The 141,287-nt window shown below is 33.0% G+C and overlaps 6 protein-coding genes and 2 long non-coding RNA genes across 12 annotated transcripts; 4 read left to right on the top strand and 4 right to left on the bottom strand.

Annotated features, from left to right (window-relative positions):
* Positions 1–9,775: 9,775 nt before the first annotated feature.
* Positions 9,776–16,613, bottom strand: LOC109803250 (2-oxoisovalerate dehydrogenase subunit beta 1, mitochondrial). Of its 2 annotated transcripts, XM_020364743.3 has the most exons (14): positions 16,477–16,613; positions 15,970–16,283; positions 14,720–14,831; positions 14,313–14,348; positions 14,156–14,215; positions 14,026–14,083; positions 13,841–13,938; positions 13,054–13,143; positions 12,899–12,967; positions 12,702–12,788; positions 11,262–11,357; positions 11,094–11,171; positions 10,279–10,365; positions 9,776–10,181 (listed from the first exon to the last, which is right to left on the bottom strand). In XM_020364743.3, the coding sequence occupies exons 2-14, from the start codon at positions 16,128–16,130 to the stop codon at positions 10,146–10,148; spliced, it is 1,068 nt and encodes a 355-aa protein (XP_020220332.1). In that variant the 5' UTR covers positions 16,131–16,283; positions 16,477–16,613; the 3' UTR covers positions 9,776–10,145. The 2 variants fall into 2 exon arrangements, 1 of the variants encoding a protein (XP_020220332.1); XR_003804190.2 differs by lacking the exons at positions 9,776–10,181; positions 16,477–16,613 and having other exon boundaries at positions 10,302–10,365; positions 11,258–11,357; positions 15,970–16,434.
* Positions 16,614–36,369: 19,756 nt separating this feature from the next.
* Positions 36,370–40,463, top strand: LOC145956085 (uncharacterized). The gene is made up of 6 exons (XM_083071645.1): positions 36,370–36,801; positions 37,260–38,086; positions 38,183–38,388; positions 39,274–39,381; positions 39,796–39,871; positions 39,962–40,463. Exons 1-6 carry the CDS (start codon positions 36,370–36,372, stop codon positions 40,461–40,463), a joined length of 2,151 nt encoding a protein of 716 aa, XP_082927771.1.
* Positions 40,464–40,608: 145 nt separating this feature from the next.
* LOC145956084 (uncharacterized) lies at positions 40,609–43,342 on the top strand. The gene is made up of 8 exons (XM_083071644.1): positions 40,609–40,764; positions 40,873–41,029; positions 41,142–41,383; positions 41,471–41,665; positions 41,746–41,816; positions 41,935–42,034; positions 42,747–43,097; positions 43,238–43,342. Exons 1-8 carry the CDS (start codon positions 40,609–40,611, stop codon positions 43,340–43,342), a joined length of 1,377 nt encoding a protein of 458 aa, XP_082927770.1.
* Positions 43,343–47,093: 3,751 nt separating this feature from the next.
* On the bottom strand, positions 47,094–65,662 carry LOC109795435 (serine carboxypeptidase-like 11). 3 transcript variants are annotated; one of them, XM_020354943.3, is made up of 14 exons: positions 65,391–65,662; positions 65,146–65,294; positions 64,581–64,669; positions 56,383–56,502; positions 56,121–56,223; positions 54,289–54,326; positions 54,048–54,146; positions 53,742–53,828; positions 53,512–53,634; positions 53,358–53,429; positions 53,071–53,186; positions 52,814–52,927; positions 47,727–47,772; positions 47,094–47,305 (listed from the first exon to the last, which is right to left on the bottom strand). In XM_020354943.3, exons 1-14 carry the CDS (start codon positions 65,645–65,647, stop codon positions 47,222–47,224), a joined length of 1,497 nt encoding a protein of 498 aa, XP_020210532.2. In that variant the 5' UTR covers positions 65,648–65,662; the 3' UTR covers positions 47,094–47,221. The 3 variants fall into 3 exon arrangements, with proteins under 3 accessions (XP_020210532.2, XP_029127249.2, XP_082926656.1); XM_029271416.2 differs by lacking the exon at positions 53,358–53,429; XM_083070530.1 differs by lacking the exons at positions 47,094–47,305; positions 47,727–47,772; positions 52,814–52,927 and adding an exon at positions 52,952–52,991.
* Positions 65,663–80,099: 14,437 nt separating this feature from the next.
* Positions 80,100–80,414, bottom strand: LOC145956083 (uncharacterized). Its single transcript, XM_083071643.1, has one exon. It carries the CDS (start codon positions 80,412–80,414, stop codon positions 80,100–80,102), a length of 315 nt encoding a protein of 104 aa, XP_082927769.1.
* Positions 80,415–94,378: 13,964 nt separating this feature from the next.
* LOC109793638 (serine carboxypeptidase-like 11) lies at positions 94,379–127,944 on the bottom strand. 2 transcript variants are annotated; one of them, XM_083070529.1, is made up of 14 exons: positions 127,714–127,941; positions 127,489–127,637; positions 118,020–118,096; positions 117,641–117,760; positions 117,428–117,530; positions 116,491–116,528; positions 116,193–116,291; positions 115,704–115,790; positions 115,433–115,585; positions 115,276–115,347; positions 115,030–115,145; positions 114,778–114,891; positions 113,844–113,889; positions 94,379–94,600 (listed from the first exon to the last, which is right to left on the bottom strand). In XM_083070529.1, the coding sequence occupies exons 1-14, from the start codon at positions 127,857–127,859 to the stop codon at positions 94,517–94,519; spliced, it is 1,404 nt and encodes a 467-aa protein (XP_082926655.1). In that variant the 5' UTR covers positions 127,860–127,941; the 3' UTR covers positions 94,379–94,516. The 2 variants fall into 2 exon arrangements, with proteins under 2 accessions (XP_082926655.1, XP_082926654.1); XM_083070528.1 differs by lacking the exon at positions 116,193–116,291 and having other exon boundaries at positions 127,714–127,944.
* LOC145955589 (uncharacterized) lies at positions 94,916–97,661 on the top strand. The gene is made up of 2 exons (XR_014432242.1): positions 94,916–96,044; positions 97,344–97,661. It is a non-coding gene; the product is annotated as an uncharacterized LOC145955589 (long non-coding RNA).
* On the top strand, positions 125,015–125,852 carry LOC145955588 (uncharacterized). Its single transcript, XR_014432241.1, has 4 exons — positions 125,015–125,093; positions 125,185–125,325; positions 125,417–125,467; positions 125,728–125,852. It is a non-coding gene; the product is annotated as an uncharacterized LOC145955588 (long non-coding RNA).
* Positions 127,945–141,287: the final 13,343 nt, after the last annotated feature.

Below are 141,287 nucleotides of genomic sequence, written 5' to 3'. Positions count from 1 at the left end.
TTCGACTGATAAATCCGTCGGAATCATATAAAGATTTTCAAACAATTTTGGTTAGTAATTTTCGTCGATAATTTCTGACGAAAGTATTGATCGCAAATTTCTGACGGATTAAATTGTTTCCGACGGATTTTTTTTTCAACACCCTTTTGTTTGACGAATTTGCATCTGTCGAAAATAGAGAATTTCCGACAGATATTCCTCTTTTCTGATAGATTATGTCTGTCAGAAATTTACGTTTTTCTTGTAGTGGTAGTTAGTAGTGAGCAAGAGTCAATCCATCCCTCCAACCTATTCCAACCCTAAGTTATTTTGAGTTCAAATTTTAAAAATTTGACTTGGTATATTTTTAAAATTGTTGAGGTTATGCTTTAGTTTGTCCCATCTTAGTTAACTTTCTAAAACAACATAATACAATAATAGATTACTTAACCCAATCTTATCCTAATTTATCAAATTTTGATTGGTTAGGTTTGACTTAAAGTAAACACTACAAGAAAAATGCTAATTTTCAACGATCAAAATCCATCAAAAACAAGTATTATATGTTGTAAATAAAGGATTTTTGACGGACATAAATCCATTAGAAAAAGGGGCATCGAAAAAAAGTATCCATTATAAATACTTTATTCCGTCAGTAATTTCTGACAGATAAACATCATAATAATAATCCAACACTAACATATGTTAAACAATTCATAATTCAAACATCATATATAGTTAATTCAAATAGATTCATATTTAAGTGATATTAACAAATGTTTGAGTTGGATACGATAAAGATAATTTTTTCCCATGCTCACTCCTAGTGGTAGTAAGAATAATGATAACTATAATATCCTATTTTTTTAAATAAATAATTAGAAATAAAAAATAAAAATACTTTATTAATAAAATAAAAGGGAAAAAGAGTTCATTAGAAACTTTTGGGCTAGACTCTAGAGAGGTTATAAAGGATTAGATCATTTTGCGCATATCTTGAAACCCTAAGAACAAGGAGAAACTGTGACACCTTTACTACCCCAATACATATATTGTAACAATGTAAATAAGCTAAAGAATAAAATTTTCAACGTTGGTAAAAGGGTTCACATAAAACCTTCATAATTGTTCTTCAATATCCAAAATAATTGAAAATAAAACTTGGAAAGTAAAATTTAAGAGTTTTTACAAATTGTTTTCAAAATAATAAATACAATTCCAAATCCATATAAAAATCCATGTCCTAGAAATCTTCTGCCTCGATGTCACAATATCATAGCATACCCATAATTCAATTGTTGGCATTCTAGATGCCACTCATAGCCGGATCTTCCTACCTAAAACATCAACAAATTGTACGGTGAGAAAAGAAAACATCTATATGTAAAGCACACAAGGAAAACACAACACTATCTCATCATAACTCATTACTTAATGAAATATTCACAAGTATTTCTATATAGCATAACTTTATCAATCATGCATCATCTTCACGTCATAATTCGCAATCACATCAATCCATCACAAATCTTACAATTAACACTATCATTTTCACATTCATAATCCACACAAATCTTACAATTAACATTATGTCAAGGTCACGCTACCCTTGTAGTAGCCTAGGGTCGTGCTCATCCCTGACATAACATTGTGCCAAGGTCATGCTACCCTTTTAGCAGCCTATAGGGTTGTGCTCACCCCTGACATTACATTGTGCCAAGGTCACGCTACCCTTTTAGCAGCCTAGGGTTGTGCTCACCCCTGACATAACACTGTGCCAAGGTCACGATACCCTTTTAGCAGCCTAGGGTCGTGCTCACCCTTGGTCATCAGTATGAGGATCCACAATCACATCTCATTCACATTCCACACATCTCATTTCATGTCAACATACTCACATCATGTTATCAATTCAATAATAAGATAGTAGATATAATGTATATACGAAGGCATCACACCACATTCCATATCTAGATCATCAATTTTACCAAATAACATAACAATCACATTTATAAATTAATATAAAATGAAATGAAATCATCAATTTAGTAGAATTTTAACTCAATAGCAAAAACCCCCAATTTTTCCAAAACCTAACTCACAGACACTTTTATACAATTTTGTTCTCTCTCCCAAATCATCATTTTTACAAATTAAATATATATTTCTAATTCTCAATACATACAAAATCTAATGGGATCATCAATTCCTCAAACAAAAATAATTATAAAATTACCCATAATTCTAAGGGACTCTTTCTCTACCCAATTCCCTCATGTAACTCTGCACACAAATAATCCCTTTTCCCCTGTACCTCGATAATAACCAGTAGTTGAAACTAGAGCAGGATGTGGTTGGTCTTCTCCTCTAGGTTTCCCTCGGTCTTTAGAGAATGTAGAAGGAAAAGAAGTCAAAACTGAAAGAAGTCAGAATTGAAAGGTGTTCTTTTTGAGAGTGCAAGAGCGCTCTATTTATAGGCATCAGGAGTGGCCGGAACAACCCGTTTCAAATCCGGAACGACCCATTCTGGATTCTTCGTCATGTGTAAAATTTCACATCTAGAACGGTCTGTTTTAAAACCAGAATGGCCCGTTCTGGGGTTACATTTTAACCCATAACAACCATATTTGGAACGGCCCGTTCCCAACTAGGGTTATAGGCTATTTTGGTGGTTTAGAACGGCCCATTCTGGGTTACCAAAAATAGGTCTTTTTAGTAGTTTGAAACGGCTCGTTCCAGTTTGGGAACGACCCATTCTAGGCTACTAAATCACCCATATTGGGTTTTTAGGCCTTCGTACAATCTGTGAAATCTGTGAAAATTGGGCTGTTACAAAAATAGAGGAGGTCATAGGGAAAAATGCACATTGACGATAGAAGCTACCATAGGAAAATTGCTTCTTGAGAATTGTCACTCTAGGTAGGGAGAGAGAAATCATCAAGTCCTTTGCATATATTACAGATAAAGGTAAAGGGTTAATCCCTAAGCCACTTAAGTTGTATGTCTGTGTTATGGTATATGTATGAATGCCTTTATAACTTTGTTGATATTTTAATGCAAATTATCAACAGATAATTTCTTACAGATGCGGATCCATTAGAAAATTTATATTTCTGACGAAAAAAAAATTCGTAGAAAAAGTTATATTACCAATGGATAATTTCCGACGAATACAAATCTGTCAAAAAATTTATATTTCCGGCAGATATATCTGTCGGTAATTTCTGACAGATACAAATCTGTCAAAAATTTATATTTTCGAAAGATATATTCGTCGATAATTTTTGACATATATAAATCTATCGAAAAATTTATATTTTCGATGCAAAAAAAATTCGTAGGAAAAATTATATTACTGATGGAATATTTCTGACAAATTTATATTTGTCGAAAGTATAAGAATTTTTTTACCAAAATTGAAAATCATATATTAAAAAAGATCATCAATAAAATTTTATATATATATATATATATATATATATATATAGAGAGAGAGAGAGAGAGAGAGAGAGAGAGAAGGAGGAATCAAATGACTCACAAAGTAACTCTTAGTAATGTTATTTCGCTCAATAACTCATGGTGTATGTTGAATTTTATTGATCCAATTATTAAATTAAAAGTTATTAAATTTTAGTAATAATTAATTAAAAAAAATTGATTAGCTTTGGAATAAATTATTTGCAAATAATATAGTTGAAAAATTAGTTATTTTAAATTATTTAACTAGAATCTTATTGACAATTTACTATATGATCTTGATATTTTTGTATAACTAATATCTGGTTTTAAATTTGAGAAGAAAATATTATGATATAATTAGATAAGATTTCAAATTAGTATTTTATTAATGGTTGATAATTAGAAAATAAATAAGGATAAATACATTTTTTGAATTTTATATCTTAGATTTAAGATGAATAAATATATTAAGTTAATTAATAATTTATTTAAAATGTTAAAATTTAATTTATAAAAATAATATTTTAAAAGAGAAGGATTATAATAATACGAGTGTAACTTTTACTAAGTATTACACCGCTCAATAACTTTATATTAAATGTGAATTTTATAAATTCAACTATTAGATTGAAAGTTTTTTACTCTTAGATCATATATACAAAATTTTATATTAATTCAAGATAATTTGGTACTTCATTCTTGTAAAAACAAATTGATGTAATATATACATTTTAAAATATATTAATATCTGAACACTTTGATTACCTTCAAGTTGTTATTCAATTTTAAAAAAATATGATATAAACATATAAAGTGATATGAACCTTCAATCTAACGGTTGAATTTACAAAATTCACATTTAATATAAAGTTAATGAGGGGTGTAATACTTAGTAAAAGTTACACCGGTGTTATTATAACCCTTCTCATTTTAAAAATATAAATTATTATTTAAACTTTTAAATTTATAATAAATAATTTAAATATCATAATATTAATTTTAAATAGAAATAAGTAGATTGTTAATTATAAAAGTAAGTATATATATATAAGTAAAGATTAATTAAATATAATATAATTATTATTATTGGTAATATAATTATTATATATATTATTATATTTTTATAACGGTCCGATACACCAAAATGAGAGAGATCCAAAGATAGTATAAGTATGATATTGTATAGTTGAGGATGACTTAAATCAATTAATTTGTACTACCTATATTAACAACATGCATCTGCTTTTTGGTAGCTTATCTCATTAAAACTTCATAGTTAAACGTGTTTAACTTGAAGTTATATAAGGATGGGTGACCTTTTGGGAAGTTTCCTAGAAATTGTGCAAGGAAGGACAAAATATGTTGACTGTTACATTAATAAATTTATTAAAATTAAACAAATTTTTTTGACAGATTTATCCATCGAAATCATAAAAAGATTTTCAAACAATTTTTGATGGATAATTATCGACAGATATATCTATCAGAAATTTTCGACGAATTAAATTGTTTTCGACAAAATTATTTTTCCAAAGCCCCTTTTTCCGACAGATTTGCATCCGTCAGAAATAGAGAATTTTTGACAGATATTCCTTTTTACCGACGGATTATGTCCGTTAGAAATTTGCGTTTTTCTTGTGGTAGATGATGAATGTGATATAGTGTTTTGTTCTATCTAATTGAAATGATGAATTTGTATGATTTAAAGTTAGGGTTTTTATGAATGGTTTGAGAAATCTAGAGTTGAATGAGATGATGCTTGATAAATTAATACTTTGATGATGTTTATGGAATATGAATTAACTGTTTGATCATATTGAGTGTATATATTTTGAGAGTTAGGGTTAATATGTATGAATTTTGATGGTTTTAGATTGAAATCTATTAAATTTGAGGATGTAATAATGATGAATCGAAATAATTGATGTGTTTGAACAAAGTTTGAAGAAAGGACAATTATTTAAATAATTATTTTGTACATTTTACATAATTGTTTTGTACCTTTTAAAGGATAAGAAAGGAGTTGAGAGGAGATACTAAGACTAAGAATTAAGAGAAGTAATTGATGATTAATATTATAGATTAAACCTTGTTGGGTGCTATGCCCATTGTTTTAATTGTTTTAAGCACCGCTGAACCATGATGAATAATATTATGATGTCATCTATTTGAGATACTCTTGAATGACTGTGATGAATGTTCTAAGGTGATAATTTATGATAAGATATGTTGTATAAGTCCAATGTTGTGGGTCGACACTCGAGGAGTTGAGGATGCATTTGTGTGGTTGAATTGTTTGTTTGAATCCATGCATTTCATACTTTGTTTTGCAAATAGTGAGTCTATGCAAGTAGGTATGGGTCATCTACATGTGCCCTAGGGGTATTATGGTGGGGAAACCTCTCTCGAGAGTGGGAGGCTTCCATTGCCAATTGTAACATTTCGACAAGATCCTGATAGTCATCCCCTGGTGAGGTGGTTCAGGAGGATCATTGTTGCGGAGTGGTCTCTATACTTTTTGATGGGGTGGTCTAGTTCCATTATTCCTTGGCAATTAGGAGCATACATCCCATGAGCCTCAATTGATGAATATGATGTATTTGTGATTGATGGAATGATAGTGATAAATGCAATGTAATATGTTAACTTGTTATTAATATTGTATGAGACAAATTGATGAAAGTGTGCATATACGATGTAATTGTTGCATGAATTGTGTAACTATCCTTATACTTTGTATATGTTGTGATAAATAAGATATATTTTCACTCCCTATGTTTGTATGTTTGTGTTTAAACTAAACACTATTTGCAGGTATAAGATAATGGTTTAAAGGACGAGAACAATAAAGAAGGATATTGTTCTAATAGTGTGACATCGAGGCTGAGTTTTAGAATAAACTAGACATAGACCTGTGCGATGCACGAATAAAAAAGAAATTATTTAATTAAAAAAATATTATTTTGTTAGTTAATATATAATTTTATATATAATTTTTTAATTATGTAATATAAATTTATTATTGATTTTCTACAACAAATAAATTTATTATTGTTTGTAAAGAAAAAATATTTTTATAAATATTTTTATATTTATATTTATATAATATTTCATCCTTTATTTTTTTTTTGTTAGATTCAAATTCAAAAATATAAGATTCAAGTAAATACTCTTTTAAATAGTTCATAACTAAAGATATTATATTTAGATAAATATTTTTTATAACTAAATTATAAAATAGTCTATTTCAATATTTTATCAAATTAATAAATTGATAATAAAGAATATACATATATTTATTATTTTTAAATATGTAACTCTTATACAATCTAATTGTCGACAGGTTTACCAATTTTTTTTTATTGTTGTTTAAAATTAATATTAATAAAAAGTTTATTATTTTCTTATTAATGAACATAAATATCAATTAATAATAATTATTAGATTTTGGAAATTTTTTTTTTTAATAATGATTTATAATTAATATTAATATCAATATTAATTACTATAATATTTATTATTATTTTGAAACAGAGAATTTAATCAAATTAAATTTCTTAAATAGTAAATTAGTGGTGAAATATTTTAATCTACAATTAATATCAATTAATATTGCTTCATTTTTATTTATAATTAAAACTAATTTGTTTGTAGCTGAAAATTTAACAAATTTTAATCTCTTAATTAGTAAAAGTATTAATTAATATATAATTACATATTAAAAATAATTTTAAATCTTTACCAAAAAGGAATCACTTTACCAAAAAAAAAAAAAAATTTTAAATTATCACATATTATATTTTTGAAGAAAAAAATGTTTTATTTTTTGTGTTTTATTTTTTTTATAACGAACAATTTAATTAAATTTAATCTCTTAATTATTAACTAATATGATTATTTATATAATTACTAATTTACTAATTAAATACAATTTAAAGCTATATAAAAGGATAATAAAAATAATATTATAGATAAAATGTGTGACAAATTGAGAATATATAGTGAAAAAAATAAAGAGGGTAGGAAATAAATTAGATAAAATGTAAATATGTAATATAGAGAGTTGAGAAGAAAAAAAAGAAGAAAAAGTAGTACGTTTCATTTTTGACAAAGATTGTCTTGTGAAATGAAAAATAAACAAAGAGGGTGACAAATAGATTAGATTGAAAAAAAGTAGTACCATGATGAAATAAAAATTAGATAATTGAGAAATGAGAAGAGAAAAAAAAAGGAAGAAAAAGTAGTACATTTCATTTTTGACAAAAAATTGTCATGTGAAATGAAAAATAAATAAAGAGGGTGACAGATAGATTAGTTAGAAAGTAAAAGGAATCATAGAATGCAGAGAGATGTAATATATAGAAAGTAAAGGGAAAATATAATAGAATATAGAAGTTTAGAGAATTTACCACATAGACAAATATCTGACATAGTAAAATGTAAAATTAATTTTATAATGATGTGTCAATATAATAGAATATAACTCAACTTTTATATTTAAAAAAAAAAAGAAAAAGTAGTACGTTTCATTTTTGACAAAAATTGTCATGTGAAATGAAAAATAAATAAAGGGGGTGACAAATAGATTAAATAGAAAGTAAAAGGGAAAATAGAATGCAGAAAGATGTAATATATAAAAAGTAAAGGGAAAATATGATAGAATATAGAAGTTTAGAAAATTTTTCACATAGACAAATATGCTGACATGATAACATGTAAAATTAGTTTTATAATAATGTGTCAACGTAATAGAATATAACTTAATTTTTATATATAAATAGATAGAATATAGAAGTTTAGAGAATTTACAAACATATACAAATATGCTGACATGACAACATGTAAATTAGTTTTACAATAACTGTCAATGTAATAGACTGTAACTCAAATTTTATATATAAATAGAATAGAATTTGCCACATAAATAAATACGTTGACATGACAACATGTAAAATTAGTTTTGTAACGATGTATCAACATAATAAATGTAACTCAACTTTATTTATTTATTTATTATTATTTTTTTTTTATAAATAGATGATTGTTTAATTTGAATTTCTTTTTAAGTTTGTTTTATTATAACTTATTTGATTTAGGAGGTTATTCTTAGTTTTGATTAAACAATAATAAATTTTTTATGATTTAAATAATGTTTATAGATGTGAACCCTTTTACAAGTGTTATGTGGAGAATTATTATAAATTATTTTTATTTTCTAAAAATTTTATTATATTTTATTTATTAAATCCTTCAAAATAAAAATGTGTCACAATAACAATTATAATAATAATTATGAAGATAACAATGATGACAACATAATAACCAAAAATACAAAATATAACTCTACAATGTCTAGAATGGTAATCTTGAAAATAGGTATTAACAATATTATAGTTTTATTGAATTGTGCATTTACATTGTAATTCTAAATCTATCATATTTTACATTCATCTTTTCCATGTTCTATAAAGTAACCATAGACTAAGTTCTAATATCAACTAAATATATAAGAAAATATAAGAGAAGTTGATTTTAAAAAAATAATAATATATATATATATATATATATATATATATATATATATTTTGCAAAAACAAAACTTTTGTTACCCAAAGAATCATTTAAGAGAATTTTAAAAAGAACACAATTTAACTATTTGAAGTTTAGAAAGGAATTTCTAAGGTTAAGATGTTTTTGATTATAAGTTTAATAAAAGCATACTTGAAAACAATTATAAAAGTATGTCCACATCACTAAGTCCAATCCTAATTTAGTCTCGAACTATCGAGAGCTAAGTCCAATCTTAATTTAGTCTCAACCCAACAAGAGCCAAGTTCAATTCTAATTTATCCTAATTTAGTGTTAAGCCCCCAAGAGCTAAGTTCAATCATAATTTATCCTAATTTAATCTCAAACCACCAAGACCTAAGTCACAATAATTTTTTGTACTATAATAATTATATAATACAATAGATGTCCAAGTATTCTTTACGCAAACATTTTTAAGTTATAACCCAAGTATTTTTTTTCCTTCTTAAAAACTTTTAGGATTTGTTTTAAGTCAAGTTTTCCTGTAATCTCCTGATCATAGCTCTAGTAGTTGAACCCTCAGTCTATGCTCTTCCATCAACATCTCTCTGATTGTGATGGTTAGCTTATATATCATGATTCTTTGAGTTCATATCAAAACAGACCTGCTTTTAGACAGGACGAGTCTAGGACTCCCAAGATTGATTCTCATGAGTTGTTAAAATAATACCTGATCAATAAAACTCACATCCTATAAACACATTAATATTTAATTGTTAGTTTTGAAATACTATATGCATTATGTCTATAAACCAAAAATATCAAATTTCCACATAACAAAGGGCCAAAAAATATTGAGCGCATCCATTATTCAAGTACACATCCAACCATCAATGAACACTAACTGTAAGTTTGTCACCAGTTGTATTATTTGGTGTTTGATCATGTGAATTTTTAAATGAGACAATACATTTAATGACATTGTCAAATTCCACACATTGACTCTTGCCCCCCACCTCTACGAGTGTTTTATTTGAGTCATCAACTTGACAATTAAAACATCCATCTATCATAGAAGATTTATTTACTAATGGGAGTCCCTTCAATAGTCATGACCACAATTACTTTGATGATGGCATCAAGATCATATTCATGGCCAAAAAATGGTGAGTAAGCTATTAGTAGTTCACAGTTGATTTAATTGCATCCAATATCTGCATTGAATGAGTGACAAGCTTGCATCAGTCAAGACACTTGTTAAACATGATGCATATAAAAGAGAAGAATAATTGAGTTAAACTAACAAGTTACCTTGTTTTTGGTTGGCATGTAGAAAGGTTCAAAAACCAAAGGAAAAGGAGTGTCCAGACCACAAACTCTTGCCACAGGTGCCTCTAACTGTGCCACAAAAGAGAAAGACAGGCTTAAGACATGTCCTCATTGAGTTTGGTTAATTTTGAAGGCATATATATATATAAACATTTTGTTGATGTTTTCATCAAATCAAAAGTATGCAGAGTTTTACACCAAAATTGTACATTTCGGAGGCTTGATGCTCTAGGTTTTTCTTTTTTGTTAAGATGTTTCTTGCTGTGCGTTCTATCCTTTAGTGACTACATTTCTCAACTCTGGTTAAAGGTTGTTTGTTGCTTTTCCAGTTTGACCGGTGAATTTTGAGACTTTTTCTTGAAAGTTTGTGGAGATTAATGAAGATGAACATCACCCTTTGATGAGAGTAAACTAAGGAAGGAAAATCCTTAGATCTTCTCAAATGTGAATATGTGATGTCATGTTAGAAAGTCGTGATGGTATGTATCAAATATATATTTGGCTATTTAATTATGGAAAATGATACTTGTACAACAAATTGTACATCATTTTTTTTTGTCTATCCCTCTCCATTACATCATTTATTACATTTATAAATAATGGAGAGAGAGACAAAAAAAAATGTATAAATTGTTGTATGAATTGCTGTAAGCGGTATTATTACTTTTTAACTATAAGAGACACAGGTGGAAATAGAAACAAAAATCTGTTTCCAGGCCTGTTGGAAACTATGCCCTATTGACCTAATGATCATTTGTACATGAAGTTAAGAGGAACTAATAAAGGCAGGAACATACCCTTGAGAAGCAGCGTTCAACAATGGAAGCTGAAATTTCAGCACCAAAACCTCCAGTTATAGGAGCTTCATGACTAACCTACAAAGTACATTCAAATATTTAATGTATCATGTAAGGAAGGAAATACCAAACTGGGTTAAAGTATTATTCTATAAACTACATACTCACAAGCAATCTTCCTGTCTTCTTAACTGAGGCCTCTACTGTCTCCTTATCCCAAGGAATTAGTGTCTTCAGATCAATCAGTTCACAAGAAATTCCCTCCTGCAGAATATCATAATAACTTTAGAATTACAGTAGAAATAAAAGTCTAGACTTCCACTTATAAATTGAATTCCTTATGTACACGTAATATATTATCGTAGAAATGGGAAATTGTAATGTCAAACTTTCTTTTACAGAACAGAACAACTTTCTTCTTGAGTATTTATAAATAATTGACACCCAAGTAGTTTAAAAGATATGAACTTACTAATCAAGTCATTAGAAAAATAAGAGAGTAGAACCAAAGAATGGGATGCTCTTACTAGTTTTAGTTAGACTCCCTATATAAGTAGTTATACTAAAGCATTAGGTCTAAGTGCAATACTACCATTGATCCTTTTTAAATGAACCATTTTGGGAAGTTTGTCTTGTTCTTTTTATAAGATTCCCTTCAACTTATCTAATGCATTAATTGTTTTTTCTTACAAAAATACCCTTAATTGGAGATGCATTAATTAATAAGGTGGGGAAAGAGATTAAGAGAATGAAATCCCAATAGTTTTAAGGGTAATTCTAGAAAGATTATACAAACTATTGACAAATTTAATACCAATAATTAAATTAAATTTCTTAATTCTTGTGAAGGAGTTAAGACCAGAGGTAGTACAATAAATTACTCTTTAACTCAAACCTCATCATAAATAGTATTGGTATGTAACATTGACAGCTGCATTTTGGGTTCATATAATGGATATGATGATTCTTATATTTGGCATGGTAGAAAAATAGCTAAGATGATTGTTCTAATCCAAGGCACATTACACAATCGCAATTTACTCAGGAACTGACGATGGATTCCATGCATGCTGGAGCAGAATAAATCACTTTCCTGCTTTCCCTCAGTGTATTTGTGAAAAATATAGAATACCCCCAATTTAAATTGACGTCCTACTCAGCTGCATTAAACAACAATTTCACCTTGACATGACATAAAATGATGCACTCATCATTTGTTGCCTTTTTACCCCCTTTATTTTTTTTCATGGTTCAATCTTCCAAAATCATTTGACGTGATTAACCATTACACATAATTTACATGTGATTAATAATGTTTTTTTATGCTATTTGACAGCAAGTCTCAATTCCATTTTGCCTAATTTCCTACATCAAACAAAGGAACCAAACATTTCCCTTCCATTTCTAACACAATCAATGCTAATTAAATTCCAACCAAATTCCGTTCCTTTGTGGAAAAACAGACTCTATATACCAAGTGTATTAGGTTGCATCAAGAGAAATTCTCCAGCTATGACTTGCCCACCATAACCAAAAGCAAACAAAAATATGGTGTGATGCAGAATACATGTTTTAAGAGCTTTCAGTTGCAATGCAACAGCCACTTACTTTTTCAGCATCAAGACAAGCTTGTTCCATTGTAGATAATTGAGCTCCCCATCCAACAAGTGTTATATCACTTCCTTGCCGAATCACCTGAATACACATTTAAATATTCATCAGAATAACTGTTTCAGGAATAGTATCAATAGTGTTATGCAGAACTTCTATTCCTTTTTTATTTTTTTATTTAGTGACTTGTGTACCTCAGCCTCAGATAAAGGCAACATGTAATCATCCTCCGGTACTTCTTCAACAGCCAAACGATAAAGCCACTGAAACCAAGAATTAACATGGTTAAAATTGCAAAAGTGGCATACTATTCACATTATTCATAAAGGTAATTTTGGTAGAATACAACCTTTGGTTCAAAAAATACTATAGGATTTGGATCTCGGATGCAAGATAGTAATAACCCTTTTGCTTGTCTTGGACTTCGAGGGATGACCACCTATAAAAGAAACTCTATTGAGGCATTTGGGAAAATTTTAATTATGTAAAATAGACAGAAAGTTAAAAGAAATTTGGTTTTCCTGCAAGATGAGTGATGTCCTACAATTCTCATGCAATCCCAAGACAGCCTAAAAATTCAGAAAAATTATCCAAATCTATGGAAATAAAAGGGAAAGGAACGATGTACACAAGTGCTAGTTATTCAATAAGTAAAGGTACAAGACCATTATAGACCATGACTTGTGGTCCTATTGGGCTTGACTGGATAAAGTATACTATTCTACTTCAACCTGACAAATTCTAGAAAACCTAGTCTAAATATATACATTATATGCACCCAACCTGTTACAAATGAAAGAACAACCCACTTCAATATGTATGTACTTATGCATAACCAACTTCCATCTTTTCAGATGTTATGGAAATCTAAGAACTTAGACTACAACATTTTTGCAATAATTTAATGCTATTACTAATCCTCTCACATTGATAATCTTAATTGGATGAGTCAGCCATTTATGATGCACGATTTTAATTCTTTCCATACTATCTTAGGTTTAGAATTTGAACATTTTTATAGTCAATTGAACTATCAAACACTACATTGCATAGAAAAGCAGGGACAAGAAATAGAAGTATAGAAAGAAAGACAAGGTTCTAACTAACACACTGAAGTTCATTTGAAAGCACCATACTTTGATACCAGGAACATGACAGAAGAAAGCCTCAGGGGACTGAGAGTGATAATGCCCACCATGGCCCACAGCTCCATAAGGGGTTCTAATTGTTAAACCTATAAAAATGTGTTCAAATCTTTAATGCAAAGAGTGGAAATAGAGATAAGCCAAACTTTAACACTAAAGCCGTGAAAGAAATTTACCACCACAATTAAATTGGTTCCCACTCCGGTATCTGAATTTAGCAGCTTCATTGACAATCTGGAAACAAAATTGGTCAGTTACTGATCAAAAGCGGTTTTGACTAAATCAAGCAATGGGATGGGAACTTGCCTGATCGAAGGCAGGGAAAATGTAATCTGCAAACTGGATTTCTGCTATGGCTTGATTTCCCTGCCAGATAAAATATACAAATTGCTTAAATATATTAAACTGCAGTAAGGTTTGATGGTAAAGCTGGAAATGAGTTATTTCAACCTCAGAGACTCACCATAGCTGCTAGACCAATGCCAAAACCAACGATACCCTGTGAGTAGCATTTCGGCGTAAATTTTTTAAGTCAAATCTTTGGATATACAAATTACAGAAATAATTAGAAAGATACTTGGTGTAAAAATAAGATATACAGTGAAATGCTAAATCAAATTCCTTGGATACATTTTCATTGGAAGAATCCATCAGACCATGTTCTAAAAATGTTATTTTAATGCTTTTTTCCCCTTTCTAGAATAGAAAATGATCTTTTGTCTTCTCTTGGATGTTAGAATTATATATTTCTGTGATATTAGAACCATATTTTAATTGTGCTTCTTAAGTATATCTATTTACACGGGAGATAGGATAAGAGAAAGAAAAGAGGAAGCACAAAGGCAATGTGAAATACATAAAAATAAATACCTGCTCACAGAGAGGAGTATTGAAAACCCTCTTTTTACCAAATTGGTCTGCTAATCCATTTGTGCAACGGAAAACCCCACCAAAGCTTACATCCTCTCCAAAAACGTAAGAACTGTGATGATGTGCAAGAGAAGATAAGCATGTACAAAACACATAATAGTGCAACTGATAGACCGTTAAAGTGAGACAAGTAACACAGAAACCCAGTTTGTCAATTGAATTAATATTAAAAGAAACAGAATCATACAATTTTTCAAACATGCCAAGGCTCCGTTGAGATATATAATATCTGAATAATACTTCAATAGAGTTTGTTTACTTGGGTTCTGAAATACAAAGCTTCCAACGACAACCTTTGTGAACAAAGTTTGGTTTATGCTACCATTCACAATTCCATTAATATCACAAAATTGTTCTACACAAGGGATTTGAGACTTGGGAGTTGCCAGCAACTATTTGTAGCCTTCTCTATTGATATAGAACCTAGATAATCTAAAATACAACTTTTGAACAAAAAAGTAAAATTCAAAATAAAAAACTGAGGGAATTTACTGTTTCTTGAAATGATGTTAGATATTAAAATCCATTGTTTCTTCCCTCCTCAATCTACCACTAACTTTTTTTTTTCTGTGATTCCACGGTTGGAACTTTCAATCTCCTTTGAGACTAGCAGGAAAAACATGCAAATGATACACACCAAAATTGCAAAATGCCAAAAACTAAAGTACATCTTCCAAACCATTTCATCACTTGATTTGATTTATAAGTTACAGTAACTTATGATAAAAAAAAAATAAATAAATCCAGCAGGCAAGGTAAAAAGTAAAAACCAAAGACAACAACTCAACACAGTTTGAAACAGTCATTAATCAAAACTGATAAAAACAAATATATTGAAAGGGAATAAGATTTCCAAGTTTTGTGCGGGTCATTTTGGTTTTGCCACCGATATCTCCAGCTCACTAGATTAAAGGCTAATTTGGTTCGTAATACTTTGACCGTAGTTATGGTCAGAAGGCTTTTCACATATAGGATAAGGATAAATAAATAATTATAGGAATCAAATAAGTTGAATGACACCATATGAGACCCTGTCAGGAGTGAATTTGAACAATACAATTGAAATATATGATTAAGATTAAAACTAACTAAAACAATAGTGATCATTAGTGCAAGGATATATGCTCAATATTTACTCTTATCACCCTCTCACTAGATACATCTCAAACAAGCAAAATAGAGAGACCCACCGTGGATCAGTGTCCAAGGCAATGTGGAGAGCCTGATTGATTGCAGAACACAGGTTCATTGATTTCACTCCTTCCTCAGAAGCACCCTTTTGAAAGCTGGTGGAGGTGGAAAATCCCCTCTTGGGAACCAAAGAGACCCATCTTCCAAACTTGGTCAACATGATTATATGTGAGAAACTTGGTGCCACAATTGACCCTTTTGAACCTGAATTTGATCAAACTCTTCTCTCCTCTCTTTCAACTTCTGAGTCTTGGACGTGCAGCTAGAGGGGTACTTGGGTATGCCTAAAAGCACCAAACTTTCTTCCCTTCCTCTGCGGATTGCATGTATGAGAACACAAAATGAATAGTACAACATTAAATTAAAATTAAGGGGAGAAAGAGAAACATTTATTGGGCCATTGGGGGTAAAATCTGAACCATGAATGAAAAATTGTTTTCTTTAGTGGTAAAATACTTATAAATTGTAAAATTTGTCAAACCAATATGAATCGAACAATGCTTAACTGTGGGTCGTGCAATTATTTTTTCACTGTAACCAGAATTACGTTGTTTGGTTACGAAAATAAATAATACGAAGCAGATAAGATCTGGTCTGTGTTTGAGTCTGTCTCTATCCAACGTGGATCGAGTATAAGCTGTGATTATTAAAAGCAAAATGTTATCTTTATCTACTTCATTCATATGGGTGATTAATTTCCACGAAAAAAAAAAATAAAAAACTTTGCTGATCATCATCTTTATGTGGTTTCTTCTTCTAATTTTAATTATATTTTTCTTATCTATAAACTTGAATATGAAACATCAAATGAAGATATTAGCCTAGTTTCATACAAATAATCGAGGTGTTGTAAATTAGATGATTTTTTTTGCTATTTTTAATTTTCTTTATATCATATTGTCATTGTATAGCTTGGTTTTCTATTAATTTTGATATTAGTTATTTAACATTTAAAAATAGAAGTGATTGATTGGTTAAAATAATATGATTAAATTATATTTTAATTTTTTTATAGTTTTATTTTTAATTATTGTAATTAAAATATTTTATTTTAAGCTCTATAAAGATAAGGATTCAAAGATAAAATGTATGAAACTATAAGAACTAGAAAAACAAAAATAATTTATATGAATTAAAATAGAAAATTTTTAATAATATAAATTAAAATGTAAATTTGATGAAAGTATTGGAAGAACAAAAAAAACTTATTAAACAAAAAAAAATTAAACTTAAATATGTTTCAAGCCATTACAAATATCCTTCGATCATGTTTTAGTTCTTACAAAAATATTTATCATTTTTACATCTTTAACATTTTTTATTATTATTTTAATCCTTATCACTAACTTTAGTTAATTTAAGTTTTAAACAGAATAAAAATATTAATTAAAATAATTAGCATAACGGATAATATTTTAAACTATAATAATTAAAATTATTTTTTATGTACATAATTTAATTAAGTAATATATTTATTATTTTATATAAATAAGATAATTTTATATAATTTTTATAATCTTTTTTATTTTAATAATAAATTATGAAAAATAATTTTTATTATTTTTAATATTATTTTTATTTTTCAATCTACTAATTTACGTTTACCATTATATTCTAAAGAAACATTATTAATTTTGGGATAATTTTTTTTTATAATTTACTTAAACACAAATAAATTACTTTTAATATATTAAATTTTTCTAGACAAAATTAAATATAATTATCTTATATACAATTATTAAAAATAAATTAACAAATTAAAAAGTAAAAACGATATGAAATGTAATAAAAATTACTATTCTTAATATATTAAGAATTAAAATTCAATCATAGAAGTAAATTATATATAATTATCTTATTTATATAAAATAATAAATTATTAATTAATTAAATTATTCTTGTAAAAATAATTTTATTGCCTTAATTTAAAAAATTCTTTATTACCATAATTATCTAATTTATAGGCTTTATTGTGATAGCACAGAATTAACTAGAGTTTCTTTTTTGTCCGTAAAAGAAATTTATTAATAAGTACTAGAAATATCCCGAAGTACAAAGGTAATTAATACACTCTAATAAATGATAAATAAGAAATATCAACTCTTCCAAAAAAAATCTAATAAAATATGTTTCAATCACATAAGCAAGTTCTAGGAGAGTTTTACTATTGACTAAAAGAGTATGTAAAGTCCTTTGTCAGTTTCTTTAGCCAAGCTCATGAAAAAAAAATACAAAACGTCATGCACTACTTTTGTTAGAGTCAAAAAGTTGACTTTTATGTAAAGATGCATTCCTGTGTCTTTAAATACACCAGACCATGGCACACCAAAGTACTTTTCATTTATCTCTGTGACACCCTCTACCCAACACAAATATACAATAATATAACATATAATATTCTGAATAATGAAAACTTTCATAGTTAAAATAGTTGTTTCAAATAACAAAGGAGTAAAAGGTTCACATCCATAATTCATAAGTCAAATCTCAAATGTGGAATTACAAAGAATTAAAGTCAAGTTTTCCAAAATGAACAAAAGACAATGATTTCCTAAAATTAATCCTAACTAAGCCTTGATATCATATGTCCTATCATAGCACACCCAATAATAAGGTCTAAGTCTCATCACCAACATCCTTATATTGATGATCACCTACAACACAATAAGACACACATAGAGCAAACAGGGGAGTGAGAAACATCTCACTCAAGTTTAGGTGTAAAAATAACAGTCAGGCAACACACACATAAATCATAATAAGTATAGTCATATCTATACATTAACCAGGTGCAAATTCAAGTTACACATACACAGTCATTCATCATGTAATGATGTCATGGACTCGACTCATAAATGCATGCATGTGGGGCCAGTCACATATCACTAGTGTGCTGCCTAAACAACACACCTAAGGTAATCTAGGAGTACATGTAGGGAGCTACCCATACACTCTCAACTAGAAGGATGTACTGCTAGGGCCTAGTCAAGATAGCAAAGCTGCTCAAGTTACATCTCGTGCTCACAAACGGGCGAAATTGAGATATTCAAATTGCACTATCCCCTATGACTCTCCCAAGTTATTATGCAAGGAGGGTCTTCCCTAATGATGTACTCCACATCGTACCCGTCACATAGATGCATATGATGCATGTTACACATTCATACTTCATTGACTCATCATTTCACTTGTCACAGATTCTCATCCCATATCATGTTATCTCATATTATCATGTCACATGTCACATGTTCACTTTTCACATTTTCACATCATATTTACATAGTTTCATACAAGGAACTTACCATAGTCATATACATTAGAATAGCATATAAACCATACTAGGAAATTATAAAACATCATACACATTCAATTCGCAATTCATAACATATGAAACATAAAGGTCATAGACCCAACTTCATGATTTCACATTTTTTTTTTACAATCAGTCAATTAATATAATATTTCAATCGGTCAAAACACTCCAAACATTGTTTGGATTAGAAATACATTTACTCCTTATAACTTCCCAAAGGTTGTGTTAGATGGTTGATAGTTGGTCAACAATGAGTATGAATACGAATGAATTAACGTTGAGGGGGGAAAACCTTGTGAACCCAAATCTGATTGTGATGTGCAAAGGTTGAGAAGAAAAAGCCTTCAGAATCCAGTTAGGGTTGTTTTAGAGAATCACATTGAGTTTTTGATAATATAGTTAAACTTTTCGATTTTTCTCTGTATGTTTATATGTGATGTGTGTTAAAGTGAGACAAGTTCTCAACTCGTTCCATAGAATAGATGAGGACAAAAGTATATAATCTCACTCCATATGTCATATCCGTGCTTTCTTTTGTAAGTTGTTCTTTATGCGAAAATGGAATTGGACCTACAAGTGGACTAAATTCCTATTTTACGACTCATGCGATTGCTGATGCTGATTATTAGGTTCTTAAGCAACGAAGAAAAGAATTAGTTAGAAGTTTAGAAAAACTGCTATGTATATGATTTAGTAAGAGCCTTTTATTGTACTGGAGATTCTATGCACAATGTATTCGTTTCTTTCTTTATATTTATGTTTTAAGATATAATTTTTTTTATCAGCCAAGTAATAAGTATTATATATAATATGGAAGCACCAGAGGTACTCAATTACATATGTAAAAAGTCACAAAGCAAGCCTAAATAATAACCTACTATGGATTACTTAGCTTGTACCTCCATAGTTATAATCAAAGAGGACCTTCTACATTAACAAAATTAAAGTGCCTTAGTCGTAGTACAATTAACAGTCTTTAAGAGAATCAAAGCATGGAATAAGATTTGAACACCAATCGTGGATAGAGAAAGTGAATCCTTTACATTTTGCTTTGAGGCAGTGCCAGACTCTAATTTGCACCATCTCCAAAATGTCATTTATATCTTCCTTTTTATTGTTGAAAATCTAGTCGTTTCTCCACTACCAGATATTCCAAATCATGATAAACCAGATCGTATTCCATATTTTGGTTATTTTTTTCTTATTCCAAAGCACTATATGATTGGTAAAGTGTTGTTTGCCTTGTTCTGGGAGTACTGTTTGTATCCTAAACCAATTGTAACAAAGCTGCCAAAGTAGATAGGAGGCGCTACACGTAAAAAACAAATGGTCAATGGATTCTGTTTGCTTGTTGCAAAGAACGCACCTTTTTTGTTGGTCTGAATGAATGATGCCTCTTTTTTTCAAATTAGTTTTTGTTGCAATCCCATTATTTAGGATTCTCCAGCCCAAGCATGATGTTTTTAGTGGAGCTAAGGATGTCCAAAAGGTCCTAAAGAATGTTGCCTCTTCAGCCTGCCCCTCTTGAGAGAGGTGAAGGTAAGTTGAACTCACTGTGTAGCTGCTTGAAGGGTGTAAAATCCATCTCCATTTATCTTGTTGTTGCTGCTGCATATATAATAATGTTATTGATGGAGGACAACATGATTCGCAAAGAGTCTTCTTCCCACTCAAATAGATTCTTTCTCCACCTAAAGTTCTAGGTCCAGTACCCACTCACCCAATTTCCCATATCAGCTATCAACTCATTTTTTTGTTCTGAAACTGAGAACAATCTTTGGTATGTATCTTTTAAAGCACTCCTCTCACACCATGGTTGTTTCCAAAAATAAGTTTCTTTTCCGTCACCTATTATTCTCCTAATACCTTCCTGAAACCATTCTCTCTTTTCTCTTTTACCCGATTTGCTTGCTTTTATGATGTTGTTCCACCAGCTTGAACCCCCTCTCACAATTGTGTCACTCACCAAACTCACCTCCCCATATCTTGCTTCAAGGACTTTGACCCATAAAGCATTAGGTTCATTAACCATTCTCCATTTCCATTTACCAAGAAGAGAAATGTTAAAAATTTCCAAGTCTCTCAATCCTAATCCTCCACTCTCTTTTGGCTTACACACAGTAGACCATCTCACCCAATGGATTTTTCTTTGTTCCATCCCTCCACCCCAAAGAAAGGCTCTTTGAATTTTGGTTATAGACAGAGAAATAACTTTGGGAATTTTAAAGAAGGAAAGATAAAAGAGGAGAAAAGAAGATAATACCGACTTTAGTAGAATGAGTCTTCCACCGAAAGAGAGATGTCTCCTTTTCCAAGCCGATAACTTTGACTTCATCCTGTCTTTGATGGGATTCCAAAGAGAAAGAGATTTGTATTGGGCCCCAATTGGTATCCCCAAGTACACAAATGGAATAGAAGTAATGGAGCAATTTAAAAACATAGCCATTCTCTCCAAATTTTGTTCCTCGACATGTATGCCTATGAGCCTACTTTTTGAGAAGTTCACTTTAAGTCCTAACACTAGCTCAAAGCACCTAAGTATAGCCTTAAGGGATCTAACATTCTCCCACGAAGGTTTTCCTATGAGTAGGGTATCGTCTGCAAACTGGAGGTGGGTAATATTAAGGTCCATCTGCCCTATAGGGAATCCCTCAAACAATCTACCCCTGGCGGCTTCCCTCATTAATCCACCTAAACCTTCTGCCACTATTAGGAATAGAAAAGGTGCTAGGGGGTCACCTTGCCTTAAACCCTTAGACATTTTGAACTCTTCGGTTGGGCTTCCGTTTAGAAGGATGGAAATTGAGGAAGACACTAGGAATCCCCTAATCCATGATCTCCATTTAGAGCAAAATCCCATACGACTCATCATGTAATCTAAGAAAGACCAACACACTGAATCGTAAGATTTTTCAAAGTCTATTTTAAAGATCATACATTTTTTATGTTTCTTTTTTGCTAAATCTACAATTTCGTTGGCTATTACCACTCCATCTAACATGTTTCTACCTCCTACAAAAGCAGATTGATATTCTGGTATGATGTCACTTATGACTTCTTTAATTCTTCCATCCAACAATTTTGCAATAATTTTATACAAGCTTCCTATTAAAGATATCGGTCTAAAATCAGCTAGATCCTGTGGACTACTATTTTTTTGAATTGGCACCAAGAATGAAGAATTTGTACCCCTAGGTAATTTTCCATGCTCTTGAAAATCCTGCACTGCTTTGTAGATATCATTTTTCAGAATGTCCCAGCATTTTTTGATGAATAGCATATTGAACCCATCAGGTCCTGGAATTTTATTACTCTCACAGCTCCACACTGCTTCCCTTATCTCTTCGACACTAAAAGACCTTGTCAAAGACCTGCATTGGTGTGTATTCAATTGTTGAAATTGAATTCCATCAAGTACTGGTCTATCTGTAATTGTTTCTTGAAACTTACTCTCAAAGAAATCCTTTGCCACTGTTTTCAACAGTTGTGGATCCTCACACCATTTTCCATTCACATCTAATCCTATAATTTCATTCATTTTCCGTCTTTTATTGACACACATATGAAAGAAGCTAGAATTGGAATCCCTTTCTCTCGCCCACCTCAACCTTGACTTTTGTAGTAAAAGGGACTCCTTTTTGTTTAACAAATCCCAAAGTTTTACATTGAGATTTCTCCTGGCTGAAACTTCCCTTTCATTTAAGCTGCGTGTTTCCACTATTGAGTGTAGACACCCAATTTCGTCCGGGGGGCATACAAACAACAAGATAGGACATCAGAGGGCCAAAAATCTAAATTAACTTTTTTAGTGGCCCGAAACGGGCCGTTCCAAAATCGGAACGAGCCATTCTCGAATTAGAACGGGCCGTTCCGAGGCTTCTCAAAGGCCTAAAAATTGTTCGTTGGAACGGGCCGTTCTAGACCAGAACGGGCCGTTCCAAACCAAACAAATGGCCTAAAATCTGTACCCCGGAACGAGCCGTTCTAGGGTACAAAATAATACATAATGTTCAGATTTGGAACGGGCCGTTCCGAATCCAGAGCGGGCCGTTCCGAATCCAGAGCGGGCCGTTCCGAATCCAGAACGGGCCGTTCCAGCCCACATCTGATGCCTATAAATAGAAATCTCGGCCACAGTTTTGAGGACCCCAAAAAATTTCATCCAAGACTCCTTAGAGCACGAAATTTCTCTTTCTTTCCCTCCTATTGTATTTCTTGAGATTTGTGAGGCATATTGTAGTGTGAAAGGTTGCCATAAAGCACCTTCTCCATATTTGAAGATTCAATAGAGCTCGTTCAAGATGTATTTCAAATAATCTTCTTCTATATCTTTTATTTATCATCTTTATCTCTATATTTTATTTATAACAAACGCAATCATGTAGATATTTTAGGGTTATTCGTATAATTTAATTTTTCAATATGTAAATAAATATTAATAAAGGGGATTCAATATTTAATTTATTAATTCTTATCATGTTAACTTCATCATAAGGTACCGATTGAGGGCGCTATAGGGGTGCTTAATACCTTCCTTACACGTAACCGACTCCCGAACCCAATTCTGGTTATTAAGGCCATTATTTGATCTTTAAAAACCTTTTCTTTTTCCAATGTTTTAAGTAAAATATTGGTGGCGACTCCATGAACCTATCTTCAAAACCATTAATTAAAGATTAGTCTGGTGTCCGGGCATTCCTTAATTAATGAGACTTTTAAAAGGATGTTTAAACCATAGGTCGCAAGATCGGAAATTTTCGGGTTGCGACATTGAGTCTAGGCTATTGATATTTCTTTTTTACTTCCTTAATCTCTGTGTGTATGTTTCCAAATGCTTGTTTGTTCCATTCCTTGATGCTTTTTTTCAAGTGTTTAAGCTTTTCTTTGAGTATGAATGCCCCCCAACCAGTTACTAAGAATCCTTTCCATTTTTTCTCAACAAAACCTAAGAATGAGGGGTCATCAAACCAGCAATTAAGGCTCCTAAAGGGTTTAGGTCCCCAATCCAGCCTCATATCCTTTAGCAGAATTGGCCGATGATCTGACACATCCCTTTGAAGGGCTTTTTGTGAGCAATGAGGCCATTGGGTGAGCCACTCATGAGATACATAAGAATCTATCAATTCTACTGGCTGTTATTCTATTTGGTCTAAACCAGGTGTATTTGCCTCTGCAACACCCCAGTTTTTATTTCACTTTTTATTTATTTATTTTAATTGAGGGTATTTTGGTAATTTTATAAAGGTGATAGGGGTGATTCAGTAGCTTGGAACGGGCTGTTCCAGAATTGGAACGGGCCATTCCAAACTACCAAATTGTATGTGAGGTAATATCCCAGAACGAGCCGTTCTCAAGATGGAACGGGCCGTTCCGGACTATTAAATATGCCATTAACCCTAAATGGGAACGGGCTTGGAACGGGGCGTTCCCAAAATTATGGCCGTTGGGTGTAATTAATGCACACCAGAATGGGCCGTTATGATTTTGGAACGGGCCGTTCTGGATGTGATTTTTAGCCATGGTTTAAGGGTCCGGAACGGGCCGTTCCGGATTTGGAACGGGCCGTTCCGGCGCAGAATGCCTATATATAGAGCTGTTTGCCACTCCCAAAAAGCACACCTCTCATTTTTGATTTCTTTTCTTCTGCTCTCTCTCTTCTTTCCTCTACTTTCTACTTCAGACCGAGGGGAACCCAGCGAGGGAGATCAACCAGATCTAGTGTAGATTCAACTTCTTCATATCCAGGTACGGGGGAAAAGGGAATTATTTATATGTAGAGTTACATGAGGAAATTGGGTAGAGGAAGAACCCTAATTTTATAATTATTTCTTTTTGAAGAATTATTGGTCTTATTTGATTATGTATGTATTTAGGAACATGGATATATGATTAATTGGTAAAAATGATGCTCTGGGAGAGAAAACGAAATTATAGAAAAGTTCCTATAAGTTAGGTTGTGAAAAATTGGATGATTTCTGTTTGAGGAATGGATGATCCCATTAGATTATGTATGTGATGAGGATTATAAATATGTCAATAATTTGTAAGAATGATGATCTGGGAGAGAGAACGAAATTATAGAAAAGTGCCTGTAAGCTAAGTTTTGGAAAAATTAGAATATTTCTGTTTGAGAAATTAATGATCCCATTAGATTCTGTATGTGTTGAGGATTAGAAATACATATTTAATTTGTAAGAATGATGACCTGAGAGGAAGAACGAAACTGTAGAAAAGTGCCTGTGAGTTAGGTTTTGGAATAATTGGGAATTTTATCGTTTATGTTAAGATTGTATTAAAATTGATTATTATATTAATTTATGAATATTATTGCTATATTACTATAAAAATTGATGACTTAGATGTGAATTGCTTGAGATGTGCGTATGGAATTGAATTATGAGATGTTGTGTGGAATGTGAATGAGATGTGATTGTGGTTCTTCACACCTATGACCAGGGGTGAGCACAGGCCGAGATTGTTACGTGGGTATCGTGACCTTGGTTAACATGTTAGGGGTGAGCACGACCCTAGGTTAGGGGTAACGTTACCTTGGCACAGTGTTATATCAGGGGTGAGCACGGCTCTGGATTGTTACGTGGGTATCGTGACCTTGGTTAACATGTCAGGGGTGAGCACGGCCCTGGGATAGGGATAACGTGACCTTGGCACAATGTTATATCAGGGGTGAGCACGACCTGAGATTGTTAAATGGGTATCGTGACCTTGGTTAACATGTCAGGGGTGAGCACAGCCCTGGGATAGAGATAACGTGACCTTGGCACAGTGTTATATCAGGGGTGAGCACGGCCTGAGATTGTTAAATGGGTAGCGTGACCTTGGCATAGTGTGAAGTGCAAGATTTGTGATGATTTGGGTGATTGAGAATTATGACGTGATGACGATGCATGATTGATTGAAATACGATATGTTGAAATATTTATGAATATTAAGTTATAATGAGATAATATGTTGTGTTTTCTTATGTGTTATATATATAGATATTTTCTTTTCTCACCGTGCAATTTGTGGATATTTTAGGTGAGGAAGATCCGGCTACGAGTGGGATCTAGAATGCCAACGGTTGAGTTGTGGGTATGCACTGATATTGTGACATCGGGGCAGAGGATTTTCTTTAGTACATAGATTTTTATATGGAATTGGAATTGTAAATATTATTTTTGAAAACAATTTGTAAACTCTTGCGTTTCATTTTTATTATTGTGATTATTGAAGAATAATTTTGAAGATTCTCATGTGAACCCTTTTTACCGAAATTGAAAAAAAAAATTTATTATTAAGTTTTCATTATTACAATATATGTGTTGGGGTAGTAAGGGTGTCACAGCCTCCTCCTAGGGGGAGGTCAATCAATTCAACATCTTCTATGAATTGATTATAGTAGAGCATCTCCTTCTCCTCCCTATGGGTATGTACACCTTTCCTTTCTGACTTTAGCCTAACAGTATTAAAGTCTCCACATATACACCATCTCCCACTCCCATAACTATTTTTTATTTTTTGAATTTCTTACCACAGGTTTTTCTTCCCTCTAAGATCACATGGTGAGTATATATTTACTATGAAACAGGGGATTTTATCATATTCCCATTCTCCTACAACCCCCAAGAACCCATCACCAGAGAATGAAGTAATCATTGAGAATACTTGTTTTTTCCAACAGCTTAAGATTCCCCCTGATCTCCCCTGTGAAGGGAGGAAGCAGAACTTTATTTCCTCTTCTGCCCAAAATCCACTACAACACTCACTTGTTACTAACTCAATTTTTGTTTCTTGTATGCAAATAAAGTCTAAATTCTCACATTTAATGAGGGATCTAATGGCTGACTTTTTGGATCTTCCCCCAAGACCTCTAATATTATAGGAAAGGATTTTCATTTAAGAATTGAATTTGCCCCTTTCTTATTCTTGTTCATTACTTCCTTTTGGTCCCTCCATTCCATCTCAACCATTCTATTCACTATCCCATTTTCATTACCTTTATGTGTTACCCCAATCTGTTTACCTATTTCCCATAAGTCTTTAGCCTCATTTTCTATTATATGATTCTTATCAGATTGGTTATTGCAGTTACATACTACCTGATAACAAATATGACAGAGAGAGGGGGATGGGTATGTCACCTTACTATTAGGTTTTTCCTTTTTAATCACTACCTTTTTCCTTTTTTTGGTTGTGAGTCCTTTACTCTTCTGTTTCTTATTTTTTTTCTTTGTTTTTATTGTTCCATCCCCTTTGGTTATGCACCCAGAATGATGAATCTTCTTGATCATTTTCGCTTTCCAATCCTTCCCAGAATTCATCAACATCATTTTTGGTTTGAGAAACATCAAACATTTTTGAAATTTGGCCCCCTATCCTAGAAACACCTTCACCAAACGGAGAATGGGGTTTGAAAGCTGGGGATGAAAAACCAGGAGGGTGGGTCGGCGAGGGTGGTAGTGAATGTTGGTAGTGGATAACCCCATCAGGAGGTACAATCTGGTTGGATGATTGAATATGTGAGGCGGAGAGATTGTAAATATTGGGTTCAGATGCAAATCTTGATAGAGTTGTATGGCTTCCATTTGTATTCGTAACACCTGGATAATTAAGGTAAGGCTGCCTATGCTTGCCCCTCCTCTCACACCCCTTGTCATTCCTCTCAACTACACTCTGATTTTTTTCCTGCGTAGGGGTTACCTCACCTTTTCTTTAGGTTTGTTTATATTCTGTAGACTTTTTTCTTGTGTAACTTTGTACCCTTTTTTCCAACAGTGCCTTATACTTATCAGTCTTTTTTCCCTATCTTATCATTAGTCAATTCCAAATCCACTTCCCATCCAGATTTTGAGTTTTGGAATTTCACCACTAGAGAGGATACTGACGAGTCTCCGTCGGACATCTCATCCAAAGGAAGTGTACTTAGGAGGATTCTGAGACTGATTCCACCCATTCTTCCTTGCAAGGGCATGAACACTCTTTTTTTTCATAGCCACAATGAGTTTCTACAATCCTAATGACATGCGTCTTACCGTTGAAATCTAATTGTAAGCAACCTTCAATCAAATGCATAATCGCAGTACTGATGCAAATATGAGCCTCACTCATATTGCTTCTATTTTTGGTGCTTTCATCGATTTTAATGAAGGATCCCATCAGGTAACCTATCTTCTTAAATAAGTCTTCCTTCCAAGCTAAGATAGGAATCCCTACACACTTTACCCATGTTACTCTATTTCCAACTACAAACTCCGGGCTCCAGGGGATTAGAATCTCAAAGTAAGTCCCAAGCCATTCACTTAACTCTTGTAGGTGTTCAGTGATGTCATCCACCCCACGAGGGGCTAGCAACACCCAGTTGTCACCTATAGGGATACTGTTGACCGTAAAGAGACCTTCATCATTGAGGATATTTTGAATAGAGCTTTCTAATGTATGGTCAGTGACCTTCCCTACAAAACATTTGTTTAACAATGGTTCATCCTCAACAAATGTTGAGTATTGTAAAGCCCAATTACACCACACGGGTGAGTGACCAAATTGGTTCCACTCTCTATGTTCTCTATGGGGGAGTCTATGGTCTTTTTTGTTTTTAGGCTTCCTCCTATCATCAATGAATTCTTTACTATGTCTCTTTGGGTATGGGTTCACTACTCTATTCCCCTGATTCATTCTACCCTCTTCCTCACCACTCACTGATTGCTTCCTATTATATCTTGGAATGTTGACGCTTAATTTTTTCCCTTCAATTTCTATTTGGTCTAAGACTCTTCCTAATTGATGTATATTTTCAACTTTAGAAAACCTAACAAACCCAAATCGTTTTCCATATCTATCCCTTTTTGCAAGAACATAAACTTCCCTTACCTGACCCCATCTTTGAAAGAGTTTCCATAGATCCACATTTGTGTACTTGTCGGGGAAACCTGAGAAAAAGAATGTTGTAATGTCTAGCCCCTTCTCTTTTGGTTTGCCCAATATACGAGATGTTGTCTTGTTATTGTTGTAGAGGAGCATCTTTCCTTTGTGGTTGATTCTCTCCACCTTGTATCGTTCCGCTTCGTTTGTTATGCTTTGTGGCATGAAATTTTCGTGATGGGTTTGAGGTTGAATATTGTGGGTAAGAACAGAGGAATATGTATGGTATTTTGGGGGTTGGGATGTTGTGGGCTGGTACTTAGTTGGCATTTTGTGTGACTGCTGCTCGTACAAACCAACAGGAATTTCATGACAATATCCTCCCATAGGATATGGATTATAGAAAGATTGAAGAGGTATTACGGAAGGTAGGAAGGTTGTAGGGTGTTGAATGGAAGGGCCAGGTTGAGCAGGTATAGGTAGAAAGGTTGGAGGGTGATGAAGGATGGGACCAAGTTGGGGGGGGTGGCTGTATTGGTTGAACTATCGGTTGCGGGTTATGGAGGGGCGGTGGTGGAGGGGGATTCGTCATTCTCTTAATTCCTATTGAACACTTCTCCCAAAATTAAGCTCGTTCAATTTTAACAGTTGTTATGTGTTAAGATATAATTGCTGATGCATTAGTTTTATTGTAATCGATGAAAAAGCTACAACCAAGTTATAGTTAAATCTTTCTGTTGTTCTTTTGTAACATGTTATCGGTAAAAAAATGTATTAGTCTTATTAAATAAAGTGATTGAAATAAAATAAAGAGTTAATTAGCTATATACTGTTAGTGTAAAGTTTTTTTTTATACTGACACCAATTATATCTTTTAATTGTGATGTCAATATAAATACATTTACTTTTAACAGTGACATGACACAATTAAAAGATATATTTGGTTGCCAATGTAAAAAAACTTTACACCGGCAGTATATAGATAATTAACTCTAAAATAAATATATCAAATTAGTTAATATTAGTTGAGTTTAATGTATCATAGCTTCAATAAATGTTTTTGAAATTTTGAAAACCACCATATAGAAAATATGACATCGTTAGGTTATATAAGAGAAATGATAAGAAACTTTTCCCTTCCATGTTTTATTCAACTAGTTGTAACTTTTGTGAAAAATTTGGACACATAATTGGCAGATGCATCTACAAAATAAGACAACAGTCAAATAAGACCAAAGGTACTATCCTAAAAAAAATTAGACATAAGGCAAATCCAAACAAATGATGGAATTGTATATTTATTGTAATATCCTGAATTTCATATCTTATAATAAATAGTATTTTAGAAATTATTTTCATGCTTAATGTATTTATTTTAGAGTTTTGGATATTATTTAATTAGTTATATGAGTTCTATTTTAATTATGAGACACGATTTCACTACAAAAAAATGCGTAGAAAATGGCGGTTTTAAAGTGGCGGTTTAATTAAACCGCCATTATTTAACTTATATTATGGAATTTTTAGCAGCGTCGTAATATACATGTAAATTGTGGCATTTAAAACTGCCATTTTTCAAGCTGCTTATAATTCTTCTAAAAAGTGAACTTTTAACTGCCATTTTTTAAATTACCTTTTATTTATAATTTCATAATATTAATTTATACATTTGTTTTACCTCCCGCTTGTTTATTTTGGTTCCCCCTTTCACTTTGTAACCCTAAAACATTTTCACTTCAGAAAATTTCCCCTCTTAAGTTTCTTTTTCACCATTTCACCGTTCTCCCTTTGCATTCACCACCATAGGGTCTCAAGCTTTATTACCTTGCTCTCACGTAACACGCCTGAGTACATGTAAGTTTTCAATTAACATTCATTATTTTTTCTCTCTTTTTAATTTTTGAATCAAAGAAAAAAGGTTCTTTGGATAGCTACGTATATGTGCTTATGCTCGTTACTGGCATATATGCCTTGGGCTATTTGCGTAGCCATTGATGAGCACCCGCCGCAAATTTGTGGTCGTGTAGCTAGTGTTTGAGTAGCCAGTGATGCCACCTACTAGCGTGCGACCTAGGAGTCTTCGTAAAAAATTAATGGGTTATATTAATAGTTTGTTTTGTTAAACGTTTAATTAATTTTGGAGAAATCAGAAGGAAAAAAATAATTTTAGAAAAATGAAACATGTAGAAGCACAAGTTTCCTATCGAGATTTATTTTGCTTTTGGGTTAAAGAAATTAGCGTGGCTTTAGGCATAAAGGGACAAAGATGATATATGTTAACATTAGAAACAGAGGCGTGTGTTAAAGCCTTTGCCAAGAAGTCTTTGTAATGATAAAAAATAAAGTACATTGTGATTATGGGTTAGGTTGAGAATAATTTGTATGCATTTTTAAACTCATGCTTCATGAGACTTTATTAAATAATTTTTTTCCTGGATGGATGAAGAGGTTCAAGGAATAATTTATTTATGAGAAATTAATATGGTATTTGAATGCTAGAATGTAAGCCAGCCAAATTGATAAACAATGGCTTATTCTGAATCAATTTTTTGAACATGCATAACTGCTGTAGAGACTTAAAATGTTTGGTATTAAATATGGCTTATGTGCATTTGTATATTAGATGTTAATTTAATATGATTGCTATTTAGTGTTCATTTGGTTATTCCATTAAACAAAAATCATATGTAAAATTGATAAAGATAAGATATGTGGCTTTGTTTTTAAAATTTCAATGGAGCTTAATCTGACAGTTAGATTCATGTCCTGTTAATTCAATTTTATCGCACCCTTTAACCTTTGAGTGTGCATATTATGAAGGTTTCTGGTGTTTATTTTTTTTTTATGTTTTTAATTTTTTTTAGAGCTTAGTATTGTTTACTTTCGTTGAGGTCCAACATAGATAATACTTAGACTTGATGTTGTTTTATTTTGAAGTTGTAATAGTTCTTAGTAAATTTGGTGTTTTTTTACTATTTCATAAAATAAATGTAAAATGACTATTGTTACAGAGCACTTAGTTGAAGTTTATATTTGAAGTCTTTTCTAATTTATTGATGTGCAACGGGCTATGTGTTTTTTTGATTCATTTTGATAAGGATTTGGCAATAGTATGATTAGAACAAAATAATATGATTAAATAGAATCAAGAAAACTAAGATTTACTATGTTCTAGTGTATAGACTTTTTATTATAGGAAGGTGTCCACTACATGATTTACACACCATTTGAATCACCTATTTTACTGCTGTGAAGGTGAGCTTCAATTCTAAAAAATCTATCATATTCAAGATTATTTTTTTTAAGTGAATTATAAATGAATTTGTCTTCCTTTCTAATTTAATTAGTTTCAAAGATTAGTATTAGTTTTCCATCTACTTTTGCTGCATAGTGAGACTCGAGGAAAAATATAAGTGACCCACAAGGAAAATAGAAGTTGTCAAGTTCCTTCACAATTTTTGTTGTTAACATATTAATCATTCATACACTAAATCAACATTATTTTCTTGATTCAAATTTTAGTAAACTATAATAATGAAGTTGTGTTTATGGTAAGGTGAACGATACATTTGCTTTAGTTTTGTTGTTTTAAAAAATATTTTAAATTTAAATTATCATACATAAATTTTTATTATATCATTTATTGTTAATCTATTAGTAAAATTATTTGATTATATGTAACAACCCAATTTTCACCGGGCCAAGAGCCCAATTAAGGTGGTTTAGTAGCCCGGAACGGCCCGTTCCAAATTACTAAATAGACCTACTTTAGGTAGCCCGGAACGGGCCGTTTCAAACTATTAAATTTGCCTACGATTCTTTGAGAACGGGTCGTTCCAGAGGTGAGAACGGGCCGTTCCAGAGGTGAGAACGGGCCGTTCCAAAATATGACCGTTGTGAGTATTAAATGCACCCCAGAACGGGCCGTTCTGGTTTGAGAACGGGACGTTCTGGATGTGATTTTTTAGTCATGATTTAAGGGTTCAGAACGGGCCATTTCGGATTTGGAACGGGCCGTTCCGGCGAAGCCTGATGCCTATAAATTGAGCTCTCTGCCACTCCCAAAAAGGCATGCTTCTCATTTTCTAATTTCTTTTCTTTTGCTCTCTCTTCTTTCCTCTACTTTCTGCTTCAGACCGAGGGGAACCCAGCGAGGGAGACCAACCAGATCTTGTGTAGGTTCAACTTCATATCAAGGTACGAGGAAAAGGGGATTATTTATATATAGAGTTACATGAGGGAATTGGGTAGAGAAGAACCCTTAGGATTATGAGTAATTTTATAATTATTTCTGTTTGGAGAATTATTGATCTGATGTGATTCTGAATGTATTTAGGACTATGAATATATGATTTATTTGTAAAAATGATGCTCTGGGAGAGAGAATGAAATTATAGAAAAGTGCCTGTAAGTTAGGTTTTGGAAAAATTGGATTATTTCTATTTGAGGAATTAATGATACCATTAGATTCTGTATGTGTTGAGGATTAGAAATATATATTCAATTTGTAAGAATGCTGATCTAGGAGAGAGAACGAAATTGTAGAAAAGTGTCTGTGAGCTAGGTTTTGGAACAATTGGGGGTTTTACTATTTATGTTAAGATTGTATTAAATTGCTAAATCTATTGATTATTATATTAATTTATGAATGTTATTGTTATATTATTTGATAAAAATGATGATCTAGATGAGGATTCATGGTGAATTATTTGAGGGGTATGTGAACCACCATTTTGTGTGGATTGTGTATGTATTGTGGAATTGATATGTGGATATGGATGTGGATGTGGATGTGGATGTGGATGTGAATGAGAATGTGATTCTGGTTCCTCACACTTGTGACTAGGGGTGGCACGACCTTAGGCAAGAAATGCTACAAGCGTGACTTTGGCATAGTATGGGATAGGTGATTCCTCATGCTTATGTCGGGGGTGGCACGACCTCGAGCAAGAGATGTTGCAGGCGTGACCTTGGCACAGTGTAGGATGTGTGATTTCTCATGCTTATGTCGGGGGTGGCATGACCTTGGGCAAGAGATGCTACAGGCTTGACCTTGGCATAGGGTGGGATGTGTGAGGCAATTAATGCTTATGTCGGGGGAGGCACGACCTCGAGCAAGAGATGCTACAGGCGTGACCTTGGCATAGGATTAATTGTAAGATTTGTGATGGATTAATGTGATTGTGATTGTGATTGTGATGTGATTGTGGTTCCTCATACTGATGACCAGGGGTGAGCACGACCCTAGACTGTTAAAAGGGTAGCGTGAGCTTGAAACAATGTTATGTCAGGGGTGAGCACGGCCTTAGGCTACTAAAAGGGTAGCGTGACCTTGACACAGTGTGATGTCAGGGGTGAGCACGACCCTAGGCTGAAGGGTAGCGTGACCTTGACATAGTAAGATTTGTGATGATTGTGATTGCAAGATTTGTGAAGATTGGTGTGATTGCGAGTTGTGACATGATGATGATGCATGATTGATAGAGTTATGTTATATTGAAATGTTTATGAATATTTTATAATGAGATGATATGTTGCGTTTTTCCTTGTGTGCTTTACATATAGATGTTTTCTTTTCTCACCGTATAATTTGTGAATGTTTTAGGTGAGGAAGATCCGACTATGAGTGACATCTAGAATGTCAACAGTTGAGTTGTGAGTATGCTCTGATAGTGTGACATCGGGGCAGAGGACTTCTAGGACATGAACTTTATTTGTAAATGTATCGCTGTACTTATTATTTTAAAAACACTTAGTAACCTCTTATATTTTATTTTCCAAGTTTCTTTTTCAAAATATTTTGGATATCGAAGAATGTTTCTAAAGGTTTTTATGTGAACCCTTTTACCGACGTTGAAAAATTTATTTCCTTAGTTTATTTATACAATATATGTGTTGGGGTAGTAAGGGTGTCACATTATATACATATATGTGTGTATTGTTTATAAAATATTTAAAAAGGTTAATTATTTGCTTAAAAAATTATATAAAAAATTAGTTTTAATTCAAACAAAAACTTTTGGCATTAAAATAAACATAGATATTAAATTTCATAAAAAACAGTGCCATATATATATATATATATAAATATATAATATAGTTCTAAAAAAATGACAGTGAATAGATTACACATTTAATTTAGTTAAAGATTAACTATTTTATTATTATAAAAAAATATTTTAATTTTGATTACTTTATATAATATAATATAATATAAATCAGTTATTTGGTTTACTTCACATATTATTTGAATAGATTCTAAAATATAAGATTATTTTGGACTCTTATTTAAATTTAAATAGTTGGATATTGTTAAAGAAATTTTTTTAAAAATATTTATTAATCTTCAAATATATTTAATTTTTAGCAAGTATTAATTTCATTTTGTAGTCTTGTTTTTATATCTCTCTTAAGTTGAAGGCACTAAAAAACTGTAGTATATTATTTGACAACCATGCAAAAAGAATGAGAAAATTATCTTTTAATTTTTTATTTTGACTCTTCTAATTGTATTTGCTAAATTAGATTTCAAAGTTCAACTATTATTGTAGAGTGCAAAGTCATAAAGTTAAGGGCCCATTGATAGATTCGGTGTATATATGTTGTTCCAACATAAGAATATATTTAATTAAGATGAAAATTTAATTTTTAACAATCATTGACTTTAATATAATATTGTATTTTGTTTTGTAGCCATGCCAATTGATAAGTCTTGGATTACTAAACCACGAAATACAATTGAATATCTAAATGGGTTAGACAATTTTTTGGATTTTGCTTTTGAACATGCTAATGGTTGTGTCATTAAGTGTCCATGTTCAAAGTGTGGTTTCAAGAAATGGCAAACAAGGGATATAGTTCTAGAACACCTAACATGTCGGCCTTTCCCTGAAAATTACAAAGTGTGGTATTTACATGGTGAACGACCAAGAATAAGTGAGTCTACGACCTCTAAAAACACACATGTAATAGAAAAAACTTTGCAACCTCAAAATCCAATGGATAACATGCTCAACGATGCATTTGGGTTTATGACGCACGATGCCAATAATCTTGATGGATCTTTTGAGGATAATGGTGAACAACATCATATGGCAAGTGATGCTAATAATGTAGAGTTTGATGCATTGTTGAAAGACAATATAACCAACAACTATATGAAGCTTGTACAAAGTATTCAAAGTTGTCCTTCATACTAAAATTATATCACATAAAGTGTATGTGCAAAATGAGTGACAAAGGAATGACTATGATTCTCGAATTGTTAAAAGATGCTTTTGAGAATGCTAAGTTTCCAAACTCATTCTATGAGGCCAAGAAAATCATCAACAAACTTGGTCTTAATTATACCAAGATACCAGCATGCCCAAAGGATTGTATGCTCTATTGGGGTGACGAGAATGAGGGCTTAGAAGAATGTAAAAGATGCAAGACTTCTAAGTGGAAGGATAAAAAGAAGAAGCAACATGCAAAGATCTTGCGTTACTTTCCACTAAAGCCAAGACTACAAAGATTGTTTATGTGTTCTAAGACCGCCGAGTCTATGACATGGCATGCATCAAAGGGCAACCAAGATGGCTTGATGAGACATCCTAGAGATTCTGAGGCTTGGAAAACATTTGACCTACTTCATCCAGAATTTTCTATCGATCCTCGAAATGTATGACTTGGCTTAACTAGTGATGGTTTCAACCCTTTTGGAGCCATGAGTACAAGCCATAGTATTTGGCTAGTAGTCCTTATCCCATATAATCGCCCTCCTTGGGAGTGTATGAAGCAAACCTCGTTAATCCTCTCTATGATCATTCCTGGAAAACAAATGCCTGGAAATGACATAGATGTATACTTACAACGACTCATCAAAGAGTTGAAAGAGTTATGGTTTGATGGAGTGCAAACATTTGATTCTTCAAAAAATGAAATGTTTAGAATGCGAGCAGCTTTAATGTGGACAATTAGTGATTTTCCAAGGCTTGGTACTTTATCTGGGTGGAACACGCACACTAGTCTTGCTTGCCCAACATGTAACTTTGACACAGACTCTTGTTGGCTAAATAATGGAAAAAAATTTAGTTTTATGGCACACCTTCGTTTTTTAGAAAGAGGGCATAAATTCAGATTGAGTCGATCGCGAATGGGAGAATTGAGCAAAGGGATCCACCAATAACTTTGTCAGGGTCAGACATATTTAAACAAGTTGAAGAAATTAATGTTACATTTGGGAAACCATTGGAGTCTAATGAAATAGGTAAAAGAACTCGAGGAAAGAAAGTTGTTGAATCTATTGGACCAGAACAATGGAGGAAGAAATTTTTTTTTTTTAATCTTCCTTATTGGGAAACCAACTTGTTGCGCCATTGTTTAGATGTAATGCACATTGAAAAAAATGTATGTGATAATGTGGTGTACACTTTGCTTAATGACTCTAAGAAATCAAAAGATAATCTTAAAGCATGGAAGGATCTTAAAGAAATGGGTATAAGGAAAGACCTTTGGCCAGATTCTAATGGAAGATTTCCTCCATCTTTGTTCTCACTGTCAAAAGAAAAGAAAAAAATATTTTTGCAAACTTTGAAAAATGTTATAGTTCCAGATGGGTACTCAAGTAACATTACAAGGTGTATTGACTTAAAAAATGGAAAGATATCTGGCCTAAAAAGTCATGATTGTCATATTCTAATGGAGCAATTACTACCTCTTGCCATACGTAATGTTTTACCAGACCATGTGGCTGCAATACTAATAGATTTATGTTCCTTTTTTCGACAATTGTGTGCCAAAAGTTTAAGCTTTTTGGATCTTGATCAATTTCAGTCTCACATTGTTCAAACCCTTTGTCACATGGAAATGTTATTCCCCCCTTCCTTCTTTACAATCATGGTTCATCTAACTTGTCACCTAGCTGGTGAAGCAAAACTTGGAGGCCCAGTACATTATCGTTGGATGTATCCTATTGAGCGATAAATGTCTTATTTCATAGTTTTCTATCCTATGGAAAAGTTTTATTGATCAAATTTACTAATTGTGAAACCATATGCTAGGTATTTGGGTCACTTAAAATCCTATGTAAGAAATAAGGCACAACCAAAAGGTTCTATTGCTGAAGGCTACCTGGCTGAAGAGGTTCTTACCTTTTGCTCTCAATATATGGAAGGGGTTGAGACACGAATCAATAGGCCTGGATGCGTTGATGATTTTCCTAATGATAGATATTCTTCAAATTTGTCTACCTTGTTTCCACCAATTGGTAAAGTAGCAAGTGCTTTTTCAACATTTGAATTGTCAACCATGGAGAAATTTCAAGCCCATCGATATGTGTTATTAAATTGTCCTCAAGTTAAGCCTTACATTGAGTGAGTATTTACATAAACTATAAATGATATTACTCTCCTGCAAACTATATATAGAATTGAAATATTATATTATTGTTGAATATTTTATAGTGAATTTAAAGACCACTTGAAAAGAAGATCTAGAGGGAGAAGGATTACAGCTACAGAGATGGAGAAGATGGTTAATAGGTACTTCATTAATTGGTTTCCTCGAAGGGTAGGTAGAATATGTAAAAAAAAATTGTGTTGCTAAATTTTTAATCGGAGTTTGTAAAATGATGTAAAATATAGTTAACACTTTTTTTCACTACACTAGTGGAAAATTAGGATATCACGTCACCTATTTTACGTCGGACATACAAATATCCGACGTAATAAAAACGCGGTGGCACGTTTCGTAATTTTTGTTAAATTATTTACGTCGGACCTGGTAGGGTCTGACGTAAATTTTAACATCTACGTCGGTTATGCATTGTGAACAACGTAGATGTTAAAATTTACGTCGGACCCTACCAGGGTCGACGTAAATAATCCACCCCTGTCCTTTTTAATTTAGACGACACCACGATTCCAAAGCCTTCCTCCTGTTCTCATTGGGTTAGTGGTTAAGGTTTCCTCCTCCTTCTTCTTGCTTCCCTTCTGCGCTTGCCGCTCTTTACTTTGAGTATGTGAATGGATTTCAACAATTTATCTAACTGGAAGGGTTCTTTCATATTTCCTTCTTCTTGCTTCCCTTCTGTGCTTGCCTCTACCTTCTAATTTTTTAGACTTACTTTTTTTGTTTTTATTACTTTTGGAAGGGTTCTTTGATGTTTCTTTTTGTGATGAAACTGATGATGATGTTTTCTGTTTGGAATGCAAACAAGCACTACTCTGCAGAATGGCCAAATCGTCGTCTTCTATTGGAGGTCTTCCACCGCCTAGAAACCCTAAGCCTTCTTATTTTGAGTAGGAACAACCAGTGGATGAAGCCAAGCCTGAGGAGAACAGAGAAGAGAAGCCAGAGGAAAAACCAGCAGAGGAAAATAAGGAGGAGGAAAAGCCAGAAGAAAAGTCAAGTCCGAGTTGTAGAATGGGCCGTTCTGCTTGGAGAACGGCCCGTTCTGCTTGGAGAACGGCCCGTTCTGCTTGCAGTCATTTTTCTTTTTTTAATTTTTTTACAACTTTTACGTCGGACTTGTTATGTCCGACGTAAATTTACGTCTCCCGCTTCCTCGTCGGCAGTTTTTCCGACGTAAAAGGCCTCAAATACCCGACGTAAAAGGGGTCTTTTGTACTAGTGCTATTATTTTAGATTATGAATCCAGACATTTCGAATACAGTGTTGAGTGATCTCAAGTATCTAGCTGAAGGTCCAACACCACATGCTAGAATATTTTCAGCCTGTAATGTTATTGGGTTCAAATTTTGAACTGTAACTCGAGAACATGGGTTGAAAACTCAAAATAGTGGAGTTTTTCTAACTTCTTCAACATCTTGTGTTGCTAGTAGTCTTGATGGAAATATGAGAGAAGCGGATTTGGCATATTATGGAAAATTAGAAGATGTCATTGAGCTTAACTACTATGGTCATTTTAAGGTAACACTTTTCAAATGTAAATGGGCTGATACTACAAAAGATAGAGGGTTTAAAAAGGATGCCTTGGGTTTCGCTTCTATTAATTTTTCACGATTGATTCACACCGGTGATCGTGAAGAACATGATCCATTCATTGAAGCTTCTCAAGCTGAAATGGTCTATTATGTGAATGATGAGGTGAATAAAGATTGGACAATTACTGTCCATTTGAAACCAAGAGACTTGTATGATATGGGAGGAGAAGGAGATACTGAAGTTTGTGAAGTCGAACCATGTCCACAACAAGACTTCGATCAATTTTTTAGGGACTCTGATGAACTACAATTGTTAAGGGAGGATGGAGATAATGAATTATTAAGTGAGGAAAATCCTAATGATGAAGTTGAAGAAAATGACTCAATGACTGAGTAATAATTTTTTAATGGTATGACTTTAGGTTATAATTTGGTAATATGCGTGTATTTTAACTATCAATAAAATGTTATAGTAGATGTGTTTAATTTTGTTATTATAATTCAAATAATTTAATTTAATTTTATGATTTATATGTGTAGATATGCCTAAGCCAAAGAGATTTAGGAACTTGCTCAAATCAGTTTGTGAAACCTCCCAACATGAGTCATCTTGTTCAGATACATCAACGGGTAATCATTTACTGCCTAATGATTCACCTCAACCTAATTTGACTCCTAATGCTCCAACTTTTACTCTAGTATGTTCCACATAGGTTAAGTTTTCAACATTGATTTATTAGTTTGTTTTACTTCTCATGTTAGTCTCAATGTTTTGACTAATATAGTTTAAAATTGAATTGCCATAGGCTACATCTTCCCAAATACCTAATCAACAACAAGTTGTACATCTACAGATATCTAACCAGCAACATATTGAGCTGCCAGCAGTTGATAATGGATTTGCACTCAAGCTGAAACTGAAACATCACGACGTAAAGTTGGACGACACTCTAACCATTTTTGGTTTGTAGATGTTATAGTTATAATGTATAGACCTACATTATGTTATTTCATGATTTTGTTTTCCTTTACATTTAATATCATTGACTGTTATTTAACAAAATATCCTTTTTAGATGACCATGGGATAACTAAGAAACTTAAGGTGAAGGTTAAGGATGTTCATAACTTGCCTAATGGATTGCATATTGTGGTGGATTTTGATGAAAGATTTCAGCCTGTTGGAGAGGCATTTGGTTTACTTGCTGGAGTTTGCGGACAATTAGCAACAAATCATCTTTTATTTCCTATAAGTTTTGAAAGTTGGTCAGATATGCCAGATGCTTACAAGGACAATGTGTGGGTTACTGCCCTCAAGGTATTGTAATCTAAATTACATGCTTTATATTTTTAATACTATAGTGAACTAACATTGTGTTATTTGAAGTCTCGATTTTGTTTCAAGGTAAATGAAGAAATGGCAAAAAGAGATGTTATGTTTAAAATTGCTAAACAATGGAGGGAGCATAGAATTAAGCTTTGGAATGAATTTTATGACCCACTTTTAAGTAGAAATGACCTTATCAAGAATGTGCCAGAGGGTCTTAGCATGGACCAATGGGCTTCATTTGTTGACTATCGCCTAAAACCTTCTACAATGGTAAACATTTTATACATATCAGTATATTTACATGTAGCTTGTAATTAAATATTAGTAACTGCCTCTACTTTCACTTGTAGGAGCTTTGTAATAGAAATCGAGAGATTAGGAAAAAACAAACTATTCCTCACACTGGTGGTGCCATGGCTTTGTCAAGAAGAAGGGATAATTTGGTAGTTTGACATTGACCTTTCTAGTTTCATTGTTTACATGAAGTATGATTTTATATTGATTTTTTTACTTATATTATCTTCATAAATTTCTTAAAGAATTGAGACGGGTAGAACTGTTGGTCGAGGGGAAATGTGGAAAATCACTCATAAGAGAAAAAATGGTAGCTATGTTAATGAAGAGGCTATGGAAATAGGGGTAAATTTCTACTTTCATTTCTCATTATATGAATCAAAATAATTTTTGTGCTTTATACCTCCTACCATTGTTAATATTTATAAAATTGATATTGTTTTTAAATTATTTCCATAGTAACATGAAATTTGGCATAAATTTTATGTTTGTTGCTGTTTTGGATATTTTGTAACTTAATTACTTGTAGAACAACTATATATGTGCATATAAAATAAATTTGCAAGTTTGTTAATGATAAAGAGATAAATCATAATTTTTAGAGAGCTATTTATTAGTTTGCTTGGGAATTCTATTTTATGCAAGAGTTTTTACGAAGTGGTCGGTCTTACTTTCTAGAGAGTTATTTAATAGTTTGCATGGAAATTCTATTTTGTGCAAAATTTTCTACAAAGTGGTAAAACCTAATTTCTAGAGAGTTATTTATTAGTTTGTTTGAGAATTCAGTTTGGTGGAGTTTGTAAATTTGGCTTCCAAATTTTGAATTGTTTGTGAATTGATCTATTTATTATCTTATAGATTGTTTGCGAATTCAACTTCTAAATTTCTATAGAGCTATTTATGGGTTATTGATTGGTTATCATTCTTACTATGGAAACTAATTTACATTTGTATGCATTTTTCTCCATTTAGTTTACACAATTTGTGCATTGTATTTTATACATATTACTGGTTCAAAACTTGTGTTATATTTTATAAATATCTCACTTTCATGTAGGAGAAAATTGATGAAATTCTAAGTCAAAATCCAGAAAAAATATTTGAAATTTCTCCAAATGATGAAATTGGTGTTATATTTGGTAAAGAACATCCTGGACATGTTCGAGGATTAGGATTGGGCGCTTGTCCTACAATTGATTTAAAGAATTCCACCACAAGACTAAGTGGTATCAATGTTGGTTCATCTAGTGCAAGCACATCAAACATGGAAGAAAAGTTTGTGAATATGGCAACTGAACTTGCTACTGTTAAATCTCAAGAGCAAACACTTCTTTCATACATTGCATTGAAGGAAGGAGGCAACATTCCTGAAGACATGGTTGCCTTATTTCACGCTTCTGTGCATCACGTATATCATCATATAAGTAGTTGCTTCTAGTATATTATATTCTTTTATTGTGTTTTACTGGTTGAAAATGATGGTTAATAAGTTAAGTAATTTACAAGGCCTTTGTTATTAATTTAATAAATGTTTCTTATTTATTCTAGGCAGCAGATGTTGGAAATGGAGCTGGAACTGCATCACCTAGTAACATGAGAAGATCATCAGGAGGAAGTAATGTAGATTTAGAGAGTGGTCAAAATACCCCCTAGTTAGGCATATGAATAGCTTCACTTATGGATTTTGGAGTTACTATATTTTGATTTCTTGTTGTTTGAAGTCTTTGAAGTACTTAAACTACTTAGATTTTGAAAGAGGATACTATGTTTGAAGTAATTCTACTATTTTGATTTCTTGCCATTTTAAATTTTAAAGTAGAACATATATTTTAATTACAAATTAAAGTAACATTTACTTTTACAAAAAAAAATTAATTATTAATTGAATTTGTTTAAATACTTTAATTGAGAAACTATGAATCAAAATATATAATAATTTAAAAATGATGACTTTGAAGGCTATATTTAAATATGATTCTAGTTGATTTTAGCTTACATTGCAATATATATAGAGAGAAAAAACTGTTAGTTCATACAATTGTAGCAGTTAAAACTACCACATATTAAATATAAAAATCAACTATTTTAGAAAATTGTGACGTTTAAAGATGCCATTATTTACAAAAATAATGGCAGTTATAAATGCCATTATTTACATAATAACATTATTTTAAATAAAAATTATGGCACTTTTAACTGCCATATTTTATCAAGATACACCGCCATTTTTTAATATGTATAAAATGGCGACTAATTTGGCGGTTGACTGATACCTGCCATTTTATACATTGTGGCGGAAAGAATTATGGTAGCTTGGGCAACTGCCATTTATGTGAATAATGGAGGTTTAAACCGCCATTATAAACAATAAAAAAAATGCCATTATTTACTCATTTTTTGGTAGTGTTTATAATTATAATTTGTTTAATTATTGGAGTAGAAGTTATTCTTATGAAATGTATGTTATTATTAATAATTATGTTTAAAGTTATCTTATAAAAGGGAGAAGACATGTTTAATATTATTATTATTATTATTATTATTTATGAGAAGGGAAGAAAAAACGTGGTGGTCATTTGTTAATTATTTTTTTAATTTTAAGAAAGGAAAGTTATCAAAAGTTATTGAGTCATTTTCACATATTCACTTTTTTGCTCATTTCCTTCTTATGCCTTCTAAAGAATAAGGATAACTCATAGAAGAGGAACAGTTGGATTCTGCTCATGCTTCATGTTTTGCTCATCAAGGTAAGGGGTGTGAGAATATCTGTTGGGTAGTAGGATTAACCATCAATCCCTTGCCTGATGCATACTCTTAGGAATAAGCACTTTTTGAATGTTTTTTGTTTTCATGTTTGAGTTTTTTTTTTGTATTCCTTGATGTTTGCTGAGTGTGAATATGTGTTCAGTTTCAAAAATCGATAAGTTTTGATATGAATTAGAGTGCTATGTGGATTCCTGTGGGAAACCCTATGAGAATCAATTAGGAATATGATCTATTGACAAAAATTAAGGTAAAGTATGCAAAGTTGAGTAAGGATTCATGTTCTTGTTGTTTTTTGGAGGATTTGTACCGAATTGACTTGTTTGAAAACATGTTTGAAGTGAAAAATGTAAGATTTATGCGAAGTTTGAAATACAGGTCGCACTAGGGCACCGGTGTAGTTCCTGGCGCCGGGCGCCGACTCATGAGTATAGGAACGAAGTTCCCAAGGACTCGCGTCGGGCATGTGTTGAGTCCTGTTAGGCGCGAGTCCCCTTGATCGGCCTACATTGTGCACGTGGAGAGCTACGCCGAGCGAGCTTCTCTGCTTTAGGTGCAACGTTTAATTCATCGGGCACACTCAAGGCACGCTAGGTGTCCTGCTCTGCTTTTGGTGCGGTGTTTAGTATGTTGGGTGCGATCCCCGTGATTTTTTGCATGTTTTAAGCTATGTTTGAAGGTGCTAATAGTGTGAGAACTGCCTTATTATTGTCTTAATGCAAGTGATGTAGTTCTATGAGCAATAAGGATAAGAATCTCTTATATGTGACCTTGTGACTATGAGTATGATAATGTGATATGAGAACAAGTGACATGATGAGATATGAAAAGTGAAATGTTGAGTTCATGAACATGGGAATGTGTGACATGCATCATATACATTTATGTGACGGGATATGATATGGAGTACACCGTTAGGGAAGGCCCTTCGGGTGAAACATCTCGAAGGAGTCCTAGGGGATAACATGGTTTGGAAGACCTAGTTCTGCCCGTTTGAGTGCATAGGATGTATCTTGCACAGCTTCGCTATCCCAATGAGACCCTAACAATACATCCTTGTAGTTGAGAATGCGAGGTTGAGCCGACATGTACTCCTAAACTTCTCTAGGTCTGTTGTTTCAACAACATACAACGTGATATGTGATTAAGAGACACGTGACTGGTGCCACATGCATGCATTAAGAGTCAAGTCCATGACATCATTGTATGATGAGTGATTGTGTGTGTGATATTGGCTATGTATGGATTTTACTTGTACCTTGTGTTATGATTGTTGTGTGTGTGCTATCTAATATTTATTTCTACACCTCAACCCGAGTGAGATGTTTCTCACTCCCCTGATTGTCCGATATATGTTTTCCCGTGCTATAGATGATCATCAACATAAGGATGTTGGTGATGAGGCTTAGGATTCAATTGGACATACTCTGATAAGATATGTGACATCGGAACTTAATTAGGACTAATTTAGGACTTTATTGTTTTCATTCATGTTGGAAAACTTTGATTCTATTTTTTTTTTAATTTTTGCACTTGAGTTACTATGTTAGATGGATCTGAATCCTTTACTCCTATGTCATTTGAAACATGGTTTTGATTATTAAGAAAATTCTATTTACTCAGCAAATATCTTTCATATTTGTTGTTTATTTATGTGTTGGAGTAGAAGGTGTCACATTTATTAACAAAAAATGCGAATTTCAACAAATTTGAAAAGCTTTTTGTTCTTAATTAAATGATGTAAGAAGTATAAGAAATCATATTGAATGAGTATTAAAAAAAAGTCAACATCTAACTTTAGCCTTGTTTTATTTTTCTAAATTCGTTGTGTGACTTAAATTGTTTGGAGTACTTTGTTAAATTGTATAGTATAAATACCTCTCATGTCAATAGAATTTTTTTTCTCATAATAATATGATTATGCAATATTTTATAGTTAATAATTAAAAACTAATTTACATTTATGAAATGTGATTTTTTGTTGGTGAAATATAATTTAATATTATTTAAGTCAGTCACAGAGACATTTAGTTAACTTTATGCATCAATGAAAAAAATTGTAATGTCACATTACTAAGATATTTAAAACAAGTTATCTAGAGATTTTCCTGACATTAATTTTATAATAGATTTAAATATGTTTTTAGTCCCTTAAATTTAAGATAAATTTATTTTTGGTCTCTCAAATTTAAAAATGTTATTTTTAGTCTCTGTAATTTTCAAAAATCTTGTTTTAGTCCTTTAGGTCATCAATGACATATTTGAAAGTGACTAATTAAGACAGTTATGTAATATTAACCTGATTTAATGTGATATTTTCACTAATAGGGACACCAATAGGTAGATTTTATGTAATAATGTTTAATAAATTTCTTAATAAAATTTGAATATAAGAACTAAAATAATTTTTTTTTAAAATTACAGGGACTAAAAACCGATTTACCGTAAATTTGAGTGACTAAAAACATATTTAAGCCTTTAAAATATAATTAAAGCTTTGCCTCCAAATATAGTACAATCTTAACTCACAAATATTCTTCTTCTGAAAAAGTAGGAATTGTACCTCATGAGACCATTGTCTAGAAGAACATCTGAAGATATCATATTAAGAGAAATGATAAAAGTAAACATTTTAAAGATATAGTACAAACAACATTTTGTCACTAAATTGCTTATTTAGTATACAAATCTTTAAACGTTGGTACAATTCAAAGAAACTATAAGCAAATGAGCATAACATTGATAACCCAATTTATGGTATTCACATAGCTATAAAGGTACATTAGCTATCCACCTAGTGAACATGGTGAAACATTCCTCTGGGTTATACTGGGTAGCTATATGACCTGAACCCTGCAATTAATTACAACAATATCAACTTAATTAGCCAACCTGCGAGACACAAATGATTCACTATTTGTCATATTATGTGTATCCACTCATATAAATACGATTAATTATTTTGTATGAAAATATTTTAAAAATATTTTCTTTAACAAGAAAATTTATAAAAATTCTTTTAATTTTTAATTTAATTTAATTTTTATATATTATAATTATTTAAAAATTAAATTTTAATATTTTAAAAATAAATTATCAATAAAAAATAATATTGTACTATAATATAAATTATTTTGTTATAAATTTAAATATAATTTATATATTTAAGAATATCTATTTATTTAAATTTCAAATATAATTTATATATTTAAATATAGTACTTATTTATATATAATAATTTTTTTATATATAATAAATATTTAAAGGCTCTTACCTTCACAGTTGCAAACGACATTCGATTCGAGTATGTCCTCGTGTATCTGCATGAAATGAGAGTTATTTTGGCCACATGTATGTCTTAGCTAGGGTGTTAATGATAGTAAAAAGCAAAATAAAGAAGAGAAATAAAAGGTTAAAATATTACTGAGAAAATAAGGTGTATCTCCTTTTCTAATATAATTTTTATATCCTTGTAGTAAAGAATGTTGTTTTAGGTGTCCCAAAGTATAGATCCCTTACCAAATGGTATTTTCTTTACATTCAAATTCACCTTCTTTAATATTTTTTTTGTCAACAATAAAGTTATTTATTATTTTTGTAATTATGTACTTTAAGCATTTCACTCTTAATATATAAAATAACAGATCAATTTGATTTATGTATTAAATGACCTATATTTATCATTATTATTAAAATTATTAATATATAACTTAAATATGCTATAAATTGTATAATCATAATAATTGGAGTACTAATATCATACAATTATATAATTATGATACTTGAAAGATTAAAATTGCACGATTATAATACTTGAGGGACAAAATCACACAATTGTTATACTTAAGACAAAAAATGTATTTAAACCAAAATAATTTTATAAGATTGACCATATAGCCTTTTACTGGTGGCATAGGTATGATCAACAATATGTTGAACCCAATTTCAGTAATAATTCTAACTCTCTCAACTCAGGAAACCAACAACAGATGCAAGCTGTGTTTGTTGGTTCTCAAACCATGGCGTATGATGATCAGTGTTATCCAGATTTGGGAGCCACTAATCATCTCACACCAGATTTGAATAATCTTGGTTTAAGAACTGCTACTACAAGCTAAAACAAGATTCATATGGGAAATGGTCAAGCAACAGGGATCAATCATACAAGTACTTCATTCTTTTATACTCCTATGTCTTCTAAAGTGTTTACTTTAAAAGATCTTCAACATGTTCCCCAAATAACAAAAAACCTGCTAAGTGTATCTAAATTTTGTAGAGATAATGAGGTATATGTTGAATTCCACTCCAATTATTGTCTTGTTAAATCTCAGGATTTGAAGGAAACTCTTCTGCAAGGCAACCTTAAAAATGGATTGTATGTTTTTGATGAAGTGAAATTTTTGAAACCTGATGCTTATGCGAATCCCGGTGCCTATGTTCCTACTACTCCCACTGTCTTGAATGTTCAAAGATATATAAGAAATATTATAATGTATGGCACAATAGACTTGCTCATGCATCTAAGAAAGTAGTAGAAGTTGTTATGAAAACTTGTAATGTTCCTATGATTATCAATAATAATAAAGATTCTTCTGTTTGCAAATCTTGTTGCATTGGTAAATCACATGTTCTTCCATTCTCTGATTCAACCACTATGTACAATGCCCCTTTTGAACTTGTTTATAGTGATGTTTGGGGTCCTTCTCACTATGTTTCTAGAAAAGGGTTTAGATACTATGTTCATTTTATTGATGCCTATTTTAAGTATACATGGATCTACTTTATGCATAATAAATATGAAATTGCACATCACTTTAATCATTTTAAAGCTATGGTTGAAAATCAATTTGGAAGAAAAATTAAAATGTTCCAATCAAATGGGCGAAAAGAATTCACTTGCCTTACAAAGAAATTTAATGAAAGTGGCATCATACACAGACTCAGTTGTCCACATACTCACCAACAAAATGGGACAACTAAGAGGAAACATAGACATATCACAGAAGTTGGCTTAACTCTTTTATCCTCATCTATCCTTTCTCATGTGTTTTGGTCAGATGCGTTTAGTACTGCTATTCATATCATAAATAGGCTTCCAACATCTATTCTTGGACTAAAATCTCCACATGAAGTTCTGTTTAAGAAACTGCCTAACTATATGTTGTTAAAACCATTTGGTTGTGCCTGCTATTCTCACTTACAACCTTTTAATAGTCACAAAATGAATTTCCGATCATCTCAGTGTATTTTTATTGGCTATAGCATGCTACATAAAGGGTACAAATGTTTTACACTCAATGGGAAAATTATTATATCCCAGAATGTGATCTTTGGTGAAGACACGTTTCCTGGTATATCTATGTTTGGTATTGACAATTGCAGAAAAGTCACTATTTCAACTATCACAAGGAGTGTCGAGTATACCTATTCTGCCATCTCAATTACTTGTTCAACCTAATCATCAATCTGCTCAAACCATTATTGCTTCTAACACTCAAAATGCTGACTGCGTCACAACTCCCACTCACTGCACTCCACTACACCATCTAATGACACAAACATTTCATCTGAACCACAACTTGACACACAAGCAACAAATCAAAATCCTATGACCACCAGAGCTGGAATTTTTAAGCCTCGGGTTCTTCTGGCTACATTAGAACCAACTACTACAATCCAAGCTCTTACTATCAAACATTGGAAACAAGCCATGGAAGATGAATACAATGCGTTAATGAAGAATTATACCTGGGATTTAGTCTCTCTACCTCCAGGCATAAAGGCAATAACTTGCAAATGGATTTTCAAGAACAAGTATAAACTAGATGGCTCCATTCTCAAATACAAACCCAAATTAGTGGCCAGAGGCTTCAATCAACAACAGGGACTGGATTATACAAAAACTTTTAGCCCTGTCATCAAACCCGTCAACATCAGTGGTTCTTGCTCTTGTAGTCTCTAAAGGCTAGCCAATCCACCAAATTGATGTGGATAATGCCTTCCTCAATGGTGATCTAAAAGAAGAAATATACATGCAGCAGCCACAAGGATTTCACAAAGGGAATTTAGATACTGTTAGCAAATTAAGAAAAGAAATCTATGGTCTCAAACAAGCTCCATGAGCTTGGTTTCAAAAACTTACTGTCAACTTACTCTGGTTGGGTTTTCAACAAGCTATATCATGTCACTCTCTGTTTATCTTTACTTCCAAAACCACTACCATATGCATTCTCATATATGTTGATGATATAATCATCACTAGCAATTCTTCTATAGCCATACAAAATTTGATTCAAACTCTTCATAAATCCTTTCCTCTCAAAGATCTTGGCAAACTTCATCATTTCCTAGGAATAGAAGTTAACCCTGATAATGCAGGAGGCATTCATCTTTCTCAAACCAAGTATCTAATAGATATACTTGACAAACTCATGAACATGTCTAATGCCAAGACTTTCAAAACTCCAATGGCACCTTCCTCAAAACTCACAAATGATGGCACCACAGTTTGTTAGGATCCTAGTCTTTATAGGTCAATAATTGGAGCTCTACAGTATCTTATAATTACTAGACCAAACATTGCTTACATAGTAAATAAGTTGTGTCAATTCATGCACCATCCTCTTGAGATTCATTGGAGAGCAACAAAAAGGCTACTAAGATATCTTAAAGGTACTTGTCAACATGGTTACACTATAAGAAATCCAGTGATACTAAAATTCTTACTTACTATGATTCGGATTGGGCAAGTGATCAAGAAGACATGAGATCAACATCTGGGAATTGTGTGTATCTCAGATCCAATATCGTATCTTGGATGGCAAAGAAACAAAGAGTTGTATCTAGATTTAGCACAAAGGTAGAATTTAGAAGTTTGGCAAGTCTAGTTGTAGAAATTCAATACATTCAGAATCTCCTTTTCAAACTTCATATCAGGAGTAAACAACCACCTCTGATCTGGTGCGATAATCAAGGGGCCGTTTTTCTATCTGTCGATCCAGTCATGCATACTAAAAAAAACACTTTGAATTATATTTATGGTTTGTGAGAGAAAGAGTGGCTTGGGGACAAATTCAAGTTCATCATATTCCAGCAAGATTTCAAGTTGCAGATCTTTTAACTAAGTCTCGAAATTCTGCTATATTCCTAGATCTAAGAGACAAACTCACTGTTGTTAAACAATCCGCACTAAGTTTGAAGGGGGATAAAAAAGATATTAAGTCATCTCTCTATAATAACATATATAGTCTGTTAGCTGAGTTGGAATAGTTTTCATATTAGTTAGTTAGTTAGACTGTTATCTCTTTCTGTATATATATTCTTGTTGTATTATGTTTTATGTACAATATAACATATTAATATTTCTTGTTTGCATTCTTCATTCTCTTTGGCTGTTCTTTCACAAACCAAAACCAAAATAAATATATTATAGAAATAAAAAAATAGTCAAGTCTAAATTTTATCAACAATAAATGAAAGTTAAAATATGTTTTTAATCCCTATAGTTTCACTTACTTTAACTTTTAGTTCCTATAGTTTAAATGAATATTTTTAGTGTCTATACTAATCTTTTTCAATCAATTTTAGCCCTTATAGTTTTAAATAGATCTTTTTTTATTTCTTATATTTATAATCTTTTTAGTCCTTATCGTTAATTTTTTTAACATTATCTGTTCTATGTTGACATAGTAGATGTCTTTAATTTTGTGAAGTTAAAAAAAATGTTTCAACAATGGGCATAACATGTAATGGTACAAAAAAATGAACAGAGAATTTAGAGTAACTCCAGCAAAACAAATTCGACATAAGATATACAAAATTGAATTAATATCTCCGTCATGTCAATAAAAAAAGGTTATAAAAACTATTAACAATAAAGACTAAGAAAATAAAAAAAATTATAAATATAAAAATTTAAAAGATGTATCTTAAACTATAGGAATTAAAAAGGATGAAAAATAAATATACCAACTAAAATTTTCTATTTTAAATTAATAATTATTTTTAAATAAGTGTGAAATTTTTTAGGAGGCCAGGGGCAACCGACTGATTAGCCTTGTAGTGGCCACGACTCTGTTTCTTTATACACAAAAAATGGAACTCGGACAAAGACATAAAAGTGTAAGAGTAAAGGTCTAACTCAGTCTCTAACACGTGATTTGCTATTTGAGTAATGAGATATGCACAACAACTTATATTAACACCTCTCTTTGGGTTTATATTTATGAATTACTTCATTAATGATAGATAAAAGTAAACATAAAAAGTAATGTTGTACTTATATCATAACTCTTTGCTACTCGGTTTTGCTCCTAAAACAAGTAAACAATTATCATAAAAAGGCTAAAGTTTAATGCCTACCCAGCAACTTGTCCTTGTTGAAGCCATGGCCTCCAATCTTCCACAATGGAGTAGTTTAAAGCCCTAATCCATGCTTGAGTCGATATGAAAGGAACAAGTGCATCATGATCCCCACTGTCAACATAACATGCACCAATTGCCATAAGAAATCACCTAGTTGCTAACATTTCTGGAAAAGCTAAAACAACAACACTAAACATAAGGAAATAGAAGTTTTCAGAAAAATAAAGTCTAACTTAGATGTGAAAAATCTTCACCTGAATATTAAGGAACGATAGCCTTTTGCACTGAGATTTACATGAAACTCAAAGCTATTAGAAATCTGATTCTCAAAATCAGTTTTGTAACAACGTTCCCATTTGCCTATAGTTCCCTGAAGTGCATTCATGTGTATGATATCCATTAATTTCTAAGGTTTCTTTGGTAAATATTTGACTCAAATTTAAACTCATATAGAGTTGAAAGTAGACTTAAGTATTTGTTTCCAATTGTGATAAAACATTACCAATCCACTTAACAGAATGAAGAATATATTTTATCAAACCTCTCGAATATTTAGTGACTTGCGAACATTCTCATAATTAAGCCATTGATTGGAAAGAGAATCTTCATAATGCTACAACAAAGTAAAATGCCAAAAATTAAATTTGAAACATTGTGGATAAAAAATGTGACAGAAAGTCTTTACAAGGTATTACTTTGCAAGGAACGAGTTGAGGCTCCTGTATCAGAGATCTCCTCCATTGAGCTTCACGTGCTTTAGGCAAATCATCTTTGTAACAAGGTTTCAAAATGTGTTCGACATTAAGTTTTGAAAGGCACTGGGGATAAGAAGTAATAGTTTACTAATTTGGTGAATAACCTAATTTGATATAAATAACAAGGGTAGAAGAGATTATCATAATAAAAATAGGATGGTCTTACTTGCCTCCTCAAAGTAGTTGATATCTCTTGAACATAGCTCATTTCTGGAATCTATATCAACATACTCACCTCTACAATTTCTCTGCAGTGACTGTCCATAGTATAGATAATTATGAATTATTAGCATTTCTTCTAGCATTTTTTTAGGGAACTAGGCATGAAATTATTATCTGACTCCATTGGATCGAATATAAATGATAAGAAAATAATTTCATGCAAAATTTATGTACAAACACATCACCAGCTTATTAGAAAATACAAATGTAATTAAATAGCCTTATCAAACAGAAAAAATATATATTGTCATTACCGCATATAGTTCATCAGAAATAAGTCCCATTCCATGAGCAAATGGGATTTTATGATTCTTTTCTTTTCTTGTTGTTATTGGGTTCCCTAGTAGATATCCCTGAAAATATCTTGATATTAATTTAGGGTTCATAATTCATAAAAGGAATTGATAATATTACAAGTTACAACTTTGAAAAGGTGAAAAATAAACTTGCTTGAATGTTTTGGAGTTTTGAAAATTGGGGAAATTGGTTGCAAACCTGGAGATTTATGGGTGGTTGGAGACCTATTTCATTTCCTGTTAATCAATGAAATTGAGGAATAACGGTTAGCATTATCATAACTATATGCATGTTAAGCTTTTTATATGTAAGTTTTATCTAGTTTATATTCTTCAATTAAAAAAATCAATAGCAAAAATAAATATGTCTTTAACTTAGTAAACAACTTGATGCTTTTTTTGATAGTTAATATATATTTTACAGGATGCCAAAAGAAGTCAAATTTTTAGATAAAATTAATGACAAAGTTCAACAATTAAAATACTACATATAGTTTAGTTTGAGAAAATTTTAAATCCTTAAATAATTATTTAAAATAAATAAATATAAAACTACCCATGTTAGTAAAAGCGAAATCATTTATGGAAAAAAAAAAACATTTAAATTAAAAGTAAAGCTCATTAAGTAAAATGTATGCACAATCTCCGAACTAAATAATATACCTATGCATGTGCTTGTTCTCACGCACAACAAGCAATATGAGTGTAATTGTACCTAAATTGTTGTATTGATTTATTTTTGAAAGGACTCAAATTTTGCAAAGTTAGGTTGTATGAACTAGTGTGTAAGTTGAGAGTGGTGTGTCCTCCGATCTAAATTGTAGGCTATCTATTATTGGTTGAACGTTGAAGTTAGGGATGACAGATTAATAGATTGAATAATTTTTTAGGTAGATTATAATAAATCGCATAGAAATAATTTATTAATCTATTTAAATTTATTAAAAATTTAATTTATTTAAAGAAAAAATTCATTTAATTAATTTATTAACATTTTTTCTATGAATAGATATTCAATACATTTATAAAAGTAATGTTTTAAAAATTAAATAATTTTTATTTTAAAAATATTTTATTTTTCTCTCTTTTAATTTGTTTATAAGTCATTATTTTATTACATAGTCTTTTAAAATTCATAAAACTTTTTTATATCAAAATAATATTTGAAAATCACAAATCCAATAAACATTTTATATTGTCATTCAATAAATTTTAAAAAAGTAGTGATGGAACACCAACCTTCCATAAAATTAAACGGATAGATTAGATCTTATTCATTATTTATTTTTATTATAATGGATAAATTATATAAATTTACTTATGGATGAATTAAATGGATAATAGATAAATAGATTCATTTATCACTCATTCGTGATCGCGGCATACAGAATATTATGAGGTGCAAGTTGAGACTGATTTGACTCTTGTAGTCAAATTCTTACCAGAAGGTTGTAGTAGAACTCATGTTTGTTTCTCTCTTTCCAACATGGTGTGGTAAGTATGGTAGATGACATAAATTTTATGCGTTGCAACCATGTGTTTCCAGAGGCCAATCAGATTGCTAATGCTTTAGTTAATTATGACATGCCTATGGCCCTGGATTTTCATATCAATGGATGTGTCTGTTGTTCCCTTATTTAGAGACTTCTAGCCTGGCATGGGTTGTTAGCCACTCTTTGCACAAGAGAAAAAAAACTAGTGTGTAATATTATTTTTCTTTTATTTTATATTCTTTATATTAAGTCTTTTTCATGGACCAATTCAGAAAGGAATACAAGGGAGTAAGTAATAGATAAGGGTATAATGAGTGAACAATTAATTAGATAATTAAATACATCCAATCTTGGCTTGGCAATTCTTATTTGCTAACTTGTACATACCATAGGAGAATCCAAATAATAATTAGTGTATTAGCATAAGAATATTAGTTAAAATGATTAGGAAACATTTTCTGCCACATTTTTAATGACATTAGCTATTACTTGAGCAATTTATTCATCTTATAAATTGAGCCATTTAAATTTTGCTTACCATTTGAAATTTCTAGAACAATAGCAGGGCCAGGAATGCCAGAATATGAATCAGCTCCCATGTAAAATTCATTTGAAATAAATTCTGGGTGATCACTCAGCCACTACAGAGATTACCAGATAAAGATTGAAGCTTACTATTAAAATAATCAAAATTATATAGCATGTTTTCAAAATGGTTACGAGATTGTTTCTCCTTAAGTAAGATATAAACAAAGGAAAAAAAAACTTTTTTGCACGAAATATGATGACAATGAGTGTACCTTCCTAAGAAATTGATGGGTATGGTGAACTAATTTCCAGTCACTCCGTTGAGCAGTGAGATTTTTTGCATATGAGAAGCCAGTTCCAAAAGGCAAATCTACAAAAATAATGCTACATACCTGACAAAACAGAACATTAACATTAGTGGCACCAAATCACCCTCCAATAACAAAACATTAAAAAGAACAATGTAACAGAACAAGTATTACTCTATTCAACAAAAAGAAAGAAGGAAATAAGTGGTAATCTATGATACAATTATCTCAACATATCTTAAAATCACATGATTATGCTTTTTTTGTTTTTTTCTTTTACACTAGTATTTTAAAACTTCGTCTTATACTAATATGACTCACTCGAGGAGTAAGTATAACTTGACCAATAGTTATTTCCATTAATGATTGAACTTAAGTTCTACCCAAACGATTTGGTTGATGATGCTTAATATACATATAATATTAAGTCAAAAGACAATTTCCTGAATTCAATGTTTTAATATTAACAAACAAAGAATTTTTATAAAGAAGAAATGTTTGCAAAAACATCTTTAAACATATCTTTTAAAAGCTTATTAGATAAAGTGTAATATATAGATCATCTGTAAGACGTTATTAATCAAACGAAACATACAGTTCATCTCATAAATATTTATCATTTATTAAGACAATAAAATTCGATTTGAATGTTTCATTCCTTAACAGATCAAATAAAAAAATTGTCTCGAAACTCATAAATTTGTTTAAGAGAAGAACCATGTTTTCTATCATAACTAAATCCCTGAAATCACGAAGAAAAGCAGATAAAGTCACTACTATAGTTACTTTGTGTTAACATTGCTTCTACAAGCTTCGTTTGATATAAAAAGTTGATAAGTAGTCTCCTTGATCAGATAAGAGGTATTATTTGGTAAAATACATTTAATGCTCGCATTAAACGTGCCAAATGGCCACCTGCCACCAAAAGGAAAGCTGATGAAGATAAATGAAGCAAACTTGTGAGTTGAACTCCAAGTGTTGCAATAGTCTTCTTCTCCAAGCTACTATATAAGTAAATTCAAAGCACAAGAAAAAAATAGCATACATCTTAAACCACAAACATCAATTTCTAGTAATACATATACTTTCTACATAAACTATCTCTATAAACTCTATTCTTTCTTGTAAACATTCATTGCTCTATATCGATTGTATAACGTCTAACTTGGATGAACAAAACTTCTTTGTAACCTTCATAACCATTGTTACAAGGTTGAACCTAGGGAGACTTATTGAAAAAAGAATATTTGTTTTGAGCTTAGAGAGGCTTGATTAATAAAGAATACTTGGTTGTTAAGCTTGAAGAGGGTTATTATTAAAAGAATATTGGGTAGTCACTTAAAGAGGCAAGTTAAAAAATACTTAGGGTTGAGCCAAAATTGACTTGTTAAAAGAATACTTGTATCTTTGTTTAAAGATAGTGGAACACAATATAGTTAGATTAAGAACTAGACGTAGTCTCAATGGTTTAGGAAAAATCAACATAAAAATACCTAGTATTTCATCTGATTTCTCTTCTTGCTTCATCTAATTAGCGCTACTACTTCATTGCGAAAACGTGCAAGTTTTTGGTATGTATTATTCAACCTCCCCTTCTAGTATTTATCTTTTCTCCGCAGTTTGGTATCAAAGCTTAGCCTTTGACGGGGTTGAGCATTTAACTATGCTAAAGGACAAAGATCCATTATGGGAAGCAGTACTAAGGGATAATATATACCTACCATAATGAGCCTCTCTCATAAGGCCCCCTGCCTTTAATGGAAAGAACTACCCGTATTGAAAGGATCAAATGGAAATGTTCATCAAATCCACCCAATTTCACCTTTGGAGAATCATCACTCAAGACGATGTTGTTATTACCAAGCTTGAGAATACATATACTAAGGATGACTACAACACTCTACATCTAAATACTAAATTAAAATACATCCTTGCTTGCTCTCTATCCAAAACAAAGTATAACAAGTTCTACAGTTGCTCAAAGGTTAAAGAAATGTGGGATGTCATCATGGTAAATCATGAAGGTACTAAAGATGTAAGGCTCAAATGAGTTGCTACACTTAAGAGACACTATGAGTTGTTCTCCATGAAAGAGAACGAGTCCATAAACAAAATTTTTGGAGGATTCCAAATAATTCTAAATGAGTTAAAATCCCTAGGAACTAAGTTCTTTAGAGCTCAAAATAACCTTAAGATCTTGGACAACCTTCCTAAGATTTAGGAACCCAAAGCCACAGTCATCTTAGAAGCACGTGATCATAAAGTTCTTACTCTTGATGAGCTTCTTGGAACTTTACGAGTTCATGAGGTTCATTTGAATAGTAAAGATCACCCTAAAACAAATGACACTATTTCTTTAAAGGGTGATGAGACCAACAAAAAAAGAGAAAAGGGAAAAGCACTAAAGGTAGAATTTGAGCTCAATAGCTCAGATGATAGTTCCGATGACTCCACAAATGATAAGATATCTCTCATGTTTAAGAAGTTCAAGGAGATGCTGAAAAAGAAAGAAAGATTAAGAAACTTTCACAGAAAGAATGATAGGTTCAAAATGCCTAGTCATACTGAAAACAAAGAAGTTGTCTGTTATGAGTGCAAGAAGCCTGGTCATATGAAGGTTGATTGATCTTCATAAAGGAAGAGGTGGTCCTCCAAAAAGAAGGCTAAGAATAGCCTAATTGCTACTTAGGAATATCTGGAAAGTAGTAGAAGTAATAGTTTAGAAGATGAGAAGGCCAACATAAGCCTCAAGGCAAACATTGAGGAAAACACTACAAATATAGAGGTAAAATCTTACTCAAGCTTTCATTCTTCTAAATCTGATAATGATGAGATGCCCTATGAGATTCTCCTAGAAAACTCTCACATAATCTCTCTTGAGTGCAAGAAACTTAAAGAAAAACAAAAGACATTAGAAAAAGAAAATTTTGAACTTAAGAAGAAAATGTTAGATGTTGTGGGAGAGAAAAATTCTTTAAGAATACGATCACTAGCTTCGTCCCACTTGAGCTTATAACATTGGAGGTTGAAAACCTACAACTCAGGAAAGACTTAGCCAAATTTGTTGACAGATCTTCTAAGTTGAACATGTTTTTAAAGTATTGAAGACTTTTGTCTGACAAAAGTGATCTTGGTTTTGACACTAGTTTAGGGACATCTCAAGCCAAATCCAAGGTCCCTCTTTGTAAAGCTTGTGGAAATGGAGATAAAGCTCCAAGTAGACTAAAGAGTAAGACCAAAGGTTTGGGGACTAACTGAAAATGACCTAAGAAAATATGGATACCAAAATCTCAAACAATCTTTGTTGTAGATATCCTTAATGGGAAAAAGAAAGGATTCACATTGGTAGTTGGATAATGGTTGCTCATGACACATGACGGGAGAAAGGTATGTATTTCTAGACCTCCAACCACATGAAGGATCAATCTCCTTTGGAAGTGGAAAAGGAAAAATTAGAGGTATAGGTAAGATAGGTAAAGATTTTATACCTATTGTATATAATGTTTTATATGTTGAAGGGCTAAAGCATAACCTTCTTAGCATAAGTCAATTTGATGATAGTGGGTATATAGTAGTCTTTGACAAAGATGCATGTATAATCAAACAAGACGGTGAATTTGTACTTTTTACTTCTTAAAGAAATAATGATCTCTATCAGATTAATATAACTAGTTTGAGCAAATAAAATGTAATATGTCTATTATCTAGAGAAGATGAAAAATTGATTTAACACAAAAATATTGGGCATGCCAACATGAAACATATTTCAAAAATAAATAAAAAAGGTTTAGTAAAAGGACTGCCTGAAATCTCTTGGAAAATTCATATTCTCTATGAAGCATGTTAGAAAGGAAAATAGGTTAAAACATCTTTCAAAGCCAAGAAATTTGTTTTCATTTTTAGACCAGTAGAGTTGTTACATATGGATCTGTTTAATCCAACTATGACACTCAGTCTAGGAGGTAAGATGTATGGATTTGTCATTGTGGATGATTATTTTAGATATACATGGGTATACTTTCTAGGCCACAAACATGAGTAATTTAAGGTCTTTGAAATATTTTGTAAGCGTGTTCAAACTGGAAAAAGGATTCTGTATTGTTTCCATCAAAAGCGATCATCGAACTGAGTTTGAAAATTATGGTTTTAAAAGCTTTTGTGAAAAAACACGGTATCTTTCACAACTTCTCCTCACCAAGAACACCTTAACAAAATCGGGTAGTTGAAAGAAAGAACCTCTTTACAAGAAATGGCCAGAACACTTTTTGTAAAACTAATTTGCCAAAACATTTCTAAGCAGAAGTAATGAAACAACGTCTTACATTCAAAATAGAATATTGATAAGACCATTACTAAACAAAACTCCCTATGAATTGTGGAGAGAAAGAAAACCCAACATATCATATTTTCATCCTTTTGGATGTGAATGCTATATCCTAAATACTAAGGATCAACTAGGAAAGTTTGATTCCAAAGTGGATAAGGGTATCTTCCTTGGATATTTGGATACTTTAAAGGCCTATAGAGTTTACAACACTAGAACCTCTATGGTAGAAAAATCTATTCATGTAAAATTTAATGATGCATTAATGACTGATAGGAAACTATTAGATCTAGAAGAAAATTTTGTAGATTTTCATATTGAAGAAGATCAGACGGAAGAACCAAATGCTACAAATCAAATGATGGAACCTTTTGAGGAACAAAGAAATCAATCAAACGAATCCACTAGAGCTTAGAGAGATTGGAAGTTTATCAACTACCATCCTCAAGATCAAATCTTAGGAGATAAGGCTAAAGGCATCAAAACCATGTCGGTTATCAAAGATAATGCTTCATGTGCTTTGGTTTCATAAATAGAACCAAAGAACATAAACAAAGCATTAGGAGACAATGGTTGGATTATTTTCGTGAAGGAGGAGCTTCATCAATTCGAAATAAATGATGTCTAGACTCTAGTACCAAAGCCTGAACACCAAAGTGTGATTGGAACTAAATGAGTATTCAAAAACAAGTTAAACGAACAAGGTAAAGTGGTAAGGAAGAAGGCTAGATTGGTAGCTCATGGCTACAATCATTAATAAGGTATTGATTTCACCAAAACCTTTGTTCCTGTTGCTAGACTTAAAGCTATTAGGATCATGTTAGCTTTTACCACTCATAAAAACATAAAGCTTTTTCTAGTGAACATAAAAAGTGCCTTTTTAAATGGAATAATTGAAGAGGAAGTGTATGTTAATCAACCTCCAAATTTTGAAAATCCTTATTTTAAGGAACATGTTTTCAAACTCAAAAAGGTTATTTATGGTCTAAAACAAGCTCATAGAGCTTGGTATGATAGACTAAGTAATTTCTTACTTAGCAGTGATTTTGTGAGAGGTAAAGTTGACACGACCCTTTTTAAAAGAGAATCTAGAACAAATTTCATTGTAGTTCAGATATATGTAGACGATGTAATTTTTGGTGCTACTAATGAATCTCTATATAAATATTTTTCCAAGTTATTACAAATAGAATTTGAGATGAGTATGATGGGCGAGTTGAAGTTCTTCTTGGGACTTCAGATCAAGCAGATAGACAAAGACATTTTCATCCATCAACAAAAGTATACTAGAGAACTTCTTTTGAATTTTGGGATGAATGATTGTAAGCCAATGCCCACACCATGGATCCGTCTGTAAGTTTGTCAAAAGATGAATCAGGTAAACTAGTAGATTAGATGGTCTACATATGTATGATCGGATCCTACTCTACTTGACTACTAGTAGACTTGATATCATGTTCAACGTCTGTCTCTATGCTAAATTTCAATTTTATCTCAAAGAGTCTCATCTAAAAGCTATTAAATGAATATTTAGATATCTTACAAGCCCTACTAACCTTTGTGAAAAGAATAATAATTTCAGGTTAGAAGGATTATGTGATGCTGATTATGCTGGAGATAGGATTGAAAGAAATAGTACAAGTGGAGCTTGTCAATTCTTGTGAAGCTATCTCATTTCTTGGGCAAGCAAGAAACAAAACTCCATAGCTCTTTCAATTGCAAAGGCGGAGTATATCTCAACAACTAGATGTTGCTTATAGTTCTTATGGGTCAATGAAGACTATTATAGTCTTGAAAATAATATACCTATATTCTGTGATAACACCATTGTCATTAACACAACATTCCAAGGCAAAGCACATTGAGATAAAATATCATTTCATTTGTGATTATGTGCAGAAAGGAGCTTTTGATATAAAATTTACTGACATTGATCATCAATGAGTTGATATCTTTACAAAGGCTTTACCTAAAGAACACTTTAGATTCATTGCACTTAAAATGTAAGTTAGAACGAACACTACATGTATCATATAACTCATATCATTTTATGCTTACGTGTCATTTCATTAATCTAACCTGATATCTACACTAATCTATCATCTGAGTTTTTGAAAGAGGTTTTAAGTGCATTTAAAACTCATTAATGCAAGGAATCATGAGATGCATTGGTTTTCAGGAAAGTAACGCGTGGAGCAATGAGAACGACAGAGGCGCAACATGTCAGCACCTACCTCCTATTCCCTCAATTTACCTACCATGACTTATCAGACCTAGTCTCCCACTACAAAGAAAACTTACCCATTTTTCCCTCATCTCTCTCACTCTCTCAAAAGAACTTTCAATATGCAACTATTTATATTTCTCAAAAAAATCTCTCTACAAACACAAACCCTATTTTCCTAAATCACCAATGGCACCCAAACCTACTATGTTTGGTTGCAAGTTCCCATGGAGGAGTATCCAGAATCTACATTCCTACCAAGAAAGGTCATTATTGTATAAAAGATGCAAGATGAGGGCTACCTAATGAAGACATATCTTGACCAAGTTGGATGGACCTCATTCATTGAGCTAAAGTGCGACTGGGACCATGCTCCTTATGCCATTTTTTTGGGCTTTCGCCATCTAGGAGCCAAACTTTGTCACCGAGCGTATCGACCAAACAACCATCTACATCAACACTCTGACCATTGCAATAATCTCAAGTTGTAGGGAGGAAGGCAAATCCTATAGGGGAGATTGGGAGGCAGCCATCACCCAAGAGATAGTAGATGCATTTATCTACACAAATGGACCAAGACCACCAAAGAGGAACGCCTTGAAGAAATCGCTTGAAGAGGCAAGTCAAAAAATACGTAGGATTGAGCCAAAAGTGCCTTGTTAAAAGAATACATGTATCTTTATTTAAAAATAATGAAACTTAATTTGATTGGATTGAAAATAGGACATAGTCTGAGTGGTTGTGGCAAACTAGTAAAAAAAATACCAAGTGTTTCGTCTGACTACTCTTCTTGCTTCATCTAATAAATATTATTACTTCATTGCGAAAAACGTGCGAATTTTTTATATATATTATTTAACCCACTCTAATGTATATCTTTCCTCCATATATAATAGTTAAGTTTAAGTATGTTTTTTTTTTTTTTACTTGTTCTTGTAATATTTTTTAAAGGTCCTTGTAAAATTTTTATAGTCTTTGTTATTTTAGTTTTATTCTTATAATATACTTTATTATTATTATTTTTATTTGTAGAATATCTTGTTCATTTTTAGTTATTCTCTTTGAAAAAAAATTTGGTAAGGAATAAAAAAGAAATTACTGAAATATTACAATCACAAGAACAACAAAATATAACTATATTACAAAGAGTACTAAAATAAAATATTAAAGGCCAAAATATAAAAGAAAAATATTTCAAGGACCATTTTAAAATAATTTTATAAAGCAAAATTAAAAATGTTATATTTGAAAGAATAAAAGTATAATTAAATCTAGTAATTATTATTAAGTAAATTGTTACCATAAATATTTATATAATATTAAATATTTTGTTAATTTAAGAGTGAAAATAAGATAATATACGGTTAATTTTACGTCTTATTTGGCATAAAGCATAGTAATGACTAATAAAGTAACAAGTTGATGATTTAACAACATTGTAGTCCGGAAAGTCATTCATGTTGAATAGGTAAGTAATTGATATAATCAAGTATATATTATATCCTCAAGTAGAAATTTTTTTAACGTTCGTACTTTGAATAACATAGCCGCGTGGTGTGTCATAAACTAGATTATACGTGAGTTCTCAATAACAAGGGACCACAGAATCTATACCTTGGTCCAGGATTGGGGCCTCAAGATCAAATTTGGCAAGCTCCCAGTCTCATCATACTCCTCAAGATCAGTGTCGAATGCAAGTGGACCTATTTACACCCAATTGATTACAGAAGTCATTTTTGTAAGTTATTAAGTGAATAATCACTTTTAGTAGGATCAATTGTAGTGAAAAACTAAACAAAATATAGAAAATATAATGAAAGCAAAGCACTAGTGTTCATATTTTGCAGAAGAATGGATTACTTTCCCTTCATGCTTCTTCACATTTTATTTTCTATTTAAGAATTAATTGCATGCTTTCTTCCTCTATTATTTTATTTTTGTTTTATAAAAATAACATATCCAAAAAATTTCAAATATAATAACATATGATTCAATTATTTGATCAATTAAATTTATATTATAAAAAAAAATTATGAAAGATATAAAATTTATTGTAATTTTTTACACTTACTCAGTATTACGAATCCTGACACACTTTCTCTCGATATATATTTTACACGGCCTAAAAAAAGCATGAGTACATATTTAATCTACCATAAAGTTTGTATTTGAAAATTACCAAATTGAAAGAGAAGACCGGATATTGAAGAGCAACCAGGTCCTCCAGATAGCCAAAGCATAAGAGGGTCTTTTTCAGGATCATTCTCAGACTTAATAAAGTAATAGAACACTTGCATATCATTGTGACTTTCTCCCAATCCAACATAACTGAACACATCCCAAAGTGTGAAAAGTAAAAGCCTAAGACTAAATTAAAATTCAAAATCTTGAAGAAACCAAAACAGGGGAAGTGGTGTTGCTAACCCAGTTTCGAGTTTGAAAGGAAGAGGTCCTTCAAAGCCGGGAAGCACTTCCACCTTGGAGCGAGAAGTTCCAAGCTGAATGAAGATTGCAAGACCAAGTAGAACAATAATAATGAGAAAATGGCAAAACGAATAAGCAATCATGCTGGATAGAGAAATATGCATCACTTGAATTATTGAGAAAGCAATAATGAAGGGAAACAAGGACGGCTGGCGGAAGAGACGTGTGCGGTACGGGAAGAATAGAATATTACCCATAAAAGGAAATAAAGATTTCAAATTATGTTGTTGGACAATTGCTTCCGTGAGTCGTTGGACACATGCTTTACAGGAAAAAGTAAGTTTTATATAGACAAAGGTTTTAAAAAAATATAATGTTGGGATACAAATAAATCTCACATCGATAAAATAAAACAAGAAATAATAACTTATATAACATGAACATATTTCAATGATTGAGAGGCCTTTTGAGTGATGACCAAAAGTAAAATCGTGAGGGCTAAAGCTCAAAATAAAAATAACTCTCATAGAATATCCCCTCAGACTTGAAGGGAGGATTGTTGGGATACAAACAAGTTTAACATCAATAAAATAAGACAAAAAATAACAATTTATATAGCACAAACATACTTCAATGATTGAGAGGTCTTTTGGTGATGACCAAAAGCAAACCGTGAGGCTTAAGCCCAAAGCGGATAATATCTCATCATTGTGAAGTATGTTTGTGTAATAACATTATAAAAATATTTCTAAAATATCCCCTCACACAAAATACCATATAATAAACCCAACATATATAAATAGAGAAGAATTCTCATTTTACAAGTCAAGTCCAATAGTATTAGACGTGAGAGGATGTATTGAAAAAAATCTCTAAGTTTTACATCAATTATAGATAAGACAATTAAATTCACTATTCTAAGATAGTATCACATATTCTTCTAAGATGGTAATGGATTTATCTTAGATCATTAAAAAATGTCACTCACCATTTATTTATATACCAAATCCAATAGTGTTGGACCTAAGGAGGTGTATTGGAAAAAAAACCTAGATGGTATCAGATCTATCTTAAATTATTAAAAAGGATCACCCGCCATTTATCTACATATCAAGCTCAATAGTATTAGACAAGAGTGTATTGGGAAAAACCCAAGTCTCACATCGACTAGAGATAAAGCTTTTAAAGAGTATATATAAGTGAAGAACAATTCTCAGTATTGGAAAAAATCCAAGTCTCACATTGATTAGAAATAAGGCTTTTAAAAAGTATATAACTGGAGAACAATTCTCACATTATAAGTCAATTTTGTAAGGTTGAACAAGACTCAAATCTACTATTCAAAAATGGTTCACTTGAACTAGGATGAATACAAAATATATCCGGTAAAAGTTAATTCTACCAATTAAATTGTTTATTTAATAAAATATGTAATGTGACGAATATATCCATATAATATTATTATTTTGTTTAATCATATGTATGTTTTGCGAGCACACATGTCCCAACACGTTGCAATTTGTTTTGTTTATAGTCCATGAAAGAGCCATTACTAGAAAAATGTTATTTTTCTACAAATTTTTCTTCAAATAAATATTTGTAGGGATTTTTTGCAGTTTTTTTTTTTGTAAAAATAAATCCATAGAAACTTTTTGCAAATTTATTTGCAAAAAATAATTTGCAGAAACTTGTTACAAAATTTTTTATGAAAAATAATTTACAAGAAAATTTTTCAAATTTTGCAACAATTTTGATGATCATTAAAAAAAAATTCACGATAAAATTCATAGAAAATGTGATAAGAATTTTATTTTGTTTCTTGCAGATTTTCTTGCAAAAATAAATTCGCAAGTAATATTTATCAGTATTATAATAAATGGTAGAAAAATTCCACAGGTAATTTTTCTTGCGAATTTTCCTGTCAATTTTAATTTGTAGGAAAAATATTTTTTTTTAAATTTATAAGTTAAATAATTAAAAGTTTTTAATTAAAAAATATTATTTTACTAAATTATTTTTAAATATATCATTATAATTAAATTTAATTTTAAATTAAATTAAATTAAATTAAATGTATAAAATTTTGTAAATATGATCAATTAATGATAATGAGTTTTAATTGAATGATAATTTGTAAAATTTTAAAATTAAACGTATTTGCTTGAAAAAATATTATTTTACTAAATTATTTATAAATATATTATTATAATTAATTTTAAATTAAATTAAATTAAATATATAAAATTTTGTAAATATATGATAATGAATTTTAATTGAAAGATAATTTATAAAATTTTAAAATTAAAAGTATTTACTTAAAAAAATATTATTTTAATAAATTATTTATAAATATTTCATAAAATTTAATTCATTTAAATGTATAAATTAATGATAATGAGTTTTGTTTAATGATAATTTTTAAAATAAAATTATTTAATAAAAATCTAGTTTTTTCTTCTTCGAATATTGAGTATTTTAAGAGTTAATATGATTTATAATAATATAATTTTAGAGTTCAATATGATTGAATTAATTTTATTTCTAAGAACATGGTCTAATTAATATCTAAAGAAAATCTTAAGTTCCACATCGATTAGAGAGAAAATTAATTAAAGAGTATATAAGTGGAGATAATACTCACCTTGCTAGTTAATTTTGTAGGTTGAGTTAGACCTATAACCTGCATTCTAATATAACCTACATTCTAAAATTTTAAAAGATCATCAATCACATGTCAGAGGTGTGAAAACATATGCTCAATTCTTTGTATGAATTCATTATGAGTGTTTAAAAGATAATGATTGAAGAATTAATGGTGATTTTACACTTACAATTATGGTAGAATTTCTTTAATATTTTTTTCATAAATTTTTTTTCTACAAACACAGGAAAATTTCTTGCAAATTTTAGAATTCGTAAAAATATATTATTTACAAAAATATTACCTGAAGATGAAATTTCACAGAAAAATTTGTATAAATCACATTTACTGTGAATTTTTTGTTGGGAATCGCAAACCCACTCACACGCACAATGTTGTAAGGGGGTCGCAAACACACTCACATGAGCAATTACAAGAGAGAAAAGTAAATTCACAAGACACATATATTTACGTGGTTTAGTAAGAATAACCTATGTCCACGGTCTCATTAGATGGTATTTTTCTATTTCTTAATTAGGTTTATAATTACATGAGTATTTATAAAAAATAAAAAATAAAAAAAGCAAGTGGGCCAAGCCCAATAAACCCTTTAGACTCCACATAATCAACAATCTCCCACTTTGAGGCTGATCACGTCAACTACATTCCAAAGTAAATAGTAAATCTCAAAATCGTAACACCTCCAAGCTAGTGCGATGTCTTCTCAACAATTAACCATGAAGGTCAGTTGAAGCTATGCAAAGTTTTAACTTCTTAGTAGTAACCACCTTGGTCAACATATCTACAGGATTCTCTGACCCAGGGATCTTCTTCATGAACAAAGTACCGTCAGTGATTAGTCCTCTAATGAAGTGATATCTCAACTAGATGTGCTTTCTCTTCGCATACACAAGATTCTTTGCAAGATGAATGACACTCTGATTATCGCTATAAAGAGCACTGTCACACTACTTCTTGCCTAACTCTTCAAGAAAATTATTCAACCAAATCATTTCCTTATCGACTTCTAAAATAGCCATGTACTCTACTTCTATGGTTGAAAGTGCAATGCTTTTTTGAAGTCGAGACATCTAACTAACTGATGTTCCACCTACTGTGAAAACAAATCATGTAGTACTCTTCCTTGTGTCTGAACAACCTCCCAAATCTACATAAGAATATCCTTCCAAAACAACATCATTCTTACTAAAAAATAATGCAATTTTAGAAGTACCTTTCAAGTAGCGTAGCAACCACTTGACGGCTTCCCAATGCTTCCTTCCTCTATTAGACATGAATCTGCTAACATCTCCCACTACATGAGCAATGTTTGGTCTAGCGCATACCATTGCATACATTAAGCTACCAACAGCATATGCACAAGGAACCTTTGTCATTGCTACCTTGTCTTCATCCATCTTATGTGAATGCTCCTTTGTGAGATTGAAGTGAACCCCTAAAGGTGTAGTTACGATCTTGGCATCCTGCATGCTGAATTTCTCTAACAACTTCCTAATATACTTATCTTGAGATAATATTAAGGAACCTTCATATCTGTTCCTACTAATGTTCATGTCCAAAATCTACTTTGCAGCACCCGAATCTTTCATTTCAAACTCTTCAAACAATTATCCCTTCAATCTATTGATTTCATCCATATTAGATCCTGCAACTAGCATGTCATCAACATATAATAGTAATATGATATAGGATGGACCAAAAAGTTTCAAATAATAGCACTGATCCATGGCACATTTCTTGTATCATTTCCTACTCATAAAATTTCAAACTTCAGGTACCATTACCTTGGTGCTTACTTCAGCCCATACAAACTCTTGGTCAACTTACAAACCAAGTTCTCCTTCCCTACTATTTGGAAACCCTCTGGTTACACCATGTAGATGTTCTCATCAAGGTCACCATGTAAGAATGTTATCTTTACATCTAGCTGCTCTAGATGTAGATCCTTTACAGATACAATGCTCAAAACGAGTCTAATGGTAGTCATTTTAACTAAAGGAGAGAAAATCTCATCATAGTTAATACCTCTTTTCTATTGAAAGCCTTTTACCACTAACCTTGCCTTGTATCTCTTGTTTCCATCATGTTCTTCCTTGATCCTGAACACCTACTTGTTCTGCAACGCCCTTTTTCCTGCTGGTAGGTCAGTTAAACACCAAGTTCTATTCATCTCAAGTGAGTTCATCTCCTCCTGCATAGCTATTTCACACTAGGCTACATCATCCATCTGCAATGCCTCATGATAACATAGAGGTTCTCAATCATCAGTCAACAACAAGTAATTTGCTAAAGGAGAGAATCTATGAGGAAGCTTGATAACTCTACTAGATATCCTCACTTCAATTATTGAAGTGATTGGAGTGGTCTGCTCAACTGTCCTATTTCCTGAGCTCTCACCTTTTCCTACAAGGTTGTCTTGTGTAATGTCATCTAACACTACTTTTTGCTTCTCTATTGGTTTCTTTTCATCTTAAATATTTGTCTTAAGTTTGTCCTTATACATTGCATTTTTATTGAAAGTAACATCTCTACTTCAAATGACTTTTTTGTTTTGATCATCCCAAAAATGATATCCCATATCATTTTCTTCATAGCCAATAAAAATGTACTTTCTTGCTTTTGAATCAAGCTTGTCCCTATCAACATCTCAAAACCCTAAATCCTAAACATAAGAAACACAACCAAATACTTTCAAATGAGAAAGACTTACATCCTTGCTTTTCCATTCCTCCTTAGGAATCTTGAACCTTGTGGGAATTGAGGGTCCTCGATTAATGAGGTATGTTGTTGTGCTTACTACATCTGCCCATAATTTCTTCGATAACCTTTCATGAATTCTCATACTCTTTGCCCTCTCATTCAAGGTCCTATTCATTCTTTCAGCAACACCATTCTGTGAGGTGTCTCAAAAATAGTTTTAAGCATTCTAATTCCATTCACAACACAATAATTAAAAAATTTGATATTACTGTATTCACCACCATTATTAGACTTTAAACATTTAATTTTTAATCCTGTCTCATTCTCAATAGCAGCTTTCCACTTCTTAAGGGTATTAAATACTTCTAATTTTTGCTTCAAAAAATAAACCCATACCTTTCTGGTGGAATCATTAATGAAAGTGACATAATATCGTGATCCTCCTAATGATGAGACTGATGTTGGTCCATACACATCTGTATGAACAAGCTCCAACTTCTCAATCTTGGACATCCTCCCTAACTTGGAAAAAGTAACTCTCTTCTGCTTTCCAAACACACACAACTCATAGAAACCAACTTTTACCTCTTTCAGTTAGGGAATCTTCCCTTTTGAGACTAGTATCTTCATACCCTTCTCACTCATATGACCAAGTCTTTGGTCCATAGAGTCAAAGAGTGACCAACATCATCACTGATTGAATTTACTTCTTCTGCATGTAATTCTACCATGTAAATGGTTCCTTTCTTCTAGCCGCGAGAAAAAACTAGATTACCCTTCACCACCTTCCACTGACCATCTCCGAATATAACTCGATATCCCTAAACATCCAGCATACCCAAACCTAGTTTTGAAATTTTTCATCAAGTCCTTGCAAGGAGAAGCATGGAAAGATGCATCAGAATCTATGATCAAGGATTCCAACTTACTCTCAACGTAACAGATCAACGCATCATCAATGTCTTTTTGTGCTACATTCACTATGTTGTCATGCCTCTTTTCTTTATGAGCAACATGAGCAGTTCACTAGTTTCTAAAGCGGCCATTCTACTGACAATTCTAATAGCTAATATCTTTTCGAGGTTTGGACTGTCCTCGCTTCTTGGACTTTGATCTATTAAGCCTAGAACCTTTCCCCCTTTCAGGCCTTCTGCCTCTACCTTCTGTGCTCAATAAGGAACCTGTTGATTCTCTAACGTTTCTCCTACGAACATGCTCACCAAGGCTTAAATCCCTAATTCCTTCGAAGGTTAATTTCGTAGTCCTAAATGTACTGGTGACTGTTGTGACAGTTCCAAACCAACTATCAAGCAACAAAGATAGCAACAGTAGAGTTTGTACTTCATCATCAAATTTAATATCCACAGATACTAATCTCAACAGTAAGGAATTAAATTGTTTCACATGATCTGTAACACTAGCACCTTCTCGCATCTTCGTATTAACTAGTTGACGAATCAGAAATACCTCGTTTGATGTTGATGGCTTCTCGTACATGTTTGATAACGCCTTTATCAAACCATATGTCATCTTCTCGTTGACGATGTTATAAGAAACGTTCTTTGCCAACATCAATTTGACGACTCCTAGAGCTTGCCGATCTAGCAACTTCTAATCTACCTAAGACATCGTTTCGAGTTTATTCTTAGGCAGAGACTGGTACAGCTTCTTCTGATATAGATAATCTTCAATCTGCATCTTCCAAAATCCAAAATCGCTCCCATCGAACTTGCCAATCTTTACTTTCTCGTCTTCTGGCATTGCTCTCACTCGCATGAAACCCGAGGCTCTGATAACAATTATTGGGGATCGCAAACGCACTCACATGCACAATGTGTTAAGGGGGTCGCAAACACACTCACATGCAAAATTACAAGAGAGAAAAGTAAATTCATAAGACAGAGATTTACGTGTGTAGCAACCTCGGTCGCGACGGGACGGAGAAAAATAAATTGAAAAAGAGGAGTCGCCACCAATGTTATTTTTTTTACGGAAAAACATTGGAAAAACCATAAAATAGAAAATAGTCTATGAAAACCAAATTTTGAGTTCGGGAGTCGATTACGTGTGAGGAAGGTATTAGCACCTCACAACGTTCGTCCTAAGACGATTACCTTTAATTAATTAAACTAATTATTTATAATTTATAAAATATTTATCTCACTAAAATGATCAAATATCTTTTATTTAACTAATTTAAATTATGCATTGAAAAGGGTTAAAATTATTATTGTTATATAAAAAGGAAAATAATATATTTTTTATTTTTTAGCTCGACAAGATTTAGTTCTTGCTCCTACGTATCTTCATGTGTAATGAAGAATCAGAGTCACGTAGTTCTTTGATAGAAAATATTTGTGTGTTGATATTTTTTTAATTAAATTTTATTTTTGTTAAATATAGGATTCTTGAACTGTCACAGTTCATTCATCCTAAAAATATAAAATTGACTAGGGTGTACACCAAAGTCAATTCAATTAAATTTTAATTATAATTATTACTAGAGATGTTATAATGTAAAAAAATTTCTTGGTTGAACATTTTTGTTTTTGGAGAAAAAATTTAAAGATAAGTTGTCACAACTTGTACTTTAAATTCAAAGGTTAAAAAGATGTCACATCTAGTTAACCATTCATCCAATAAAATTTTTAATACAATAATTTCAGATATTTACATTAAATATTGTAACATTATATTTTGATATTTAATCACGTTTTGGATTTAAATAAAGACTAATGACAGGTATTATTAATATAAAAAATAATAATAATAAAAACAAGTGAGTTCGATGTACTCACTATTCTTCGCCCAAGAAGTGGTAACTCGTTGGTCTCTTCCTCCGGGTTCCCTCTGGTCCAAGCTGGAGATGTATGTGTCTAGGTGTTTGTAGGTGTGTCTTTGGGAAGGCAAGGATCGCTGTTTATAGACTTTCAAGAGGGACCGGAACGGCCGGTTCTGAATCCAGAACGGCCCGTTCCGGGGTTACAACTTTACTCACAACGGCCAACTTCGGAACGGGCTGTTCCAATTTCGGAACGGCCCGTTCGGGGCTAGAATTTAGAGGTGTTTTTGGAGTTTGGGAACGGCCCGTTCCAGTTGTGGGAACGGATCTATTGATCTAACACCTAACTGATTTTATAATGGGTCTAATTTTTGAAATATCAACAATAAGATAAGATTTTATAAGAACCAACCAAAAAATACACTAATCATATTTTTTTATAAAGAATAAAAGCATAAAATGAAATAAGTATATTATAAAAGCTAAAAATATATTTACTCGTTTTTTTCCATAATTACCTATTTGAAAGAGAAGACCCATTAATGAAGAGCAACCAGGACCCCCTGACAACCAAAGCATAAGAGGGTCTTTCTGAGGATCGCTCTCTGACTTAACAAAGTAATAAAAGACTTGCATGTCATCATCTTTTCCTCCCAATCCCACATAACTGTCAAAAAATGCACACAACACAACCAGAGTGTCCAAAGTGTGAAGAGTAACAGCCCTTTAAGTTGACTAAATTAAAATTCAAAATCTTGAAACTAAAACAGGGAAGTGGTGTTGCTTACCCAGTTTCCAGTTCGAAAGGAAGAGGTCCTTCAAAGCCGGGAAGCTCTTCCACCTTGGAGCGACAAGTTCCGAGCCGAACGAAAATTGCAAGACCAAGTAGAAGGAAAATGAGAAAATGGCAACACAGGTTAGAAATCATTCTGAAGTTTCTTCTCGTGCAGTTTTAGAAGTGGCAAATGCGACCTTGTACAAAATGATGTGTGCGATTGGTTTTGAGAGAGAAATATGGATCACTTTAACTATTGACAAAGCAATAATGAAGGGTGTACCTGTCTAAGGGCACACTCGTAATCTTCAGATGGGTGAAGGGCCGAACGGGAGCTTCAAGTAGATGCTTCAGAGGGGGGAAGTACCTGCAAAAGGCACTCCGACGCTCAAGTCAAGATAAGCACGAATCTCTAGGGTAATAATTGAACAGTGACATACCACATTGCGTGTGGCCTATTTATAATACCTGACATGGGCCTGAGCGTGGTGGGCCTTCTCTAACACTTACCAAATTAGGTAATACGATGTTAATCGGCAGGTTATGCCTTAAATGTGCTTTGCCTCTCGCTAATCATGAACGTCATTCTAGTTATTCTGTCTCTGCTGGCCTTCGGCCGAACCGATACGGAACGGTCGAGACGTCGTCTTCGGCGTCTGGCTGAGCCGATAGGGGAAGGGTGCGGTTCTCGGTCCCTTTCCGAGCCGAAGTGATAGCTGCATTAATATCTTAGGACATGACGTGTCGGCCCACGTGGCCGATCCACGTGGCCGATAGGACCCTTCCGGTATGCGTCGATATCTGATAGGACATGACGTGCCAGCCCACGTGGCCGATCCACGTGGCCGATAGGACCCTTCCGGTATACAAGCCCCCCAGCCTTGAGGAATGTAATGACGCAAAGGATAGAATTGTCTTTTCGGTTGTGACGGTTGGTGTGAAGTGGGCAGTTATAACCGCTAAGCATTAATTGTAGGGATAGGAAGAGTTGTAACCGTTGAGTAATGAACGTGGGAATGTGGAAGGTTATAACCGTTGGGAAGAAACGTGGAAATATGGAGGGTTATAACCGTTGGGAATAAACGTGGGAATATGGAGGGTTATAACCGTTGGGTAATAATGAGGGAGATTTGAAGAGTTGGAGCTCGTGGGTTGTTGGATCAATTTGATCCAACAGTTCTAATGAGAGTAGCAGTTATCATCCGTTTTTTGAAAGTACTATAAATAGGGGTGGTGGGGACCAAGTCCTAGTGTGTTTACTTGGTTGTAGTGTGCAATTGCTCCGAGCCGACGCAAAGATCAACTTTGAGTGCGAATTACCGACCGAGGCTGACTTCCGAGTAAGGTACGTTTTAATGGCTGATTTAAATATAGATGTAGAGGATAGGGTTTCCGAGGCTGGTTCCACTGGGAGTAGTAGAGCTATTTCTATCGATGTGGGTTCGCGTGAGCCTTCTCACCAAGCTTCGGATTCGGCAACACAGAAATCGGCTAGTATAGAAGTTATCGAGGGGTTTGAGCAGTCACGAAGTGTGGAGGAAGCTTCTTCCCTCGAGATGATTGAGGGCCGACTGAGTACTCGCCGAGACGGTCCGGCTTCGCGTCATTTCGGCCCTATAGAAGTTTTTGGCTACAGATGGGTACATGGGGAGGTGGGCAGTGTATTTTCTTGGTATACTGATAAGAATTCGATTGCTTTACTGTTCGACGAGGAGAACTTTGTCACTCTTCCTGAGAATGAGGTTCCATCCGGTTTCTTCTTCGATCCGTGCCGGAACGACGGATCGTGGGAATCGGATTTTATGTTTCTTGGCCGAGGGCGGTGTAAATACAACTTCTTTTTTGTGTACGACTACTTGTTTCGTGATTTAGGAGTGACCCTCCCTTTTGATAAGTTTTTTATAGGTGTGCTCCGTTTGCTCAACGTTGCGCCGACACAGTTGCATCCAAACAGCTGGGCCGCGATGCAAAGGTTTCGGCAATTGTGTCTGACACTTGGTATCGAGCCGACTCCCCATCTGTTCTTATACTTTTACTCCTCTCGGCCTACGAAGAAGGCAAAATGGCTGTCGTTGGTTCAGGCGGAGCATTGCTTACTTCAGCCGTTCACGACCTCCTACAATGGATTCAAAGTGGGATTTTTTAAGGTGATGATTCGGCCAGACAACGGCAACAAGTATTTTTTCGATGATGCAGGAAATGCATTGTTCCCTTTATATTGGACTCGGACACCGAGAAAATATGACGTGGTGTCGAAGTCCAAGATGTCTTCTGAGGAGAAAGCTGACTTGGAAGTGTTGGAGAAGCTGCCACGGCCGTTGCCGTGCTGAGATCTCGTTCGGCTTATGAAATCGGCCCAACCTGTTGATGATTTAATTGGTATAGTGTCTGTCCTTTATTTGAATTCCTGCGTTGCCATTGATTTTGACTAATGTTTGTGCAGGTATCATGGCGAACTATAACGACGACCTGGATAACCGCAACCTGATCCAAAGTCGAGTTGCCACGCCGGTAGTGACTCCGCATGGAAAGAACTGGATTCCGGCCCGCGAGACGGCTCGGCCTTAATCGCAGCCGAAAGATAGGAGTAGTCAGGATGCTCACAAGGCGAAAGTGGCCAAGAGAAGGGTCGAGGCCGAGGTCGAAGCACGTCGGCAAAAACAACAGAGGTTGTCCGCGCTGGTAGCCCCTCAAGGGCTTGTGAGTCCAAGTTTTTTGGCCTCGAATGTCAGCGCTCAGGACTTCTTGAGTCAGGACCTAACTTCAAAGATGGGGCAGTCAGTACTGGGTCAGACGTCTTCGTCCCACATGTGGACTTTTTTGTGCGAGTTACAGGCTCGGTCCCTAGCTTTGGCTCAAAGCATTATGATGCAACCGAGTGCCGAGGCCGAGGCGCTGCGCTGACAGCTGGCAGAGTCTGAAAAGTCCGTGCAGGAAACCTTGGCTCCGTTGTCTGAAGCGCAGGAGCACGACAAGAAATGTGAAGCCGAGCTGGACCGGCGGAGCCGTCAGAATGATGATCTGACCTTGAAGGTGCAGCGACTGGAGAATCTTCTCAAGGCCGAGGTTGAGAAGTCGGCCACGCTGACTAAGGAACTGGAAGCCGAGAAGAGAGCTTTCGGCTCATATAGAGAGAGAGCCAGGAACAAGGTTCTCTCTCAGCATGAGTCCGGTGTCGCGCAGGCGGCACGCCAAGCTCGATATTTTGGGAGCCTTCCCTCGGACTTTCAGTTTAACATGGCTATGGACTTTTTTTGGGGGGAATATGTGAATCTGACCCAAATCCCCCCGAATCATCAGCCAGATGCCGAGGCGCTTGTTCGTCACCGGGCCGGACCAAGTAATGTCGAGCTGGTGCTTGTTGAAGTGGCCGAGCAAGAGGCGCCGACACAAGGGGAGCTCGAAGCGCAGGCTTAGGGTTATTTTCAACTGTTTGAAAAGGCCGATAAAGCCTTTTGTTTTTTGTACTTTTGGGCCAGTAGAGCCCCTTGGATTTTGTAATTTTGGGCCAGTAGAGCCCTATTATTTTTTAATGCAGTTCTACTTTGATTTTCGTCGAATAATGTATTCTTCGAATGAACAAATGACAAATTAAATCCCGTCGAGTATAGTTATTATACGAACGTATGATGTGGATAATATTAAGTCACGTCCCTAGCCGAGAGGGTTTCTCGTGCTTTGAGATTTGTAATTTTAAATAAAAGTCACATCCTTGTCTGAGAGACATCTCGGGAGGGAAGGCTTGTACCTTGAGATAAAAACCACATCCTTGGCTGAGAGACATCTCGGGAGGGAAGGCTTGTAATTTGAAATAAAAGCCACATCCTTGGCCGAGAGACGTCTCGGGAAGGAAGGCTTGTAATTTGAAAGTCACATCTTTAGCCGAGAGGGATCTCGGGAGGGAAGACTTGTAAAATAGTCACATCCTTAGCCGAGAGGAATCTCGGGAGGGAAGACTTGTAATTTGAAAGTCACATCCTTAGCCGAGAGGAATCTCGAGAGGGAAGACTTGTAGAGTAGTCACATCCTTAGCCGAGAGGAATCTCGGGAGGGAAGACTTGTAATTTGAAAGTCACATCCTTAGCCGAGAGGAATCTCGGGAGGGAAGACTTGTAGAGTAGTCACATCCTTAGCCGAGAAGAATCTCGAGAGGGAAGACTTGTAATTTGAAAGTCACATCCTTAGCCGAGAGGAATCTCGAGAGGAAAGACTTGTAATTTGAAATAAAATTGCGGAAATGTAAAAAAGTCATAGATAGTTGAACTGTCTTGTCATTGATGAATGGATGCCTCATTAAAAACCTTGCCGGCCAAAACCTCTTTTCACAATTTTTTAAGAGGAGAAAAGACCGGTTCAAGGAAAAGAGTGCATTGTAAGACATTTACATAGGTACATGAGTTATTCTAGCTGTAATAGGTCTTCAGATGGGTAGAATTCCATGTCTGAGGGATGACCTTGCCTGTCAATTCTTCCAATTTGTACGTGCCGTTACTGAGAGCGTGTCGGACATGGAATGGGCCATCCCAGTTTGCTGCCAATTTCCCTTCAGTCGGGTTACGCCGTGTCGAGCCGGTAGCCCTCCAAACAAGATCACCTTCTTGGAAGTTTCTCGGCTTCAATTTGGAATTGAATAGTCGGGTCATTCTCTGTTTGCATGCTTCGGCTACGATTTGTGCTTTCTCTCGGACTTCGTCTAAGACGTCGAGTTCGGCTTGAATCGCACCATCGTTGGACTCTTCGTGGAAGTACATCCGTCAGAATGAAGGATCGCCCACCTCGACTGGTATCATAGCGTCCGTGCCATATGCTAATCGGAATGAAGTCTCCTTTGTGCTTGATTGGGGCGTGCACCTATATGCCCAGAGGACTTCGGGAAGTTCTTCGGCCCAGGCTCCTTTGGCCGAGCCGAGACGTTTTTTAAGTTCGGTCAAAAACCTTGTTAGCTACTTCGGCCTGTCCGTTGGACTGAGGGTGTTCAACAGACGTGAATCGGTGTCGGATGCCAAGGTTCTCAAGGAAAGTGTTGAACTTTTTATCAGTAAACTGGAGCCCATTGTCGGAAATGATTGCGTACGGGATGCCGAACCGGGTGATGATGTTTCTCCACACGAATTTCTGAACATTAGCGGCCATTATGGTAGCGAGTGGCTCGGCTTCAATCTACTTGGTAAAGTAATCAACAGCCACCACCAAGAATTTGCATTGGCCTTTGGCGAGTGGGAATGGGCCGAGAATGTCGACACCTCATAGAGCGAACGGCCAAGGTGCACTGATCGCGTGAAGCTGCTCGGTCGATGCTTGTATTAAATTGCCGTGTTGCTGGCATTGCTTGCATTTCTTCACGTACTCGGCACAATCAGTCTTCAAGGTCGGCCAGTAATATCCAGCCCTCATCACTTTAGCAGCTAGTGTTCTTCCACCTGAGTGTGACCCGCAGATTCCTTCGTGAATTTCTCGTAGAACATAGTCGGCTTGCAGCTGGTCGAGGCATTTCAACAAGGGTGTGGAGAACCCTCGCCGGTATAATTCTCCGGCCACCACAGAGTAACGTGCCGCTTGAGTTCGGATCTTCTTGGCCTCCATCGGATCGGCCGGTTCGGAACCGTTAACGATGTAGTTTGTGATGTCGGTCATCCATGAACTTGAAGGTCCTTCGACCGGCATGCACTCTTGTGGAATACTTGACGTAGGTAGTTCCAAGTGGATGGTTGACCGAAGTTGTCCTGGTTTTCGGCTGCTGGCCAGTCGAGCTAGCTGGTCAGCTCTTTCATTGTTACAACGCGGTGTGTGTCAGATTTGTACATCATGGAACTGATCCTTCATCTCTTTGAACAGATGGTAGTACTTCAACAGGTTTACATCTTTGACTTGAAAGTTATCGTTGACCTGTTCGGCCACTACTTTCGAGTCGGTCCAACACACAATTCTTGTGGCTCCCATCTCGGCAGCTAACCTCATGCCGGCAAGCAAAGCTTCATATTCTGCTTGATTATTTGATGTTTTGAAGCCGAAGCGTAGTGATTGCTCGAGGGTAATACCAGATGGGCTTTCCAGGATTATGCAGGCACCACTTCCTTGTTGATTGGAAGATCCGTCGACATGCATTGTCCAAGCATTATCTTCAAAATGGCCAAGTGGCGATAATTCCTTGATGAAATCCGCCAGATGCAAAATTAACACACTAACAGTGTAACCAAAATTGGCCGTTCTGGTTTTAGAACGGGCCGTTCTGGTTCCAGAATTTCGTGAAAAAAAACCAAAGTACAAAGCATTTCAAACACTAAATTTGGTAATATTGTTAATGGGGATTGATAACTTCAATTGCTAAACATTTGGGCTATACAGTGTATCATTAAGGACGATGCAGTGTATCACTAAGGACAATGGTAATAAGTTTTATTTCATTATTAGTCAAACTGGAGTGAACCACTTACTACTAAATTGACACTATACAGTCAAGGATGAAACGAAACGGTGTTTCTCCTTAAAGTCATTGACGATGTACCCCAACAATAACAACCTGTTCTTGAGGAGGTACAACCTGAATTTTTGTGGTTTAGTGTTTCCCTTCGGCGTTACCCAGATGATTTCCTTTCTCAATAATTTTTTTGAACTTTTTTGGTATATGTTGTGTTCTGAATTTTTGTTTTCAGTTTCTGAACCATGTTTCTGTCTTTGAATTTATGATATATTATGAATTTTTATTTTCAATTTTTGAATCACATTACGACATTTTAGTCAAGATTTTAAACTGGATAAGTTCAAATGAAAGAAGGATTTTGGAAGGTCCTATCTTATTTGATTCTTTTTTTTTATAGTTTTATTCATAAATGAATATTAATTTATTACATTTTTTATTTATTATATTTTATTAATATAGATATAATAAAAAAATACAATAAAAAGCATTAAGTTGGCATTCTAGAACGGGCCGTTCTGAATTCAGAACGGCCCGTTCTAACAGCAGAACGGCCCGTTCTGGTTTCAGAACGGCCTGTTCTGCTGTACTCATGTTGTGTTAAATTTGCATTTGGAACGGCCCGTTCCAGTTGCAAAATTAACACATAACATGTGCATGCAGAACGGGCCGTTCTGGTTCCAGCTGTATTCATGACATTTGGCATCCACCTATGCATCTACATGGCATCCACCTGGCATCCACGTCACCAGGAGTTAACCCCGTTTAAATCATTTGGACGGAAGTCCCAAATTGCAATGATTTAAATTATTGGTGTAACATTCCAAAAAATTTTATTTTTATGTATTTTTATACGAATTTTACTATTCACGTATACGTATTGTACTATTTACATATACGTATTTTACTATTTATATATATACGTATTTTACTATTCATATATACGTATTTTACTATTCATATATACGTATTTTACTATGCAATTGCATAGTAAATGGCTGCTGAAGGGAACTCACGAGGGAAGCAAGTTTCCATTTATAAATGAATTTGAATATTTTAATGAATAGTGCATAGTAACTTATAATATTATTTTAATGAATAGTAACCTATGCATAGTAACTTCAAAAATTCTATAAATAGGAGCTTAAGGTTTTTGAAAATTCATAATTTTAGAGAGAAGAAATTCTAGAGAAATAAAAAGAGAGAATAAGAGAGGAGGTTCTGCTCTAATTCCGGTCCCGATTTAAGAAAAAAAGGAGGAGGTTCTGCCCAAGTTCCTATTCATCCAGGTACGGGGGAAAATGGGATTATTTATATGTAGAGTACATGAGGGAATTGGGTAGAGGAATAATTTCTTAAGATCACGTTTAATTTATCTGAATGGAAGGCTGAGCCTCCTATTATTTTGTAATTTAAATGTTCTTGATAAAAGACTAAAATTTACATCTTTGTTATATTTTTTATGATTTGGAAAATATAAATGGATTCCTAACTAGGAGGCACTGCCACCTTTACTGGAGTTAATTTATATTTTCTTTATTATTATCTATATATATATATATGTATTCCTAGTTTTTCACTATATTGTAAGGATAGTACTTATAAGACTTAATCTGGTATGTATGAGTTTGAATTATCACATTGATTCCATGTTCTATGTATGATTGAGGTTGGATTGAGGGGAAAAGGTTTTGGTTAGGGTTTTCATGATTTCTTCATGATTTCCATGGATTAATGGTTAAAACTTAATTTTATTGCTTAAAATGATGTTTTTTGATATTGTTTATGTTTTTTTTAATGGTTCAAATTCGTGTAATTTGGATTGGATTCATGATTGGAAGGAATTTTCAAGGTTTTCATGGGTTGCTGGTTGCAGAATGCGCTGGGCGCGCTGAGTGCAAGTCTGGGCGCTGAGCGTGAATATTTTGATTTTGAGGTCTTAATGAAAGTTGTAGCCTTGGATTTTAGCTTTCCAATGGCGTTGGAATCACCCAAAAAGGAGGTCTAGAACTCCAGATATGGATGTTTTAGTGAAGAGGGGTCAAGCTGTCAGCTTTATCTATAGCTGTTGCGGTTTTTATCATTTTTCACAAAGTAGATGATGGAATTAGGACTTGATGTCTTCATGAGAGTTATAGGAAACTTTCTTATCTTTCATATGAAATAAGGATGAGCATGGTAGGAGTAGTATAACCCCTGATACGCTGTTTATAGTTTATACTAATTATTCTATTGATTATTATATTAGTTATTGTTACGTTATTTGATGGATGATATTGATGTGAATTTGAATTATGAGTTGAGATATTGTATGATTATGATTGTGATGTCTCACATTGATGACTAGGATGGCACGACCCCTGGGTAAGTGGTGCTATAGGGAAGGCGTGACCCTAGTATGATGTGGGATGAGTAGGACAGTTAACACCACCACTTATGTCGCTTATGGCAGCCCTGGCATAGGGTTAATTGCAAGAGATTGTATTGATTGTAATGTGATTGTGTTTCCTCACACCAAAATGGCGAGGGACGGCACGGCCCCTGGGTAAGTGATGCTACAGGGAGGGCGTGACCCCTGGTCTGGTGTGGGTTGAGTGAGGCAATTAACCTGTATCACTTGTGTCAGATGTGGCGAGGCCTTGGCATAGTGTTAATTGTTGGATTGGCACGAATGTTGTATGTGAATATGATGAGTAATTGATATATATATATACACACTATATAATGAGTTATGATGAAATTATACTGTGATATGATTGAATGTATTTTGCATATAGATAATTTTTCTTTTCTCACCGTATAAATTGTTGATATTTTAGGTGGAGAGGATCCAACTGCAAGTGGTATATAGAATGCCATCCGTTAATTTGGGAAATGCTCTGATAGTGTGACATCGGGGCAAGAGGATCTCTAGGATAGAATATTTGGTATTGTAATAAATGTTATTTTCTTTGAAAAATGTGTAAACTCTTGAATTTTATCTTTCAAGTTTTATTTTTCAGTCAGAACAGTTATGAAGTATTATGTGAACCCTTTTATCAACTTAAAAAGTTTATTTTCCTTAATTTTTTTTTATTATATTTCGATATATGTGTTGGGGTAGTAAGGGTGTCACATTTAGTGGTATCAGAGCAGGTCGATTCAATCGGCCGTAAGTTATGAGTCTACTATGCTTGTTTGGTAGATGAATGGTGTAGTAAATTGAATGTTGAATTTATTGATATAACGACGATTGATTAAATTTGTTAGTTTAGAGTATGATTGTTAACTTTTCTGGGAGGACAGAAAAACAATGGCAGGAGGTAGAAACGATCGTGCAATCGCTGATGCTCTGCAAGCGATGGCTCAGGCTATTGGTAATCTGAACCAACGACCAGAGATAGATTGGCTAGAGAGATTTCAGCGAAATAATCCGCCAAGCTTTCGTGGAGGCTATAATCCTGATGGAGCTGCTGATTGGATTTTTGAAATTGAAAAGATATTCCAAGCTATGGGATGTCCTTTGATACAGAAGGTAACTTTGGCCGTTTTTATGCTTTCTGGAGAGGCTGGCATCTGGTGGCAAGGTGTTTTGCAAAGAATGATGGCTGCGGGAACTCAAGTAAACTGGGATAACTTCAAGCGGCTGTTCTTGGAGAAATATTTTCCCCGAGATGTGAGACATAAGAAACAGGTGGAATTCCTTGAATTGAAACAAGGAGAGAATTCTGTGGCTGAATACGTGACTAAATTTGAAGACTTGGTTAGATTCTGCCCTATGTATGATGGTGTAGACAATGAGGAGGACAAATGCGTGAAGTTTGTGAGCGGTCTTCGCCCTGAGATCAAACAAGTGTTCAATTATCAAGGGATTACTCACTACCATGAATTAGTAAACAAGTGCAGAGTATTTGATGAGGACAACCGAGCTAGGGTAACTCATTATAAGAGTGGAGGACCGATGAGAAATACTAAGTTTGGTTCAGCTAATAAGAATAAACCTTATACCAAGTTTGCAGGGGACTCAAGTTCTAAGGTGAATCATCAAGGTTCTACGCAACAAAGAAGCCAAGTTCCAATGGTTAGCCAAACTTCTGGAAGGGGAAGTGTGGGTTTTGTTCCACACAACAACTGTTTTAAATGTGGAAAGCCAGGTCATAGAGCAGCTGAGTGTCGGATGCAAAAGGTACTGATATGCTTCAAATGCAAAGCAGAAGGACACAAGGCTAGTGAATGTCCTCAGAATAGGAAAGAAACAACAGAGATTGAAGGGAACGCTAACAAACCTCGAACCACAGGAAGAGTATTTGCTTTGAGTGGTGCTGAAGCTACTCAATCCGAGGACTTAATTCAGGGTATGTGTTTCATTAATGGAACTCCTTTAACCGTTTTATATGATTCTGGTGCAACTCACTCTTTTATATCACACGCATGTGTGTCTAAGTTAAAATTACCTGTCTCTTCCTTATCTTTTGAGTTAATTGTCGAAACACCCACTAATGGTTCTGTAATTACTTCTGATGTCTGTCCAAAATGTCCTCTAACTATTGAAGGTAGAGATTTCCTGGTTGACTTAATTTGTTTACCTCTAAGTCAACTAGATGTTATTCTGGGTATGGACTGGTTATCTTCCAATCATGTCCACTGTGCTTGTAAATCTATTGTTTTTGGTGAACCTGTTGAAAGAGTGAGTAAGGATTATTTGACTGCCAACCAAGTTAAGGTGTCTATGCAAGCGGATGCCCAAGTGTACATGTTGTTAGCTTCTTTAAATTCTGAGAAAAATGTTTCAGTAAATGAACTGCCTGTTGTATGTGACTTTTCGGATGTCTTCTCTGAGGTGTCTAGCTTACCACCTAGAAGAGAAGTAGAATTTTCCATAGATTTAGTTCCAGGAGCAGGACCTATTTCTATTGCACCTTATAGGATGTCACCCATAGAGTTAGTGGAACTGAAAAAGCAAATAGAAGAATTATTGCAGAAGGGGTTTGTGAGACCTAGTGTATCACCTTGGGGAGCACCCGTACTCTTAGTCAAAAAGAAGGATGGTAGTATGCGGTTGTGTGTAGATTATCGCCAGTTGAACAAGGTGACCATTAAGAACAAATATCCGTTGCCTAGGATAGATGATCTTATGGATCAGTTGGTAGGTGCTTGTGTGTTTAGTAAAATCGATCTTAGATCAGGGTACCATCAGATTAGAGTTAAGAGTGAAGATGTACCTAAGACAGCCTTTAGAACTCGCTATGGACACTATGAGTATCTAGTAATGCCTTTCGGTGTGACAAATGCTCCTGCAATTTTTATGGACTACATGAACCGGATTCTTCATCCATACTTGGATAAATTTGTAGTTGTCTTTATAGATGACATACTAGTTTATTCCAAGACTAAAGAGGAGCATGAGGAACACTTAAGGGTAGTACTACAAACACTCAGGGAGAAACAACTTTATGCTAAGTTGTCCAAGTGTGATTTTTGGCTAGAGGAGGTGAGTTTCTTAGGGCATGTAATTTCGAGTAGAGGTATAACAGTGGATCCATCTAAAGTTGAGGCTGTGCTGAATTGGGAGGCACCTAAGTCAGTTAGTGAGATTAGGAGTTTCCTTGGATTGGCTGGATACTATAGAAGATTCATAGAAGGATTCTCTAAGTTAGCATTACCCTTGACAAGCTTGACTAGGAAAGGAGTTATGTTTGTATGGGATAGTAAATGTGAGGATAGTTTCCGAGCCCTTAAGGAAAAATTGACTAGTGCACCTGTTTTAGTATTGCCTGATCTTAGCAAGACTTTTGTGATTTATTGTGACGCTTCTAAGATGGGTTTGGGTGGAGTGTTAATGCAAGAAGGAAAGGTCGTATCTTATGCATCTAGGCAATTAAAAATACATGAGAGGAATTACCCCACCCATGATCTTGAATTAGCAGCTGTGGTATTCACACTTAAGATTTGGAGACATTATTTGTATGGTTCAAAATTTGAAGTGTTTAGTGATCATAAGAGTCTTAAGTATTTATTTGACCAAAAAGATTTAAATATGAGGCAAAGGAGATGGTTGGAATTTCTTAAGGACTATGATTTTGATCTTAATTATCATCCAGGAAAAGCTAATGTGGTAGCTGATGCTTTGAGTAGGAAATCTTTGCATTTGTCTTCTCTTATGATTAGGGAGATGGATCTTTTGACCCAATTTAGAGACTTAAGTTCGACTTGTGAAGTGACTCATAATAGTGTGAGATTAGGTATGACTCGGGTGACTAGTGAGTTGTTGAGGGAAATTGGAGAAGCTCAGTTAGTGGATTCATTTCTAGAGGCTAGACGAAAGGATATAGGACAAGGGAGAAGAATTTACCTTGGGTGCAGATGGAGTGGTAAGATTTAGAGATCGAGTATGTGTGCCTAGTAACCCTACACTTAAACGACTGATACTAGAGGAAGGTCATAAGAGCAAGCTTAGTTTTCATCCAGGAGCAACTAAGATGTATCAAGACCTAAGGAAGATATTCTGGTGGCCTAGGATGAAGAAAGATATAGCTGAATTTGTGAGTGCCTGTCTAGTATGTCAGAAGGCTAAGATAGAGCATCAAAAACCTTCAGGACTACTTCAGCCTTTGAGTATACCCGAGTGGAAGTGGGATAGCATCTCTATGGACTTCATAGTTGCTTTGCCTAAAACTAGGAAAGGGCATGATTCCATTTGGGTTATAGTTGATAGGTTGACCAAGAGTGCACATTTCCTACCTATTAACATTAGGTTTTCTCTGGAGAGATTGGCTAGACTGTATATTGATGAAATCGTGAGATTACATGGGATACCATCTAGCATAATTTCAGACAGAGACCCTAGATTCACCTCTAGATTTTGGGAGAGCCTACAACAAGCTTTGGGAACCCAACTAAGACTTAGTTCAGCTTACCACCCTCAAACTGATGGTCAGACTGAGAGGACTATTCAGTCTTTAGAGGATTTGCTTAGAGCCTGTGTTTTGGACCAAGGAGGAAGTTGGGATGGCCTTTTACCTTTGATAGAGTTTACCTATAATAATAGTTACCACTCTAGCATAGGTATGGCACCCTATGAAGCCTTGTATGGTAGGAGGTGTAGAACTCCTTTGTGTTGGAGTGAGCCTGGAGACAATGTCATCTTAGGACCTGAGATTGTGCAACAAACTACTGAAAAAGTTAAATTGATACAGGATAGGATGAGGACAGCTCAGAGTAGACAGAAAAGTTATGCTGACAGAAGAAGAAAGGATTTAGAATTTCAAGAAGGTGACCATGTATTCTTGAAAGTCACTCCGTGGACTGGGGTTGGCAGGGCATTAAAATCCAGAAAACTTACTCCTCGATTTATTGGTCCTTTTCAAATTCTTAAAAGAGTCGGCAATGTTGCCTACCAAATTGCTTTGCCTCCTAATTTGTCAAATCTTCATGATGTCTTTCACATTTCTCAACTTCGAAAATATATCCACGATCCTTCGCATGTGATTGAGTCGGATCATATTGAGGTTAAGGAGAACTTGACGATGGAAGCTACCCCGGTGAGAGTCGAGGATCGAATGGTAAAGCAACTTAGGGGTAAAGAAATTCCTTTGGTAAAAGTTATTTGGGGAGGAGCTATACCAGAAAGTGCTACTTGGGAACTAGAGGAGAAGATGAGAACTTCATATCAATTTTTGTTTAATTCAGGTAATTTCGAGGACGAAATTTCTAAAAGGAGGGGAGTAATGTAACATTCCAAAAAATTTTATTTTTATGTATTTTTATACGAATTTTACTATTCACGTATACGTATTGTACTATTTACATATACGTATTTTACTATTTATATATATACGTATTTTACTATTCATATATACGTATTTTACTATTCATATATACGTATTTTACTATGCAATTGCATAGTAAATGGCTGCTGAAGGGAACTCACGAGGGAAGCAAGTTTCCATTTATAAATGAATTTGAATATTTTAATGAATAGTGCATAGTAACTTATAATATTATTTTAATGAATAGTAACCTATGCATAGTAACTTCAAAAATTCTATAAATAGGAGCTTAAGGTTTTTGAAAATTCATAATTTTAGAGAGAAGAAATTCTAGAGAAATAAAAAGAGAGAATAAGAGAGGAGGTTCTGCTCTAATTCCGGTCCCGATTTAAGAAAAAGAGGAGGAGGTTCTGCCCAAGTTCCTATTCATCCAGGTACGGGGGAAAAGGGGATTATTTATATGTAGAGTACATGAGGGAATTGGGTAGAGGAATAATTTCTTAAGATCACGTTTAATTTATCTGAATGGAAGGCTGAGCCTCCTATTATTTTGTAATTTAAATGTTCTTGATAAAAGACTAAAATTTACATCTTTGTTATATTTTTTATGATTTGGAAAATATAAATGGATTCCTAACTAGGAGGCACTGCCACCTTTACTGGAGTTAATTTATATTTTCTTTATTATTATCTATATATATATATATGTATTCCTAGTTTTTCACTATATTGTAAGGATAGTACTTATAAGACTTAATCTGGTATGTATGAGTTTGAATTATCACATTGATTCCATGTTCTATGTATGATTGAGGTTGGATTGAGGGGAAAAGGTTTTGGTTAGGGTTTTCATGATTTCTTCATGATTTCCATGGATTAATGGTTAAAACTTAATTTTATTGCTTAAAATGATGTTTTTTGATATTGTTTATGTTTTTTTTAATGGTTCAAATTCGTGTAATTTGGATTGGATTCATGATTGGAAGGAATTTTCAAGGTTTTCATGGGTTGCTGGTTGCAGAATGCGCTGGGCGCGCTGAGTGCAAGTCTGGGCGCTGAGCGTGAATATTTTGATTTTGAGGTCTTAATGAAAGTTGTAGCCTTGGATTTTAGCTTTCCAATGGCGTTGGAATCACCCAAAAAGGAGGTCTAGAACTCCAGATATGGATGTTTTAGTGAAGAGGGGTCAAGCTGTCAGCTTTATCTATAGCTGTTGCGGTTTTTATCATTTTTCACAAAGTAGATGATGGAATTAGGACTTGATGTCTTCATGAGAGTTATAGGAAATTTTCTTATCTTTCATATGAAATAAGGATGAGCATGGTAGGAGTAGTATAACCCCTGATACGCTGTTTATAGTTTATACTAATTATTCTATTGATTATTATATTAGTTATTGTTACGTTATTTGATGGATGATATTGATGTGAATTTGAATTATGAGTTGAGATATTGTATGATTATGATTGTGATGTCTCACATTGATGACTAGGATGGCACGACCCCTGGGTAAGTGGTGCTATAGGGAAGGCGTGACCCTAGTATGATGTGGGATGAGTAGGACAGTTAACACCACCACTTATGTCGCTTATGGCAGCCCTGGCATAGGGTTAATTGCAAGAGATTGTATTGATTGTAATGTGATTGTGTTTCCTCACACCAAAATGGCGAGGGACGGCACGGCCCCTGGGTAAGTGATGCTACAGGGAGGGCGTGACCCCTGGTCTGGTGTGGGTTGAGTGAGGCAATTAACCTGTATCACTTGTGTCAGATGTGGCGAGGCCTTGGCATAGTGTTAATTGTTGGATTGGCACGAATGTTGTATGTGAATATGATGAGTAATTGATATATATATATATACACTATATAATGAGTTATGATGAAATTATACTGTGATATGATTGAATGTATTTTGCATATAGATAATTTTTCTTTTCTCACCGTATAAATTGTTGATATTTTAGGTGGAGAGGATCCAACTGCAAGTGGTATATAGAATGCCATCCGTTAATTTGGGAAATGCTCTGATAGTGTGACATCGGGGCAAGAGGATCTCTAGGATAGAATATTTGGTATTGTAATAAATGTTATTTTCTTTGAAAAATGTGTAAACTCTTGAATTTTATCTTTCAAGTTTTATTTTTCAGTCAGAACAGTTATGAAGTATTATGTGAACCCTTTTACCAACTTAAAAAGTTTATTTTCCTTAATTTTTTTATATTATATTTCGATATATGTGTTGGGGTAGTAAGGGTGTCACAATTGGGGACCAAATTGAGACCTAAAATTAAAGTGAGACTAAATTGAAACAAAAAAATATTATCAGGGACCAAAAGAGGTTTTTAACCAAAATAAAATTATTTCATAAAAAAGAAATTTTCTTAGAATATTGAGTATTTTAAGAGTTAATATAATTTATAATAATATAATTGTGTAGTTCAATATGATTGAATTAATTTTCTTTCTAAGGACATGGTCTAATTAATATTTAAAGAAAATCTTCTGTTCCACATCAATTAGAGATAAGACAATTAAAGAGTATATAAGTGGAAGTAACACTCACCTTACAAGTTAATTATTTTGCAGGTTGAGTTAGACCTATAATCTACATTCTAATATAACCTACATTCTAAAATTTCAAAAGATCATCAATCACATGTTGGAGGTGTGAAAGCATATCCTCAATTCTTCACATGAATTCATTATGAGTGTTTAAAAGATAATGATCAAAGAATTAATGGTAATTTAACACCCATATATTATTTCTTACCCTATACCAACATTTTTTCTTGTAAGATACATACGTCAAATAATTTAGATTATGCACCTCTTAGTATCTTCTCTTAATATTATTTTTATCCTTTGTTGTAATATGTCATTTATTTTTCATATTAATATTTCAGATGCCATATTTCTGGCTCACAACACGATCGAGAAGCATATTGCTAGCTCACAAACCTCTCGCAACACAAGAAGCATACACTTTGTTAGGTACCTGCCTAAACTTGAAGTTAAGTTCATATGATTTTTTGAAATTACATGTTTTAATTTTTGTGTCTCTTTCTATGTTCTCATGGAATGATATCCTTTGTGATACGAAGGAGAATGATGTGACCCTTGATAATGGGTTCTTTAATATTAGGCTTATATATATTTTTTAAGATGTTGCACCATTGTCGGAAATCAAATTAAAAGAAATTCAAAGTTAATGGACAAACTTCTTTTTAAAAAAAATTAGAAATAGATCATGATTTTTCATGCAATAGTTAAACATTTCAAACTTAGATGTATTGTTTAATTTTTAATAGTTAAACATTTTTCATGTTTTAATTATTAGTTTTATTTATTGATCTAAATGTGCGTATCAAAATATAAATGTGTGGATTAATTTGTCTTGGGAGTTATATTTGTTTTCATTGATGGTTAAAACATAGAGAAACAAAATATGGATATATGGATCAATCTCCCTAAGAATTATATATGTATATTATAGGTTAAATAATAAACAACTTAAAAATAAATATTTTTTTTTAAAAAGACACATCTACATCGATTCAACTATGAATAGATGTAGATGGATACATAATTCTACATCCGTGGAGAAGGTGTGAGCCCAGTCAGTGGCTTTGTGCATTTTAGCAGGGATGGTTACGGTTTCATCGTTTTCCGCTTGTGCAGTCATTATAGTGGATGAGTAACATTTGAAAGAGATTAGAGTGTTGGGATTCAGAAAGAAAGCTGAAGGTCAAGAGAATTCAAAGCGTGTAGGATAGGGAATGTAAGGAGCAAGATTACGAGGGAAGATATAAGGTTTCTTGGAACAGAAAAATATTTTCTATCTTTAATATTATTATGAAGTGGTGTCCTCTTGTCTTCCTCGAGTAGTGTGTAATGTGGAGCGTGCATTAAATTCGGAGTAAAGGATATGTCTTTTCAAGTAAAAACCCCAAATGACGGTTGTGCTACTTATTAATTTAAACGTGTTATTCCTTCAATGTAGAGAATGTTTGTCTTCGACTATGTTTGACAGACTCTATGTTTAATGATGAAGGTCATTAAATACAAGAGTGCTAGACTGAATTTTCAGATGCATGAGATGAATATTCAGATGCAAGGGAGGTTTCCTAGACGCTTCATCAGACGAAGATTCTCAGACGTAGTAATTTCTTACTGCACTCTGAGGAGTATTCAAACAGTGATTTATTACATTTTTCATTTCCACTTCCATGAAATCTGTATTATTGTAAAAAGATGAAATTGAAAATGAAAGATTGCTATGCAATTGACCCAACAAACCATAAAAACGTAAATGTGAATGAAAAATTGAAATGGTTACAAAGAAAGAGAGAAGGTGTTGCAATGCAATGAATGGGTCTCCGAAATTTTGAAACATTGATAGTATGAATGAATTATACAAAAAAAAAATACTAAAAGATTTCACCTGGGTATCAGGGGGACGAATTTGAACTTATATATGTCGAAGCACCTATAATTGAAGATAATAAATCATCACAACAATAAGTGAGAAGGAATAAATAACAATCCGTATGAATTTGTAGGATAGGTTTTGGTTTGCCCAAACCCCCAAAAAATTGTAACGTACAATGAGAAGTTATCTGGAGTTTCAGAGAAGTTATGAATGTGAGAGTAGTGGGTTAGTTTGAAAAGTGAAGGAGATGAAAGGCACATGTCTAATTTTAAAACCTAAATTTTTCTATTGCCGGTTATATCCATATAGATTAAGAAAGGCAACATATTAATAAAGGGTAAATTAGTCATAAAATTTGTGGAAACCAAATTGAAGTATCCCCTTTATCTATTGTTATAGATGTGAATTTTGTAAATCCAACCGAAGTTCATATCACTTTATATATATGTTTATTAAGTTATTTAACTATTAAATATATGTAAAGTTGTATAAATTGATTTTAATTATTTATTATTAAAATAATGAATTATTATTAATGCATATGACATGGTGCATGAGCATACTGTATGATATGATTTTTAAGTAAAAAATTTGAGAGGAAAAGAAAAGTTTGTAAAATAGTTTGAAAATATTTTTATTTTACAATAAGGGCAGTCATCAAATTAATTAATATAATAAATTGTTTATGTGGAGCCCCTCTTTTATTATTTGAATTTTATGGTGTGGCCACATCAAATGAGTATTACTTACATCACCCATCTTGATTCTTATGATTGACTTGTTTATATTGTGTGTTTAAGGATTCTATAAATATAATGAGGAATCCTAGCATTTTGTACTACAGATTAGACGTAGATCATAGAGTTGGTGCTCGAATACTAAGATAAAATCTCTATCTCATCTTTTTCTTTCCCTTAATTTTCTTTATTGCATCATAGTATGATCATATAAATTGCATAAGAACTCATTGATCATATTAGCATGTTATCTCTCATATATATTAAATGTATATCATAGAGTTGGTGATGGAATACCAAGATAAAATCTCTATCTCATTTTTTTCTACCCGTTAATTTTCTTTATTGCATCTTAATTATTAAGATCATATAAATTGCATTAGAACTGCATTGACCATACTCTTTAAATTTTAATTACCTTAATCAATTGTAGTAAAAAAAAAATAGGAAAATTTTATTTAAGGTGTAAGAAAAACTTTCTAGATTGAGTTTTGAAAATCCAATCCATCCCCTTCGTGGACTTCTTGCCATTTGTCTAACATTGTTTTCAACAATTGATAGTCCCCAATCTTGATAAAGAGGGAAATGAATAACTTTTGGATATTTATTTCTGTATTTTCTTCTCCCTTGTCCAATCTTAACTCTTACACATATATCCCTTCTCCTTATAAAGTAGGAATTTAACTTCATTCGAGACAATTCTCTAGAAAAATTTGAAGATATGAAATTAAAAGGAATGAAGAAAGGAAATAGTTGCTTGCCATTGCATTGCTCACATAATATACAAAATCTCTAAACATTGACAATTCTAAAAAATTCTATTGATAAATAAGAATAACATTGGTAACTTGGTTTCCATCAACATAGTAGATGCATTACAAAGGCAACTTAGCTATCCACCTATTGAACATGGCGAAACCTTCGTCAGGCTTATACTCAGCAGCTGTATGTCCTGAGCCCTGAATTTAATTACAATAATATCAATTTTGGACAATTCTATAGACAAATTTTTCACCACAACATGTATTTTTCTTAAAAAAGGTGAGTTGAGAGAGAGAATAAGAATATAAATGAGTACTTGTGATATCTTAATGATAATATATATATATATATATATATATATATATATATAAAGCAAATAAATTTTCCAACTTATTTTTTCTGCTAAAACTGAAACTGAACATTCCACATCTAATAATTTGTTATCTTATTAACTACAATGTTATTAATTGAATTTGAAATTTGAAATATGCAATTAATTTGCTCCCATTAACATTTTGCACATGTTTAATATTTTCAATATGCATTTAACACACTCATTTGTATTCTACAAGTATCAATGGTCCGGATGAAACTTTAATTATTGAAAAATGAGAAAGCCAAATGTAGGTTGGGGCTTCAACTCCGAAATGTTTTGTCTCTTCACCTTTTTTTTTTTCCAATCATACTATATATATCTCAATCATGAACAAACTAGTTACCTTTATGTAACCCTTTTCATATATACTAACACTATTACTTTAAATTTTCATGTCTATTCCTATGTATATATTATTTGATTACAAATTTGCAATAAAAAAGGAATGTGTAATCGTACAAGGTTTCATTGGACTCTTATTTGTCGAGTAGTGCTTCATCAAGAAAGAGCACATGTATAGGGTGAATGATAAATGTGATGGTAATGATTTGATAACTATTTTGATTAATAAGCATAGGAATAATTATGTGTGGTTGCAAGGTGATATATATTGTTTAGAGGAAGAGGGTGAGAACAATGAAGCATGTTTCTACTCAACAACATTCGGGGGCTAGTAGTGTTCCCAATGTTGTGGAAAGGGAGCATGTTGCAACTATATAGCCTTTCTTGCTAGCAATAGTAGCTGGAAAGGCTATCAAGGTTGGTTTTCACGTCGTGCCTAACACAACTCACTTTTTAAACGTGCTTTTTCTTAGCTCATGTAAGCGCCCTATTTTTGTTTCAATGTTAAACTCCTTTGAATTTATATTATTCACTAGTAGAAAATAAGCATATTATGTCACCCCTTTTACGTCGGAAATACGAAAATCCGACGTAAAAAAAATGCGGTGGCATTTTTGTAATTTTTGCGAACTTTTTTACGTCGCACCTGGTAAGGTCCGACGTAAAAAGTCCAATCTACGTCGCACCTGGGAAGGTCTGACGTAAAAAGTCCAATTTACGTTGCACCCTACCAGGTCCGACGTAAAAAAGACGCAAATTTGAATAAGAGAGCGCGAGGCACACCGCGCGCATTCACTTTTCATCACTTTTCATTTTTTTCTCTGTAAACCCTCTCCCTCTTCTTTGTTACTGAATCGTTTTCTTGTTTTTTGCATAGGGATGAACTCTTTGTTACTTATTTGCACATTGTTGCTGCTCCTCAGGTATGAAACAAGGTTTCGTTAGCACTTTTCTACTTAGCATTGCTACTCTGGTTATCTATTTTATTCGATTTTTTGGTTGTTTTATTTGTGTAGGTAGTGGACATTTTTTTTTTTGTTATTCTACGAAGCAGAATGGCTTGTTCTGCAAGCAGAACGGCCTGTTATGCAAGCAGAACGGGCCGTTCTCCAAGCAGAACGGGCCGTTCTCCAAGCAGAACGGGCCGTTCTCCAAGTAGAACGGGCCGTTCTGCCTGCGTTCTTAAGTTTTTTTTTTTTTGTTTTTTTACGAATTTTTTACATTGGGTTTCGTAATTTCCGACGTAAATTTACGTCGGATTTGAAGCCCCGACGTAAAATTTACGTCTCCCGCTTCTACGTCGGTACGTTTTCTGACGTAAAAAGCCTAAAATATCCGACGTAGTACATCTCTTTTGTACTAGTGATTTTTAAGCTTTATCAAGAAATTAGGGATGTATTAACATTTTTTCATTAATTAGAAGATTGAATTCTACATATGATAGTAAGTTAAAAGATATTAGGGACATAACATTAGTCCTCATAACAAATATTGATGGAAATATACTTCCTAAGAATCCCTTTGGAAGAGATAAACCCAAGAAAAGTGAAGGTTGATAAATTTGGTTTGAAGAATTGTAGGGCACATACCCTTATTTTGTAAGGTATCCTACCTGAATAGAAACCGTGAAAGAAATAATAAAAAAGAAGTATATAAAACCTAGAGAAAACTAGAACCAAAACTAGTCTTAAATGTCTTTAAAACTTCTCTAATACACTCACACTTGCTATAGCATTTTCTCCACCACTACTAAGCCATTGGTTCCTGGTTTTAACCTATTTTTTTAGTGCTCACATTCATTTTTATAAAAAAAAAAAAGAGCCAAAAAGGAAATCAAAGAAAAATAACAAAGGTATACAAAAAAAAATTGTGAAAAGTGAGAAAAGAACAAAAAAAATAGAGCACTTGGCTTTATATTTTTGGAACTTATTTATTGGCTTTTCTATCTGTTTTTAGTGGTTGGACATACAATCTAATTGTTCAAATTAATTTCACAATTTTTTTTTTCATTTTGTAAACAACTCTAGAGTCATTTATAGGACGTTTCCTTTGAAAGCTAGTGTTAAAATTGTCTTTTATTTTCTTGTTTTGTGTCATTTTAATATTTTTTTAGTTTGTCACATCTCTTGCTACTTGAGTTTAGACTTTCTTAATTGTGCTTTTTCAGTTTTGGTTGTTGGCTTCTTGTCTCTCTTGGTGTGTTATGCATTCTTGTGGTGTAGGTACAATTTTAAGGACACACCACTTGAAAGATCTGAATAATTTGAGATATATTGGAACAACTTCAAAGGCGATAGAAACTTGGAGAGATTGAGGCACCTCCAAACTTGAGAGAAACACCTTAGTGAGGCTTACTTGGTGTTCATTTTGTAGGAAAAAAAATGAAGGAAGGAAACTAGCAATGGAATTAGAGACGAAACATTGGAAACAAATCTGTCACAAAATCCATTACCAAATCTGTCTCTAAATTCATTTCTAATTGTTTGAATTGTATTTCATTTGTGTTTCGTTCAATTTCATTGTGGGTTTATTTCTTTCCATTTCTTTGTTTCCTTAAGCTTGTATTTGATCTTTAGGAGTGTTTTGGGAAGCTTTTAGTGTTCTTCCATCTCTCTAAAGTATTATTAGTGAAATTTAATATTTGTTAGTACTTGTGGAAGTGTCCTAAGGGGCTCCAAGTGTCACTTAGGCTTCCATTAGGGACACATCTAGCTTATTATCTTTTATAGTTCGTTTAATACTTGTGAAAGTGTTCTAAGGGACTCTAAGTGTAACTTAGACTTTCACCCTAGGGAAAAATAACTAGTATATGTTTTAATTGTTTTATTTTACATGTTTTTTGTTAGTATACTTGCTTAGGAGCATTTCTTCCTTATCCAATTTGTTTAGAAGGCTATAACCTTGCCTACTAGGGGTTTCTGCACACACACTTGAACTTCCTTTGTGAAAATTTTTATCACTTCAGTTTTGTAACCTATTTTCAAATCTTTGTGAAAAAACTTTCTTGATTAAAAATGAGTGATCATTCTCATCATAGTAGTGTGTGTGGTCAAAATTCCCAAAGTAATACGAAAAGTACTAAGGAAGAAATTATAGATTTAAAGGAATATATTAGGAGAAAAGAGGAGGAAAATGAAAAAAAAAAAAAGAATAAGGAAAATGAAAGAAATAATCAAGCCATAATAGAGTTATTGACTACGCTTGTGGTGAAAGGTGAGACTAGCAAGCCAAAAAGCCATGATGGTGAAGGGCCTTCCAAGCCTTTTAGAGGCAAACATGTAGAAGGAACCTCTAGGCCCAAAAGCCAACATACACATACCCATATCACCCAAAGTGAAGGGTTCAATGGTAGTCATCACTATGATGATTATTATCAAAGACCCCCTGGTTAACAAAGAACTAAGCATAAACATAGAGAACCTAAAGTTGACCTTCCCCACTTATATGGTAGAGACAATGTAGAAGAATATCTAGATTAGGAGATGAAGGTGGAACAACACTTTACTTGCCACAAAGTGAGTGAAGAGAAAAAGGTTCCCATGGTTACCTTGAGCTTTCAAGGGAATGTCATGTATTGGTGGATTTCCTTAGAAAAGGAGAAAAGATTTAGAGATAACCCTTTAATTTAATATTGGCATGATCTTAGCAGCATCTTGAGGAGAAGGCATATACCTTCATACTATGGTGACAGGCTCCAGGGACTCCAACAAAGAATCCTTAGTGTAGAAAAGTATAGAAAAACCATAGAGCTCTATATAATGAGGGAAAAATTTAGGGAGGAAGAAAGAACCATCATTGCTAGATTCCAAAGTGGACTTAATCTTGAGATTATAGATAGGGTTGAACTTTTATCCTATAGAGATTTAAAAGAACTAATCCAACTTTGCATTAGAGTAGAGCAACAAATCAAGAGGAAAGCTACTCACAAGAAGGAATCCTCTACCTTTTTACACCCTAAGAACCTTAAGGAAGAAGAGTACTCTTCCAAGAGTCACCCTAAAAGACAAAACATCCATAGAAAAATAAAAGAATAAGTCTTCACATAAGGTAGAAACCCCTAGTTCTAAGACCAAGCAATGTAAAGTTCTTTAAGTGTCTTGGGAGAGCCCACATTGCTTCTCAATGTCCCACTAAAACGACCATGATCATGGGGGGCATAGAAACTTATAGTATACAAGAGGAGGTTACTTCCTCTTCATCCACCTCTAGTAGTAATGAAGAAGGATAAAAGGTAAATACTAGTATCAAACAAGTTTATCCTCACGATGGTGATCTTTTAGTGGATAAAATGCTTCTTGGGAGCCAACCTTACCCTACTAGTCTATCACAAAGAGAGAACATCTTTCACACAAGATGTTTAGTTTCTAAAAAACTTTGTTATCTCATTGTTGATAATGGCTCGTGCTCTAATTTTCGTAGCATAAGGTTGGTCAACAAGCTAGCCCTCACTTCCATTCCCCATCCGATCACCCTTATAAACTTCATTAGCTTCATGAAGGTGAGGAATTGGAAGTGAACCAACAAGTAGAGGTAAGGTTCTCTATTGGGCATTATAAAGATAAATTTTTAAGTGATGTAATCCATATGGAAGCTTGCCATATTTTTCTTGGTAAGCCATGAAAATTTGACAAGTATACTATACATGATGGCCATACCAACAAAATAACCTTCACTCATAAAGAAAAGGAATTTTCTTTCCATCCACTAACACCTTTACAAGTGTTTGAGGACCAAAAGTAAATAAAAAAGAAAAGAGAAAAAGAAAAAGAAAAAAAAAACACTACTTTTAGAGAAAAGCAAGGAGGATAGTGTCATCATAAAAAATCTTGAGATAAGGGAAACTCACTTTTCTATTAAAGATGATTGTAGAAAGACTTTTCTTTTTCACAAAGATTTTAGCTCTTCCTTTACTATTTCCATAGACTTAGACCTTAAGATCCAAAAACAAAATATTTTTAAAAATAAAGGATCTCAAGTTCTTAGTCTCGTGAAGAAGAAATATACTTTACCTAGTTATACTTCTCATGTTACTACTTTAGTGGTGCCTAAAGTAGATAGTCATTGTCTATTTAGGACTCCTTTTACTTTAGTTATTTTAATAAAGCATCCAATGTTTGGTTTATATTGTTTATTGGATACATATAATGGTTTCTTATTTTCTATTTTTGATCTTAAGGGAAGTTTGAACTTAACTTGACTACATCGCTTTAAGACAAAATTAGATTATATGAGCCTTCTAAACTCTTCTTTACACCTTCTTCAATTTTGTATCTAACAAGTAATATGATCAAGGGTTATCTAGGTAGTTTCCTTATTATGTTCACTTTGTTTTCTTGTAGACGTCTAGGTTACTACATAGGGTACCTTAAGTAAGATACCTTAATTTGCTATAGTTTTAGTTCCTTCACATTTTTAGGATTTAGTTTTACACATAGACTACACTATAGTGAGGATCATATCCTTATCCTTAGAGGGTCTATTTCTCCTAGTTTAGGGAACCTTGTTAGAACTATAGAAGGAATCTTAATAAGATGCACTTTCCACACATATTACATGAATATATCATATTTATTGCTTGGTTTCTTATTTGTCTTGTATTTGATGCTATTTATGTGGAAGAATCACTTGATTTGAGGACAAATCCTTCTAAAATTAGAGGGGATGATGGAAATCTACTTTCCAAGAATCCCTTTGGAAGAAATAAGTCCAAGAAGGATGAAGGTTGATAAAGTTAGTTAAAAGAATTGTAGGGCACTTACCCTTATTTTGTAAGGTATCCTACCGTTGGAGGCCTATCCTACCTTAAAGGACTTGCATTGTTGCTAAACATTTTTCTTACTTATAATTCATTTTAGTAGTTATTGTATTAGGATATATTTGGGTGCCTTGTATTTTGGGTTAAGTAGTATAGGTAATTTTATCCTTGTATTACTTGAGGGTTTAATTAGTAGATTAGGCATGTTTAACTAACAAAGTCTTGTCAGACTTATTTGGATTTGGATGACACAAATCTTTTTATGACCCATAGGTTTGGATGTCCACTTTCTCATGCAAGTAGTTTGGGCTTCTAAACCATGCCAAGCTTGCCATCCAAGCTACAAATTAAGTCACATGACTTTAATAGACTTCTCAACAACTTATTAAAAGTAACACTAGTCTAGCAGTTGTAATGATTAGGTTAGGTAGTTGGAGTTAACTTAAGCTAACCTAGGTTATTCTTAAACTGGGATTAGCTTAATTTGTTCCATAAACTTCTAGATAACTAACTAGACTTATAGATTGTATCTTTGTACCCATTTTTAGATAGTTTTGTGTATTATGCATGAATTGGATGAAATTTTCTCTAATTCTCTCTCTCAAAGTTTGTTCCTCTCTTTGAAATTCTTCCTTAATTTTCTCTTATCCTCTCTTGAATGTGGTGAGAATTTGAAGAGACTTATCACTCTTCAAGGGTGTGGCATCACCTAAGGGAGATCCTATCTTTCCTTATTTGTTAGAAATGTATGGCATTGAAGGAGCTTGAAACACTACAAGAAAAATCCTGATTTTCGACAGAAATTTCTGTCAGAAACAGGTAAATTTCTGACGGATTTTTCTTTTTTCGATGAATTTCCAACAAATTTCAATTCCAACTCGGAAAAAGTGGCGTTGAAAAAAAAATCCGTCGAAAATAATTTTTCCAACAGAAATTTCTGACGGAAAATTCTGTCGGGAATTTCTAATAGAAAAATTCGTTGGAAAAAATCTGTCAGAAATTTCCGACAGAATTTTTCGTCGGAAATTATAATTTTTTTTTTAATTTTAATAAATTTATTAATGTAACAATCCTCATATTTGGCCTCTTAAGGGTTCTATTTCACGATATTTCACTGTTTAGCGTGTTTTATCCTTACTTGTGCAATTTCTGGGAAACTTCCCAGAAGGTCACTCATCCCTGTACTACTCTAGGTCAAGCACGTTTAACTGTGAAGTTTTGATGAGTAAGCTACCGAAATGTATATGTATGTTGTCAGTATAACTTGTACAAATTAATTCATTTAAGTCATCTTCAAATATACAATCTGATATTTGTACTATAATAATAATAATATATAATAATTTTATATTACGAATAATAATAATAATAATATATTTAATTATTCTTTATTTATATGTACTTATTTTTATGATTAACATCTACTTATTTCTATTTAAAATTATAATTTAAACTATTTAATTTTATAATTTATAATGATAATAAAATTTATAAAATTATATATATTTATTTATTACATACTTATAAATTAAATTTTAATATTTTAAATAAATTATTAATTAATTTAATATATTTATTTACCTTAAATCAAACGTATAAAATTCAAAAAATGTATTTATCCTTTTTTTTTTTTTCTAATTATCAACTATTAATAAAATACTAACTTAAAATCTTATCTAATTATATATAATATTCTCATATCAAATTTAAATCCAGATATTAGTTATATAAAAATATTAAGATCATATAATAAATTGTCAATAAGATTTTAGTTAAATAATTTAAAATAATTAATGTTTCATGTAACACCCCAATTTCTTTAAAAGGATATTTTTATTAGTAATGGCATTTCTGTAATTACTGAGGACATTTTCGTAATTTTATAAAGGTATTAGGGGCATTTGAGTAACTCGGAACGGGCTGTTCCGAAAGTGGAACAGGCCGTTCTGAGTATTAAAAATAAGCTAAAATTTTAGGTTGGGACGGGCCCAGAACGGGCCGTTCCAACAAGGAGAACGGGCCATTCCGGAGGGAGAACGGGCCGTTCTGCTGAGTTTGAGAACAGGCCATTCTGGTTTTGGAACGGGCCGTTCTGCTTTTTGGGAACGGGCCGTTCCGATTTTGGAACGGGCCGTTCCAGTTGAGAAATTTGCACAAATTCGAAGGATCCGGAACGGGCCGTTCCGAATTCAATACGGGCCGTTCCAGGTACACCAGTTTGCCTATAAATAGGAGGCTGAGGGGGTGAAAAATTATATACTGAGTGAGAAGGTGAAATCTTAGAGAGAGAAAGAGGAGAGAGAGAGAGAGAGAAAGAAAGAAAGAAAGAAAGAAAGAAAGGGAAGAAAGAGAGAATCCAGAGGAGGAGGCCCTGCCCAAGTTCCAGCTCCTGCTTATCCAGGTAAGGGGGGGAGTGAGAACCTCGCTCAGGGGTGTGGGGATAATTGTTGGATAGTTGTTTGTCGGATTGACCCCCAATCCCTTGCCGTTGTTCTGTTTGATTTTCTATTTACTCCACTTTGTTTTTTGTTGAAGGTGCCGTTGTTCTGTTTGATTTTCTATTTACTCTACTTTGTTTTTGTTAAAGGTGTCGTTGTTCTGTCCGATTTTCTATTTATTCTACTTTGTTCTTTGTTAAAAGTAATAAATGAATATGAAATTAATTTTAATAATAAATGAGGTTTAATATGAACAAGAATGTTCTCTGGATCTCTGTGAATTCCTGTGCGGACCTTATGAGGAGTATTTATGACATGACCATGTGAAATATGGACAAATGACATGAGACCTAAGAATGGACTATTGAGACAAACTATGATTATGATACTATGACAAATAATGACATGATGTACTAAATGAAATTATGTAATAAGTTAAATGTTGAGTTAATGAGATTATAAATGTATGACATGCATCATATGCATATATTACTCCAGGTGTGCCGCTGAGGCCGCATACCCACGACTAACAAGGTGTACTTTATGGTCACCCACGATGTAACATGCTAACAAGGTGTACCTTATGGTCACCCACGACTAACAAGGTGTACCTTAGGGTCACCCACGATGTAACATGCTAACAAGGTGTACCTTAGGGTCGCTAGTGATGTAACCAGGTGTACCTTAGGGTCACCAACGATGAATTGTGAATCTTCCGTATGGCGCCACATGCATGCATTTATGAGTTGAGTCCATGACATCATAAGCATGATAAATGAGTATATATATGTGATATTGACTATTTATGTGTATTGTTTACATGTGGCTTAGATATGTTGTGTGTGTGTGTGCTATCTAGCAGTTATTTCTGCACCTGAAACTGAGTGAGATGTTTCTCACTCCCTTGTTGTTTTTGTATATGTTTTAAATTGTGTTGCAGATGATCAGCATCATGGGGATGTTGGTGATGAGGCTTAAGGCTTTAGTGGGGCATGCTCTGATAGGATGTGACATCGGGCATAGCTAGGCTTGTTTTTTTTAGGGATGTTATTGTTTTAAAAGCTTTAATTTTCTCTTCTTATGTAATTTTGAACATTCTTGAGAAAAGACCAAAATGTACATCTTTGTTATATTTATTATTATATGATTTGGGAGTATAAATTAATCCCTAACTACGAGGCACTGCCACCTTTACTGGAGTTAATTTATATTTCCTTTATTATTATTTGTATATATATGATTTCTTGTTTTTCACTAAATTGTATTGAAAATCTTAACTTCTTTTCTTTTATAATTTCTACACTGGAGTTATGATTTATGAGTTACGAATGTGAATCTTCTGCCTTGTGATATTTGAAATATTTGTCAACTATGAAAGATTTTATTTACCCAAAAAGAAGAAAAGAAATATTTTATTGTTACATTTGTTGTATATTAATAATGGGGTAGAGGGTGTCACATTTAGTGGTATCAGAGCAGGTCGATCTAATCGGCCGTGAGTGTATTTATTTTGATTTTGTTGTGTACTCTGACAGTGTTTTGTTTGTTGTATACTTTGATGATGCTTTGCTTTGATAAGGATGATGATGATGTTCTCCTTGTGCTGATATTGAAAATGTTTGATATTGTTAAGTTATTTTGTATAATTAAAGGAATGATAGTCATGATAGTGTTAGCTAATACCATTATGACTGCTCTTCTTCATTCTTATGATTGCTTATTTGTTTGATACTTCTTGCTTATGTAAGAAGTAGTGGTTGAGTGGTATCACTTGTGTTGCAAGCATATGTGCGAGTAGTGATAGACGAAATATCGTGCTAATATTGTAGGAACTATTGAGGCCTTAGATTTGGGTAAGACATTGATTTTTCAAGTGTATTAAGAGTTTACGATTGGTGAAATTTTTGAAAGCTATAGTTTTAGCGATTGAATCCAAAGATGATGTATGAATTGGAATTTTGGTATTCTTAAGGAGAGAGATTAAAGTGTTGATAATTTCTAGAGTTTGATGATTGCATGTGAATTTATTTTCTAAGCCTGAATATGTGAGTTATCTGGTTTAGATTTGTAGTGGGAAGCTTTGATATGAATTTCAGGTGGAAAGAAGTAAGTTTGGAAGGATTGAGGTATTTTTGTGGCTTTAGATGTTGATACACTATTGTTGTCTGGTGTAGGAGATGTTTTGTTGTGACAGTACAAGTGCTATACTGACAAAATTAGAATTTTTGTTAGTCTTTAGGAAAGTGGTAGTCTTGGATGTTATCTTTCTAATGGAATTGGAATCAGGTAAAATGGAGGTCTAGAACTCCAGTATAGCTGCTTTGGTAATCAGAGGTATAGTTGTAAGCACTAAATATATTTGTTGTAATTTTTGAAGTTTTCTTTAGCTAAGAAGATGATTTTTTTTAAAAATCTCATGTCTCACTAAGAGTTGTAGCTTATTCACTTAGTGATAGGTTGAGATTACGTGGATGAGTAGAACTCTCTATGTGTCGTTTTCTTTGATAGTTGTTGAAAAGAGAAGTTAGGCTGTATAATAATGTTTTCGGGTTAGTAGGCAATGCAAGGATAAGAATTGACTTTGTTAAAATGTTTTGAGGTGTTTTCGTGTAAATTGAGAGGTTGTTTAAGGTTATATGATGCTATGTGGTAAAAGTTGTTCATGTACATGCTTATGGATGGTATATATGAAGGTTTAAAGTAGGTATTCTAATATGATTTAATATGCATGTATGTCGATATGTGGATAGATGACCTTAGGGATCAAATGGTGAATGTTGTATGGTTAGTGAGATTGATCTTAGGGTGTGATATGATCATATTGTAGTTGAAAGTGAAGATATATTCAAGACGGTTGTATGTTAAGTTATCTAAGTATTACTATTTTATTTTATTTTATTATTATTCTTTTATTATATGAGATAAATTTTCTAGTTCCTGTAAATTTCAGTTGAGGTAAACATGAATCTGTCTCGAGTAGAAGTTGTGTTTAAGTGGAGAGATATTTAAGCAAGTTAGCGAGGATAAAGGTTTTAGGAGGTTATCTTATTATTATTGGCGATTTATTGAAGGAATTTTTAAGATAGCATTGCCCTTAACTACATTTATTAGGAGGAGTATTGCCTTTATGTGTGATAGTAAGTATGAGAGTAGTTTCAACTCTTAAAGGCAAGAATGAATGTGTTAATATTATTGGATTTTAGTAAGCCTTTTGTGTATATAGTAATACTTATAAGATGAATTTGGATGCATTGTAGATGTAAAAGGAATGGTAGTGGCTTATGATTCCAGACAATTAAAAATTTATGAGAGGAATTACCTTACCCATGACCTTGAGTTAGCGGTTTTAGTATTTATACTTAGATTTAGAGACATTACCTATATGATTCTAAGCTTAAGGTATTTAGTGATCAAAAGAGCTTTAAATATCTATTGACCAAAATAGATAGTTGGAATTCCTTAAGAAATAAGATTTTGATCTTATTGGTTATTTGGCCAAAGCCATTATGGTAACCGATGTTTTGAGTAGGAAACCTTGATATTTATCTTCCTTTATGATTAGAGAAATGGATCTTTGGACTCAAATTAGGAATTTAAGTTTGACTTATGAGAATACTCCTAGTAGTGTGAAACTAGGTATGACTTGAGTAACAATGGAATCCTTGAAAGAAATTGGAAAAGCACAATTAGTTGATTCATTTTTGGTGAGACTACAGGATAAGGTGATGGATAAGAGTTTGACTTGGAGGTAGATGGAATGGTGAAACTAGAGATCTGGTATGTGTACCTAGTGAACTTATGCTTAAGCGTTTGATCTTTGGAAAGGTTGTGGAAAGGCTCACAAAAGTTAAACTAATATGGTGACAAATGTCCTGAGTAGGATGAGCATTTATCTATCATTTTGATGATGTAAGGGTTGAGTTTGATTAAGGAAATTAGAAACTTAAGCGTGATGTGTGAGCTCACCCTTAGGAACATTGAATTGAATATGTTGAAAGGATTATTAATGAGATTAGAAGCTCAGGGGTTAGAGTCTTTCCTAGTAAACCAAGTGGAAAAGAATAGTAGGAGTATGAGTAACCTTTTCTAAATATAAATTGATGTTGTTTTGAGAATAAATTTGGATGCTTAGTAATCTTGAATTAAGAAAGATGGTTTTAGAGAAAGGACATAAGAATACTCTTTTATTTAGGAGCTACTAAGACGTATCAGAGTAGCGCAGCGGATGTGTAGTGACCTAAGGTGAAGAGAAAAGAAATCATATACTCGTGTTTAATATGCAAGAAGTCTTTAGAAATTTTGTAGCAATTAGACTTCTCATTTTGGAAGTGAGATGGTGAATGGATAGACTTTAATTGTAGGTTTGTCTGAGACATTTAAGAGATTGATTATAATTTTGTTTTAGTGGAAATGCTTACCAGATTTGCTTGTCTTATCCTTAGAAATCCTTGGATGAAATTGATAGAGTTGTATATTGATAAGATAGTGAAGTTGCATAATTAGAAGTTAAGAAGCGAAGAGTCTTCCATTACAAAAATTTCGGGGACGAAATTTCTTGAAGGAGGGGAGAATTGTAACACCCCAATTTCTTTAAAAGGATATTTTTATTAGTAATGGCATTTCTGTAATTACTGAGGACATTTTCGTAATTTTATAAAGGTATTAGGGGCATTTGAGTAACTCGGAACGGGCTGTTCCGAAAGTGGAACGGGCCGTTCTGAGTATTAAAAATAAGCTAAAATTTTAGGTTGGGAACGGGCCCAGAACGGGCCGTTCCAACAAGGAGAACGGGCCGTTCTGCTGAGTTTGAGAACGGGCCATTCTGGTTTTGGAACGGGCCGTTCTGCTTTTGGGAACGGGCCGTTCCGATTTTGGAACGGGCCGTTCCAGTTGAGAAATTTGCACAAATTCGAAGGATCCGGAACGGGCCGTTCCGAATTCAATACGGGTCGTTCCGGGTACACCAGTTTGCCTATAAATAGGAGGCTGAGGGGTGAAAAATTATATACTGAGTGAGAAGGTGAAATCTTAGAGAGAGAAAGAGGAGAGAGAGAGAGAGAGAAAGAAAGAAAGAAAGAAAGAAAGAAAGGGAAGAAAGAGAGAATCCAGAGGAGGAGGCCCTGTCCAAGTTCCAGCTCCTGCTTATCCAGGTAAGGGGGGGAGTGAGAACCTCGCTCAGGGGTGTGGGGATAATTGTTGGATAGTTGTTTGTCAGATTGGCCCCCAATCCCTTGCCGTTGTTCTGTTTGATTTTCTATTTACTCCACTTTGTTTTTTGTTGAAGGTGTCGTTGTTCTGTTTGATTTTCTATTTACTCTACTTTGTTTTTGTTAAAGGTGCTGTTGTTCTGTCCGATTTTCTATTTATTCTACTTTGTTCTTTGTTGAAAGTAATAAATGAATATGAAATTAATGTTAATAATAAATGAGGTTTAATATGAACAAGAATGCTCTCTGGATCTCTGTGAATTCCTGTGCGGACCTTATGAGGAGTATTTATGACATGACCATGTGAAATATGGACAAATGACATGAGACCTAAGAATGGACTATTGAGACAAACTATGATTATGATACTATGACAAATAATGACATGATGTACTAAATGAAATTATGTAATAAGTTAAATGTTGAGTTAATGAGATTATAAATGTATGACATGCATCATATGCATATATTACTCCAGGTGTGCCGCTGAGGCCGCATACCCACGACTAACAAGGTGTACTTTATGGTCACCCACGATGTAACATGCTAACAAGGTGTACCTTATGGTCACCCACGACTAACAAGGTGTACCTTAGGGTCACCCACGATGTAACATGCTAACAAGGTGTACCTTAGGGTCGCCAGTGATGTAACCAGGTGTACAACTAAGTGAGATGTTTCTCACTCCCTTGTTGTTTTTGTATATGTTTTAAATTGTGTTGCAGATGATCAGCATCATGGGGATGTTGGTGATGAGGCTTAAGGCTTCAGTGGGGCATGCTCTGATAGGATGTGACATCGGGCATAGCTAGGCTTGTTTTTTTTAGGAATGTTATTGTTTTAAAAGCTTTAATTTTCTCTTCTTATGTAATTTTGAACGTTCTTGAGAAAAGACCAAAATGTACATCTTTGTTATATTTATTATTATATGATTTGGGAGTATAAATTAATCCCTAACTAGGAGGCACTGCCACCTTTACTGGAGTTAATTTATATTTCCTTTATTATTATTTGTATATATATGATTTCTTGTTTTTCACTAAATTGTATTGAAAATCTTAACTTCTTTTCTTTTATAATTTCTACACTGGAGTTATGATTTATGAGTTACGAATGTGAATCTTCTACCTTGTGATATTTGAAATATTTGTCAACTATGAAAGATTTTATTTACCCAAAAAGAAGAAAAGAAATATTTTATTGTTACATTTGTTGTATATTAATAATGGGGTAGAGGGTGTCACATTTCAATTATATTGTTAATTAGCAAATAATTTATTCCAAAACTAATTAATTTTTTATATATTAATTATTGGTAAAATTTAATAACTTTTAATTTAACAATTAATTGGATCGATGAAATTCAACACACACCATGAGTTATTGAGCGGAATAACTTTACCAAGAGTTATTTTGTAAATTATCTTAAATCAAACATATAAAATTCAAAAAATGTATTTATCCTAGTTTTATTTTTTAATTATCAACCATCAATAAAATACTAACTTAAAATATTATCTAATTATATCATAATATTTTCATATCAAATTTAAAACCAGTTTTTACATTTTCGACAAATATAAATTTGTCTAAAATATTCCATCAATAATATAGCTTTTTCTACAAAAATTTTCTCATCGAAAATATAAATTTTTCGACAGATTTAATTTTATTTTATAAGAAATCATCTTCGATTAATATAATATTTTGTATATATGATTTAAGAGTAAAAGATTTTCAATTTAACGGTTGAATTTACAAAATTCACATCTAATATAAAGTTATTGAGCGGTGTAACACTTAGTAAAATTTATACTAGTGTAATTATATCCCCCTCATATATATATATATATATATATATATATATATATATATTAAATGTGACTTTTACTAAGTATTACACCGCTCAATAACTTTATATTAAATGTGAATTTAGTAAATCCAACTGTTAGATTGAAAGTTCATATCTCTTATAAATTATATATACAAAACTTTATATTAATCCAAGATGATTTAATACTTCATTTTTATAAAACAAAATTGATGTAATATATTCATTTCAAAATACACTAAAATATGAATACTTTGATTACCTTCCAGTTGTTGTTCAATTTTAACAAAATTTGGTATACACGTATAAAGTGATATGAACTTTCAATTTAACGGTTAGATTTACAAAATTCACATTTAATATAAAGTTATTGAGCGGCATAATACTTAGTAAAAGTTACACCGGTATAATTATAAACCCCTATATTATATATAATATATATAAGACATATATAAAACTAGACATATATGATAGAAATATAAATTTTAGTGACTAAAATATAAAAATAGACACTCATCAATATTTATTATATTTTTATATTAAATTATATTCATATTTTATATTGAATTAAATATGTTTATAATCATGTAAAATGAACGAATATAAATTTTAGTGACTAAAATATAAAATTAGACACTCAATATTTATTATATTTTTATACTATATTATATTAATATTTTATATTGACTTAAATGTGTTTATAAAATATAAAATGAACGAAATTTGATTTTGATCTTTGTCAAAAAAAAATTATTGTTCAATCTCTTAAAATTTGTAAACAATGTTTTTGATCCTCGTAAAACAAACTAATTCTTATTTTGGTCTTTATAAAATATTTTTATTTGATTTTTTATTTTTCTAAAATTTAAAATCATTGTTGTTAGTCTTTAATAATCATTTTAAGATAGATAAATAGCATTTATTTTAGTGATTTATAAAATGTTCTAGAGGTAACATGCATTGATAGGATATTGCTAACAATTGTGAGTAACATCTAGAATGATTATTTAACTTTTTAATAACTAAATAAGTAGTTAAAAATTATCACATGATAATATAGATTAAAGAAGATAGTTCCAAATTTTAGAAGATGAAAAATAAAGAAAAAAGTTTACTTAAACCAAAATCAAGACTTGCTCATTTTTCTAGAATTAAAAATATTTTTAAACTTAAAAATAAGTATAAAATCGACTATGGTTGACAAATATCCATTATGTGACATGTTTGAAGTGTACTAAAATTATATAATCTGTTATAAATTTGACATTGTTGCTAATACAAATGAAGGTGCTCCAAATAAACATAACATAATTGATTATGTCAATTAATTATAATACTAAATTATATAAAAAAAATACTATATATAAAAGAAGAGAAAGAGATAATATAATAATTAGTTAAATTATTTAATTTTTTTATAAATTTTTTAATCACATAAAGTACAATTTTAAAATATTAAATATCTTTAATTTTTCACTTAATTCTCCTGCATTAAATAGCTAGTTACAATTTTTACTTTAATTGTCAGCTTTTTTTATTAAACCATTTCTTATATATTTTATTTTCTTTTATTACTTCACTTCTCCAATAAAGCATTAATTTTTATATGATTAAATAATATAAAAAAAAGCATTGCATTTTCTATTTATTATTATTTTCTTAAACCTAACAAACAAAGTATACATCTCTTGTTATCATATCATAGATTATTTTAAAGTGGGGTCTATGTTATTTTAGATGGGATCGGGTTGATCAATGGTGTGTGATTGATGAAGGAACCAACCAACATCATTAGAATGGTATAGGGTCTGCACCGAATATACTACGTTTGATCATTTTTATATTTTTAATACTATTAAATTATTATAAAATAAGTCTTTATGATTGTAGTTCTACCCAAACATTTAAAAAATGTCTATGATAAATAAATAAGTCATACTTAAGATATATATTTTTAAAGAAAGTTGGATTCAAACTAAATAAATTATAATAAAATATAGTGTGACCTAATTTATTTTCATCTTTAGTACTAATAGTAGATATAAAAAACTTGTAATAAATAATTATAATATATATTTATACCTTTAAAAGTTATATATAAAATTTTTAATACTACAAATATATATAAGAAATTAAAAATAAGAAATTAAAAACAAGAAATTAAAATAAGAAATTTAAAATTAAAATTAAAATTAAAAATTAAAAATAAGAAATTTCCGACGGATTTATATTTCCGTCAAAAATTTCTGACGGAAATATAAATCTGTCAGAAATTTCTGCCAGAATATTCTGTCAGAAATTTTTCGTCGGAAAGTTTCCGTCGGATTTATATTTCTGTCAAAAATTTTCGACGGAAAATTTCTGACAGAAAATTTCGTCGGAAATTTTCTGTCGGAAATTCATTTTTCTTGTAGTGAAAGAGTCCAAGAAGTTAAAGATCCGTCCAAAAAGCTTTAAGGAGAAACTACATCAATCAAGTTTCTTCTAAGGTTTCTATCAAATATTTTGTTCAAAAATAAGAAATGAGTGTATTAATTAAGGAGTTTTAATTCTACATTTGATATTATGCTAAAGGATATTAGGGACATATTATTGGTCCTTACAATAGACATTTTGTCCATTATACGAATGAAAAAAAATATGAATAAATGGTGATGGGTTATTACTAAAGTAAAATCAAGAAGACCGTATTCAAGGAACATGAATAAACACTAAATTTTAAGTTTTTTTTCTTGGAGATGCATCTATCTCGTTGGCTTAATGGATTCACTTCTTATAATTCAATGACTTAAATTGATTTAGTTTGTTATGTTTTTATAATTTGTGTCATTGGCTTTTAAGTTCACATTTTATTTCTTATATTATTATTTTTATTGTGTCATTTATATTTTATTCCCTTAACTTAAATATGATAGTGAGTCATCAAACATACGTAAGTTAAAAAATGTTAGAGACATTCCATTGGTAGGTTTGACCTACATTTGTTTTCATTGTACTAAGAAATGCGATAGTAACCTAAGAAATGTATGCATTAATTAAGGACATATATATCATTGGTTCTATTGACAAACATTTTGTTCATTGTACATATGATAGTTACCTAAGAAACATATGCATTAATTAGGGACATAACATTGATTTTATATATCGACAAACATTTTGTTCATTGTTCATTGTTCTTTGACTTAGTTGATGGTGAAAAGCTAATGTATTGAGAGGTTATGATGGGGAATAGAGGAGGACCTATTATTTGTACCATAATTAAAATGCATCTTGTAAAGAGGTATAATGAGTCATAAGATTTTTTTTAAGGGGTTGCTTTAATAATAATTTCTCTGGTTAGCAATTTGTTTGGATTAATTTTATATATTTTGAAAGTGTTGTAAAATCACATTACATTTTTATTCTAAACTACCCATTTTTAAATTATTATTCATATTTTTGTGCATCACACGGATCAATGAACTTGTCTAAATTAAATGCTCTTATACCTTCACAGTTGCGAATGTCATTTTATTCGAGTAACTCCTTGTGTACCTGCATGGAAGGAAGGCAAATGATTCACAAAGATTTGAACACATTCTCATAGAAAAAGTATAACATGGAAAAAAAATAACAATAATTGTGAATCATAGGCACCACTACAAAATGATGCGTCAACATATTAGACACAATACTTATCAAGCATATCTTAGACGATCATATTGGACACCGCCTTTGTGTCCAGATCAATTGTGTTAAGTGCCATAATAACAAAATAATAACTCACAACTAAAATGAGAAATGAAAAAGGAGGAACTAACTAAAAATAATAATGGACAAAAAGAAATGAAAATTTTACTAAATAAAAGAAATTACAACATTTCTCTCTCTAAATACAAAAAGAGTACAATAACACTATCTAGAAAAAAAAAAAAAGACAATATAACCTTTAAGAGAACTTCAAAGGGGAAACTTTTTTCTCTCTCAAATTTTCTTTAAATAAACAACAACAAAAAATTAAAGGAGGAAGGCACTTATGGAATGTTCTTTTGCTTTATATATGCTAAGTGGGGTAGCCAAAAAAGAGAACAACATGAGGAGGTCTTCTGCTTCAAACTGTTGGTGAAGTTAGTACTTCATAAGTTAAAATAAGATTGGAAGATTTGGATTTCTTATTAATTAATTCATAAAGTGGAAAATATGAATAAGGTGTATTTTCTTTTCTAATATTTTTTGCCTGCACTATATACTAGTAAAGATCATTTTATAGGTATCACTTAGCATGCCTTACCAAATGATCTTTTCTCTATACATATAAATTTTTTGGATCAAACTATGAAAATATATAAGTAAATGTCTAATTCTAACATATGATCTGCTATTTGGTTTTTCAAGTAAAACAAATAAACATTAATTATATAATGGCTAAAGTTTAATGCTTACCCTGCAACTTGTCCTTCTACAAGCCATGGTCTCCAATCTTCCACAATGGAGTAGTTTAGAGCCCTAATCCATGCTTCAGTTGACATGAAAGGAACAACTGCATCATGATCCCCACTATCCACAAAACACCAATTATCATATGAAATTAGTTAATTGTTAACATCCCTGAGAAATTTGAAAGAACAACACTAAACATATGGAAACAACAATTTTTAGAGAAATAAAATCCAACTTGGATGTGAAAATCTTTACCTATATATTAAAGAATGGTAGCCTTTTACACTGAGATTTACATGAAACTCAAAGCTACTAGAGATCTGATGCTTAAAATCAGAAGTGTAACAACGTTCCCATTTGTCTATAGTTCCCTACAATACATTAATATGTATGACATCCATTAACTTCTATAGCAATGAGCATATAGACTAAAGTATTTGTTACCAAGTATTATGCAAAATTACCAATATTTACATAATGAACTATATGTTTATACCAAACCTCTCGAATATGAAGCGACTTCTGAACACTCTCATCATTGGCCCATTTTGTGGCAAGGAAAAAACCATAAATCTACAATAGTGTAAATTGGAAAAATCAAATTTGAAACATTGTGGACAAAAATTGTGTGAGTCTATACAAGGTATGCAAAAATTACTTGACATCTTGTGTCTGGCACTCTGAGATGAGAATTAAGAGAGTCCTCAAACTTTTGATTCAATGATCTCCTCCACAAAGATTCATGTTTCTTAGGCGAATCATCTTCGCAATAACGATCCAAAATGTTATACATATTAATTCCTAAAAGGCACTGAGGATAGGAAATAATATTTATTAGCATGGTGGTTGGTGAACAAACTCAACTTATTTGAATAATAAGGGCAGAAGGGATTATCGTAATAAAAATGAAATGGTCATTACTTAATTACCTTATCAAAGTAGTTGAGATCTCTTAAACATAATTCATTTATGGAATCTACATTTGTATACTCTCCTTTGCAATTTCTCTGTAGTGACTGTTCATAGATAGTATATGATTAAGACTTATTAGCATTTCTTCAAACATATTATATTTTTAAAATGAAATGTACATAATGTTGATATGACTCTACCGAAATGTATATAGATTTAATCATTCATATACTATCAGTATAAAATTTTTTACACTGACAACTAATCATATTTTTTAAATTATTTATTTTATTTTTATTTCATTAAATAAGTAACTGACATAGCACTATTAAAAGACATGATTAGTTGTCATTACACTGACAGTGTATAGGTGATTAACTCATATATAAATGATACTCTATTTTCATGCCAAATTTAGGTACAAATATATAAGCAGTCTAGATCAACTTTATTGGAAAATACAACGTAAGTAGTCTTATTAATCAGGAAAAATGGATTATTTTTACCGCATAGAGCTCATCAGAAATAAGTCCCATTCCATGAGCAAATGGGATTTGATCATTTTTTTCTTTTCGTGTTGTCGTGGGGTTCCCTAGCAAATATCCCTGAAAATATCTTAATATTAATTTAGGCTTCGTAATCCAAAAAAGGAATTGATACTATTACAAGTTACAACTTTGAAATGGTGAAAACTTGCTTGAATGTTTTGGAGTTTTGAAAATTTGACCCTGCTATCAAAACTTACTCCAGAATTTTCTTTGGCCTACTGTAGTAAAAGCATAGACAAAGAAATCGATTGCAAACCTGGAGATTTATGTGTGGTTGGAGTCCTATTTCATTTCCTGTTAATCAAGGAAATTGTGAAATAACAGTTAGCTTTATTATAATTATATGTGCATGGTAATCCTTTTATATGCGAGTTATATGTAAAATGATCTAGTTTATATATATGCTTCAATTACAGAAACCAAGCAAAAATATGCCTTTAACTTGGTAAACTACTTAATGCTTTTTTATAGTTAATACAATACATTTTAGTGTATGCCAAAAGAAGTCAAATTTTCAGTTAAAATTGATGACAAAGTTCAACCATTAAAATACTTACATATGGTTTAGTATTAGAACATTTAAAATCTTAAGATAATTGTTTAAAAATAATTAAATATTAAATTACCCTTGTTAGTAAAAACGAAAAAAAATGAAATCTTTTTATGGAAAAATATATTTAAATTAAAAGCATTACAACTCATTGAGCAAATGTACACTCTCTGAACTAAATAATATATCTATGCATGTGCTTGTTGTTCTCACGCACAACAAGCAATATGAGTGTAATTGTACCTATATTGTTATCTTAAATTATTTTTTAAAGGACTCAAACTTTGCGAAATTAAATACGAACTAGTGTGTAAAATTATTTTTCATTTATTTTATATTATCAATACACGAAGTTTTCCGGGGAACAGAATCATAAAAGAATTGATATAAGGGAGTCATTAAGTGATTGATTAGGGTATAATGAGGAAACAATTTAGATAAATACATCCAATCTTGGCTTGGAATTTTTGTTTTGCTTACTTGACCATAGGAGAATCCAAATAATTGGTGTATTAGTACAAGATTATTAGTTAAATGATTAAGAAACATTTTCTGCCACATTGTCATTATAAATTGCAATGACATTAGCCATTAGTTGAATAATGTATTCATCTCATTAATTGAGCCGTTTAAAATTGCTTACCATTTGAAATTTCTTGAACAATAGCAGGGGCAGGAATGCCAGAGTATGAATCAGCTCCCATGTAAAATTCATTTGAAATAAATTCTGGGTGATCAATCAGCCACTACAAATATTACCAGATAAAGATCGTGGCTTTATAATAAAATGATCAAATTAAACCATATACAAACAGAACTTGACATGAAAAATGATGACAGTGACAAGTGAGTGTACCTTTCTAAGGAATTGGTGGGTATGGTGAACTAATTTCCAGTCACTCCTTTGAGCAGTGAGATTTTTTGCATATGAGAAGCCACTTCCGAAAGGCAAATCTACAAAAATAATGCTACTTACCTGACTAAACAAAACATTAACATTAGTTGCACCACATCATCATCCAATAACAAAATGTTAAAAATTAAAAAGCATTTAACAAGTATTATACTCTGTAAACACTAAATAGTTATCTCAACTCATTATGCAACAACATGCTTAATATAAATTTATGTTTAGATTAACTTTAGCAAATGAAAATCAATGTGTTTACAAAAAAAAAAAAAAAAACAAATGAAATCAATGTCAAATGGTTGAGTATGCATTCTGTAAACTACACCTTCGTCCAAGACTGCGGCCTCAAGATCAACTTTGGTATGCTCCCATCATACTCCTCAATTTTGAATGCAAATGGACCTATTTACATCCAAACGATGACTTAAGTCATTCTGTGAAAGTTATAGATTGAATCTCTTTTAGTAAAATCAATACTCCTTAGTACGCTATTATAAGAAAAAAAAATCTGATTTATGTATAATAAAAAAATTAGTTATTGTGTTAAATTTTACTAATTCCACGATGTTTTTCTTAAATTGTTTTTATAATAAACGTAAAAAGAAGTAGTGAAACTGAAATCTAGAGATATTTATGAAAAAATATCATTAAATGAGACAAAATAGTTAAAATTTAATAATATTTTAGAAAAAAAATATGATTTTTTAATTTATAATAAAGAACAAAAGGTGTATTAGTGAAAAATCAAACCAAACCAAAAAAAAAAAAATGAAAGCACAAACCACTTGTTACTAGCATTGTTAGTATTTAAGCATATAAAGAGAGTTCAATATAAAAGATTAATCTATCTATCCATCTATTTACCTGTTTATAATATATAAACATTGAAAAACACAACTATATGTTGATAAGTGTAAAACAATATGTTTATATCTGGTCGTAAAACAATATGTTTATATGTGGTCCTATCACATGTTTTGTTGATGTGTCATTTTTTTCTCTTCCATTTATTTATCTTTATGTCTCTTTCAATGCTCAACTTTTACATATACTCAATCACTTTAATTTCATATTCTTTTTTCTTAAAAAAAGAACTTTAATTTAAGATTAAAAGTTTACTTTCATAACTTATTTCAATGACTTTAAAATCTTTACAATTCCTTGTTTTTTTCACAAACAACAGAAATATCATTAAATGTATCTAAAACTTTTGCATTGTTATATATTTTGCAAATGATATGGGAACAGACAAGATGAAGTGCCTCGACAAAAAAATCATGTCTAAAATGGTGAAAACTCGTCCCGATGAATCTAATTTTTGCTACATTATACTCATATACATTTAAAAGAGAAATGACACTTTTAATCAAATAATTTAGGATCATTCCATGTATATGACTCGAAGCATAATATTGTTGCACCCATCATAATGTTCAAAGAAAAAAAGTGAAGAAAAATATAAAAGGAGGCAAAAAAATTGTACTATAATTATAAAGTTATTTTGAATTATATTAATATATTTAAATTTCACCTCTTATTTTATTTAATGTGAGATTCTTTGTTAGAAATCTAATTTTGGAGTTCACATGCATGTCTCTAAATTGGTATGATATATGTATTATTCACTTTAGGCTTGAATTTTCATGGTTTTACTTTTTGTTATCCTCCAAAAAGTTTTAAACCAATAAAGTATTTGTGTGTTTTATAAACTCTTATTTCTCTTTTAGTCTTAGCGATGTGGGACCTTGTTTATATCCAAATAAACAAAAGACCTAATCTCTTATTCAATGAAATCTATCTTGCATTGCATTGCATTTTTTTATTATTGTTTGTATGTATGGTTATAGGTTACTGGTTGTCACTGAATTCAACTAACAGCTCTAATATGATTGTTATGGGTATTTTTTTGAACTTGTTTGAGAAAATATATTTATATCAAGAGAAGAGCTATATTTAATTATTTTTATCGAGATATTTAGGATATTTACACAAACATCTTATACTATATTTGCCCTGATACTAATGATGGGTTATTTTATATCTGTATTTTGTAAATATATGTTTTTATCATAGGAGCATGACCTAATTTTATTGATGAGCTCTCTATATATAGAAAAAACAAATTGTGATATAAGAATAAAATACTAATATTATCCTATTCTAAAAATAAGAAAACAAATCATAGAATAATCTAAACAAATTAAATTTAAATATTTGAAACAAATAAAAGATTTCTATCAAAATTTGATTTATTCTCCTAAAGATATCTAAGCATATTCCTAACATTTTAACATTATCACTCATTTTAAAAGTTGACATACACGTCTGCTTTGACTCTATCGACATTGACTAAGCGATAGCCCTTAATTTTCTCTATAGCGGTTTCCTTCACCTATCAATATTCGGTTTGTTCACCTTAATTCAACCTACAAGTAACTCTTTGCATAGTAGTCCAACTCTTAATGAACATAACTCAATTTGTGCACCAACCCTTAATATTTAAGTATTTGAACAAAATTCAATGCAAAAGTGATAGAGTATTGGGTTTTCTGTTTGTTGAGAGGTATACATTTATCGAGAGGAGTTTGAAGGTTATATCTTGTTGTGTACTAGGTATTTGTACACACATCTCCATATTGATATGATATTGTCTACTTGAAGATTAAACCCTTATGAATTTATTTTTAGTAATTATCGAAAAGGCTTCTTATTAATAGAGTATTTGTGTGTTTTATAATCCTCTATTTCTCCTTTTGTTCTAATTATGTAAAATCTTGTTTATATCTCAAAAAATGGGCTAATCCATCAATTTTAAGTACTATACTGAATTTCTTGTTATACTTGATATGAAACTCCTAACAAATTTGAAGTCCATGTTTTGCAACAAAATGACTTTTGTATGATGCAAATCTATGCCAAACTGGCTACGGATTTGTATTTGAATACGATAAAATATAATAAATTGAGTTAAAATTTAGATACTACCACATCTATATATAAGTTGAAACTATTACATGATGAGAAGCAACAGGGGAGAGGAGTTTTAGTATATTACAATAAAGTAATTAGTTACTTAATTATCTATATATGATGCTTCTCATTGTGTAATAAAAACAAAAAGTATTATGTAAATATTTTACTCTACCTATGAACATCTGCTTCAACTTGATTCAATATTTTAAGTGCAGTTAATTTTTAAATGTACTCCATATTTTAAAATTTAAACAATCTAAAAAGAAAAGGTCGGGTTAAATAATAAATGCTATCTCAAATAAGTAATAACAGCGACTGTCTTATACATATATGATGATTAGCTAGCAAGTGGAGAGTCAAAAGTAAGTCATGAGAAAAATAACATTGGAAATTGCTTCTTAAGTTCGATAAACTAGAAAGTGGCTGTGTTTGAATAAACTTTTTTAATAAGCACTTGAAAGAAAAGAAAGAGAAAGAAAAAATAAAATGCAAACTACTAATAATAATGTTTGTTTGAAGAATAAACCTATAATTAAGTAGTACCAGACCCCTAGTTGATTCGACGACAACTCATATCTTTTACAAACAATAATAATAAAAAATACAATGATAAAGAAAAATTCTATCAAATAAAAAGTTAGATTCTTTATTTGAGTGAAAAATCGTTGAAATACAAATAAAATCCAACAATATCAAGAAAGAAAGAAAAACATGAGTTTATAAAACACATAACTGCTTTATTAGTTTGAGATTTTTTGAATGATGATTAAAAATGAATACATAAGAGTATAAGTTCAAAACAATATTAATATATCAAAATAGAGATGTACGAGAACAATACACAACAAGATATAATTTCCTTCTTAAAAAATATATACCATTGAAAGACTAATAATAAGAGAACTAGTATTGCATTCATCATCAACGGTTAATATGGCAAGCTGATGTATGCATTGTCCTCTCTTTATCTTTCTCATCATCACATCGTAGCAAGGAGAAATTGATGTAAACAAATTTATATATATAGAGAGAGAGGTGAGACTCACTCAAGAAGTAAGTCTACCTATACTTATTCCTTTCAATAACTCATGTTCAACATTAAATTTTAACGATCTAACCATTGAATTTAAAGTTTTTAATGCATAAATCAAATCTACAAATTTTTAAGAATTTTGAAAATCATTTGATACTTTGTTTCATTAATTTAAATCAATGTATAAAATGATTTTATGATTATCTATCAATTTGAATTAATGAAATAAAGTATTCAATGATTTTCTAATTTTTTTAAAATTTACAGACTTAATTTATGCATTAAAAACTTTAAATTCAACAATTGGATCATTGAGATTTGATGTAGAACATGAGTTATTGAACGGAGTAAGTCTAGATAGACTTACTCTTAAAGAAAACAGATCTCTCAGTATATATAAATATATTTTCTTTTTTTTTTCTCTCCCTACTTTTTTTTCTTTTTTCTCTGTGTCTCCTCCATCCACCCCAACTAGGGCAAAATGTGTTCCCAAAGAGTATTCCAAAGTAGTCAAGCGGATTTGCAGGAACCACATGGGTAAGTGCATATTTGATCCTGTTTGTGAAAAATACAACCTATGTTTCTATTTAGGGAGAAAAAAAAAAGAAGGAAAGAAATGCTCCTATTTATCTCTTTATGTATGTCTTTATCTCTCTACCTAAATATTTTAAGCTAAATAAGTGAGAGACAAATGATAATGGAAGTAATATTAGGAGATATTAATAATAATTTTATCATAAACAATAATATTAATTTCATTTCTAATTCGTGTGCTATCTTGCAAAGTGGATAGATGAAAAAATACAGAGGCAGAGGCACAAAGGTAGTAAAAGATATCCAAAATTGACCTATATTACTGGTCAATGACTAGAATTGGAGTTCACCATTGTGGAATTAGTTAGGATAATACAATCACCACAAAAAAAATAACCTATGGATACAGACACTTTTACCTATAGACTTGAACTAGTGTAGGTAAAATTAAAAAAAAAAATTTACCTACAAATATTTAATGTAGGTATAACTCAAAAATCTATACCTACTTTTGTTTGGTGTAGGCAAAACTCAATACAACTTAAGATTCTTCTAACAACAGATTGTCAATGTAGGTAAAAGCCTTCAAAAACTTATTACTACAAAAAATTAGTCAACTACACTACAAAAATTTAGTTAATTAGTGGCGGTTTTTTTTCGGCGGTTTCAAAAACCGCTACAAAATGTTATAATTCCTGCGGTTATTTTAACCGCCACAAAATAATTAGATTTTGGCGATTTTAAACCGTCACAATGTTTAAATATTGTCACCACGTATACAACTTAATTAAAATATACTTTTATTCTCGTTAAAAGAATAAAAATAAAAGAGTTAAAGAATTTAAATTCAAAAATAAAAAAAAAAATCCCTAGGGTACCTTCTGCTTCACTTCAACACATGCTCTGCTTCGCTTCTGCCATCAAACCTCCGTTTCTTCTTCTTCCGTTAAACCTTCTGCTTCACTCTCAAACTTCTTTTTTGGTCAAACCTTTAGCTTCATTTCACGCTCAACACAGTCGTTGGTGAGCCAATTTGCGATGAAAGCATTTCGCTAAGTGTTCTCTACGGGGTTAGTGATTTCGCAAGAGCTTTTTAATCTTTCTCTTCTCTACGCTGCTCTTCGATTGATTGCTTCCACTTAAGGTGAGTTTTCGATTCATATCCATTTTGATTCCCTATTTTTGCTTTGTATAATGTTTCATTTTAATTTTTTTTGTACAAAGGTTTTAGGTGGAACAAATTTTTCAGAGATTACACAAAAATTTACACACTATTTTTAATTCCATTTGTTAGTTCGAAAAAATTCACATAGCTAAACCTAACCGGTTGGAGTTGAGTATCCTAACAGAGTGGCCCAAAGTTCAGTATATAGGTTGACTTGTACCATCTTTGTTTCCTAAAAATGTTTACCAGTTCATTGTATAATTCCAGAATGAACTTGAGGCTGCAAAATCTGAGATTAAGAAGTGGCATTTTTCATTTCAAAATGAACCTTTTATATCTGCTGGGACCACTCCAGGTTAGTTTATGCTTATTATTTTACAAGTAACAGATGTGTTTTTTATTCATGATATGGTTTTGTTAATAGTTGGTTTCTGTGTTTTAAATATATAGCTAAGCAATTATTTCTTCTTTATACTTTCTAGCACCAAAATTGGTGATTAATTATCTTCAAGCTCTGAAATCATTTGAAGAGTCTTTAAGAGAGCAGGTTCAGAATCTAGTTTTTAATTTTTATGCTTCAAATGATCCAATATACGTTGATCATATTTCACTAAGCCATTTCACTTTTCTACTGGTTATTAGCTTGAAAAAGAAAAGAAAAAGGAAGTTGCATTCATTGTCACATTTGCAAAACGAGAACAAGAGATAGCAGAGTTGAAGGTTGGTAACAATATTCTGAACATAAGGTTCTTATTCTTTATAGCATGTGTATGTGTTAATTTATTTATTTATTTTGTGTGTACGTATATCACCAGAGTAGCTTTACACTGGTAATGATTTTGAAGGTGAACTAATCTGTTGAGTCCTCGTGGCAGTTGGGGATGAATTTTGAACTTGTTAGATCAAATTCAACGATTCTCCATGTCTTCCCCTTCAATTATGAGAAAAAGCGAGACGGTGTTGCTGTGAAACGGGTAATTATTTGATACAAATGTTTTCCAACTCATGGCTTATTTACTGAATCTTATAGCCATTATGATACATAAATATTCATCCCATGCACTTTCAATTTTAACTCTCATTTTTAACTTATTTAATTTACAGAAATAGATTAGTTTTACTTTTCTAATATTGAAACATATCAATTGGATGGTTTGCATCATCTTTCATATGATAATCTCATAAATAATGAATGCAACTTGCTTGGCAGATGGACTCTGCAGTACATATACATTGGAAAGGAGCTGCGGAGATTGTTTTAGAAACTTGTACTCAATATGTTGATTCTGATGGTCACTTGAAATCTATTAAAGAAGAAAAGGTAAGGAACAATAGCTTCATGTGATAGAAAGTTTGTTGAGGGAATTAAAATTATTGAATTGAACCAGGGGAGATAAAAATAAATAAAAAATATGATTTAGACATGGCTGCTCAAAGCTTGCATTGTGTTGCCATTGCATATAGATCGTATGATTTAGACAAAATTCCATCTAATGAGGTTGAATTAGACCGGTGGTCCTTACCAGAACACGAACTTGTCTTCTGTATGTATTTTCCCCTTTTGTAAAACTAATTTACTTTCAGATATTATGATGTGGTAGTTCATTTGTATCTCTTTGGATGTTTTCTGATGACAGGTCAATCCTCACACTCACCAGCTGAAGCTTTGTGACTTTGGGAGTGCAAAAGTTTTGGTATGTTTATTCTCAACCTTGAATTTCTATTGTCTATTTTCACTATCTATCTGGTGCATTATCATGAGTAAATTTTGCATATATTTGACAGGTCAAAGGGGAACCAAACATATCTTACATCTGTTCTAGGTACTATAGAGCTCCTGAGCTTATATTTGGTGCAACTGAGTACACCACGACCATTGATATATGGTCAGTTGGTTGTGTACTAGGTGAACTATTGCTTGGCCAGGTATTTTGCTTTTATGTTTGATTCTGCTATTTTTAGAATTCATTTATGTGCACTTGTGCAGGAACTAAGAATGAATTTTTATTTTTGTTAGCCTCTCTTTCCTGGCGAGAGTGGAGTAGATCAGCTTGTTGAAATTATCAAGGTAAGATAAATTCTAAAGATTAATAAATTCACTTCGTAAAATGGCATTTTGATAACTGCTTTTTTTGTGTCTTTGCCAGGTGGTTTTTGCTTTGAATGACCTGTTCTTGAATTTATATTAATTGCATAATTTGCATTTACTTGTAACTAGACAGTTTGTAGATATCCATAATACTCCCTTTGTTTTATTTTGTACTTTTGCATTGTTCAGGGCCTTGTTATATTTCAGTACTTCTGAACAAGTTTGGGATTCACATGCAGGTTTTAGGCACCCCAACAAGGGAAGAAATCAAGTGTATGAATCCTAATTACACTGAGTTCAAATTTCCACAAATTAAAGCTCATCCATGGCATAAGGTATTGTAATGTTATTTTTATACTCGTCTTTTTACATATTATTTCATATGGTGTTCATGTATATGAACCTTCATCATCATATTTTTCATGTCTGTTCAAAGCCTAAACATTCCTTTACGCATTCAGCCTTTGTTTGCCTTTTGTTAGTCCCATTAAGAAGGCTTATAGCAGGAAGAATGATAACAGAATATTAGTCATAAGGATTTATTAGTAGTATTACTTTTTACTTGGCAAAGAATTGTAATAAAGAGAGTAGGAATAGATGAGGAAGTGATAGTATGTAAGATTTGAATATTATTCAATGGGAGACTTCAGGACTCTTGAATACTGGGTTATATGCTCTGTTTTCAGTGATTTGTCTTGTCCATTTCAGTTTAAGAATCCATCTGCTACTGAACTACAAAGCTTCCTCGATTGCAATAAATACAAATAGTCATAGGAGATTTTATTCCTATATACATTACATGATATGACTATAAATCAGATTCTAATAAGATATGCCTATAATTACAAAATCCTAATTAACTTAAATTAAATAAGGAAACAGATCATAGAATATAAAAGAAGAATAAGTCTTAAGAGATGATCTTCTAGGGCACTCTAAAATATTCTAAGATAAAAAGGAAATCATCATTTATTTCTCAGATTTCCTAAGGAAGTTCATTTATTCAATATATGATAATTCACCAATTTTTGTTTTTGTGTCCTAACAGGGTGGCAATTTTTCTAGGGGTAACGGTATGTTTTTTTGTTTCTGTTGCTTACTTTATATAATCTTTGACTTTTATATCCTTTACAAAGACTTATGAGGAACAATATTTGACTGATTTACAGGCACAGGTGGAGAAATTATTTACGGAGGCAAATTTGCAGGTAGTTTACCTCATACCTATTATGAGAGGAGGTTTTTTTTATTCTACATATAAGAAAAGAGAATCAAAGTGTGCTTACATGTAATGATACCTTCGTTTTAATGTAGTGAATAATTGATTAAGTTGAGTTTTTCTAATTATGTATAGTTTTAGCACCAGGCACAATAATTCAATATTGCATCATTGATTCGTAGCTCTGGTGTTGCATGCAATCTTGATAGTGGCTGATGCATGATATATTTATATGATGACTAAAAAAATTGTTTCCAAAATTAGTTATTATATTCATATAGAGTACACATATTCTCTATAAGAGATATTATATATATATATATATATATATATATTATATTATATATAAATAAAATAAAAAATACTTTTACCTATAGTCAGAGCATGTAAGAATAAGTTAATGACTTTTACCTACAGTCATAACATGTAAGTACAATTTAATGGTGTTTACCTATAGTAGGGAGTGTAAATATAAGTCAATGACTTTTACCCACGCATATTGCAAATTGTAGGTAGCTCTTATAGTGACAGTTAAATATAGTTGTAGGTAAAATTATGTCTGTTGATAGGCTATTAGTTGTAGCTATATGCCCCCTCAAAGTTGACAATTTCAATGTCTGTAGGTCAAAGTCCATGATACCTTTACCTATGGAATTTATATTTTTAGTGACATTTTTTGTGTGTAGGCATAAGTCATTTTTCTTGTAGTGAATCTAAATCTATTGCTTATTATTATTATTATAGGAATTATTACCATAGAAAGTTTGTATCTCAAAATTACCTATTTGAAAGGCAAGACCCGTAAATGAAGAACAACTAGGACCTCCAGTTAGCCATAAAATAAGAGGATCTTTCTGAGGGTTATTCTCTGACTTAACAAAATAATAGAACACTTGCATATCATCATCGGTTTCTCCCAATCCCACATACCTGTTATTGTATTGAGTTCACCAAATTAAAATTCAATATCTTGAAACCGAGAAAAAGTAAAAGTGGTGTTGCTTACCCAGTTTCAAGTTCAAAAGGAAGAGGTCCTTCAAAGCCAGGAAGCACTTCTACCTTTGAGCCAGAGGTTCCAAGCTGAACGAAAATTGCAAGAACAAGTAGAAGAAAAAGGTGCAAACTAAAACACAAATTACAAGCCATGCTCATTCCAGAAAGCTGAAGTTTTTTCTTGAGCAGTTTTAGAAGTTGAAAATGGGATATAGGACGAGTGGTTGTCGACTTGTTATATTTTAGACGTAATTTAAGCCGGTTGGTTTAAAGTTATGTAATTTTTATATTAAAGTAAGAATTTATATTAAATTTATTTTGAGATAAACATGTTTATATACAAATTGTTTCACTTTAAATTTAACTTTAACATAACTTAATTTTATAAAATTAGAGTGATGAAAATCAAGTTTATAAAATTCAATCAATCATTCATGCACTGTTGATGTTGGCCTGTTGGGATTCCTAAAGGGGAATTCTCACGTGATCGTTTCTTTATTTGGAGAATCATTCATAAAATATTTTAATACATGTAGCTCCTATTATCCAACTGGCTAAAGTGATCAAACATCATGACGATGATTTTGTGAAATTCCTAATAAGAATGGGAAAATACCATACAGTCGTCACATAATCACAGAATTTGTTTGGATTCTTCGTAATGTAGAATAACTAATTTAATTTTAATGTGATATGAAGTTACGAGACTTTTTCATTTAATTAAAGAACTAGTCTTTAGAATAAAGTTATCGTCTGGAGCTTAAGTTTTAATAATTGATACTTTCATGAAAAAATTTACAGAAAGGACTACTTATAAGTTGAATAAAAGTGAAGTGTAACAAATACTGGTAGGTAAATAAAGTTCTTAAAGTAAAAAAAGAATGGTGTGCAATGGTGGACCTTTTATGTGATAGGGAGTCACAGTTTTTCCGAACTTTTTTTTAAAAAAAATTCTATATATACTCATATATATATATATATATTATATTTATATATTATGATATTATTAATTATAATAAAATTTAAAAAATTTGGAAGTCTAAATTTATTCTTTCTCTCCCACTTAACTTCTCAAACAAGTTTTTGTTTATTATCAACAAAACAAATAGCAATCGATTTTTGTTTGAAGTCTTTGTTCTTTCTTTTTAAGGATAATGTTATATTCTTCCTGTATCGCACACCTCCCTTTCGTCAGCCCGTCCTTGTTTCCCTCCATTATTGCTTTGTCAGTAGTTGAATTGATTCATATTTCTCTCTCAAAACCAATCACACACATTATTTTGTACAAGGTCGCATTTGCCACTTCTAAAACTGTAATTTGTTTATCTTTTATGTTATTTATTATCTTAGCAATTAGTTAAGATAAGATTAAAATCTTATCTCTTTTATTCTCTTAATATAAATAGCTTGTAAATATAATTCTATGAATAAAAAAAAAAACAGTTCTTTTTCTTTTCTTGGAAAGGCTCCTCTCTTAACATGGTACCAGAGCTCTTTTCCTAGAGTCCTGATTATCGCTGCAATCTCTGATTTTTCTTTCATTGAACTTCTTTTGGTCTTAACTATGATAGAAGCTACAGATCCTGAAAGCAACATGGTTGCATAGTTCACGGATCCTTTCTTTGTACATCCAAATGAAAATCCTGGTTCAGTGTTGATATCCTCTTTGTTGAATGGTGAAAATTACCACCAATGGTCAAGATCAATGAAGATGTGTCTCAAATCGAAGAATAAACTTCAATTCATCGATGAATCGTTACCAAAACCAGCAAATGATGATTCAAAATTCTTGGCCTGGGATCGGTGCAATACTTTGGTATTATCTTGGATCCTTCATTCTCTAGATTCTTCAATCGCACAAAGTGTACTATGGATGGACAATGCCGCTGAAGTATGGAACGATCTCCGTGACAGATACTATCAAGGTGATGATGCCTTCCGCATTTGTGAGTTGCAGGAGGAAATCTATTTACACAAACAAGGCAACTCTTCCATTACTACATACTTTACTCATCTCAAAGGATTGTGGCAAGAACTTAATAACTTTAGACCAATCCCTTCATGCACCTGCAAGGTACCTTGTTCTTGTCAATTAATTCCCACGGTGGTATCATATAGAGAAAATGATTATGTCATCAGGTTCTTAAAAGGCCTTAATGATCAATACTCTACAGTAAGATCCCAAATTATGCTCATGGAACCCCTTCCCAAAATCAATAAAGTCTTTTCTTTATTAATTCAACAAGAAAGACAAATGAGTGTACAACCTGATATAACACAAATCCTTATGAATAATACTGAAAGTTACGTTGGAGGAAGAGGGGATTTTGGAAGAGGAAGACGAAGAGGCCGAAATCACAATTTTAGTGGACAAGGATACAAGGGTCATGGCAAAAACAATAAAATGTGCACATATTGTAATAAATTTTGGCCATACTATTGATGTTTGTTACAAGAAACATGGATACCCACCTAATTACTTTCAAAAGACTAGTGCAGCCAACAATTACAATGTAGGGGATCAAATACAAGAGAATGATGATAATCATTCAATAGTTCGTGACCAAAAAGATGCTTCCAATTCTTCATTCACACCTGAACAACATCAGGCCCTCTTAGCTATGCTCCAAAAGGCGTCAGTAAACCATACTGCAAACCATATTGGGACCTCGCAGTCTACTAACAAATCAGGTACCATATGCAATATTATGCACATCATAGATTCCAAATCTTGGGTTCTTGATACTGGGGCTACCGACCATGTATGCAATTCCTTATCTCTTTTTCAATGCTATAAAAGGATAAGGCCTATAATTGTGAAATTGCCTAATGGATCATAAATAATTGCCAGTTTTGCTGGAATTATGAGTCTTTCTGAATATTTGATTCTCACTGATGTTCTATATATTCCGAGCTTTACTTTCAACTTGTTATCTATTTCAAGGTTGACCAGCACCACTGACAGCAAACTCACTTTTGATGGAAAACGATGTCTTATATAGGACACCAATACCTCGAGGACGACTGGTGTAGCTAGCCTAAAGAATGGACTTTACTGCATCTCATACCAACCACAATTAGAGCCCGACGATCATGTTTTAAATAATTTTCATTCTTACAAATGTAACACATGGCACTTGAGATTTGGCCATCCCTCTCATGAGAAGTTAGTTCAGATGAATAAAATTTATTTTAACATTGATTGCAATAAGATTGTTGATCCATGTGAAGTTTGTCACTTTGCTAAACAGAAGAGATTGCCATTCCCAGATAGTTACTCTAAATCTGCACATCCTTTTGATTTACTAGATTTAGACATATGAGGTCCTATTTCTATAGTTTCTTCATTTGGACACAAGTATTTTCTTACTGTTATTGATGATGCAACTAGATATACGTGGATATACTTGATGAAACTCAGATCAGAAACACCAAATCACATAAAATCCTTCATTTACCTTGTGGAAACTCAGTTTGGGGTTAAGGTCAAGACTCTTAGATTTGATAATGGGAAAGAATTCATGCTGAATGATTTTTATAATCACAAAGGCATCATCCACCAAACTTCTTGTGTTCAAACTCGCAACAGAAAGGTATAGTGGAAAGGAAACATCAACATATGTTTTCTATGGCTCGAGCTCTTATGTTTCAATCTAATATGCCGAAGTTATTTTGGAACCATGCAATTAACCATGCCACTTTCCTTATTAATAGGCTGCCAACCCGTTATTTGGATCACAAATCACCTTATCAAGCTTTATTTCAATGCCTCCCTGATATTAATTCTTTAAAAGTATTTGGTTGTCTTAGCTTTGCAACAACACCAAATGCTCATAGAGGCAAACTTGACCCTCGAGCCAAGAAATGTGTGCACTTGGGTTATAAACCAGGCACAAAAGGATATTTACTATTTGACATTGAAACTAAACAATTTTTTGTGTCCAGGGATATTTATTTTTATGAAAAGATTTTTCCATTCATTGATATTCAACCCCCTGATCCGTCCAATCCTTTACCACTACCTTCTATCACCTTATTTGATAACCATGATCCATGGTTCCAATCCACACAAACCCCTGTCAATCCAACCAACCAAACAACCAGTCCAACAGTTTTGAAAAACTCATCTTCATCCAGCTTACCATGTAGAAAATCTACCAGAACACAAAAAACCCCAACCTACTTACAAGACTATCATCACTCTCTTCTTTCCTCAACTGCACCAAAAACCAAGTATCCTATTGACAACTACCTCTCTTATGATGCACTTTCCATAAAACATAAATTTCTTACCTTATCTATCTCTACAAACATTGAACCACACACATATGAGGAAGCAATTAAGCATGATTGTTGGAAACAAGCAATTGGTAATGAGTTAATTTCTCTTATGAACAACAAAACTTGGACAATTACTCCTCTTCCTCCTGGAAAAAGAGTTGTTGGTTGCAAGTGGATTTTTAAAATCAAATACAATACGAATGACTCTATTGCAAGGCACAAAGCTCGATTAGTTGCCAAGGGTTTTACTCAAACTGCTGGACTGGATTACTTGGAGACCTTCAGTCCTGTCATAAAAATGACAACTATTCGACTTATCTTATCATTAACTGCTTACCTCAATTGGCATCTGTTATCTCCCTTGGCAAATGTACCAAATCATATAAGTAGTTCAATGAAAGTATGAGTATCGTCTCCCAAGAGACTTGCGCAACACTTTGCAATTTCACTTGTTATACTAACTAAGCTACCAGAAAGCAATAAGAGTTTGATTTGTTGCAATAAATAATGTAAACAAGAAATAACAATTCTTTTTGGTATTTTGGTAAACACTTAGAGTGCAAAACTTGATTCTAATGCAATATTAATAAATTGTTGGGGTTTGACTTCACTAAACCTTCCTCTCATGTTTATCACTAAGTTCACAATAGTTATTATTTAGAATTTATCAATCACTCTCAAAAGTAACCAACCCTAATCTCTTACAAGTTGGCATCTAAGTTGCTAGCTTAAGCTATCAATCTCTTGCATAGTTTAACCAAGAAACCAACTTTAAAAACAAGAGCTTAAGAAAGACCAATGGCATTTACTCTATCTCTAGCAATAAGCACCATTAGCTGCTCTATTTCAAGTCAAAGGTTTAAAATCATTTCTCAATCTCTTAAAAACCTTAAGTTCAAGTTAAGGGTGATCAAGCCATAACAAGCATTATGCACAGAAAAAGAGCAATAAAATTGAATAACAACTTAGATTGATAGCTTAGAGTTTACACATGAGAATGTGTTTAGTTACATCAAACCCCAACAAGGGTGAGTTTAGCTACACATAGACATGTAGAACTCTACAAATGATGAAGAAAGGAAGAAGCTTAATCTTGAAGGTTCCAGAGCTCTCAAGCCGCCACACATACTCCAAGAATGATCCTTTTTGCTTCTCTCCTCCAAAATCTCACTTTTAGGTCATAAAATCTTTTGCCTTATGTGAATAATGACATGTCAGCACAATCCACGCTAAGCGTGAGAAGCCACGCTAAGCTTGAGGATAGGTCTGGAGTGAAATGAGGTTCTGGGACTCCCATGCTCAGCCTCAGTTCCACGTGGGGATCAAAATTCTGTTCCAGGGATTCTCTGCCATGCTGAGGCTAAGCGTAGATTTGGGGCTTAGCCTGGGGACTTAAACCAAAAATTCCTTCAACTTCAAATTCACCACTTTGTGCTTGACTTCCTTCCTTCTTTCCTAGCTTTCTCCTAAACTACAAAACAACAACCAAATACTTGTAAGTTACCTAAAAACATGATTCAAAAATAAAATGTGATCACCTAACAATTTAGATATGTTTTGAGTTAAAAACAAAGTCTAAAGCAAGGAAAATTGATATAAGTGCTTCAAACTAGGCCATAAACTTAATGAAATCATAGCACTTATCAATACCCCAAACTTAAGATCTTGGTTGTCCTCAAGCAAAGAAAAATAAAGCAACTAAGTTAACACATAACCTAATCTCCTAATTAAACACGATTTGAAAATTGGTAATCACACAAAATAGCCATACATGTCTTCCAATAGTTGAACACCAGAAAATGTTTACACTTGATCAGCCAATTAATGTGGTTCCCACACAATTTGATATCAGAAGTGTATTGCAACAGTTCCCAAAGGGACTAACAAGCATGGCAATGATACTAATGAAAATTAGTGAACAACCTCTTCCTCACCAAGATCAGTGTTTCTCTCATCACACAAGTGTATTTAGGTGGGAATCTCTCAAATTAACACAAATGAATCACACAAGTCAACTTTTCTTTTCATCTCAATCAAATTCAAACAGTCACATAATCATGCATAGATCACAAGGTCTTTCATGGGTTGTAATGTGGCTGGGTTAACAAAAGAAATTGGTTTTTCTGGGTAAACAAAAGACATCACAGAAGTAGAAGAGCAAGTCTTAATGATCACCATGTATAATTCTTCTTCCTTTCTCTATCCCCAGAAGTCCCAAGATACTACCTTCACCCAAAGCACATAGATCATACAGCACACTTATTCACACAATTTAATCACTTTTTGATGTTTGATTTTTATTTTTTATTTTTTTTTTCTTTTGATTTCTCTTTTGATATATATATATATATTTTATTATTCTTTTTTATTTTATTTTTGAAATTCTCTTTGATTTGAATAACAATTGACTAATGGCCACAATGGTACAACCATAACATGCAACAATTATCCATATGCTCAGCAACAATGATCACCCCAAAATACCCCTTATGATCAATTTGACTGCTCTCCTATTCCTAAGGTGTGGGAGAATTTTGTTTTTCGTAAGGGCTTCAAGGTTCTCAATAAATTCACTGTTTGGCTCAAAGTAGGGTGCAATGGATTCACTTTTTTGTTAGGTTGGCTTTTTGGTCAAGTGGCTCAAATTTACAAGAAAAATTGCCTTGATCATCTCTAAACAACATATGCTATGCAAACTCAAAAGAGACTCAAGCAAAATCAACCGCATGAAATCAAATGGTAACACTCTAACAGCAGGAGGGGCCAAAACTCACATGGGCTAATAAAGGTGCTCAAAAATTTTCAAAAGAATCATGCCACAGTCATTAACCACAAAAGTAACAATCACACACTATCTCTAATCATCCCTAGAGTGCAACCACAAACATTTTTGATCTTGTGTCTAAAAATACCTTTGTTCACTAAGGGATACATGCACACCTGATTTGATTTTTTTTTTCAGTTTTCAAAATGCATTAAAACTAAACAGTCAGAGGCATTGAAATATGTATGCAACCAAAGGTAAAGGATTAATAAGAAGTACACAACAAGATAATCAAAACAAAATAACAGAACATAATAATAAAACACAATTTTCAAAGTGACACAGCTTAGTCTTCCTCCTCATCCTCTTCAACCTCATCCGACTCTTCTTCTTCTTCATCCTCATCCTCCTCCTCAGATTCCTCCTCAGACTCCTCATCATCATCAGCTGCATCACCTTCCCCCTGCTGTTGAGCAGGGCCCTCTGGCCATGCTACATGAGCAGAATAAGCTGCAGCTGAAGGTGGATGAAAATTTGGGGCGAGTCCTGGTGCATGAATGGAAAGATTACGAACACTATCCGTCACCATAGTAATAGCTTTGAACATGGCCTCATCCCTCTGTTCACTGCGAAGCAAAGCAGCGTTAATATCTTCCCACCGTCGAGACTCCATATCACTAATTGGTGGTGGTGCTCGAGACGAAGAAGCTGAGGTAATGGCAGTCCTCCTATTAGTCTCCTTGTAGCAGTAGGTATCAATGTAAACTTTATTGATGGGCATCTTCAACTTCTCAAATGGTGTTTCAGTAACATCGACTCCAGCTCGATGACAAAGATGTGTAATGAGTGAAGGATGACCCAAGATACTTGTATGCTGGGCACAATGTCTAATTTCTTCAGCTATGAGGGCCCCAACATCAATAGATTTTTTATCCATAATAGCATATAGAAGTAGTGCCCTTGACTCCAGGACATCAGAAGTGTGGCAACAAGGAGAAAGATTGTCATGAATAAAAGCCACCCAAACTTTTTCCATTGGAATCAAATCTTCTCGGAGAATGTGAGATATCTTCCCCCTGCTCGTGTATTGAAATCCCTTCCCTGGTTTACAAACCGTACGTTCCACCAGCCTATAATTCTTGCTGCGGGCTACCCAATCAGAATACTCGCAGTACCTGAGGCCTTCAGTCAGATGAGTGCCTAGAAAAGTGTTAATGGTGGCGGCATCAAACCTGATCGTGATACCCCGAACATAGCTAGTGTACTCAGGGAACTCATTGCTAAGCCCGAGCATTGCAATAAAATTCCTGCACAATAGAAATGTTAGCAGGAGCCATGTAGGAGGCTAGCTTTTCCCACTTCCTTCTTTGTATTTCTGCTTGGAATTCTGGATATTCAATTGGCTTGAGTTTGGCCATCTTTTCCATCCAGAGACTTCTTTCTTCCAACTTGGGATAAAATTCTTGATGTTCCTTGTCAGGAAGGTGTGGGAGTCAAATGAAGGGCCACGAAATGGTCCCCCTGCAGTAGTTTTAATTCTTTTCTCCGGGTGTGTCTTTGGTGTGTAGACCCCTAAAATTGTCCGGGTCGGAAATAAGACTCAAAGACTCTCGAAGACCGAAGGAAAGTCAGCCGGAAGGACTCCTGGAAGACCCTAGGATGATTCTTTGTAAGTCTAGGAGTCTTAGAGTAGCTTAGAATAAGGGTGTGCGAGGATTGGAGCTCAATACGCCCTCCCAGAGGTTCAGTACGGCCGTACTGAGCCATTTGAACCGCAATACGGCCGTAGTGAACTCAATACGGCCGTACTGAAGTTTTTGAACTTCAGTACGGCCGTACCAAATTCAATACGGCCGTACTGTAGTTCAAAAAACTTCAGTACGGCCATACCAAATTCAATACGGCCGTACTGTAGTTCAAAAAACTTCAGTACGGCCATACCAAATTCAATACGGCCGTACTGTAGTTCAAAAACCCAGTACGGGCCGTATTGACCTCCCAGGCCGTATTGCGCCTCAATCCTATAAATAGGACGTCATTGGCACGTCCTTCCACACTTTTTACACATTCCTCAACCCTCCTGCTGAGTATTCTTGGGTTTTTGAGTTATTCTCTGCCCTAGATATCTCTCCGGGAGCCGATCCGACGAAGTTCTTGAGTCATGAGCCATTAGCTTGAGATTCGAACAAGTCGAAGGGAAATCTCTTTGATTTCCATAGTAAAAATTTGTCTTTAGGGGAAAGGAGCGAGCGGACGTGTAGTGGGAAGGAGCGCCAAAAAGCCTCCTAACGTTGTTCTGATATATATAAAAGCCCGCTTCGGAGGTTTCTTTCTAAATCCTTTCTTTTACCGCTTTTATTGATTTTTGATTGTCGCATTGCATGTTTAGAGCTTTCATCATGTAAATATTTAATCTATAATCGTTTCTAATAAATAGGGGTAATTTAGTAATTTTACATTGTTATTTATGAAATAATCCGTCATAGGGAACCCGAAAGGGGCGTTGTGGGGTGCTAACACCTTCCTCGCACGTAATCGACTCCCTTACCCGACTCTGGTTGTAATGGCCAAGGTTGATTTATGAAAATCAATTGCCTTATTGTAGACCCCTAAAATTGTCCGGGTCGGAAATAAAGCTTGAAGACTCTCGAAGACTGAAGAAGGATCAGCCAGAAGGACTTCCAGAAGGCCCAAGGAGGGTTCTCTATAGGTCTAAGAGGTCTTAGGATAGCTAAAAATAGAAAATAGGAGGAATTGGGACCAATACGGGCTGCTTGGGGACCAGTACGGCCTGTATTGAAGTTTTGAACTTCAATACGGCCGTACTGGACTCAATACGGCCGTATTGAAGATTTGTGAACTTCAATACGGCCGTATTGAGTTCAATACGGCCGTATTGAAGAACAAATTCTCAATACGGGCCGTATTGACCCCAGCGCCCGTATTGCTCCTATTTCCTATAAATATGGCGTCATTTGACGTCAATACACACTTTCACACTCAGTTTTGACTCCCTCCTTGAGTATTCTGGGGTTTTTGAGCAGTGTTCTGCCCTAGAAATCTCTCTGGGAGTCGATCCGACGAAGTTCTGGAATTCCGAGCACTTAGCTTGGAGATTCGAACCTAGTCGAAGGGAAATCCTCCGGATTTCCGTAGTTAAAAGTTTTTAGGAAGGAGCGAGTGAGCTTGTAGAACGAGGGAACGCCAAAAAGCTTCCCAGTTTTACTCAATATATAAAAGCACGCTTCAAGAGGTTTCTTCTTAAATCCTTCCTTTTACTGCTTTCTGTGTGCATATTTAAACTGTCATCATGTAGATAGTTAATTTATAATCGCTTATAATAAATAGGGGTAATTTAGTAATTTTACGCTATTATTTTAGAAATAATCTGTCATAGGGAACCCGAAAGGGGCGCTGTGGGGTGCTAACACCTTCCCCACGCGTAACCGACTCCCTTACCCAACTCTGGTTGTAATGGCCAAAGTTGATTTATAAAATCAATTGCCTTATCCCTTTTTCCAATGTTTTGAGTAAAACATTGGTGGCGACTCCACGAACCCTCCTTTTGCGAAAACCACTAATCCATGGAGGGTCCCGCTTGGGATTAATATGGATTGGTGAGCCTTTTAATAAAATTGCTCGTTTGACGAGGTCTCAGTTTGAGAATAAGTCATTCTAGCAATCCACATTTTCAAACAAATAAAACGAGTCCAACCATCCTTCGCGAATGCCGAAAGCCCGTTTCGGGCCGGTGGCGACAGATGGCGACTCCACTGGGGAAGCCTCGAGAGTCAGTCCCATTTAGTGACAGATTATTTTTAACAAATAATAGTTAAAATTACTTCATTACCCCTCGCTTGTATTATAACATGCTTTATTACATGGCTTTAATAACTGTTGTTTGTTTAAATTCCGCAATTGTTTGAAATACAAACTGTACACAAACCTTTGCACACAACAGTTCCCTCTATACCCGGGGGCATGAGTGGTAATCCATAGGGAGTGGATGTTAGTACGGCCGGTTGATGGGTTTATAGGAGCCTATGAGACCGTTGTCGGAAAAACATCACTCAAGGTGATAACCATGAACTCGAGTCCGACAGTGCGTTGGAACTTTCCATCGACTTACGACGAGAGGAATTGGGTCCCTATAATGGGGGCACCTTGGGGGCCTTTGACCAAGTGAGAACAGTTAGATCCTCCTTGAATATGCACTTTTCTGCAGGAGACCCCCACCTCGTGATTCGCTCGTGACTGTTCGTGGATGAGTGAATTGTTTGTGCATTGACTATGTGACATTGTATGAGCATACATTTGCACCTTTTAAACATACAACATTCTTTTTTAAATAAAAAGAATAAATAGAAATAAAGATCTTCTAGTACATGGTGTTAACATCTACCTTCATTGCATTCATATAGGTAGTTTCCCTTTTCACCCAAAAAATATAAAAAGATACAAAATATTCAAAAGAAAAAATATGTATTTACCCAAACCAAGCAATATCATGCATCATCTTAGGAAAATCCTAAAAACATGATAATGCTTAGTTCAATAAACACAATGCATGCATATTCAACATCATCATCTCATGCATATAGATCATGGAGGGATCTAGGAGTTATTCATTTCATACATCTCTCCTAGTATTCCATTAATAAACATAAATAAAAAGAAAGGATTAAATCGATGCGTATGTTCAAAAATGGATCGCACGCCGTTCGTCATCAAGTGTAAGCCAACAACCGCGCCAAGCGAGCGCACATCAACTCCGTTGTTGGTAATCAAGACGAATAAAGGGGAAGGTCCGACACCATTAAGGATCACAGTTCCAAAGCCTTTCCCTTGCAAATCAAATAAGGCTGTGCCGTGGATATACGACATCCACTCTTCTGCCGACAGCGATACCTCCAACATCGCTGGACTTGGGGGCATGACTAGGAGTGGCAGGATCTACACTCCCGAAGATCTTCATGATAAAGCCCCCAAGAATAAAGAAAAAGAAGAAAAGAAAACCGAGGAAAAAGAATCCGAGGAGGAGACAGACGAGCTGTTAAAGTTTATCCGACAGAGCGAGTATTCCATCATGGATCAACTTCATAAGACGCCAGCAAAGATTACTCTGTTGTCGTTGATCCTATGCTCCGAACCGCATCGGCAAGCTCTGTTGAAAGTCTTGAACGAGGCATACGTGTCGCACACTATCTCCCAAGACAAGTTTGAGGGGATTGTTAGTCATATCACGGCTAATGATCACCTCACCTTCATCGATGAAGAAATCCCCGCCGAGGGATCAAATCACAACAAGCCCTTGCACATCTCTATAAAGTACAAGGAGTATCACATCGCTAAAAGTCTTGGTAGATAATGGATCTTCCTTGAACGTGATGCCAAAAAGAACTCTCGAGCAAGTGGCAATCAAGGAAGTCCAAATGCGCCCGAGCAACATGATCGTTCGAGCTTTCGACGGTTCTAAAAGAGAAGTAGTGGGAGAAATCAATCTTCCAATCCAAATTGGACCCACTATCTTCAACGTCGAATTTCAAGTGATGGATATCACTCCCGCATACAGCTGTCTCCTCGGCCGACCTTGGATTCATGATGCGAAAGCTATTCCTTCTACGCTCCACCAGAAAGTCAAGTTCATAGTGGGTGACAAACTGGTGACCGAACAAGCTAAAGATGACATACTCATCAGCAAGCCATCCAACATACTTTATGTGGATGCAGCAGAGGAAGCTTTAGAAACCGCCTTCCAAGCATTGGAAATCGCCAATGTTGAAACGTTTCCCCGAGAAATGAAGAAGGTAGCTCATACGCTCACAAAGAACGGATACTTGCCAAGACAAGAATTAGGCAAGGACTCCCAAGGAATCCCGGAGCTACCCATTATCAAAGACAACCCGGGGAAACAAGGGTTAAGATACAACCCTAACAAAGATCAAAGGACGAAGAGGAACCAAGATCCTTCTCGACGTTCTTTAAGCCAGATCTTTAGGAAGGCTGGTTCACAAACCTCAAGGCCAGCTGTTGTCATCAAGTGTCCTTCTCCTTCCGATAGGGATGTATAGACTCAGTGACTATTAGAGATCACTCCTCGGGGACAGCCCGACCCCCGAGCCTCGATAGGGCACATGTTTCCATTATGATTATAATAAAATCATCCTTCATTATTTCTTATTGCTTCTTTTCTTGCTCGCAATAAAATTCTAGACCGCATTATTTAACCCTGTTTGAATAAACATGAATGAGGTTAAAATCGTCTTAATAATCAATAAACCCGCATCATTTTTATGTGGAAGTGTGCATGACAGCTTGGAGCACCTTTTCTTGGCATCAATAAGTGCCATCATGGATAAAGAAATCCTAAAGAGCAAAAGACCCGCTAGGAATCCCACAAAAGGGTGACCTAGGCAAAAGTTAGGGTTACAAAATAAGACCAAAAGACCCGCTAGGAATCCCACAAAAGGGTGACCTAGGCAAAAATTAGGGTTACAAAAATAATGAATAAAAATAAAAGCCCGCTAAGACACCACAAATGG

The sequence above is a fragment of the Cajanus cajan genome, chromosome 3, assembly GCF_000230855.2.
Source record: "Cajanus cajan strain Asha chromosome 3, NIPB_CcT2T_4, whole genome shotgun sequence".
NCBI classification, from domain to species: Eukaryota; Viridiplantae; Streptophyta; class Magnoliopsida; order Fabales; family Fabaceae; genus Cajanus; species Cajanus cajan.
Note: the sequence above shows the minus strand (reverse complement) of the source record. Positions and strands in the feature narration are given on the sequence as shown.

Excerpts from the sequence above, each read along its gene's own strand:
- LOC109803250 (XM_020364743.3), bottom strand. The coding sequence starts at position 16,130 with ATGTTGACCAAGTTTGGAAGATGGGTCTCTTTGGTTCCCAAGAGGGGA. Across the intron at positions 14,084-14,155 it reads TTTTCCCTGCCTTCGATCAG|ATTGTCAATGAAGCTGCTAA; the intron begins GCAAGTTCCCAT and ends TTTTGTTTCCAG. Across the intron at positions 11,358-12,701 it reads CTTGTCTTGATGCTGAAAAA|GAGGGAATTTCTTGTGAACT; the intron begins GTAAGTGGCTGT and ends GATATTCTGCAG.
- LOC145956085 (XM_083071645.1), top strand. The coding sequence starts at position 36,370 with ATGAGTGACAAAGGAATGACTATGATTCTCGAATTGTTAAAAGATGCT. Across the intron at positions 38,087-38,182 it reads CCAGTACATTATCGTTGGAT|GTATTTGGGTCACTTAAAAT; the intron begins GTATCCTATTGA and ends ACCATATGCTAG. Across the intron at positions 38,389-39,273 it reads TACCTTGTTTCCACCAATTG|GGTTCTTTGATGTTTCTTTT; the intron begins GTAAAGTAGCAA and ends TACTTTTGGAAG.
- LOC109795435 (XM_020354943.3), bottom strand. The coding sequence starts at position 65,647 with ATGGGTAATATTCTATTCTTCCCGTACCGCACACGTCTCTTCCGCCAG. Across the intron at positions 65,295-65,390 it reads CCTTTCAAACTCGAAACTGG|TTATGTTGGATTGGGAGAAA; the intron begins GTTAGCAACACC and ends GGATGTGTTCAG. Across the intron at positions 53,187-53,357 it reads AGTCACTAAATATTCGAGAG|GGAACTATAGGCAAATGGGA; the intron begins GTTTGATAAAAT and ends AATGCACTTCAG.
- LOC145956083 (XM_083071643.1), bottom strand. The coding sequence starts at position 80,414 with ATGCATGTCGACGGATCTTCCAATCAACAAGGAAGTGGTGCCTGCATA.
- LOC145956084 (XM_083071644.1), top strand. The coding sequence starts at position 40,609 with ATGCCTAAGCCAAAGAGATTTAGGAACTTGCTCAAATCAGTTTGTGAA. Across the intron at positions 41,384-41,470 it reads TGTGGGTTACTGCCCTCAAG|GTAAATGAAGAAATGGCAAA; the intron begins GTATTGTAATCT and ends TTTTGTTTCAAG. Across the intron at positions 41,666-41,745 it reads GCCTAAAACCTTCTACAATG|GAGCTTTGTAATAGAAATCG; the intron begins GTAAACATTTTA and ends TTTCACTTGTAG.
- LOC109793638 (XM_083070529.1), bottom strand. The coding sequence starts at position 127,859 with ATGAGCATGGCTTGTAATTTGTGTTTTAGTTTGCACCTTTTTCTTCTA. Across the intron at positions 115,146-115,275 it reads AGTCGCTTCATATTCGAGAG|GGAACTATAGACAAATGGGA; the intron begins GTTTGGTATAAA and ends AATGTATTGTAG. Across the intron at positions 94,601-113,843 it reads TGACATTCGCAACTGTGAAG|GGCTCAGGACATACAGCTGC; the intron begins GTATAAGAGCAT and ends AATTAAATTCAG.